Genomic DNA, 144,179 nt, shown 5'->3' with positions numbered 1-144,179 from the left:
CAGGCTGAAAGTCTAGAGGGTCAAATATTCTGGATGGACCATTTTTTAAATGATTCCCAATTCTTCTTGTAAGAACGCAGTGTGGAAGATTTCCTTGAAGACTGTATGTATGTTAGCCGCTTGTTCTGAACAGTTCACATTTTGTGAACCTATGCTGTCAAGGTTCAAGGTGTCACCCAGACATGTTGACATTGGATTGCCCTCAAGAGAGGGAACCAAAGAGGGGATGGGTGTAATAATAGGTGGAGGGAAGGCATGCAGAATTCCCCTGGACCAAGGGACTGAAATTGCATCCATCAGCAAAGGCCGAAGACAACATGTCTCTGTATAGAACACTGGGAGCATTGCATTTTGCACTTAGGTGAACAGACCTATTCACACTGTTTCACACTGTGCACATATTCACTTGAACTCCTAAACAAACAGATGGTACGACACAGAAGAAGGAAGATTTCTGCCCTGAAATGCAACTGCCCTTCAATGTAGACAGCTAACAATGCGAGAAAGTGTTTCTTCTCCCAGGAAAATATCTGTGTGGCTAGCCAATCTGTTTTATAACTTTATGCAGAGGTAAATTGTCCACCTGGGCCACAGTGTATTGAGCATAGAAACCCTCATCCTACTGATGGTTTTCCTCAAATCCAAGTACTTATTTAATGTACTTTAAGAGTTCTCAAATCAGAGTGTCCTGAATGTTTGCCCCTCTAAACCGACTCTAGTTCATAGTCCTGATCTTCTCTCAGTTTCTTTGCTCTGGGCTCAGAGAGAGCAGACTCTATTGCTTCCTTTACATGCAAGTCTGGTCTAGAAATGTGCAGGACTTTCTCATATCCCTCTTGTACAGGTTCCAAATTTTGCTACTTTGAAACAGGCAGTCTCCCCTCCATTTTTGCCCAAGGAGTGACAGGACATGCTACTGCATTCAATACAAAAGAGGGAACCATATGTGGACGATATTTAGCGGGGTCCAGTGTACATGTCCAGTCAACCATATACAACAAAAGGTGCAAAGTTCCCCGGGGGATAGACAAGAAAGTGTGTGTGTGTAAAGGAGGAGAGCAAAGGCAGGGAACAGGGTGTTCCCTTGTTGGAACTAGAAGGCCTCACACACCCAGTGAGCTAGATGTCATGCTTCATCATTGGCCTCCTGCTCCTCGTCAGACTGGCGCTGCAATGTCTGACGGGCGACTAACAGGCGCTCTTTGTTGGAGTTCTTTTGTTCCAGCCAATGGTTGAGTGCATGTGAGGGGTCAGGTGAAGGTGTAGTCGTGAGGGAGTGGTGGTTAAAAAAGGTTGGTCAATTCACAAGGACCTTTATTCACGTGGCTGACTCCCTTGATTAAAAGAGTGGGAGGGGAGATAGGGACTGTAAGGGGCACAGCGGACTACCTCAAACCCTCTGATTAGGTCGACATGTTTCTTGCCCAACTGGCAATTCTTCAGGATCTCAGGTGCTCAGTACTACACAGTGATGAAAAACAACAAAGAAAAGGAAAATAAAAGATACAACCTCTCTGGGTCAGTAAGGGGGCAGGCCAGGAGGTCTTGCTCTAGTGTGGTGACCAAGAAGAAATGTATAGAAATAAGCCAAACATTTACAGTGGCGTTATCTCATAAACAATCGATCACCACAGCTCTCCAAAACAAGTTCCCACACACAAGGAAACACAATCAAAGGGCATCTCTTGCAGTATTTGCCCGTGGTCATATATGTACGCTATAACAGTTTAAAGAACAGAAATGGGATGAAGATGTCACAAGGTATGGAATGCAAGGGCTAATTCTTACCCTAGGGGTGTCCCTAGTAGGCCCCGCAGTCTGTTCCCGTGGTGCAGCACGATAAGGTACGGTACCTGTAAAGAGAGAGATACGTGCACCGGGTGCCAGATTTATAAGAGTTGAAGAGCCACTCGGAAGGTAGTGGATGTAAAGATGCCTGGATATCAGGTGTCTAAGCATGATCGTTGTTGTACTCGCCCCCGATTCCAAGATCGCAGCGAGGCAACACAAGCCCCCAGTACCTCCTGATTGCCTAGCGTGTAGTGCAACCCCCGCAATGTTAATAAGCGAACAATCAGGGCATGAAAAATGGCATGCTCAGCTTAAAACAAGACAAGAGCCCTGTTGATAACGCCCCCTTGGGGTGGCGAGGTGATGTGAGACAACTTGCCGAGTTCCCTGACATTCCCCTGTGACCCGACTTACAACATCCATGGGGGGTCACGTACACAAACCACCAATCTATGAAAAGGTCTGGCGAAGCCATGTCAATTACTCAAGTGGACCTTTGAAGTTCGTGTTCGAATTCCGCCAATGAAATGCGGAAAGAGCCTGCATACCACAAAGACCCGGCACTTAATACACGGATGCATTGCTTACCTCTAGTGCGTGCAGCCAGGGCTCGCAAACCTACCCACAAGCATGGCGCTCCAAAGGTAGCGCGGAACAGCTGGTGCCGGTTTAACGAGACAACCGGGTTTAAAAGCTGTCCGTACTTCCGCGTCGAGGACTCTGCTAGTGGGCGTGGTCTCCGGCAATCATGTCTGCGCATGCGTCTCAGAGGTGTATTGGTGTCGTGAGAAGCTGCTAGTGTCAATTGGGTAAACGTAGCGGCCATCTTAAGGTGAGGTGTTTGGAAAACCCCAATGCCTGTGTAAACATACAAGGGGACAATGCATCTAGTGATGCTAACAGTATAGTCGTGTTACCCCAGTGCCTGTGCAACAAAAATATATAAATATATATCGAGGGATACTGCTTATACTGATGAACACAGTTTAATGGGTAAATCTAAAGACAGGATGCTAGTCACGGATAGCAGGAAAAATCAACCTTGACCCCCACAGGAGAAGGGGGACAGATTAATTGATACAGCTAGTTGTCTGAGCAGGTGGTGGAGTAGTGCCTACTTATCCAAATGGGGATCATCTAGACAGTGATGACCAAGGGACGGAGTCATTTAGGCCCAGTGTATCCAATTGGAGGCGATGTACCCATCGCTGTTCAATCCTGAACAGAGCTTGTTGTGTGATTGATGGGTGAGATTCAAGTACTAGCCACTTGATGCTATCCGCCTGGTGGCCATGTTGGATGTAGTGTTCATAGAGTCTTGTGTGTGTTCTAGAGCACCGGATGTTGCTCTTATGCTCCATGATCCTTAACTACACCTGCCTCATTGTCATGCCGATATAGTTTTTTCCGCAAGGGCAGATCAGCATGTAAATACATCTGGGGCTGTTGCAATTCGTGTGTTTGTTCAAATGCCAGGTGAATGTATCGGACAGTTTAATTTCCTTGCACTGCACTGTCTGTGGACATACAACGCAACCCCCGCACTGGTAGGGACCAACTACTGGTGGGAGCCTCCACAAGGTACTTTGGCCAGAGGTCGTTTGTTTTTTGGGGCGTGTATGGATAAGGGCGTCTTTTAGATTGGCCGTGCGCTTGAAGCCAAAGCGGGGACGTGGGATGTCTAGGCCCCCTGTGTTCAATAAACCCCAATGTTTATTCACAGTTATTTTCAGAAACGATGAATTTTTTGTGAAGCAAGTCACGCAAGTGATCAGGTTGTCAGGTTCTTTTGGGTGTGTCTCCAGTAGTGCCTCTCTAGGGTTATTAAGGGCCCTTTTGCGTGAATCGTGAATCAATCTGGTTGGATACCCTCTATCCTGTAGTTTGTGTTGGAGCAGAACAGACTCCTTTTCGTAGTCGGAGCTGGTGGTGCAGTTTCTGCGTATCCTAAGAAACTGGCCAAAGGGTAAGTTATCCCTCAGGGCCCTTGGGTGATGACTATTGTAAAGGAGAAGACTATTCCTATCTGTCTCCTTGCGATACAGGGAGGTGCTCAGTCCTTCTTGGTCCAGACAGATTGTTAAGTCCAAGAATGGTATTGTTGTATCTGAGACAGTGCCTGTAAATCTAAGGAATGGATTTTGATGCTTGATCCAGGCACAGAAAGCGTCGCAGCTCTCCCGGTCCCCTCGCCAGAGGACCAGTATATCTTCGATATACCTGCGCCAGAGTGCTATGTTCTGACAAAAGGGATTTTGTGCTGACAGGATGCATTGGTCTTCGAAGGTGGCCATATAAATGTAGGCTAGGCTAGGGGCAAAGGTAGAACCCATCGAGGTCCCCTGGATCTGGTGAAATAATTGGGACCCAGACTGGAAGAAGTTCTCTGTCAATGCTATGCTAGCGCAGGCCATAATAAAGGAAATTGGCGTGGGTGAGGTCCACTCTTCCATCCAGAGAGTGGTCTCCACAGCTTCTAGGGTAGCCTGCTGGGAATTAAACTGTGTTCATCAGTATAAGCAGTGTCCCTCGATATATATTTATATACTTTTGTTGCACAGGCACTGGGGTAACACGACTATACTGTTAGCATCACAAGATGCATTGTCCCCCTGTATGTTTACACAGGCATTGGGGTTTTCCAAACACCCCACCTTAAGATGGCCGCTACATTTACCCAATTGACACTAGCAGCTTCTCACGACACCAATACACCTCTGAGACACATGCGCAGACATGATTGCCGGAGACCACTCCCACTAGCAGAGTCCTCGACGCGGAAGTACGGACAGCTTTTAAACCCGGTTGTCTCGGGAAACCGGCACCAGCTGTTCTGCGCTACCTTTGGAGCGCCACGCGTGTGGGTAGGTTTGCGAGCCCTGACTGCACGCACTAGAGGTAAGCAATGTGTCCGTGTATTAAGTGCCGGGTCTTTGTGGTATGCAGGCTCTTTCCGCATTTCATTGGCGGCATTCGACCACAAACTTCAAAGGTCCACTTGAGTAATTGACATGGCTTCGCCAGACCTTTTCATAGATTGGTGGTTTGTGTACGTGACCCCCATGGATGTTGTAAGTCGGGTCACAGGGGAATGTCAGGGAACTCGGCAAGTTGTCTCACATCACCTCGCCACCCCAAGGGGGCGTTATCAACAGGGCTCTTGTCTTGTTTTAAGCTGAGCATGCCATTTTTCATGCCCTGATTGTCCGCTTATTAACATTGCGGGGGTTGCACTACACGCTAGTCAATCAGGAGGTACTGGGGGCTTGTGTTGGCTCGCTGCGATCTTGGAATCGGGGGCGAGTACAACAACGATCATGCTTAGACACCTGATATCCAGGCATATTTACATCCACTACCTTCCGAGTGGCTCTTCAACTCTTATAAATCTGGCACCTGGTGCACGTATCTCTCTCTTTACAGGTACCGTACCTTATCGTGCTGCCCCACGGGAACAGACTGCGGGGCCTACTAGGGACACCCCTAGGGTAAGAATTAGCCCTTGCATTCCATATCTTGTGACATCTTCATCCCATTTCTGTTCTTTAAACTGTTATAGCTTACATATGTGACCACGGGCAAATACTGCAAGAGATGCCCTTTGATTGTGTTTCCTTGTGTGTGGGAACTTGTTTTGGAGAGCTCTGGTGATCGATTGTTTATGAGATAACGCCACTGTAAATGTTTGGATTATTTCTATACATTTCTTCTAGGTCACCACACTAGAGCAGGACCTCCTGGCCTGCCCCCTTACTGACCCAGAGAGGTTGTAACTTTTATTTTCCTTTTCTTTGTTGTTTTTCATCACTGTGTAGTACTGAGCACCTGAGATCCTGAAGAATTGCCAGTTGGGCAAGAAACATGTCGACCTAATCAGAGGGTTTGAGGTAGTCCGCTGTGCCCCTTACAGTCCCTATCTCCCCTCCCACTCTTTTAATCAAGGGAGTCAGCCACGTGAATAAAGGTCCTTGTGAACTGACCCACCTTTTTTAACCACCACTCCCTCACGACTACACCTTCACCTGACCCCTCACACGCACTCAACCATTGGCTGGAACAAAAGAACTCCAACAAAGAGCGCCTGTTAGGCGCCCGTCAGACATTGCAGCGCCAGTCTGACGTGGAGCAGGAAGCCAATGATGAAGCATGACATCTAGCTCACTGGGTGTGTGAGGCCTTCTAGTTCCAACAAGGGAACACCCTGTTCCCTGCCTTTGCTCTCCTCCTTTACACACACACACTTTCTTGTCTATCCCCGGGGAACTTTGTACCTTTTGTTGTATATGCTACTGCATTATCTCATATCTAGGGAATAGCCTTAAGGAAATTCCAGCTACCCAGAGAATTTAGACAATAAATTGGCATCCTGTTGCCTCCTCCGCGCCCACCACGTATTAACATGCTGGTAATCACAGCTCCCAAATGGTGCAAGTTGTTTGGGGAGAGGATGTAGCATTACGGCTAGAGCGGTTGACCTCGAATCTGGGGAACTGAGTTCGAGTCTCTGCAGGGACGCTCAACATCCTGTGATTCTAGGTAAATCACTTAATCTCCCAGTGCCTAACAAAAAAAATGAATGTGCCCATCTGTAACGAAACTGGTGCTCATGTAAAGCGCTTTGATACCTGATATCTTCGGGTCGAGTATGCGCTTTCTAAAACTCACAAAGAACGAAAAAACAACAACAAAAACTGTCAATGCACCGGCAGGTCTCCGCCCCAGCCCAGCTCATGAGAGGGTAGTGTGTCAGCAGTTAGTAAGAGAAAACAGCTAAGGACCTTGTCTCTGATTCCGAGATTATGGAAAAGCACACTAGCCCATAAAATTAGCAGCACAAACTTTACTTTAAGATAACATATATCTACGTGGCTGTTTCTGCAACACAGAACATGCAGGACATTGAGCGAGAGGAGGGACATTCTTCTTCTCCATGATATGGAGAGAGAAGAAAGACTTTAGTTAGAGGGATCTGACATCCCAGTGTGTGGCAAAAGTCTGTCAGAGGCAGAAAGACTCATTCAGTTCAAACTGGGCCAAGGAGTATGGAGATGAGGGAGTATTGCTGCTCTAAATTGTTTCACCAGAGACTTTTAAGGCAAGGGCTAAGTGGGCTCTGGTCCAGGGCCACAACCTTTCAGGGGACCCCTAATAAAGCGAGATCGGTTCCGCACAGAGTCTTGCCCTGATGACCTTTATTAATTCTAAATAGATGAATGTGGGTGATGTGTGAGAGTCTATTACAGACCTTTAACAGAGAAAGTGTGTTTGTGTTTCATGCAACAACCATTAAAAAAGTTCCTTTTAGAGTTGCCAGGGGTGCGCGATGGATCAAGATGGCCACTTCATGAGGCGCTCTGCGGCACCGGGCTCCGAATGGGACTGTGGGCAACGCTTCCAGCAGGCAATTTTGATTTATTTGCATCACTCCTTGCTTCGGAGTATTCAGAGCACGCTGAGGCAATTTTTGGGCCGATTTGTGTTTTTTTTATGCTTGTTTTCACCTTTGACTGCCTCTCTTCACGGCACCTGTTTTGCGGCTGCCATTTTGTGCATTTTTTCCTCACGCTTTGCCTACTTCAGCAGGGAACTAAGGTATACCTTTTTTCTGTTTGAATTCTCATCCAATGCCTCTTTAGTATTGCTGCCTGAGTGAACAATGCCAGAAGACTTTTTGGAGTACCGCTTATTAACTGGACCTTCTGGCTTTCGACTGCTGCGCAGCTTCATACAACATTCACATTGCTGATTTACGAGCACATCTGTCTATCTTTATGTTGCAGCCCCATTTCAGATGTCTGCCTACTTGTGCTAACGGTTGTGGATTCTATTGAGGCTGGCTAATGAGTTGTTCTGGATATTGCTACGTATTTCTCCGTGCTGGTATTTCCCCTCAGAGACTCTACTTCATTTTCCCTTGTTGGTATTGGATCATCATCTAGCTGCGTTGCTGCCTTGCACTTATTAGTTGGCTCATTTCTCCTATTTATTGGACTACTGCAAGGCGCTTTATCCTCTCTCTCTATTTAGAGAAAAATTGACGTTACTTATTTACTGCTGCGTTGCGCAACAAGCTTCACCATGGATTCCCCACACAAGTTGACTGGTGCCTCGGGGTCTGGCTCTGGAGATCGTAAGGACTCTTCTGCTACTACCTACAAGCGTGCCAAAAAAGACCCATCTTCTCCATCGAAATCACCTCTTCCTCTAACGTTAGAGGATATTATGGATGAACTACGTCATATCAGACCTTTCATGACAGATACTACTGCTATTCTTCAGGGAATTGAAGAGAAATGGTCCGGTCTTGAATTAAGACTTTCGGATGTGGAACAAAAAATAAGTGATGCTCATGATGTTGTCGCCAGAGATGATTCCCTCACTAAAGAAGTCTCACAACTTAAGAAGACTACAGAGGACTTAGAAAATCGCAACAGGCGCAACAATCTACGCATTTACGGAATTCCGGAAGATTCTGAAGGCTCGGACATGATCTCCTTTTTGAAGTCCCAAGTTCTACAGATTGTTGGTCTCCCAAAATCCATGGACTTTAATATCCAAAGGGTGCACAGACTGGGTCCTCAGAGTGCTTCTTCCTCATCCAGGCCTAGGGGTGTCATAGTCTACTTCCTTCTTTATTCTGACCTCATGGCTATTCTTAATGCTGCCAAGCAACACAAGCAGATGCTCTGGTCCGGACACAAAGTGTTTTTTAGTCAAGATGACTCCAAACCAACTGCCAGTCGGCGTAAGGAATTTCTTGACCTCAGAATTTCTTTGAGATCCATGAATGCTCGATATGGTCTTATCCATCCTTGCTTCTTCAAGGTGACTTACAAAGAGAGAACTTTCTCATTTGATGATCCAGACGATTTTTGGAAGTTCATTCATGTTGATAAGGGAAATTGAAATTGATACTTGTATAGCGCACTACTCACCCGCAAGGGTCTCAAGGCGCTTGTACGAATACCGCTGTGGAACCCATCCTGGCTTTCCCTGTGAGGTGTCCACTCCTGGGCACCCCCAAGGTGGAGGCCAGGCATCCTTAGCATTGTGGGGGCCGTTGTGGAGATTAAGCAAGCTATTGCCCAGAGTTGCAGAGTGGGACTCCATGATTGGAATAGGTACCGAGGCGAGAATTATCAGGTCCGTGGAATTTTGAGCCCAAGACCCGCCGAGGCGGGGAATTGAACCCTGGTCCCGGGCTAGACCTCTGCAACAGGGTCTGCCGCTCTAACCATTGAGCCATACTCCTCCACAAAAGGGAGAGGCTTGGAACTAAGCAAACCTTAGATATTTCCTGTTTGCTCTTTTTTTTGTATATGAGGTCTTCCTCGTGATGTTCAAGATACTGGTGTCTTTATTTTGTTTCCCTCTCTGTTTTGTCATATATGATTTATTCCGTTACATTGTTTTCCTCATTGTTTGCTGCAAACCTTATATGTTTTCTTGTTTGTTTTCTTTTTTGTATTTTAGGTATCCTTCGTGACGTTCCCGATGCAAGTGCTCTTTTTTTTTTGTAAAAACAATTTTTATTGGCAATCAGGTGTAACAAGAGATCAGTACAATCAGCAAGATAGTGCAGTGATGAATGACATTCCAGGATGATATCACTTCTCATACATGAAGCCATTTATATAACAATCCCTGAAACAGTTCCCGCCCTGTGTCCCACCCAACCCTGTCAGTGTGCCTTACGTCCTTCCTCAGTGAGCTCATAACCAACAGAAATTCTCCCTCCAGTCAAATAAGTAGTCTGTTTCAATGGGGGAACCGACCTCTCAGAACCCCAGTCGTGCATGTAGTAATCGTGTGCTTCGTTGGAAGTAGGGTACCCACTAAAGTATCACTCCTATGGTGCCGCCCCTTCCTCATCTTCACTCAGTTCGCTCTCAAGCAGCTGGAGTGCTATCACCAAGGCCTCCCACGCTCTAGCTACCTCCAAGGCCTTGTCGTTGTCTAGGCGCCTGGCCTGTTGCAATCGCAATGCGCTCTCAGCCCTCGCCCATCGCATCAGAGTGGCCCTCCAACGCAAGTAGCTAGGACCCTGGTTGGATTTCCAGTGCATGGTGATCTCTCTTTTGGCTAAAATCAGGCCCAAATCATAAAACTTACTAGTGACGCGAGTACGGGGGGTGTGAGGGAACCATAACAATAAGCAAGCGCCCATATCCGCTTCTATCTGCCGGTCCGTGACAGCATTCAGGCAGGCCAGAACCGCTTCCCAGTAACCAGTCAGCTCACCACAGGACCAAAACATGTGTGCGAAATCCGCTCCAGCCGTCCCACAACGAGGACAGAGCGACGATGCGCCCTCAAAATAGTGCGAAATCTTAACTGGTGTCAGGTACGCACGGTGCAGCGTAAAGAACTGGACCAATTGGAACCTGGCATTCCTAGTGCCCTTCCACACGCGGCGCACCAGCTGCGGCCATGTCGACTCAGGGATCGGTCGCCCAACATCACATTCCCATTTGGCTCTCAGCCCATCCATGGGCAGTAAGGCTGCAGTCGAGAGCCTCCGATAGAGGCAGGTGACAGCCTTGTAAGTACCAGCCACCATGACCACATATTGGCAGCTCATGGACGTCGGTGGCTCGGTGAGCCCCCCCTCCAGTGTCTCCGAATACTGGCCACCAGCGCGGCGTGCAGCAGGTAGTCACCTCTTGGGAGGTCATAAGAGTCTCGCAGCTCTTGGAATGTGAGCAGCGTACCATCTGTGAAAAGATCACCGAGCACTTGCAAACCGAGTTCCTCCCAGGTTGCCAGCGCAGACCAGTCACCCCCATGTGGGAAGGCCATGCACATTCCCAGAGGAATCTCAGGGGCATACGGGCGAGCGGTACCCGAGCGCCTATGACAACGAAGCCAACAGCTACGAAGAGTACGTTCCTCCAGAGTGAGCTGGGTAAGGTCCAGCTTCTGGCCCAGGATTATAAAAGAGATGACATGTCTGGGAAACAGTCTGCCCTGCATCCCCTCTGGACCCGGTACTCCAAAGCCACCGCCTGGGTAAGCCACTGCAGCTGCGCTGCCAGGTAATACCATTCAAAATCCGGGACCGCAAGCCCCCCATCTGCCCTGGGGCGCATCAAAGTGGCCAGCGCAACGCGCCGCCTACCTGATCCCCAGATGAACCCGGAGGTTAGGGAGCGGAGTCTGCTAAAAACCGACGCCGGGATCCATATTGGTAGAGTGTGGAACAGATATAATAGAGGCAGTGTCCGCCAGAATCCCATGGAGCCTTGCAGATTCCTGATCGCTCTGTCAATGTTACCCTCTAGGAGGACCAGCAAAGAGTGATAGACACGTGTACCCAGGTAAGGGAGGCAATGGTACTCCCAGCGCAGTTCGCCCTCCGGTTGGGAGTCATCCGTCCTCAGCGCCATCGGGAAAAGACAAGATTTTCCCCAGTTGACTCGTAGTCCCGAAAGGTGACCAAAATCTAAGAGCAAGCGCTCTGCACCACGTAGGGAGTCGCTGGTGTCCGCCAAAAACATCAAACAGTCGTCCGCATAGAGGGAGATGTAATGGGTATCACCTCTCAGTGAGAGACCTTCATAAGCTCGGCCCATATGGGCGTGAGCCGCAAGCGGCTTGATAGCGAGCGCAAATAGTAGAGGGGACAAGGAGCATCCCTGTCGCGTCCCCCGACCAACCCTGTACGCGGCGGAGATGGTAGCACCCGTCTTGACTCGAGCGGTGGCTGCGGCATAAAGCAAGGCAGTCCACTTCACAAACCGCTCACCCAGTCCAAAGACCCCCAGTACCCGGAGCAGGTACGGCCACTCTACGCTGTCAAAGGCCTTCTCGATGTCAATCGAGAGGACAGCGGCATCAGGGAGGCCGTCAACATTGCTCCCCATGACCCGAAGCAGCCGACGCACACAGGTGGCGGTGGTGCGCTGGGGAATAAAGCCCGCCTGATCGGGGTGCACTAAAGTGCGCATGTGAGCAAGAAGCCGCGTCGCGAGAACTTTGCTCAGGATCTTGTAGTCCGTCGTGAGCATGGAGAGCGGGCGGTAGGCCGAGCGAGAGCTGGCATCGCCGACACGCTTCAGTAAGGGTATCACTAAGGCCTCGCGAGTGGTCACAGGTAAAGCTCCGGTGTCCCAGGCTTCCCGGTAAACCGTCTGCAACCGCGGGGTCAGCACATCCGCGTATGCTGCATAAAATTCAATCGGTAGACCATCCGCACCAGGGGTCTTGCGGCGAGCCATGTGCTTAATAGCTACGCGTATCTCCCCTTCGGTGATTTCCCCGCCTAGGTGGTCCACTTGATCTGGATCGAGCCGGGGAAGCCGCGCCGCAAGCAAGAAGTCGTGAAGCTCCTCAGGCGCACTTGACATCGCGCTCCTATAAAGGTGTGCATAGTATGCCAAGAATTGGGCGTTGATCTCCGATTGAGTGTAAACCAGGTACCCCTCCGGGGTAGCCAAAGCCACAATCGGAGTACCGCGAGTCCCAGGATTAGCCAGCCAGGCCAGCAGGGAGCCCACCTTGTCGCGTTCAGCATGAGCCCTAACAAAAAACTCCTTATAGTCAAAGCAGCGGAGCTTCTCCATCTATGACGCAACTTCTTCTCGCGCAGCCGAAACAGCTCCGTGAGCCTCAGGAGTCGTGTGACTACGTCACTCCTCCGTGCGCAAGCGATCCTCGCTCAGCGCGACGTCCTGCATGAGGGTCTTACGGACTCCCACGGTAGCAGAAATACAGACTCCCCGAATTACAGCCTTAAAGGCGTCCCACTCCAGCGCCCTACTCGATGCCGTGCCCTCATTAGCAGCAAAATAGCCTTCCACCCCGGTTCGTACATCAGCCTTAAACGCCGCGTCCTCCAGCGCCAACGGGTTCAACCGCCACGTAGGGATAGCCTGGCGTTGCCGTGTCCATTGGACCACTACCAAGCAAGGGTTATGGTCGGATATCGTTTTAGCCAGGTATTCGCTGTGGCGGACCAAACACTGAGCGTCCGGTGAGCAGAGAATGCTGTCAAGGGTGTTGAGTACGCCATGCATCGACCAGGCCCCAGCTACTTTGCCACTCTCGCCTACTCTTCGCCAGCCTGTGAGCTGCTGATTGTGCCAGTGGTGGGTGAGACCTGTCTAATTCCACATCTAACACAGAGTTAAAATCCCCCCCTAGCAGGACCGTATTAGCCAGGACTGTCGCCAGTTTCCCGGATAATCGTGAGAAAAAGGCAGGCTGCTCCACATTCGGGGCGTAAACACTGCAGAGCGTTACGTCCCTCCCATCCAGTCGGCCCTGCACAGCCACAAATCTCCCCTCCGGATCTACCACTGTCACCAAGGGCTGGAAGGGAACCCCTGCTCTCACCCAGATCAAAACTCCCCTTGCAAAGGCCGAGTACACGATGTAAAACAACTGCCCCCGCCACCTACGCTGCAGAGCCCGCCCCTCCGTCTGGTCAACATGTGTTTCCTGCAGGAAAGCTACCTGGATCCCCCTGCGAACAAGATAGGCATGCACCTTGTGACGTTTCAGCATAGAATTCAGTCCCCGCACATTCCAGGTCACACACTTCATCTCAGGTAAGGTCCCCATTCACAATAGCAAGTACAGTTCTGAGTAAAGAAAAAACTCCAGGCACACTGACAACACCCCAAAAACCGGAGTCCTAAGACCACCCAACAAACCCGTGTCCCACCCATCCCCAGAATAGGCCCCCAACCGTAGTCCCAATAAGAACAGTCTCTGGCAACTACCAGAGTCTCACAATAGGTGTGAGATCGGGGAGGGGGGGTTCGGCACCACTTCCAACAGACCGTGAGCAACGCATGCCGCTAGTCCGGCCTCCCCCAGTATTTTCTAGGCGTCCCACATCCCCACCGCGTCAGTGGCAGAAGCCATGAAGTGTACGAGGCAGCCGCCCAACAACTCCCTGCCAGCCCGGGGTATATGCCTCCTCCCCTAGCACATAACAGGAACACATCAGCATATACAATACCACTTCGGGGGCGGGGGGGGGCACAAGGGTCATTCGTCTAGCAAGCCATCTGCAGTCCCAGGAGTGACAAGAGGTGGCGCAGGGCCGCCACCGCCCGAACCTTCCGACGTCCCATCCTCAGAGCCGCTACGTGAGCCCGACTCCATCGCCGACGTGGACTCCACTGTCTTGGAAATGGTAGAGACCGCCCGGAGGGCCTCTTTCCGTTCCAGCTCAGTCTGTGATATGGAGGGGGTCAGAGCAGTCGGTGGTCGTCTCCTGGTTCTCCTGTTCCGCCTAGGTCTCGGTGCGGCGCTCCGCTGCTCCCCAGATGACGGATGAGCATCCGCACCGGCCCTGTACAGTTCCAGCCAGTCCCACTCTTCGTCAGGAGAATTGTAGAAGGAGGATTTGCCCTCCATCATGATCCGCAGGCGGGCCGGGAACAAGAGAGAGTAACGGATACCCTCTTCACGGAGAGCCTTCTTACCGCCAGGAAGGTGGAGCGCAGCCTCTGAACCTCGAGGGAATAATCCGGGTAGATGGAAACACGGGCATTGTCCACTTGGTAGGGCCCCAGTGCTCGCGCCTTCTGTCGGATAATATCCCGGTCCCTGTAGTGTAACAGGAGCGCCACCACCGGCCGAGGCGGTCGATCAGCAGCAGGAGGCCGGGCCGGCACCCGGTGAGTGCGCTCCAGGGTGTAAAACGGTGTCAGACCCTCCGGGACAACCACGTCACGCAGCCAGGTTTCAAGATAGCTCAACATGTCAGAACCTTCAATTTTTTCAGGTAGGCCCACCGCGCGTATATTATTGCGGTGATTGCGTCCCTCCGCATCCTCTGCCCTCTGCTCAAGCAAGTGCACCCGTTGCTGCAGTTCACCCAGAGGAGCCTTAGACGCCTTGACAGTGGGTTCCAGTGTGTCCAGCCGAACTTCAGCTTGTTTGACCCGGTCTGCCAGTTTGCTGTGGTCTGCCCGCAGGTGCCCCAAATTCGTGAATACCTGAGCGATGTCGTGATGCAAGGCCTCTCTGGTGTCAGTGATGGCTTTCAAGATCTGATCCAGTTGCCTCTGCGGCAGGCCTGCCGTCGACCCACCGGACAGAGCAGAGTCCTGACCGCTCACCGAGTCCTCCGCAGGGTCAGGAGGAGGTTTCAGGCGCTTCCCCATGGCGGCAGCCGGTCCCAGCCCCCGGTCAGCAGGTGCTGTGCGCTCCTTCAGTCAGATCTACCAGGAGTCTACGTTGAGCTGGCGGGTCAGAACACAAACCTGCAAACCAAGGTCCGCTCCCCTGGTCGCGCACGTGGTTGCACCACCGAGGGTCCCCGGGACCAGCACCCCACTCCTAGCGCTGGTCGGGCGTGTCGCTCAGCCCAGGGCAGACGTTGCTAGTAGGCCCCGATGTCGAGCCGCCTCCTCGGACCGATGAGCAGGCGATCAGGCGCGTGGTGGCAGGTGCGTCTGCCGCAGCGCGGCAATGCCAGTGGTAGACGGCTCCGGTCCCAGCCAGGGGTGGTCAGTGCCCCTGCACGCCGGTAAACAACTGCTCCCGGGAGCAGGCCCCGCCAGGCTCTCGGGCACTCCGTCAGGGCCCCAGCGCCCCGCACCAGCAGCAACCGGCAAGTCTCCGCAGGTCGCGGCCGCTTCAGGGGCCCGCAGTGCCGCCCCCACAGGCCCCCCGCAGTCGGCAGGGCACACCAGCACCACAGTTCAATCGCCCAGTGCGAGCAGAGCACCCCCGCTGAGTCACCGCAGCACCAGGCAGGACCAGGGCCGCCCACAGTCCCCAGAGCTCGAGCAGGGAGTCCCTCTGGTGCCGCGTCCGCCAGGCCCCCGCAGCCACAGGAGGCACTCAGTCCCCTCACCTATGGGCACACTCGACTGGGCACCGCATCAGCTCCATACTAGGTCGGCCCATCCGCCGCCGCTGTCGATCGGTCGTGAAGCCGGGGTCCCGACCCTCGCCACAGCCGGCGACCGGCCAGACCTCACCGCAAGGCGGCCACTTGATTAATTGAGGCCGGGGATGAAGCAGGGCGCACAGGCCGCAGAAGATGGCCGGCGCCGCCCGCAAGATCTCGGACGCGGCGCGTCTTTGCACTGCCGCTGGGCCGGTCTCACCGCTCCAGGCCGAACTTCAATGTCCGCGGCTGGGGATGTGGTCAATCCCAGTCTATTAGGGCCAGCAGGAGAAAGTAAAGCAGGATAATCGGGGAAGGTAGGTACGGAGCACGGAGCTCACACGTCCATTTTCGCCGGTGGCCAAGCCACGCCCCCCCGATGCAAGTGCTCTTATCCCTATTCCCTCTATGTTTCATCATGTATGACTTATTCTGTTATACAGTCTCCTTAATGTCTGGTAAGTTCCCTTCTAATTTGTTTCATATGTTTGCCATGTTGTCTTTATTTTTGTATTTTTCCCTTGAAGTTCCTATGGTAAACCTTTCCTTCCTCGGTGCCCCTCCCCCGCATTTTGAGGCGGTCGTCTTGTTTCCTGCCCCCCCGCTCCCTCATTATTGTTCTTTTTTTCTTTGATCTCTATGACTAAAGCCTTCAGGCTTTCCATCATCCCTTCTTTGCTAGCTCTTTCTGGGTGGCTATGCTCCCTCTTTTATCTTCTCTTCTTTTCCCCTTTTCCTTCTTCTCTCCTTCTTTTCTTCCTTTGTCTTCTTGCTCTATTTTCCCTTATATCTCCAGTTTTCCATTTCATTTCTATGGTACTTTATTGTTCATTGAATGTTTTCTAATTAGGGTTACGTCAAACGATTAATTCTACTTTCTTTGCTCTTTGTCGTTTCCTAACTTTCATTCCTTCCTCATGTCTATATCTTCTTTTCCTCTTTGTCCTTAACTTTATTTTACTTTTATGCCTACTATTACTTAATTATTATCGATGACTGGGTTTCGTGTAATCTATTGGAATGTTAAAGGTATTCGAAATCCTGTTAAAAAAACATCGAGATTTATCTCATCCTGCAAGATTGAAATTTCATATAGCATTACTAAAAGAGACACAACTAAACCTGCAAGACTTATCCTCACTGCATAAACAGTGGTTAGGAGAGGTTTTTTGCTCCCCGGCAGTGAACAACAATAACGGTGTGATTATTTTGTTTCATAAATCTTTAAGTGTTCTGTTACAAAATGAATTTCATGATACCAATGGTAGATGGTTGTTCTTAAATGTTAAAGTTAACAATACTCAACTTTCTTTTTGTAATGTTTATGGCCCTAATGGCATTGATTTAACTTTTTGGAGTGAATTTTCTATGCTTCTCTCTTTCCATGCTGCAGATAATTTGATTGTGGGTGGTGACTGTAATCAACTTCTGGACCCCTTCCTTGACCAGAGATCTCAAACTAAATACATTCCTAATAAGTTGTTTCATGGACAACTTCTCATCCCGACACACTAGAATTCTCCTTCTTCTCCCCTGTCCATAAATCCCACTCCCGCATAGATTATATCTTTCTTACTCAACATGCTCTTCAATTTATGACTAATTCAGAGATTGACTCCATTCTTATTTCAGATCACGCCCCAATCATTTTAGACATGGACTATCCTTCTCCTTCCCCTACATCCCTTCGCTGGCGTTTTAATAACTCTCTTCTCCTGGATTCCCAATTTGTTGAACAATTCACGCTTTTCATTCAGGATTTTTTTCACAATAATCTTTCCTCTGATTCTCAATTTCACTTTATTTGTGATGCTTTCAAAGCTACTGCCAGAGGCTTTATTATTCTCTTCGTATCTCAGAAAAAAAGAAGGCTCTTATGGAGTCCTCTCTTATCCTAAAACAAATCAAAGCTCTTGAACATAACTACTTCTCTACCAATTGCCCTGACAGTCTGTGGGATTCGGCATGCAATAATCTTCTTAAATTCAATGCAAAATTGTATGGTGGGCGGAATAAAGCAGGTAAATCCTTAGCTAATGATCTCAAAATCAAAAAGCAAAAATCTTAAATTGTGTCTATCACAGATAATTCCGGAACTCATCATATTACAGACACTGAGATTCTTGAATGTTTTACTCAACATTATACTTCTCTTTGCACTCCAGAGTCCACCCCTTTACCTGAACAAATTGACTCCTTTTTTCAAACTATCCCTAAATCTTCCGATCATTCCTTAAATTTTTCATCCCTAAATGTGCCCATCTTGGGAAATGAAATCTCTAATGCTATTAACCTACTACCAAGGACAAAACGCCCGGTCCAGACGGTTTTACTGTGAGATTTTTTCTTCACTTTAAACAATTTTTAGTCCCCCAATTACTTGCATTGATTACTCATTTTCTCACTGCTGGTGAGTCAAGAGGATCTTTTACTCAAGCTATGTTGTGTTTGATTCCTAAAAAAGACAAATACCCCTCCCTTTGCAAAAATTATAGGCCCATTCCCCCTATTAACACAGACTGTAAAATATTCGCTAAAATCCTAGCCATTCGAATTAATAATGTAATCCCTGACCTCATTACTATTTATCAATCGGGGTTTGTCAAAGGTAGATCAATTACTGATAACTCGAGAACCTTCCTTAATATTATTCACCTTGCTTCGAAGATGTATTCACCGGTCGCTGCCATTACTTTAGATGTTGAGAAAGCATTTGACAGGGTTAACTGGGATTTTATTTTTGGTACGTTGAGATGGCATGGCTTTAGGCACTCTATTATTAAATACATTCCACTGTTATACCCTCCCCCCTCTACTTCCATTTGGGTTAATGGCTGTCAATGTAACTATTTTCCACTCCATAGAGGTACTGGGCAAGGTTGTCCTCTTTCCCCACTCTTATTCATTCTTGTGTTAGAACCCTTCTTAGAGAAAATTAGACATTCTCCACAGTATACAGGTCTCCAATTTAATAACATTGATATTAAATTCACTGCTTATGCTGATGATATTTTATTATATATTTCCAATTCGTCCACTTCCCTGCCTGCTCTTTTCTCTTTATTACAAGAGTACTCAACAGTTTCTGGCTATAGATTGAACATTGACAAATCTGAAGTTTTACCCATAAACAAATTCTGTCTTTCTCATGTTTCACGGTTCTGGTTTTGAATGGAAACCCAAGAATATCAAATGTTTGGGTATTTTATACGCCTACACCATCAAAGAAACTATTAAAATTAACCTTGCGGAAATACTCAAAAAACCTTCCGTTCTTATTGAGAGTTGGTCCCCTCTTTTTTGATCCTGGTGGGGCAGATTGACCACAATTAAAATTATGCTCCTTCCAATTATTAATTTTGATCTTTCAATGCTCCCAGTTTCTCTTCCGTTCACCTTTTTTTAGCACTATCAACCGCACCCTCGCTAAATTTCTTTGGAACAATCGTAAAGCCAGAATTTCACTCTCTAATCTTCAGAAACCCAAAGAGTTAGGTGGAGTCAACTTTCCCAACCTTAGACGTTATCAGTCTGCATTTACCTTGAAACAAATATGGGCCTCTTTGGCAGACCCCCTTATGCTCTCACAATGGCCTGGAGTTCTTTAGAACAAGCTCAATTCACACATTTTACTTTTCTTACAGCCCCTCATCTATCTCAACCTCTGAAGCGTTTCTCCACACCCATCTTTTCACATTCCAAAGCTCTCGTATCTTCTCTGTTTCGGACTCATCTATCCTCTGAGGATCAACTCCTACACACTCCCATTTGGTAGAATAAATCCTTGAAGATCAACAATAGAGTGTTATTTTGGAAGGAATGGATTGGTAAAGGCATTATTACTCTAGATCATGTATTGAAGGATAGGTCCACTAGGGACTTTCTTGACATTTGTGCATCTTTTGGCATCTCTATCACACATGCTCCTCAATATTCACTACTGAAGGCTTCACTGATTCATTTCCTTTCCCAGAATTGTTCCACTAATAAACCTGAACAGGTTTTCTCTCCCCACCTGACTTTTCTATCCCTTCTAAAGCAGCTGTTATTTACAAACTGTTATCCCGTCATTTGGTTGTTAGAACAAAATCCAAATTAGAACTTTTGTGGGAGATAGACCAGGGCCAAGATTTTTCATTGCATACCTGAGACTCTATCTGGTCAAACATACACAAGTCTTCAAGCTCTGCTAGCACTACACAAACTTTATATTTTTTTATAACAGACTTTTTTTCACTCCATCTGATGTGCATAAATTTAAGTTGTTAGATTCAAAGAGATGTGGGTCATGCTCTTGTGAGAACAGGGATTTCCTTCATATGTTTTTTCATTGCCCTTCAGTTAAATCTTTTTGGTCTCGTATTTGGTTAAAATTTTATCTACGAATTTTTCATTTTAAATTTTACATGTATTTCTGAGCAGTTTCTCACCTGTTTGGGATGTCCAAGGCAATGTTGGCAAATTTATAGATCTGTATTTAGCTATTTCTTTTCAGATCATCACCATCAACTGGAAAGACACTTTTAAAATTTCATACCAAGCTTGGTGGAACTTTTTATGCCATCATCACAGGCTTGATCGCGCCTTTGCCACTTCTGTACCTTTATTAATAAAAATAGAATTGTGGTCACCATTAACCTCTTTTCTCTCTAGAGTTGTTTCCTGATTTTTTTCATTTTTATAGTACCATTGTTGTCTCTATCAATTTAGTATATTTAGTGTTCTCTAGATTTATCTAATAATGTTTCAATTGTGAAGTTTTTCCCCTCCCTCTCTCTCTATCCCCTCTTTCTTCTTCTCTCCTCCCCCTCCGTTCTTACTCAAATGTTAAAATGCATTTGTCTTCTAAGTATTCGTTTTCCCTTTCGAGGGTGTTGGATGCAATTTTTGTCATTTGTGCTATTTTGGCTATTACTTCTTTTAACTATATGACCTTGTAATGATGTTTTACTTTGTTTAATATCTTAAGAAAGCATTCTAAACAAAAAGAAAAGCTTCTTTTAGATCAAAATCGGACCTCAGATATGAGAAGTGGGAGTGTGTCACAGAGATTAATTGCAGTAAAATTCACACTATCCCTGAATATTAGATGCAAACACATTTAGAATTTGGGCAAGTGTGCCTGTGCACTGCCAGCGACCTGGCCAAAGAAGGCATAAAAGAACTGCTATTGGATCATAAATTCAAAGAGTCCCCAAAATACATTTGAACCAGGGCCCCAAAAATCCTCAAGACGTCCATGTGTTTGACAGTGATTAATGCAATGCTGTAATCGCTATGAAGCTATAAATGGGCAACTAATACCATCGACTTGGCTCACAACGTGGAGTAGGAGGGGATGAGGCTTGGCTCAGGTGGACTTTAAGGGTGATTGTGAAAGTGAGACAGTAGATGATAGACTTTAAACCCAGGACCAAGGGTGCTCCATAAAACAGGTGCCAAGAGAACACAATGTCAGAAACTGATCTGGAGGCTTTGAGTTGAAAGATTGACGTATTAAGGCATTGTTGTTTAAGTTAAGGGGACTTCAGTGTGTTGCGGGAGCTTGTCTGAGCTAGAAACAGTTTTGACGGGCAATTGATTTAATTGAAGAACAGAGGCAGAATTTTACACTGTGCCTTATTTGGGTCTACGTGGTGAGAAAAACTGAGGTGGCGTGGGTCATGGGAGACTGAATAGTGCTTATTTGTCAAGGTTAAGACATTTTTAAGGGGAGAGCCAGAATCCTGGGCAAGTACAACAAGAGAATAAATAGGAAGTAGGTATTAAACAGATGGAAGAAGGCAGAGCTGGGAGGTGAAGCGATAAGGGAGGAAAACTGTATGTGGCTCATAAATCAACCTTTGGCTCCTGATGGGAAAAGGTGGGCTGCAGACAGGAGAGGACAGTGTAGTCAGAAGAGTAGATGGTTTGAAAATGACAATCTCTATTTTGAAAGAGTTACATTCATGGGATTGAAGGGCCGTATAATACTGAGTAGCGAAGCAATAGTTGCTATGGCTTGGATAAGAAGGATTAGAGAAATGAAATAAAATAAAACATGGGTGATTTCCTCCAAAAGTTGGTACTCAGACCAGCATCAGAGATTATGTCATTGAGGGACAAGGTATACTACAAGAAGTGGAACGGCCATAGGCTAGAACCTTGGGAACTGGCCACATCTAGATTGTTGAATGTGCAGTTTGATATAAACCAGGACACCAAATAGATGCATTTGGAGAGGTAGGAGATGAATCAGAAAGCACTATTTAAACATTTTCTTAAATGACAAGGCAAAAATTACAATACAGTATCTGTCACAAGAATACATTCCATTAACACACAGGAGCATCTCAGGTTATCCAGGGAGCACTACGTATTATAAACAAAATGGAGCTCCATCTCAATTTTAAGACGAAGATGACTATAGAGGGGTGGATACAATATATCCTTTAGGAAGAACAATGGACGCGGTTCAAGGTGGTCTGAATGTGAAAGTGCTCTTACAATTTACTGAGCCCATACTGAATCCTGGCACCTCATTGTGTCCTTCTCACAGACATGTGGACACCACTAATGGTGCACGTGTGCCTGTATTTTACTGATATGTATGAGACAATATTGTTTGTGAGTTTATTTGTGACGCATGCCTATAGGATCAAGTAAAGACAACCAACTAACCGTGTATGTAGCAACATTCTCAACCAGTGGTTTTCGATTGCCCTACCCTGTGTGTCTTTCAAATCTGTAATCTGTGACCCTCAGAGACTTACAGGGTTCCAACTCTGATCTGTGTCGTCGCAGCTGTAGGCAGTAGTAGGCAGGGGAAATGGACATATGTTTTGATGCTGCTAGAACTATACATGGTGCTGAGTGTGCCAGATGATAACACTGGGACATTCCTTTCTATGTCTCACTGTTTTAGGCTTAATTGTCGCCAATAGGAAAACATTGGCTGTTCATTTTCGTAAAAGGGCCCGAGGCTATAGGTGTTGCTAAATGGGCTCGAGTCTATAGGTGTTGCGAATACCACCCATGGACTGTAGGAATCATAAATACTTCACTGGATAACATTGAACAGCGATTGCCTCTCCAAGCCGAAGCCTGTGTTTGTTCCAAAGATATTTTGGGTGATATATCTGTAACCATTAGGCTTAGAATATTCTGTTTTTCTTTGTAGTGCTGCACTTGAACTATACTAGAAAACTAATGTGTGTTAAAAGAGATAATATGTTTTTTAAATGTTAATTCCTTTGTCTGTACAATTATATTTCGATTTTTTAGGTGTTTGTGATGCATTGTCTTTGATATCATATACCTCATATGACTTCCTGTGAGCTAGATATTGAATGCTTGACCACAACTATCACTGGAGAAAGAAAGAAGCCACAGAGACCTGTATAGCCATGGCAGGCCATAACAGCAATGATAGCATGGGATGGAGCCTCCTTCCACCCTACGGAGCCTGCAGAAAAAAGCCTAACAATGGCTGTAGTGGTGGGATCTGAGAGCAGATCTCAAGAAACACAATAGAAATTGAAGTTAGTTCTGAAGGCAGTGCAAGTAAATTACATCTGAGAACAGAGCTACTCCAGATTGGACCAAAGCACCAGGACAAAAAGCTAAGTAGTGGAAAGGCCTACATCACAGCTTTCCAAACTTTTCATGTTGGTGACACACTTTTTGGAGATGTATCATTTTTGGACACAGTAAGGCAGTGTATTGAGTGAGCGTAGCAAGCAATCAAGCCTGAACTACTTAAGGGGGATTCAGGGGGGGTTCTCCCCCTGGAAGACATTTCTGAAATAAAAGTGGGCAAATGGTGCACTTTCAAGCAAATTTGAGACCATGAGGTTTAACACAGGCCCCTGCAGTGGATGCCTTTGTCCACTGAGCCACCAGACCCGGCATACACACATCTTTCTCTCACTCTCTCTATCTCTCCCTCCCTCTCTCTCTCTCTCTCTTTCTCTCGAACTGTCTCCCTCTCTCTGTCTCCCTCCCTCTCCCTCCCTCTTCCTCCCTCTCTCTCCCTTCCTCTCGCTCCTTCTCTCTGTCTCCCTCTGTCTGTCTCCCTCTCTCTCTGTCTCCCTCTCTCCCTCTGTCTCCCTCTTTCTCTGTCTCCCTACCTCTCTCTCCCTGTCTCACTCCCTCTCTCTCCCTCTGTTTCCCTCTGACCCCCTCTATCTGTCTCGCTCCCTCTGTCGCCCTCCTCCTTCTGTCTGTCTCCCTCCCTCTGTTTGTCTCCCTCCCTCTGTCGGTCTCCCTCTGTCTGTCGCCCTCTGTCTCCCTCTCTTTGTCTCCCTCGATTTCCGCCCCTCTGTCTCTGTCCCTCTATCTCCCTCCCTCTCTCTCTCTCCCTCTCGCTCTCCCAATGTCTGTCTCCCTCTGTCTGTCTCCCTCTGTCTCTCTCCCTCTGTCTGTCTCCCTCTCTCTCTCTCCGTCTCCCTCTCTCTCCCTCTCTCTCTCTATGTCTCCCTCTCTCTCTCTCTGTCTCCTTCCCTCTGTCCCTCTCCCTCTGTCTCTCTCCCTCTTTCTCCCTCCCTCTGTCTCCCTCTTTCTCTGCCTTCCTCTCTCTGTCTCCCTCCCTCTGTCTCCCCCTCTGTCTCCCTCTCTGTCTCCCCCTCTGTCTGTCTCCCTCCCTCTGTCTCCCTCTCTCTCTGTCTCCCCCTCTCCATCTCCATCTCCCTCTCTGTCTTTCTGCCTCTCTGTCTCTCAGTCTCTGCCTCTATCTGTCTGTCCCTGTCCCTGTCTCTGCATCTATCTGTCTGTCTGTCCCTGTCTGTTTCTGTCTCTATCTCTGTCTGTCTCCTCCCTCTCTCTGTCTCCCTCTCTGACTCCCTCCCCTCTCTCCCTGTCTCCCTCCCTCTCTCTATATTTCTCTCTCTCTCTCTCTCTCCTTCACTTTGCCGGTCTCCCTTTCTCTCTGTCTCCCTCTCTATGTCTCCCTCCCTCCCTCTCTCTCTCTCTCTCTGTCTCCCTCCCTTTCTCTCCCTCTGTCTGTCGCCATCTCCCTCCCTCTTGTCAGTCTCCCTCTTGTCCGTCTCCCTCCCTCTGTCTCCCTCTCCGTCTCTCTGTCTCTGTCTCTATCGGTCTGCCCCTGTCCCTGTCTCTGCCTCTATCTGTCTCTGTCTGTTCCTGTCTCTGTCTGTCTCTGTCTGTCTCCCTCCATCCCTCTTTCTGTCTCCCTCTCGGTCTCCCTCCCCTCTCTCCCTGTCTCCCTCCCTCTCTCTATCTTTCTCTCCCTCTCTCTCTGTCTCCTTCACTATGTCGGTCTCCCTTTCTCTCTGTCTCCTTCTCTATGTCTCCCTCCCTCTCCCTCTCTCTCTTTCTCTGTCTCCCTCCCTCCCTCTCTCTCCCTCTGTCTGTCTCCATCTCCCTCCCTCTTGTCAGTCTCCCTCTTGTCGGTCTCCCTCCCTCTGTCTCCCTCCCTCTGTCTCCCTCCGTCTGTCTCCCTCCGTCTGTCTCCCTCTTGTCTGCCTCTCTCCCTCTGTCTCCCTCCGTCTGTCTCCCTCCACCTCTCTCCCTCTCTCTGCCTCCCTCCCTCTGTCTCGCTTCCTCTGTCTCCCTCTCTCTCTCTCTCCCTCTGTCTGTCGCCCTCTGTCTCCCTCTCTGTCTCCATCTCTCTGTCTCCCTCCCTCTGTCTCCCTCTATCTGTCTCCCTCTATCTGTCTCCCTCTCTCTCTGTCTTGCTCCCTCTCTGTCTCTCTCTCTCTCTGTCTCTCTCCCTCTCTGTCTCGCTCCCTCTCTCTCCCACGGTTTCCCTCTCTCTGTCTCTGTCTGTCTCCCTCCCTCTGTCTCCCTCTCTCCCTCTGTCTGTCTCCTTCCCTCTGTTGCCCTCCTCCCTCTGTCTGTCTCCTTCTGTCTTACGCCCTCTGCCTCCCTCTCTGTCTCCCTCTTTCTCCGTCCTTCTGTCTCTGTCCCCCTGTCTCCGTCCCTCTGTCTCCCTCCCTTTTATCTCCCTCCCTCCGTCTCCCTCTCTCCGTCTCCCTCCCTCTGTCTAGCTCCCTTATTTACTTGTTAATGAGGCTTTTTTGTGAATCGCTGGGCTCTCATAGAGCAGAGTGTCTTGGAATGCCTCTTAATTAGCAGCAGTTATGAGCTAAGTGTCCGCGACACACCCACCATTTGCAGGCGACACAGTACTGTGTCGGGACACACAGTTTGGAAAGCGCTGGCCTACATAGACCACAAATAAGGGTGTTGTCATTGTAGCAGTCCTTCTCGTCGAAGAAGAGTTGAAATAAGGCATATCACCAGACCTATTCTTCAAACATTTAAACATGGGGCCAAAAGTGCTTTAGAAAAGTGGTTATCAAACATGCATAATCCTAGAGCTATTGATCTTGATATCACTTTTCACTATGAAAATGCAGGCACCGTGACAGGTGAGGCGGAAATAGATTTACACAGAGACAATGCATGCCAGCATTGCATACTTTCAACCCATTACTGCCAATGGTATTTTTAATATGCAATATTCAACCCTAGTTATTGTCTTTAGCAAGTGGTTGTTGCTGATATTTTGCTAAGAGACAGTTGTATTTGTTCAGGTGATAAGATATACACTGGTGGCAATGTGCTGATGTGGACCAGGTGGACAAACGCAGAGAAGGCTTTATTCCCTTTGGTGGCAATAAGTAGAATATTTATTAGCTCAATGGACATCACTATTCTTTAACATCTCCAATCAAATTGCTGGTGGAGGTATCAATTGCGCGCATTGTGAATACTTCTAATAGAAGCCTGGTCAAGAACACTACACATTTTACACAGCAACATACAAAGCCTTGAATCAAGACAGCTCAGCTAGAGGTGCCAGGTGTATAACAGTGACAGTTTAGGTTGAGCCATCATAGCTCTGCTGCTTATGCCAACACATTCTTTGCAAGGACTGTCTTAGGATGCAGCACTGCCAACTCATATTCCTTCGTCTGTTTCAGCTGGTTGATGGGAGGGCTACCAATTCTGGCTGCATCCGGTTGAGAAAACATGACCACCTGCCCTTTGTTCTTGAGCCACAGTCTAGTTGGGAACCACAAAGAGGCCTCAATACCCACAGAGAGTGTTTCCTTATTTGCAGGTTCGCTAAGCACTGTACTAATCACCTTAAAAGCCATATTTTCATCTTCCTCAAGCACCCTTGAGTTTAGGAAGTGGACCTCATCATTTAAATCGGTTTCAACAAATCCAAGTATTTTCAGTCAATGAAGTTTGGATGTTTGGCCTCATTCTCCAGTGCTTCTACTTTCCTCTCAAATTTGAAGGCACACTACTCACATCTCTGGCTTCTTTCTCTGCATCCTTTTTCACCTTGATACACTGTTTCATCTACAGGCAGGACTTCCTGAGCCAGAGCCCCGCTTGTAGTCCTGGTCTCTGCCATGCACCCCTTAAGCTCCTCCAGCACTTCTTTTACCCTCGTTATATTGGCCTCTGCCTTGGCAATGGAGCCCTGAAATTTCTTCAAAGAAGACAGAATTAAGGACTCTCTATTGGAAAGTAAAACCCAGAGGGGGTGGGAACTGTAGGGTCCTTCTTGCTCGAACTTTAATGTGTCAATCAACACGGTGAGAGGCTATCAGTTTTCCCCTGCAACACATGTTTTGTTCAGTGAGTTTTCCTCTGTTGAACTGCCAGGCTAAACCCTTTTGAGCCCTGTACAGTAAAAGCTAACAGTCAATCTGCAAACACACATGCGCGAGGCCCCTGCCTGACTCGATGCTCTAATCCTTGCTGTTTAATTTCTCCCACACCATCATCACGACAGGTGTCCAATTTGAGCCAGGGTCTCAATTGAATTGTCCTTGTCCACTGTGATGGGCTCAGTACATTGCCCGCCTTTTATTTTGGTGTGTTTGCTCAGGCTTGGCTTCGCTAGGTTGATTCTCTAAGGTCGTGAAGCTCAGAGTTGAAATGCATCCCTCACTGTCCCATAGGGCCATAGCCAACAGCGCTGCACCACAGGAGCACAACTACTTCCACCAGGAAGGGACCATGCAATTCAGGACTCGTCATCCTGCTAAGGGGACAAAAGATGGCTCTGAGAATTGGGGCAAGCTGGATCTCTGCTAAGCAGCGGCCATCTTGGAGCACAGATGGCCCTGAGTCCCACTAGAGCAGGATTTAAAGCCGCACAGCTTGTTCTTAACAACCTTCAATTTGTACATGTGTGCAGGTAGCTTCTTTGCCATTTCGGCTCAAGAGCATGCTTGTTATGAGCACCTTCATTGTATTGAGGTCATACATGCCTATCATTAACTTACCCCTGGAACTTAATTTCCTCCTGAATGTAGCAAAGCCTGCTCACCTACTGTTTTTGCAGTTTCTAAGGGTGTTATGGTGACTGTTTACTTACTACGTATTACATGTGCAAATGCATACAGCATTAAAATATTGCACTTGCACAAGTTGACTGTTTCCCTTTGGCAAGCCTCACTGCATACCTAAAAACGATTAAGTTGTCTTATAACATTATGTCCTGGGTTTCTGCTTGGAATTTCCCAGAAGGCCTTATACAGCATTTTTAGGTCTCGCCTAGCATTGCAGCACATACGCTGCACGCCTTGGCGAAGTCTATTGTGGATTTTGCTTCCGAAGGGGAACAGGAGATGTGCACTTGCCCGGACAGCCGATGTGCATGCTCATGGCGTCTCTTCTCTGGCGATCTCAGCTTGCGCCCGGACTGCAGATGTGCACGTTCACGGCGTCTCTTCTCTTGCGATTGCAGCTTGCGCCCGGACAGCAGATGTGCACTTTCACTGCGTCTCTGGCGATCTCAGCTTTCACTTTTGCACGCTCCCACGCTCCCACTGCGCTTTCACTTTCGCGCGCTCAAACAATGCCCCTGCTGCACTCATGACACAGGGTGCTGCCTGTGTAACCAAGGACGCTCTCAGGCTTGTTAACAGACCATTTATTTATTTGCATTTGTCAGAGGGAATCACTTAAATCTTCCGAGGCGAGGAGTTCATGAATGGAAGAAGGAACATGAAACTCTGTGTCCAAGGGCGTTTCTGGTTGCAGGCAGCAGAGGGAAGCCGAGGATGGGGGGATGGGCGCGGGCAGCCAGAAAACTGGATGGGCCAGCTGATCAGGATGTGGGGAAGGGGCACGCCCAGAAAAGAGGGGGAGGTAGGTGACTGGGGTTGCGAATGGAGCCGCAGGGTCAGGGGGCGCGCGCACATACGCGAAGCCAAGCACTCTGAAGCAATGAGACACAGAGAGCACAGAAGGCAGACGCTTCTAGGAATCATGTCAAACTCGTGAGGAGGGTCAACAGACTTCGAAATGTTATTCATACGTGAATATGCTTTGGACGGAATGAGCAAAGTGGGAGGGTTACAGTTGAGATGTGTATTTTTGTTTTGACAGTAGGCCGAATTGAGGATCACTTTGGACCGATGCAGATTCTGAGTATTGCATGAGATCCATTCTTCGCACACATAGGATTGCATTAGAAGGCTTAGTTATGGCTCTGGGTGCCCAGATCCGGACTCAGTACCGCCCGCGCTTCCAAGCGTTGTTCTTTCTGCCAGGTGGCAGCAGAATAACTTTGCAGATGACATTTTTCTTATAGCAGGGACGCTTCAGATGTATGGGGTGACTTCTGTACGGGGATATTATTGAGTGTCGGTTCCGGTTATGAAGAGATGGGTGGAAAGAGGATGTGAAGGGAAAGCCAGTGGTGATATTTATTTGGTTCAGCACCCTTTGTGCTTTATTTGCTTATTTACCAGGCACGTGTTTACACTGCATCGTTTGTTCCGTATTAGCACATGCAGGATGCAAGCCCCTTACGTAGATAGTCCGCTGCCAGGGAAATGCTGCTCCAAATTAATTTGAGATTGAAAATTGTGCGCATCATAAATATTTCGAATTGCTAAACTGTATTATTGACCAATTGTCTATAAAATATGACAAACAGGGTCACAATCTCCACTTTAATCACCTGAGCGATGCATTTGTCATCTCAAGAGTTGTGTGCGAGGTGCGAGGAAAAACGTCCAGCGCGCATGACCCGGGCTCGACACGAGTAAGTTTCACAAGTCAGTGCAAAAGCGAGACAATTTTATACATCGCCCTTAAAACTCGGAAGGCGTTAAAACAATTTAAAATGTGGGCTTCCAAATCGGAAAGACTTCTGCTGTTGTGGCTGAGGGCGCAGCACCGGAACTCTCCGCCTTTCAAAGTTTCATGTCGGTTTTCCAAGATTAAAATTCTGCTGCACCGTAAAATTTGAATTGAAATGCACTCCAGTGGCTAATAATTTGGAGGATCGCGGCATGAGTGTAATGCAGAAGCGACATGCTTAGTGACTCCTTAACAGTGACCGAAGAGCTGCAGTTACTTTCCAAAAGAGGAGCATGCATACAGTTGCAAATAGCGATTTTCTTTTTTTATTAATGTGGCTCAGATCTCTGTCTGGTAGTTCTCTAGTTTAGTACTTGGTTCCGAGTTCTACCGGTTGATCATGAATCACAGATTAAATATTTGTCGAGGCAACTTTATGATTTAACATTTGCTCACAAACAATGTTGTAAACTAAATAATCGTATGCGTTATTCAAACAAGCATTAAAAATGCAATAGGTCTCGCCTTTTATTAAGTTCAAGCATTTGCTTTGCTATACAATACCATTTGTAAAGCAAATGGCTTTAACTTAATCAGAGGCGTGACCTATTGCATTTTAAATGCTTGTTGTTTATAGTTTAGGTGTGCCTGTCCTCCCCATCCACCAGATAGGACACATTCAGGGCTGGCTCTAGGGCGGTGCGATCGGTGCCACCGCACCGGGCACTGACTTGAGGAGGGGGCGCCATGTTCATCGCTTTAAAAGCACCTGATGCCATGTACTTTGTCCCCGCAATAAAAATTACAACTCCGGTGATTAATGTTCTTCTTGGAGAGAGTCCGGAGCCTTGTCTAGTGAAAGTTTTGACTGATCATAGGGCAGAGGGTTAACATGCCTGCTGCAAAGAACGCGTCCCATTAACTTCACAAAGTGCATATAATATAAATAGGGGTTACCGGTTTTGTAAGAGATCCTTTTCTTACTTGCAGTTTAAAAGTTAAAATCTTAATGTAGAGCAGTGAGCTATTAACTGCCATCAAAGAGCTGCAGGCAAACTGCAAGGAAAATATTAGAGCTATATATTTTTTGCCCAGACTTTCATTGTCCTAATATTGCAAAAGGGGTTCATGTGGGTAGAAATCAATTCTTATTATTAAAGAAAACTCCTAACAATGGTGCTACATTTTAAATTCTGAATTTGTGCTTTTCTAGCCCAAGGACTCTTAACCTATACTGCCTACCAGTGTGGATGACATGTGACTCCTATCCCTTGTAGGCCTCTATCTTATGTAACATTTCCTATACACTGATTTGCACACCTATGATTGATTGTCTCTGTGCAATGCGTGTGTGATGTAAAGTTTTCTCACATCTTAAACTGGCACGAGTGGCGCTAGAAAATGAAATGAATCTAAGAGACAGTGGTCTTGGAGACTTGAGGGGCACTGTCAAATGGTGGTAGTGAGGGAATCTGTGGCGGAGGTGTTCTTGGGGGCGGGGGGGTCGCCAAAATGCATTGTTGCACAGGGCGCCATCAGTACTAAAGCCAGCCCTGGACACAATAAAGTCACTGGGCCCGATTCACAGAACTAACTTAAGACAAAATCCTAAACTTACTACCATTTTGGCATTCACAGAAGGCACTTACTCATTTAGGTATTCACAGAAGGAACTTACAAAATGAGTTACTTACTCATTTTGGTATTCACAGAAGCCACTTACTCTTCAATGAGTAAGTGCCTCCTGTGAATACCAAAATGAGTAAGTAACTCAAAATGAGTAATACTCATTTTGGTATTCACAGAAGGCACTTACTCATCAATGAGTAAGTGCCTTCTGTGAATACCAAAATGAGTAAGTGCCTTCTGTGAATACCAAAATGATAGTAAGTTTAGGATTTTGTCTTAAGTTAGTTCTGTGAATCGGGCCCACTGCTTCCAAGTTAATCAAGAGTGCAGACAAAAATAGTTCTTCCTTGTCAATCACGTCAGCTGGCGGACGTTTACCCCCTTGATGTTCGACTTCCTTCTTTTCTCTTTACAGGCCGAAATCGCTGTTTCATGAAGTCGATGTTATGTTTTCGAACAGCTGGTTTCGAGATTAAGTGTGTGCCCTCTGTGCGAACAATCCCCATGTCGATCGATTACCCCACAACGCTGCCTGCCAGTTTATTTCCCCCTGTTATCTCCTTGCATTGTGTGGTGTTGCTGTGAACGTTTCTCTTTTCCAGGCTATTTATAGTCGCGTCTGGTATTTGTAAGTGTATTGATATGCAGTCTGCGCTTGATTCATGGCGTGTACTTTATTGCCGGCCCTGCTTTGCAATGAAGTGACAAGGCCCATCAATAAAGGCGTGCTTACAAAAGAGAGGGTGAAAAGGGAACTCTTGCATTGGGCGCGCGCTGCTGCGGCAGGGGGTGTTCACAGCTGCAGATGGCCATTACATGAACCATAAACTGCTAACGTGATCGTGTCATCATCGCAGACAATGAGGGTTACAAATTTTGATAAGATTCCCCATCTCCCACAAAAGGGCTGTCGGTGTCAGCTGTTTCTTTGTCTACAATTAATCTGATAAGGAGAAACTTTCTGGTTGCCACATTAAACTCAGCCACTGCATTGAATTCTGTCTGAATAGCTGTCTTATAATGGGTCGAATTCATTGACCAGCCCCTTTCACATGCCCAGTGTCCTATACTCATTTCCTTATCCTGCCTGGGACGTAGCTGCAGGGGGAGAGGGTGGTTGGGGTGTTATCCCCCTAATTAATCTTTTCTCTAGTGAATAGTTGGGTGCAGATGTTTTCAGTCGGTTATGGTGAGGAGTCTGTCGGATTTCACCTGGGATTTAGACAGACAGACAGACAGACAGACAGACAGACAGACACACACAAACGCACGCTCTCTCTCTCTCTCTCTCTCTTTTCTTTGTTTCCTCATTTATGAGGCCGTGCGTCACTTTTACGCCGCTGGTGCGTTACTTTTTGTGACGCACCAGCAGCGTCAAAAATGTGCCTTGTTGCACCAAATTTACAAAGTGACGCATCTAGGTAGATGCGTCACTTTGTAAACCCCTGCGCTACATTATACCTGCGCCAGGTATAATGTATGCAGGAGGGCGTTCTGACGCAAGAAAAGGTCATAGAAGTGACGCAGTGAAATCTATAAGATTTCACTGCGCCACTTCTAGGACGCAAATGCGTCAATTTCTTACGCCTGTAAGACTGCCGCAGGCCCTTTCACATGGGGCTTGCCCCATGTGAAATGACACATTGCTGGAGTTGCGTCACTTTTGTGACACACTCCAGCAATGCGTCACTTTTGCGCCATCAGATACGTCAGAAATACTGACGTATCTGTAACTCCTTGCGCAATGATGCGTCCTATTGTAAATATGACGCATCATTGGTGTCGCAAGGAGGGCGCAATGAAAAGTGACACATCGCTGTTTTGACACAGCGATGCGTCACTTTTCATAAATGAGGCCCCATTTGTTTTAAGCACCCCTTACAATCTACACTCTGCCCCCTTTCCACCACTCCTTAAACTCCCCTTCTGCACTGCTTCCTTATGATGTATTTTAACATGATATGCCAGCACAGCATGGTTGTTGGAAAGCCTGAAGCTCACCCCCCTCCCCAAATCTCACTGACCACGCTACACTCCTGCATCCTGCCCGCTTTCCATTCAGAGCTTTTTGCAATATTATAAGACATACAAAGTTAGACAGCAACTGTGATAACGAGCATTGGCAAAGCCAATAGGTCTCACCTTTGGGACTTATTTGCTTTGCCAATTGCTTTTGGTGAAGCTGTACATCGTTTCGGATGCAGTGCAACACACTTCAAATAAAAAATAAGAATGATGGCGGCTGTGTCATTCCAGTGGCCCACACATGCATCAGAATGCATGCGCACAACGGCAGAATGGTGCAGGCACCATTTGCTTTAATATTTTATTCAATGATCCAAGATGGCGGACACCACTTGAATTGGTAATTACAAATATAAAGATTTTTTAGCCTGAAAGCGCTAATTTTAAAAGCAACAGGGGTGCTCAGGACACAATGGAGTAGCGTGTGGAGGGATAAAGTGGAAAAGCAATACATGGAGGGTGAGGGGAGAAGCATAAGAGAACGGGAATACCACAGAAGCATACTGGCAAGAGAGAGCAACATAGAGTGCATTGTTGGAGGTGAGAAGCACATGGTCGAGAGAGATCAGCGCAGGTGGAGAGAACCACACAGATGAGAGAGAGCAACACGGAGTGCGAAGGGGAAAGTAAAGACAAGCACTCTCCTGCAGTGCTTAGGCAAAAACAAAAAAGTAGTTTCCTAAAAGTGAGAAGTGGAAGGGCGCACAAGTAAAGAGAATATGCTGCAGGGTACGGACAAACACAAGATGGACAAGGAAAGCCATGGTAAAGAATCAAGCAAGTTAGAGGGACAATCAAGCCAAACAAATATAAACAAGGTGCGGGCTTCAAGTCCCCTGTAGGATCTTGGTAAGCTGATAATAGGGGCCTCATTTATGAGGCCTTGCGTCAGTTTTGCGCTTCCGATGCGTCACTTTTTGTGACGCATCGGCGGCGTAAAACATGCCTCCTGTTGCACACTATTTACAAAGTGACGCATCTAAGCAGATGCGTCACTTTGTAAACCCCTGCGCTACATTATACCTGCGTCAGGTATAATGTATGCAGAGGGGGCATTCCCCCGCAAAAAGCCTCGTAATAGTGACGCAGTGAAATCTATGAAATTTCACTGCGTCACTTTTAGGATGCTGTTGCGTCAAAATCTTGCGCCTGCCTCACAGCAGGCGTAAGACTGACGCAAGCCCTTTCACATGGGGCTTGCCCCATGTGAAAGGACGCATTGCTAGAGTTGCGTCACTTTTGTGACACACTCCAGCAATGCGTCACTTTTGCGCTTACAGATAAGTCAGAAATACTGACGTATCTGTTAGTCCTTGCACTATGATGCGTCATAATGTAAATATGACGCATCATTGGGGTCGCAAGGAGGGCGCAATGAAAAGTGACGCATCGCTGTTTTCTCGCAGCGATGCGTCACTTTTCATAAATGAGGCCCCATGTTTTTTGCAACAAGAAAGCTTGTGGTGACTGGTCGACTTGATCTAAAAAGTGTAAACATGTAATTTGTAATGTAAGCCCCTTCTGCCATTTATAGACACTCGTTACCCCTTCCACTTTGGTTAATTTAAAAAAAGTTAAAAAGGCATTCTAAAGAGCAGAAGTATGCTAGTACCTCTGTTTTGAGTAGAATGCCTCATTTGTTCTCCAGGTGTTCACAAGTTATTAAATCTCCGTAAAGTAGATGTCACTAGAATTCATAGACACCACCTTGATTGTTTCTGTCCAGGCTTTAAGGACAATTACAGATAGATAGTTCAATGATGTTCAAGTGTTTGTTTTGTGCTCCTTCACCATTGTTTATAACATACGTAGACTACTTCTAGTTATCATGTATGGGCATCTGCAGAGTTTCCAGGGTAGCTTCCCAGTCCATATATGGCATTGCTTCAGTCGTAGTTTGGTAAACGTGCCTAATTCCTTTTTTGTTTACCTGACTCTTCAGGTGGTTAGTATATAGAGGGCCTCATTTGGATGTCTGTCGTAAAGCCTCCGACCGACATCCATGGTTTAAACTCCAACCGCCTTGTTACAAAGAAGGAGGTCGGAATTTAAAGCAGCCGGGCAAACCGACTGGCTTCCAATGGGCTCAACGAGTCCAGTGGCCAGTCAGAAACCGATCATAACTCTAACTGACTGTGTTTCCACCATCGGGATTATGATATCGGTTTCCAACAGGCTTTCCATGTTGGGCTTTCTGACCAGGAAAGCTTGTCAGAAAGTGCCTTTGGGGGATCCTTAGCAGAGATCCCTTTTCCTTGGCAGTCTCGCGTTGTTGGCTGGGGGGCACCTATGATGCCCCCCTCTAAATCACTGCACCGTGTGGTAGGCACCATCAGCATGGTTATTTGAAGTGAAGGAGGGATTTACAGTATATCCAATATCTCAATGGGATCTTGTGCTGTGGCTTGTTTCCGACTGCCGCACAAGCTCCCATAGTGAAATGGGAGTTTGTGACTGCACCCTGTGCTGTTTCATCGCAATTGTGGTTAACGACCGCCGGCCCAAAGTCGTTCAGTTTCGAAACTGCAGACATGTAGGTTGGAGGCAACTCTGACCAATATCATAATCAGGCCCATAGTCTGTCTGTTTTTGATAGTGGACTAGGTTTTAAAGCATAACTGGGTGGTACAGTTTCGTTAAGTGTACATTTGTTTTTTGTGTTTAGGCTAGACACATTTACTTTTAACGAGTAATTAAGTTGCCATTCAAAAATAAATTACAAAATCAAAAAAGTCTTTCTTTGCAATTCTAAAATCAAAAATCATTATAAGTATTTTGTGGTTCATCCTGCAGCTGATTTCCTGAAATTTTAATGAGAAGGGAAGTTGAAACATTATAAATGTATATGAAAAACATACACTCTGCATATGTTGTTGAAAGGAGTATGACATAGGATGGAAAATAAGATATCAACACATTTATGCCGCAGGCTGTGAGTGTGGATTATAGTTATTGAGACTTTCTTTTAAATTTTCAATGTCAACATAGGCTCACATGCTCATTATGGGTGGAATGCTATATTTTCCGGAATTCCCCTCCCCCATTGGGAATTACCATCAGTAAGACTCCCAATATTTTTCTTGCTGGACTGGAGAAGAATATGGATTATATTGTTTTGGGGAAATAACATGCAGGTCTTACTTACTTGCAGCAAGTGAACTCTCCAGGTAGACTACCACTCAACAAAAGGGTTCCAGATAAATGTATAATTCTGATGGACATGGTAACTCCTAGGACCGAGCAAACCAGAATTAATGGAACACTAGTAATGAAAGCCTTAGAGGTTTAACAGTATTTCTGCATGTGATCACCACATACTTTTATTCATAATTCTATATTTCTATTTTTTATTTTTAAATGATGAATACATGTACCCTGAAATCCTAAAATGTTTGGATTACATATGTGTTTGTCAACTAAATGTTTGTGTGCACTATGTTTGCAAAGTTTCAAGGTCTATTTGAGGATTCGAAAAGCTATTCCATCTCATTTAACCTTCCATTTTAATTTAGCCCTATGGGGGACCATACTGTGTTTACAGAGGTATCTAGTTTTTTAGTCTCTATGTTTTTGGGTCACTCCTTATTCAGTTTGTGCTCTTTGCTCACATTGCGGGCTGGTCCCTTGTGCAGAGCAAGCATGGTTGAGAGCATAATCAGATTTCTTGATTAAAGGCTTGACTGAAGAGTGTTATCTGCAGGTCTTTGCCTAGTGTATGGTAGTTTGTTTGAACTTTATTATTTATTTGTTTTATTTATTTGAAAAGTTTTATAAAGCACGAGCAAGGCTTGAAACAGGTATCAGAGCGCTGTACATCAGAAAAGAATGGATACGGTTAGTTACTAAGCAAATAAACATCCTAAACATTTATAGTGAACCAACCCCAATACAATAAGAGCGAAAACAAACAAGAGGAAATATTTAGCGAGAACATAAGTTGCATCCCAAAAATGTCTCAACCAAAGGAGATAGACATGATTTCTCTAGGGTATAATAAGATTAGTTATATTGACTTTGAGTTGGCATTCAAATGTTCTCCAGAGATGTACCACTGTTTCCATTTCACTGTTTAACAGAGGATCAGGACAGACTGGATGGATCTAAGGGCTTTAATAGTGACTGTCAACCTACGAGCATACGTGGGTGAGGCCCCTGCCCAACCCGAAGCTCCAAACACGTTACTACTGATTTTTCGCCAACACCACCACCATCACGACAGGTGCCCAGTCTGAGCCAGGGTCTCAATTGCATCTTCTTTATCCACTGTGATGTGCTCAGTACATTGCCCACCTTTTATTCACTTTGCTGAAAATTTTGTTGGGCTGACTTGGGCATCGCAATGTTGATTCTCTAAGGGCGTGCAGCTCAGATTTGAACTGCATCCCTCACTGCTCCATAGGGTCATAGCCAACAGAGATGTGCCAAAGGATCATCACTACTTCCAATAGGAAGGGACCAGAAATTCAGAACTTGTTATCCTCCTATGTTGACAAAAGTTGGCAATCAGAATTTGGCCAGGCTGGATCTCTGCTAAGCAGCAGCCATCTTGGAGCCCAGATGGCCCTGAGTCCCACAGGAGCTGGATTTAAAGCTACACAGCTTGTTCTTAATACCCTTCAATTTGTACGGTGGCCCAATGGGGAATACATTTCTAAAGGTACTTGTGATCTTTCCTCCATCTTAATTGTCACGCTTTTCCTCTTCTGCTAGCAAATAGAGGACTATCTATGTTGTTGTTTCATGGTCATGTTTCTCAAGGTTAACCCCTTGGCCGCGTTGGTAATTCCGCCGCGGCGCTAGGGGGGGGCGGGCCGCCGCCATTCACGGTGGTGCTGTGCTTGTGACGGAATGGTTCCGTCACGGCCTCGCCCGCTCAATGGAACGCCCAGAGCAGGCACAGAATCCGCGCCGCACAGGCGCGGCGGCCGGGCTGTGACGGAACCATTCCGTCACCAGCACAGCCCCACCGTTGCTCGTGACGGAATGGTTCCGTCACGAGCACGCAAGGGGTTAAAGAAAATATATGCTACTCTATTTTTAATCAGTCTTGATCTCCTTTGTTAGAAATTGGGTTACTGGTTGAGGGGAGTGAAACCCTACTCAAGCATGACCCCCTAACTCTGTCAGGGTGAAACACACGCAAACCCAAAATTAACCTGTGTGTAACCCTCTGGTAGCTTAACAGAAAGCAGTCAGACTTAATTTATAGGTGATGTGTAAAATATGTATGCTGAACCTCAATCAGTAATAAAGTGACAACACAAAACAAGAAAAATTCCACAGCAATTTAGAAAAATAGAGTAAATCTGATACATCATTTGACACCCAAACAGCAAAACTCCAAACTGTAGAACTGGAGATTTGTAATTTTAAATATTTAGGTAAGTAAAGCACCTAAAAGCACAAAGCACCACTAATGGTTATCTGGTCGTGCAAGACCTGGTGAAAGTCACAAGTTCAGGCCGACCACGATGGAGTGCAGGCCAAGTACAGGGATCAGCTTCAAAGTCCACTGCGACACGTTCCATTCATGGTGGAAGGGGTTACGAGAGGCATTGAGGGTCTTGGATGGTCATTGGCGCAGTGGGAAGAGCAGACCGGGTGTCGCAGGCTCTCGTTGATGTAGCGTGAAGATCCTGGCAGGCATCGTGAACGGTTGTTGCTGGAGATTCGCATTGGCGGTCACTGCGAGGTTACAATTTGACTTCTGCATGGTCAATTCAAGGTTTCTTTGCTGAGCAATTTGGGACCATATGGTGTGTAATATGGATGGAATAAGGTCCCCATCCAGCGTCACCACAATTTTTCTTCTTCATTTCCAACATGGGTCTAATTGCGTCTTCTTTTTTGGTCGCATTGACATAATGAAAATACTCTGCATTTTTTTTTACAAAATATGATTGATTATATGTCTATACATAATATACCGTTTTGAATAAGTGTGGAGAAGTGTGGCTCACTGGTTAGAGGAGGTAGATCCTGAAGCAGAGGTCAGACCTGGGACCAGGGTTCAATTCCTGACGCGGCAGGGTCTTGAGCCCAAATATCCACGGACTCGATAATTCTCGTTTCGGTGCCTACTCGAATCACTGGTTCACACTCTGCAGCTCTGGGCATCAGCCTGCTTAATCTCCACTACAGCCCCCTGCGGCGGGATGCCTGGCTTTCACCTTGGGGTTGCCCAGTACGGGTATCTCACAGGGATAAAGCCAGGACGGGTTCCCAAGGCAAGCGCCGAGATGCCTACGGGTAATCGAGCGCTATATAAGAACGCATAATAATAATAATAAGTCACTGCTTGACTAAACATGTCGGCTGTTATTCACTGCCTTTCAATACAAATGTATAAAAGATCACAACCCCTGTTTTTTTCTGCAATACACCACAGAATTGAAATACCTATGTGAATCCCTACTTTATGGACTGACTTTACGTCTTGGACTTCTAATTGAGTGCTGTGATATCTATCATTATTTTACTGTCTGTCATTATCTCCTCCCCTTAATTTCTCAACCCTGCTGGACAGCAGCCTTCTACCCTTTTCCTGTTATGCAGCAGAAGCAACATTCCATTAATGCACTTTGCCTAGTAATAATTCTACTTCACTGAGTACATTGAAAGCATTTTATGAACAATTACACAAATGTATGTCCCTGTCCTCTGAACATTATTTAATGTATTTTTTTACACAAAAGAGCAGTCTAGTACATTCATATATGAAAAGACCTGGCCTCTTGAGGGTGCCACATGGCATAAGGAATATTATCTACCTCGCTATCGCTGTGTGCAGCCATTTTAATAGGCGGTGTAGTTTGATGACTGCTGTGAAAGTGGACTTCTATCAGTCTGTAGTACAATGGTTCTTTTCTGGTCGAATCATCTTTTTTTTGCTGATGCACCTCCCATTACTTTTCACCCTTTTTTATTATCCTTTAGTACTCCACACATTGTGCGTGTTCCTCTTCAACCCCTCGTTTCCTTGCGTTTAGTACGGTTGACTTTGCTTAAGCATGCCGGGGTCTTTGATTCCGTAGAGTGTAATGATACATGATGCCCACCTAATGATACACTAATGCATAATCTTACAAAATGGCTGGCTGTGATAGATGAATGTCTTTATCCAGGCTGCATATGCTGTAATTGGGCTAGGGATGATAGAGTGGATCCGCTCAGCTGTACGTCCCGCGTCGCAGTGGAGGAACTGCGCGCAACAGCGTTTTGTGCACATCCTGCCACAGCAGAGGTTAGAAGCTGGAATAATGAAAAGAAAAATGAGTGCAGGGATTTTGGTCTGAAGCAGGAGAGAATTCAATCATGTCCATGGTGCAATCAAGTCACCCAAGATCCGCCATGCTCAATAGAAGTTTGTCTCAACTCTTTCCCGGCTACCGTTACGTGTCAACCCAGGGGGCACCCACGACAAAAGACTCCCTTGATGACACATTACTCTGCTCCCTTGGGCACCCTTAGTTATGGAATGTCTCTTCCCAGTAGTAGGCTGCTTCTCAAGCATTGTCTCTCAGGCATTGCTTCCTGTGTCCAACTGTGTCATGCTTGCTATGCATACGCTTGTGTTCCTAGCAGTCACATTTTGTCAAAATTAGAATGTGGGTTGTGTTTTTTTACTTTTATCTTAGCAAAATAACACAATTTAGATGCATTAGGAGACTGTCTGATGTCACACTATAGAATATATCACAACAAAGTTTCTCATTACTGATTATCCTGGTGGTTCATGCATTGGCTCCAGTCCAGGTGTTTCCATGCTAATTACTGTGAGTTAGTACCTCCAAAGTAACTGCATGGTAACTATTAGCAAGTCAGCTTGCTTCCTTACCTAACTCCATAGTTAGTGAAATAGAACACGAATATGTCCTATATTAGCTTAGATGCAACTTACAACAATATTTATTTAGCAGAAATTACCATAAACGATAGGAAGAAAGCCTAGCCTGGTGCAGCCGGTCAGAAACAATGTCAGTTTTCTGTGCGCCAAAACACAAAACAGCAACCTTCCTGTACTAATGATTGACTTAGAAAAAATGCAGCATATTGGGAAAAAATCACTGTTATTGAGTACAAATATAGGTTACTTAGTAATAAATAGGTGTATCGCAACCTGCTCTAAAGGGGCTGATGGATGGATATGCAGGGTATGTTTTAGGGATCACCGGTAAGTGGTGCCCGCCGGGATGTGGGTTCATGATTAATCAACAAAGTGCTTGGACTTTGTTCTCATTTCTTGAGGGAGATATCAGTGTCATGTGCAAGATGTTCAAGAAAAACTTTTTTTCCCTGCTTGCCTTGCCCTCTCCGGGAACCATGCATGGGCGCCCCTTTGATTTCTGACTTTGAATCTCAGTTAAATTGAGGTAATGAGGGCAGTAAGACTAAGCTACATATTGCTAATTAGGAAGAAGAGAGTCGATTTTGCAAATAGAAAGTGTGTGGAGCTGGAAAAAGCCACACAGAGAAAAAGACACACAGGGAAAAAGACACACAGAAAAAAGACGCAGGGCTTTTGGCGGAAGATCAGGAAAGGACTCGGATCAAGGAAAAATTCAATAGAAGCAAATATTTCTGAACCACTATGGGTAACACACTTTTGTACTATTTTCAGTTCTATAAATGATGATCCCGTCTTCGAGATATCACCCCGTAGCCTATATCCTGAAGCCAGCCGCATTCACGATCTGGCCTTCTGCTAGTGTTGGCGAAGGATAAAGTAAGAGACGCTATACAAGGCCTCCACAAGGGTAAGGCGCCAGGGCCTAACAGGCCTTAACATGATCCCACCTGAGATATTTCTCGTTGAGGTACAGATTGCCACACCGGATGCCACCAGCGGTAAAGCCGGCCCTGTGTTTTAGCGCACATTGAGTGACAAGGGGAGCGCGAATCGTAAGTGTAAAACTGCAGGGGCCTCATTTATGAAGGCCTTGCACCACTGGTACGTCACTTTTTCCCATTTTAAAAGTGACGCACCGGCGGCGCAAGACCTTCATAAATAAGGCCCCAGGGGCCTCATTTATGAGGAATGACGCATCGCTGCGTGACTTCTCAGGGCGCACTCCTTGCGACACCAATGATGTGTCATATTTACAGTATGACGCATCATGTCGCAAGGAGTTACAGATACATCAGTATTTCTGACGTATCTGTAGGCGTAAAAGTGACGCATTGCTGGAGTGTGTCACAAAAGTGACAACTCCAGCAATGCATCCTTTCACATGGGGCAAGCCCCATGTGAAAGGGCCTGCATCAGTCTTACGCTTGCTGTGAGGCAGGCGCAAGATTTTGACGCAACAGCGTCCTAAAAGTGACGCAGTAAAATCTCATAGATTTCACTGCATCGCTTCTACGACCCTTCCTTGCATCAATACGCCCCCCTTGCATACATTATACCTGGCACAGGTATAATGTGGCGCAAGGGTTTACAAAGTGACACATCTACTTAGATGCGTCACTTTGTAAATATGGCGCAACAAGGTGCATTTTTTGCGCCACTGGTGCGTCACAAAAGGTGACGCACCGGCGGCGTAAAAGTGACGCACAGCCTCATAAATGAGGCCCCAGGTATCTATCTCATCATGGCGGAAAATCACAGCTGGAGCCTACAGCGTTGAATGCGCATGAACTCACCCCACAGAGCCTTAATATATCTCCCTAAGTCATAAATGGAGTGGAAAAGCTCATCCGGTGACGAGGCACAGGAAGTCAGATGGGATTTTCCACCTGACCGGCTCAAGGAGACCCAGACTGCATGCCACTTCAGGACTTTCTCTTTTCGCAATTACTTAGTTTTTCTTTTTTTTGTGTGTGGCTTGAGGAATGCCAGCAACATCCACTTTTTTAGAGTCACACATCTATGCACTTAATGGAGGTCACTAGTTTGATTGTAAAAGACCATATTTTCACCTAAAACCCTCTGCCTGTTCTTTTATATATTTTTGCCTAGGTTGAAAAGTGCTAGTTTTTTCCCATGCTCTTGCCTTTTTTTAATCACTTTGATGAGCATGGCTGGGCACTCCTTTCCGCCGGCTGGATCTGGCCTGTTCGCAGATCAGAGCACTTCGGAAGTTTATGCAAGATTCACTTTTTCCGTTTGACCTGCCCTGTGCATGTTCACTCTTTATTCATTAATTGTTGTCTTTTATCTTTTCAGTGGAAACGTCCGCGGCTGCCGCCATTGAGTGGGCGGCCATACTTGCACATGAAGTAGGTCTGATGATGATGTGGCGCCCGATGAAGAGTAGCTTGGGCTGATCTATTTTATGGCAGGGGTGCTGAGGTATTATTATGAATACTTATGCATTGTAAGGGTCTTTAAATGTACTAATCACAATGCACAATTAAAAGTCATGCTTTTTTCCTCGGAATACTTGCTAAATAGACATTAAGGGTGTGATTACTTGTAGGGAGGGGTACATTCCGATCCTCATCCCCCCCATCCCCCCCACCCCTCATAAAATTCAGCAGGTCATACTTGTTGACATTCACTAGTGGAAAAAAACATGCAGTAAATTTCAGTGCCTGTGGAATCTGACTCTGTTGAGTCGAAATGTATTAGGTATGATTAATACCACCCAATCACGAGTTTTTGGGGAATAACATGCGGATTTAGCAGCTTGCTGAACCAAAATCTGCATCTTCCGATAAATATGGACATTTCCCCCCCCCTGATAAATATGGGTAGGTTTGACCTGATCATATTTACAACAAACCTCACAATTGCGATATGGATGTGCAGTAACTGGAATTACTCGATTTTGATTTGATTTGATTTATTGATTTGTATAGCGCTGAATCACCCATGAGGGTATCTCGGCGCTGAGGACGGTGAGGAACATCAGAGCAATCGGGAGGATTTAGAAGAGGTGGGTTTTTAGCATCTTTCTAAATTGGGCCAGATTGAGTCCCAAACGTAACTGGGAAGGCAAGTTATTCCAAAATAGGGGGGCAAGATAGGAGAATGCCTTGTCGCCGCTGCGTGCCTTTTTGATTCTGGGAATGGTGAGCAAGTGCTCAGTGCTGGACCTGAGAATTCGTGCAGGGGTATAGGAGGAGAGCTTATTAGCGAGATACAAGGGGCCCTTGCCATTACGGGCTTTGTAGATAATACAGCCTATTTTAAATGTTACCCTTTTCTTTATGGGCACCTTTCGTGCAGTTTCAGGCTAGGATCCGATTGGTTATGTAGTAGTTTTTTGTAGGTCAGGGAAGTGGCACTATGCTGCATGTAGTCCGTGAGTAATCTATCCTCTAACGGCGAGGACTCTGGGACTTCAGTGTCTGGTGGTATTGCTTGCAGTAACGCGTGCCTTATCTGCACATATCTATAGGTTTCGTTGGGCCCCAAGTCATACTTTTGCTGAAGATGAGGGGACGGAACTACCCTTCCCTTGTCCCATAAGTCTCCCGAAGTAGATATGCCTATGCTGTCCCAGTGTGCAAACCCTTTACTTCGTCTCAGTTGTCCCAGTGCCTTAGTGTCCCAGAGCGGGGTAAGCTTTGTAATGATACCCTTCCATCCCAGCTTTGCCTGCGCGGCGTGCCACAGCAGAGCTGTGTGCCTCGTGGGGCCTATCAACCATGCCGCTTGCCCTCTGTTGTAGAGCACTGAAAGCATACTGTCCGTGCCAAGTTGAGTTCCATCTGCTCTTATTGCTGTGTCATCTCGAGGCGCATGAATCCATTGGTTGATGATTTTGAGTTGGGCGGCCCAGTAATACAATTGTAGGTTTGGTAACGCAATCCCCCCCTCAAACCAACTTCTGTTCAGTTTGACATGCGCGATACGTGCTGGCTTGTTGCTCCACAGGAGGTTAGACACCAGGGTTGTCACTTGTCGGAAGTATCTCGGCGGGACAGGGTAGGGTGAGTTTTCCAGGGCATGGAGGAATCTTGGGAGGGCCATCATTTTATAAACTGATGGCCTACCGAGGAGCGTCAATGGCAGCGAAGCCCAATGTTTGACGTCAGTACGGAGTCGGGCCATGGGTGGCGTCAAGTTTTTATAAAAAAATTCTGTTTGGTTATCAGTTATGTGAATCCCAAGGTACTTGAATGAGGACGTGGTCAACTGCAGTGGGCAGTCGCTGAGCTGTGGCATAGGCCCTCTCAGAACATAGACGACTGATTTTGACCAAATGAGAGTGTATCCCGATGATGTCCCGTAGTCGTCGCATAGTGCCAGCAGGGATGGTATACTTCTGTCTGGGTCCATCAAGTACACCAACATATCGTCGGCGTATAAGGACACACGGTCCTCCCATCCCTCTTTCCAGCTAATGCCCTTTAATAACGGTGTAGTTCTAATCAGTGTCGCCAGTGGTTCTAAGACCAGGGCAAACAATAAGGGGGAGAGTGGACAACCTTGGCGGGTTCCTCTCGCCAGTTGGATCGTACGCGAAATGTGGCCGTTGGCTGTAATGTGTGCTACCGGTTTTGCATATAAAAGACGCACCCAAGCTATGAACTTGGGGCCAAAACCCATATGTGTCAGGACTGCAAAGAGGTGACCCCATTCTACCATGTCGAACGCCATTCTGCCGTCTAATGAAAGGATCACCGCTGGTTCTGTTAATGACGTGGATCGCGTTATCACACCATGCATTCGCCTGAGATTGAGTGCTGTGCTCCTGTTCGGCATAAAGCCAGACTGATCGGGGTGTATCAGTGATGGGAGGTGGGCCTGCAATCTCGTGGCCAAGAGTTTCGCTAGAATTTTGACCTCGGCATTAAGGAGAGAGATTGGGCGATATGATGCGCAAGCCAACGGTGGATTGCCCGGTTTCGGAATCACCACTATGGTGGCTGTCCGCTGATCCAGCGGGAGTTCCGTCTTCTCCCGACTCTCCATGTACATGTCCGGAAAGGGTGGGCCGAGTGTGTCTGACAGGATTTTGTACCATTCTATAGGGATCCCGTTCGGTCCCACTGCTTTCCCTGACTGTATCGCCCGGATTGCCAGTTGTATTTCTTCAAGAGAGAGGTCAGCTTCCAAGTCTTGGACTGCTTCCTGTGTAAGTGTTTGGACCGTTATGTGGTTTATAGAGTCTAAGGCTGCACTTTCTGAGATTTCCCGGTCAGGCGTGTACACCCTCTCGAAGTGGTCCGCTAGTGTGTTGATTATCTCCTTGGGGTGTGTCTGTAGGTGCCCTGCGCTATCGTGTAACTGTTGAATACCTCTATTGCCCCCTCCTTTTCTTTCTAACCAGGCTAGCATTTTGCCAGCCTTGTCCCCCACCTCGTATATTTTGTGGGCCATAGCCGACATATTATCAAGTACCTGCAGTCTGAGATGTTCCTTATGTCTCTGCTGGCATAGCTGTAAGGTGTGAGCCGTGTCTGTGGTTGGATCTGCCGTGTGGGACACACTGGCTGCACAGACGACCCGTTCTAGCTCCAAGAGTTCCTGTCTCTGTGCTTTTTTGTGCCCCATAATGGAGGCCATCGCTTGGCCGCGAAGGACTGTCTTATATGCTTCCCATAGGGTCGAGGGGGAACGCACCGAGCCTCTGTTTTCAGCCAAGTATAACTTAGTCGTTTTCTTCAGAGCCTTCCTAATGCCCGGGATTTTCAAAAAGTTAGGATATATGGGGTATATCCTTTTGCGTGTCATTGCCCGACTGAGCAATGTCAAGACTATCGGAGAATGGTCCGATATTCCCCTGGGCTGCACTTCAATGGTATCCACATCCTGTACACCTTCTCCCAACCCCAAAAAGTAGTCTATACCTGATAGGCTGTTGTGTACGGCTGAATGATAGGTGTATTGCCTTGTGGTTGGGTGCCTGTGGCGCCAGATGTCTATCAAACCCATTGCCTCCAGGAAACCGTGAAAGTTGGTGGGGCCGGGCGCGTGCGCCCTAATTGGGAATTTATCCAGCGTTGGGTCAACCACTGTGTTAAAATCACCCCCGATGAAGGTGTCTCCTGCCGGGAGGTTTAGTAAAAATTCTCCTAATGCCGGTAGGGCCACTGTCTGAAGTGCCGGCGGGATATAAACTGATACAATGTTCATAGGCCTGCCCTCCCACTGTCCGTGTATTGCAGCAAACCAGCCCTGATCGTCTACTTTGTGATGTAAGAGAATGAAAGGGGAGGTCTTCTTCAACAGGATACCTGTCCCTCTGGAGCCAGAGGTGAATTCTGAATGTGCCACCATCTTGTAGCCCCTGCGATCTAGCACCTGACATGCTCTACCTGTGAGGTCTGTCTCCTGTAACAAAACCAAATGTGGGCCCTGGTGCTTGAGTGCCTGCATCACCAGTCCTCTCTTAATCTTGTCTCAAAGTCCTCGTACGTTCCAGGTCAACATCCTCAGGGGTGGGACTGTTGTATGCTGCATTACGCCGCTACCTGCGGCATCTTGTGTGCGTTGTGACATATTGAAGTGTTGTAGACGGAAACCTTCGTGTGTCCCTCAGCAATACTGTGAATCTAGTGCCCTTGTGAGCAGCGTATATGTGTCTCTCGTCATGTCGTGTCTTTGCGTGTAGAACTTGAACCATAACCAAAGAAATCCCCCTCCCCGCCCACCTCCCTGCCTCCCTGCTACACGGACATAGAACCGCCCGCCTCCCCAACTCAGCAGAGTGCACATTCCCGACCCAACCCATTGTACTTGCTTGTGGGGGTAAAGAGTTATGTGGTGCCAGCGGCCCCATCTGCCCTCGTCCGCTTCTTCCCGACAAGAGTCCAAGGGCAATACGTCTACCTTGTTAGATTATTGGTGTCCGAGCTAGTACCGTCGGGACCTCAGGATTCAGGCTGTTGTTCATCATCGCCCAGTCCCTTCTCAGAGATGTTGTCTTGGTTATGTCCGGTTGATGTCTGGGAACTCGTTAGGATCTCAGACCGTTGGTTTCATTGACCTCTTCCCGTTCGCCGAGGTGCCTCCACCTGCCGCCAGCCGTCCAGCCATTCTCTTGCCGCTTCAGGGGTGTCAAAGAACCACGTTTTATGATTGTCCACTACTCGCAGTTTCGCCGGGAATAGCATTGAATAGGGCAGTTCCTTTTCTCGCAGGGTCTTTTTCACGTCTGTGAAAGTTTTTCGACGTCGGGCCACTTCGGCCGTATAGTCTGGAAGGAAAGCAATTGTGGAGTTGTGTATTTTAACAGGCGGCGCAGTCTGTGCCGCCTGGAGTATGGCGTCCATGTCCCAGAAGTTGAGGAGTCTAGCCAATGCTGGCCGTGGCGGAGCTCCCGGCTTCGGTACACCGGCGGGGACCCTATGTGCCCTTTCTATGGAGAAAAAGTGAGAAAGGCCCTTGGGCTGTAGCTTGGTCTTGATTAGGTCTTCAATATAGAGATCCATTGCACGCTTGCGTTCCGATTCTGGTATTCCTAGGATACGTACGTTGTTTCGCCTGGACCGTCCTTCCTGTTCGTCCAGCTTTTCTTGGAGCTTCTTGGTGACTGCGTCCATATGTCCCATAGCCAACTGCAATTCGGAGGTGTCGTCAACCAGAGACTTAGTGACCACCTCCACCTGTGACACTCGTTCCGTCATTTTGTGCAAGTCTCCTCTCAGCAGGCCGACGTCTGTTGAGATGGATCCCACCGTAGTTTGGACATTGGATAAAGTTTTCATCAGGTCTTCTAATGTCACCTTTTTGGCGCCGTCACCCTCCGGGCACCTTCCCGTGGAGGTACGTCCCTCTGAATGCTGCGTGGTGGCCTTGTCGTAGGCGTACTTGTCTAGGCGTGCCTGCGCCGTGTTATTCCTAGAGCCCCTGCCCGACATGGCTGTTACCTTCACTGCGCCGCTGTCCGTGACTAGATTTGCTGCAGTAGCGATCGTTTGCCAAGAGCCTCAGGGCTCGAGTCACCACCAGCGCTGTTGCGACGCGCTATTTGACGCCTTCCAGGGCACGGGGGCAAGATGGCGTCGTGCCCAAAAGTCTTCGCGATCTCATAGACTATATCACTGTGGTGGAGTATCCAGGCGGATCCTCTGGAGGCATGCGTCTCCGTGTTACAATCGTGGGTACTTTGTAGGCTTTATGTATATAGCAGCAGAAGCGCTCCGTGGCTCACAAGTGTAGCGGCCCTCCTGCAGTCCTGTATTCAGGCCCCGATTGTTGTCAAGCGCCACCGGCGCACAAGCCTTTCTTCAAGGTCTTCCACTTGGCCCCCAGGGAGGCGGCGTCCCAGCCAATTCTCCCCCGCGCCACCAAGGCAAGAAGCGGTACAAATTTCCCGGTCCTGGCCGCAGAGAGTTCGTTAAGTGGGCACCTGCTGGACCCAATTTTTGCTAATTGGGAAGATATAATTGTATCGGCCCCGATTAAGATCTTGTGGTCAGATCACTATGTGATCCCCTTCACATTTAGAAGGCAGCCCAATAGGGTGCCGTTGCAGAAACTCCCTGCAGTTAAACGTAGGGACTGGAGGAAATTTAGCCATGAGGCATTTAATCTAACCTTAGAACAGGACCCCCCTAAGCTCAGTGATAATTTGGTTGAGGCATGCAGGAGGTATGATGATTGGGTCGAGAGTGCTCTCGATAAAGTGGCCCCCTGGACTCAAAAAGCTATGGCACGGAGAACTAAATCCGCCCCATGGTTCACTGCCGAGCTGCGTGCCGCTAAAACTAAATGTAAGACTTTGGAACGGAGGTGGAGAGTGGAATTTGCCCCCTCGTTACGTGAAGTCTACAAAAAGGAACTAAAGTCCTATCACTGTCAGATTAGGAAATCTAAAAGAGACTACTATCATCGGAGGATTGACGGTTCAGAGAATGCCTCCAGAGAGCTTTTCATGATCTTGAAGGAATTGTCTGCCCCTCTAGTGAATTCAGGAGATGCCCCCTCATCGATAGAGTCATGTAACGAGATAGCGGAATTCTTTGTGGGGAAGGTAGAAAAGATCTACTCGTCGTTTCAGTCTATCTCACAATCCACAATCCCGTCAGTTCCCTGTCATGTAATTCAGGCAAAAAAATATCTTGAGGAATTTGTGGTCCCCAGAGCGGAGGAGCTAACCAGTATTTTACTGGATATTCACTCTGGCTCCCCCCTGGATGTGGCCCCTGCGAGGATCCTTCGCAAACATCTCACTCAGGTAACGGAGCACATAGGGAATATGGCCTCACTATCCTTCCGTGAATGCCTGGTTCCTGACAGTTGGAAACTGGCACAAGTTGTCCCTATAAAAAAGAAAGCCCATATTAGCATGACACAACTGGATAATTTAAGACCTATCTCTCTCCTTCCCTTTTGCGCGAAGGTAGTAGAGAAACTAGTTAACCAACAGTTGGTGGGCTTTGTTGAGGAAAATAAACTCCTCCACGTTTCTCAATCGGGATTTAGGGCCAAACATTCAACGGAGACCGCCCTTCTTTTTTCTACAGAACTGTTGCGGAGCAGGGTGGATGAGGGTCACACGGCCGCCTTGGTCCTATTGGACCTAAGCGCGGCGTTTGACACCGTGTCACACCCAGTATTACTTGGCCGCCTAAGCGAGAAGGGAATAACTGGTCCTGCTCATAAGTGGCTGGTCTCCTTCCTCATGAACAGGAGATTTCAAGTGCTCTGTCCTCCCTATAAGTCCAGTGTAAGATGTCTTAAACAAGGGGTTCCTCAGGGCTCGATTTTGAGCCCTACATTATTCAATCTGTATATGGAACCCCTTGCCAAACTGGTAGAGTCATATGGGATTGATATTGTCTCATATGCAGATGATACTCAACTGGTGATCAATTTGTCCCGTGATCCAGTTGTGGAGGCTGAGAAATTTTCGACCTGTTTGGTGGCACTTGATGGGTGGATGAAGCAGAATTACCTCCGCCTTAATGGTAATAAGACAGAGGTTCTTATTGTTGGGTCCTGCCCATCTATCTGGACTTCCGCCTGGTGGCCGGCTGAATTGGGCGCTGTCCCCGCCCCGGTAGACTCAGTGAAAAACTTGGGGATTCACCTGGACTCTAACCTTGACTACACTAAACATGTTAACAATATTGTGGGCAAATGTTATGGCATTCTGAAAGTCTTGAGGAAGATCCTCGACTTATTGCCTCCCAACTCCAGGAAAACAATGGTCCACGCATTAGTTACCTCCCATTTAGATTATGGGAATTCCCTCCTGTGTGGACTCAGTCAAAAAAGCCTTATACAGCTGCAACGCGTTCAGAACGCTGCTGCTAGGCTGGTTCTGAATCTCCCTAGGAGGGCGTCTGGGAAGAATGCCCTGCGCAGCCTACATTGGCTCCCTGTTAGGGAGCGCATCAAATTTAAAACTATGTGTATCACTCATCGCATAGCTCATAAAAAGGCACCTTTGTATCTTCAGGATTTGCTCCCCATCTATCGTCCCTCGCGCCATCTCAGGTCAATGGGTTGTATGCTACTAGTGGTCCCTCGGATCCACAGAGCCAGGATGGGGGGTCGGTCGTTTAGATACTTGGCCAGTAAGGACTGGAATGACCTGCCCATCGAATGGAGGATGGAACCATCTGAAGCAAGGTTCAGACAGAAGCTGAAAACCTTTCTTTTCCCCAAAGCTTATTAGTGTAGTTTTTTCTTTCGGCAGTCCCTTGGGCTGCCCCTCTGCTAGTCGGCTGTGGGAGGATTACTGGGAGTCTCAGCGCGTGGACGCACTGTTCTTTGTGCAACCATGCGCTTAATAAATGTTATTAATAATAATAATAATAAGTGTTCTCTGCGTGGCCCCGCTCCTCTCCGGGCCTCCACGCTCACCCACCGCCTCGCGGTGTTCCGCTATCTTCACGTGTTCTGTGGGGCCGGGGGGGGGGGGGGGCAGATACGATCACGGGCATAATAACTGACCCTTCGCTCCTTACCCCCAGCCCAGAGGCTGCGCGCCGCTCTCCCCGAAGTCGGGGCTATTCTCCAGGCGTCCCCGAGAATGACGATACCTGCGTGGGCGTGCGGGTGGATCTGCACTCAGGGGCACTGGGTCGATTGGGTCCCGGACTCCGCTCCGCCGCTGTGTGCTTGTTTCCGCGACTCGCTCCTCTCAGCGGTGACTTCCGGTGAGTGTCCCTGGTCAGCCGCCACTTCCGCCCGGGCAGTCGGATGTGCAAGTCCGGTGCAGTCAATGGGCTTAAAGGCCTGCCTCGGTCACCTCGATCTGCGCTCGGTTGTAGATGTCGGATCCGCACCGGAGTTGTTGCAGACGGTGCCTCTCGGTCTCCCCCACCGGAATCAGCCGTCAGAGACTTAGGTACATCGGATTATTAAGCGGATTTAGTGAACGGAGCCGCTTTGGTCACAGAGCTCCTCTGCTACGCAGCCATCTTCGTCGGCTGCTAGCCACGCCCCCCGGCCTTCACTATTTTAAATAGTTCCCTGGAGTTGTATCCAGCCTGCTCCAATTGCTGAGTAATGTGGATTTTGCGTGCTGTTTTAATGTTACTGTGATAAGCTGCTAAGGCGCTTTTGTATCTCGAAATATCACAATCAACTGGGCCGCTCGTAATGAGGGGCTAGGAGGTATTTAGTGCAACCGCCAAATATCGCACCCACAGAGTTGGTATGTAGAGTGCAGTAAATACCTCACCTTTCCCTGGCACATTCAGAATTGGTTATACTTTACAGAAGGCCTCTGATTTCCAGAACTTACACTCCAAGGGGATACAAGCCAGAATCAAGAAACATCAGAAGGTTATGTCATGCTACCTGGGTTTTCTGTACTCTATTTAAGAAACACATCTTGCTGCCTGGCGTAAAGTGCTTCAACGCCCCATGTGGAGTAGTAAACTCCAATATGATACATGTAACTCTTTTTAATTTAATCCACCACAAAGAAACCGGAGTAAAGAAATGGAATGTTATTCTGCAGAACACAATTTGATTCCCACTAATCAATAATCACTGGATTAACCACTAAACCTAGGTTCTCGAGTAGCGGGGTGCCCGGCATAGAGAGCTTCAACACCTCATCAGGGGTAGTAAGGACCATATAAATGCAATGTCAATGCAAATATTGTAGTATCTGTCTGCTCACAAAGATGTGCAGTTGACCTCAAGGCCTGGCTCCTGGTTTTGAGTTGGAACAGACAGAGTGGTTGGTTGGGTGGAAGGGTTATTTGAGATGGTGGTGGCTTTTATAGGTTAGAGAAGGCAGAAATGGGTGATTATATTGGGACTGGATAGGATGTCTTCTGGTCAGTGTGTATTCCAAAGCCATTGGCAGCATTTTCCTGTCCTGATGTGCATGTCAGTGCCTTTAAGGATCTGTGGGAGTATTTGTGTTTCCCAGTCTAAATGTGTGTGTCAAAGTTTTCCTTTGAGTGTCAGTATTTCCCTTTCCTGAATGCGTGCCCCCTCTTTCCTTGCCGAAAGTGGGGGTGAGTGTTTCACTCACCCAATCAGTGTTTGTCTATCCCTATTTCTGGGTTCCAGTGTGTTGAAGAGCAAGTGCGCATGCTGCTCTCTGCCAGATGTGGTGCATAGTCTGGTGTCTCTATCCAGGTCTGCTATTCTGGGTCTCCCTGAGCTGAAGCATCTGCCTCCCTGCCTCACTCTGAGTGTCTCTGTCTTCTTATCTCAGTGTACTTGTGTAGTGTGTCAGTGTCACCCTTTCCCATGGTCTTTGTCTCCATGTTAGTGTTTGTGCCTTCCTGCCCAGTGGTGTAACGAAACTTGAGGGCCCCCCCCTGCAAAGTACATGAGGGTACCCCCCATGCTCTGGACCCAGTCAGGAGCTCTCAACCGCCACCCGTGCACAGTACCAGAGGAGCCCCCTTGCAGCTCAAGCCCCCTGCACCGCAGGGGCTATTGTTACACCACTGTTCCTGCCCCAGTGTCAGTATCTCTCTCTCCCCAACTGTCCCTGTGTGAAAGCATCTCTATCCCAGTATCCATGACTCCCTCTCTCCATGTATGTGTCTTCCTGTCCCAATGTGAGTATATCTGTGTCACTGTCCCTGAGTTCATGCCACCCTAAGTATTAATTGTTCCTTCTAAGAGTATTTATGTACTCCAGTGTCTGTGACTCCCTGTTACGGTGTCTGTGTCTCCTTCAATCATGGGGTCTGTGTCTTTCTTTCCTAATTTGCATGTCTCCCGGACAGGATGTCTGTAACTCCCTGTCCAAATGTCATAGTTTTACCTCTCCCATTTCCATTATTTGTCTTTTCCAAAATGTGTCTCACAGTCCTGGGGCCTTATTTATGAAGCACTTGCGCCGCCGGTGCGTCACTTTTAAAATGGGAAAAAGTGACGCACCGGCAACGCAAGACCTTCATAAATAAGGCCCCTGGTGTCTGAAGTATTCTGTTGCGGGATGTTTTCAGTTTCGGCGTTGTTGACTCCCTGCCCCTGATTTCCAATCATAGTGTCCGTGTCTCTGATCTCAGTGACTGTGCCTCTCTGTCCTATTGTCAAGGTCTCCTTGTCCCAGTGCATGTCTCCAGTATCAGCTGGTGTCAGGGCAGAGGGGCGGGAGGGGGGGAGGATGACGAATATACATAAAAAGAAGAAAAAAAAAAGAACTTACCTGCCGCATCGCCACTCTTCTGCTCCTGATTCCAGCACAGGCTACCAGACTCCCCTACGGCCAATCCTGATGAAGCTCTACTGCATGAGAGCAGCGTTAGGATTGGCCCGAGGGGCCTGGATGTAGGCTTCCAGAGAGACTGGGACCCTGTACCTGCTGTCTCCAACCTGGCAATGCAGCTCGGATTGGAGACAGCTCAGTGCGCATGTTGGTTTGGCCGTCCTAAGATGGCCGGCCAAACCGACATGCACACTGATATCAGTGCCCACCCCTCCCTGACTGCCCCGCGATAACCCTGCCCCCAAGACTCGGCACTTAGTAGTTGAAAAATAAAACAACAATAAACCTGTTTTACTATTGTTTTATTTTCCAACTTTTGAGCCTATTGGCAGCAGAAGAGCCGCCATTGCCTTGCTATCTAACTGCATATGTACACTTGTCATTTTGCTTACATCTTATTGTCCCAGTACCCCTGTGTCTTCCAGTATGCCCCTCTGCCCATATCTCCCTAGGATTTCTCTTGATATTCTTATACCGCGTACCATTTTCCCCTCCCTCGTCCCATGCTCACTTTTCTCAGTGTTCTCTTTTGTTTTTTTTCTGTCTGTCAATGCCAGTGTCTCCCACTCCAAGTGTCTGTGTTTCCCTGTCCTGCTGCCCATGTCTCCATAACCGAGTGCTGTACCCAGACGTGATAGTAGTGAACCCTGACGATGGAGCACTGATAACGTCATTTAATGGAAAAAGAAATGTTGTGTGTGGACATCAAATGCATTTTCCTTGAATCCTGAGCATATGGACCGCCACAGAGAATACCTCTCTCCTACCATGTGTCATTCTTTTGCTTGACCTCTGCTTTCGCAGCGTTTAAGATGACCAATGCGCCCTGATAGAGCCTGCTCTTTATTTCTGATGACCGCACCAGTTAAATAGTGTTCCCCCATCCAGGTAGGAGATCAGGACACTTTTAGACACTTGGTAACTAAGGGTCAGTGACCCTCACTGTCCAAGATGATCAACTAACTGTCCATGAATCATGAAATGCAACAACCTCATCCTCTCTGATCTCAAGCTTTCAATGTAAAATACTGCACCCTGGGGTTCAGAGGGGTTCAGAGAGAATTTTGCGAAGTTTGCCCAGAATATCTGCATATTTGCACACTGCAATAATTTCAGTCACATTATGAATTGCATCAAGGATGTTGTTTTACTATGATATTGTGCAATATATACATTTGATTACGCATTGCTATAACAATATATAGTGGGTCCTAGCTGTCTCCCCATAAGACCATATATTGTATAAGGTAATGAATTGCACTTAGCACTTTAGTATCTATACTTGAAATAATGAATTTTGCGAAGTTTGCACAGAATATCTGCGTATTTGTACTTTGAACTCATTCAATTAAATTATGCATTTCATTATGGATGTTGTTATACTATTGTGCAATTTATACATTTGATCACGCATCACTATTTTAGGATATAGTGTGTGCCATCTGTCTCCTCATAAGAGCATATATTGTATGGGTTTGATCTGACTCATTCCTGGTTGTTGGATGACAAATACTAGTTGCGGTAAAATACAGTTATATTTACTTAATTTGACACATATTCCTATATTGCGTTATGTATTATGCTTTGAATATGTTAGGGAGTAGCCATAGTACCACATCGCCATTTGTTCATGAATTAGTACGTTTTTTATGTGCACTATATTCACATGGTGATTAGTTTTCCTTTAAATATTCTAACTTGTTGCAGAGTGGTCATGTGATCAAGGCCCTAGTTCACGGCCGAAACGCGTCATGGGCAGCACAAGCTTGAAATAAACACTTGGATTATTCAACATCAGCATTATTTGAGTCCGTTTAATCTGTTAGTGCATCATCTGCGCTTGGATTGTTTTTGCGTTTTATATATATATATATATATATATATACAAAGCTCCGTTGCGCGAAAAGTACGCGTCCTGGGCCGCTGCCCGGTCCGCTGTTACAGATATATATCTTTTTTTAAACGTTAATTTCTCAAAATCCACTGGAGCACATATATTGAAACCTACAAAAGGCACATCGGGCTACCAGTCCCTACAATTTTGCCAAATTTCGTGCAAATCCATTCAGCCGTTCGGGCTAAAAGTGAGGCCAACCGCCCTATGGAAAACTCAATGTTAAAAACACGTTTTGGGACCCCCCTTTTTTCTCGGCCCCCCCTTGACGAACCCCCCCCAAATTTTCAAGGGCTGCTCAGAAACAAAATGTGCCATTTTCCTGAAAATTTCAGCCAATTCCGTCCACAAACGCCAAAGTTATTAGACATAGAATTTTCAAAAATCCCATAGAGAAAAAATCCTAACTATATATACCTACTGGCGACCGCCAGTAGGTAATATATATATATATATATATATATATATATATAGCGACTAGTGGCTATATCATGTTGGGCTGCGCTGCCTCTGCACAGAGTCAAGCACCAGTTTTTATGCACCTGCAGTGTATAAAGTGATTTCATTTAACCTGATATTCCTCCAGTTTAGGGCTTCATTTTCAGCAAGTTCAGCTCAGAAACAGTGAGCAGGCTTTGTTTCTTTCTGTTTCCACCCTTTGCTGTCTAAAATAACAGACTGACTCGCAAACCACATTACATAGCGGAGGAAACTCCTTGCCAAGTAGAGGGCTTTTGAGGGCAGTCCAACTTCTAATCTGATTGACGCTTAAAGGATGGATGTTATAATCCAAGCAACCCATATACGGCATTTGCCTTGGTTGCATCGAGCTCAGTATTCATTTGTTCCAGACTGGTAGTGGACCGTACATGAGTAGTTGGCAGATCTTTGCTTCCATGGGTTGTAACGCTTAAGAAAACATAATCCACCCCATGTGCTCTCTAAAAGCAAGCAAGCTCAGTTCCCACAGCAAATTTTTGCACTTTTGCTAGCAACAGATGTAGACCAGTTCATCTTGCAGTCAAACAATTATCCCATATAAGAACATTTAGAAATGGCGGCCATGTTTCGGAAGCCCATATACCAACTGAGTATGGATTTTCCTCCCAAATACCATTACTTAGGTTTTAATGTGATTAGCAGTCAGCTTATCATCATGTTTTCACTGGTCTAGGTACGTCAATAACCGTATTCCTAGTAAAATACGAACTATGGGGATTGCATTATCCACGTACTTAACATACCTGTACGTGTATCGCCCAGTAATTGAAGAAATGTTCTATCATAGTTTAATAAGTTAAAGACATCAGAGGTTTGAAAGTTATATAGCGGTGGTGCCAAAACACACACCTCCGTCAGGGTAATAGATGCTTTTCTTGCACCTAGCTGTCCCACCTGGGCCTGGTAGTTCTCCCTAGGAACTCATGATTACTGTCACATACAACACAACAGCCTGGAGTCCCTGCCCTGGGATTTCTTATTTTAAATGCATTTTCACTGCATGCCTACTTATTTGTCTCTTCGACAAGAAACGTCAATGCAAAGTTATTAATCAGTGCATGTAGTCAGGGCTCCATGTTTCCAGACATTGCCTTTTTAACAAATTATTTTATCAAGTGACTGGTGACCCCAGGTACTAATGCCAAATTGCTAACACAAGTGGGTGCACCCACAAATTAATAGGGCCAGCCATGAAAACGTTTGGCATGTATATTGTGCAACAAAACTTAGGGGCCGATTAGGATGGCGGACGGACTTGCGTCCGTCCGCCATCCCAGAGGTGGAGGGACCGTCCGCATGGGCTGCGGCGGTCCCTCCGTGCAAATTAGGATGTGACCGCCACCATGGCGGTCACATCCTGGATATTTAACATTGCGGCGGGTGCTGCTTCAAGCAGCACCCGCCGCAATGTTAAAAGTGCATGTTTAACATTTACATGCACAAAGCGGCAGGCACCGCGCGGTGCCTGCCGCTTTGTGCATGTAAATGCTGGGGGGTACCATAGGTACCCCCCATGTGCACCCCCCACCCGCCTACACCCTGGGGGCCCGCAACGGGCCCCCAAAATCAAAAGTACACATGCTTTTCCACGGCGGAAAAAACGCCGCGGAAAAGCATGTTTACAAATGTTTCCTAATTTGGCTGGCGGTGTCTGATAGACACTGCCAGCCAAATGAGAGCTTTTCCGCCGCGGTTGTAATCCGACCGCGGCGGGAAAGCAGCGGACAGAAACCAAGACCCACCAGCCATCGTAATGCGGCGGTGGGTCTTTGGTGACTCCGCAGAGGATTTTCCGCCTCCTCCGGGCCGGAGGTGGCTTCCGCCAGCCCGGAGGAGGCGGAAAATCCTCCATCCTAATCGGCCCCATAATGTAAAACTATGATATATATTCTCTTCAAAATTCAAAAAAGTGTATTTCTTTAGCATACAAAAGCGTCTTTCTCACCTGAATACATCAGATTATCTCACTGCAAAGACAGACGTTTATTAAAAGTTTTTAAACCTGAACTTTAATACATTAATGGCTCGCCCCGCCAACAACAACACCATTATTTAATTAAGAAGCACACCAGTAGTCTTGTAAACCCCAACCATGGCCAAGATTTTTATTAAAGGGGTAGCAACATTATAGCCCATTAAATCAAACTTAAGACGTGCCTGAACAATGCAAATCCTGAACTCAAGTATTTACAAGTGCTTTCTTATGTGATAATAAAGAAAAAGGAGGCTCTATGAAATAAAATGTTAGGATCGCACACCTTAGCTAAGTAGGGAAGCTGGTATTGATCCCAGGTTATCAGGTTTTACATTTTGAAATTCAGCCACCAGATGTATATTACTGTCTCTCTCTCTCCCCTGTTTTACATCAAAAGTCACTGTTTAGTCTTTTCTTCTTGTTACACAACGGTAAATACCGACATAGACATAGGAGACCTGACTCAGGCCTCACTGTGTCAACTACCAAGCCAAGAATACATTTATCTGGGGGTGTCACATCCCAAAAACCCCACTGAAGCTATGCCCCTGTTGACTTATACTCAGATTTTGCGCTTTTTACCCCATTTGTGCAGCAGGATGAATAAAAGGAAGCCCGGTTTTAACAAGTTGATCGCGGCACGAATTCTGCCGCGGTGCTGGCATTCTAATCAGTGGGCGGGGTTCGGACGGCCGCGGGCCGTCCTCCGCACACGCCCACCGTCACTTGGGACGGCTGGGGCCGTCCGCGTCATCGAAGGGGTTAAAATATATATGACAACAGTATAGAGCTAGTGCAGATCACAGGTAGTCACAGGAGTGAAAGATGTGTTTAGGAGTTTGCTATTTTGAAAAATGTAAGGCTTCATACCTTACTGTGGGCTTCCTGCGAGAATTAAAAAAGCTGTGGAAAGAAGAGTGAAGGGGACTGTTCAAGATGAATCCACAACTCCACATGGTGTGAGATTGTATAGCTTGTAAAAACCTGTGATAACAGTGTGGAACAGCACTAAACATTAAAAATACTAACCTGTGTTGATTAAAGCAACCATGAAATAACAATGTGGTGAGGTTTTCTAAGTGAATACAAGTAAAGTGGATAATAGTAACGGCTGTTCTGTCAAGTGCCTACACAATGGTAGTAGCACTACATGCAAAAATAAGTTATTGTTAATATTTGCATTATTGTAAATTACATCTCAGAGCAAGGAAAAGTTAATACGAGGACTGCTCTCATTCTTAGAACACTCCATTGGCTTCCAGTTAGGAAAATAGTACAGTTTAAAATGTTAGTCACAATGCATAAGATTGTACAACTCATCCTCTCCTTTTCTGAGCTCTAAATTAAAGCTCTGTTAACCTAGTTCTACCATTCATTATGGCAGCAATTCCTATTATAAACACCCAAAAGCAAATGTGCTAGTTTTGGGAATAGGTCCTTCTCGGTAGCGGCAGCAAGAGAATGGACTAACCTCCCTCTAGGGAAGTCAAGTGCTTTACTAATAACATTAAGTAGTGAACTATAAACTGAACCCTAAAGTTGTTATCATGTTCCTTCTTATTTAAGTTTCAAAATGTTTATGATATATAGTATTTATTGGTGCGTAATATTGAATTAGGAAGACTCCATGTGCATTTGGAAAGATCCTTACCTTGAATGATAAGTATTTTGGGTATTAATTCGTAATAGGCCAGCTGTCCAGTTGTGAAGATTCTTGGTACTACACATTATTTAGAGGTAATGAGAATGCAATCAGCAAAAAGTTTGTTGTAGGTTTAAAGTTACTCGTGAGAAAGTTTGAAGAGGTGCACTTTCCGTTTTTGGTTGAACTTGAGTAATGATTCAATGCATTGCATGTTTAGTGAAAGAAAATTCCAGAGTGCTAGCGCTGGTCCAGAGAATGACCAACTCATAGGTTTTGTTGTTCTGTAATTCTTGATTTTTAAAGTTGAGTTTATCACACTTCCACAACTCTTATTCGTTCCAGTGACATTTAAATTATTTTTGTCCCAGATATTACAATGTGAAATTACTTTTATTCATGAAACTAATAAAACCAATGTGGAGGCTTTTAGAATTGTTTGTGACATAGTTGGCAAAGTAGCCTTTTGCGAAAGCATTGGTATGTATGATGGGGTTGTCAATTTTATTTGGAAAAAAGCTCCTGTACATCAACAGAGTTATGAAAAAGATGAATAATGGGGGAAGATTGACATTAATCTTAAAACCAAAATGTTCACCTTAGTAAATATCTTTGCTCCTAAAAAACAAACATACCAATTTTTTGCAATATATTAAGCTTCTCCTTTTGTTGTCAGCCAATTAGTGATGGTGTGGATTTTAATCTTCCTGTTGATTCATATGAGATATCAAATCTTCAGCTGCATTTCATATAAAGTACTATTAGGGAACTCAAGTGATCTCAAATTAACCCATTCAACATCTCAGCTATACATTTTCTATTCTCACACAAGTAGATTATTTTTAAGGATAGATGATATTTTTGTAGCTCGTGATGTAATTAGCAATATCATTGATGAAAACATTAGGCATATTGCTTTATGAGTCCATGCCACAATTAGTTTTGATTGTGTTTCTGAGATGTTCATTAAGAGTATCCCGATACTGCATGGTATCAGACCGCTTTTTAATAGCCATTAGGTTGTCAAGTTGTGGAATGGACAATTACACGGGAAAAACAACTGATTTCTGCATTAAATTCCCGAATGCTGGACTTTTTTTTAAGGATATGTTCCACCAGGAGGTTTGGCCTGGCAGCTCTGTCACTGAGGTTGCTGACTCCAGTAAAACCACATGACTCATGATTACCAATTTGGGTAAAAACTCTTATTTCTGACCGAACCACAATTAGGAAGCCACTCGTAATGAGGGCCTGAGTGGAATAATTCTTGCTCTAATCAATGGTGGGTTAACACAAACCTGTTTATGCTTAATACCCAAATTGACTAAGCATGATCTAAAAATGTTATTAAAGGAAGGTTAGTTTCAGGTGACACAATACTGATATTTAACCTGCCTAACCTTTCTGAATCCGTAGACGAAGAGTGGTACTTAACATCTCATGATATGGAAAAGCTGTTTGATTAACTAGAGTTGTATTTTATGTTTGAGTCTTTAAAAAGGCAGGGTATACAGGAAAGCTTTATTGATATATTTTAGTTTTGTTTTATAGTTGGAACCTCCAAACATGTTAATAGTTAAATATACAGTAAGTTCCCACTTCATAGAGGGAGTTTGACAGGTTTGTCTGTTATCACCAATGAAATGTTTTGTAGACTTGGAACCTCTCCCAAGAAATCCTCAGAACAAAATACAAATTACGGGTTACTAAAAAATGCCACCATTGCTCACAATATAATATTATTTATCAAACTCATCAGAATAATTAAATACATGTTTGCAAACTATTGATTATTTTTTTCTAGAATGGAGTAGAATCTTTATTTAGATAAAATTGTAAAACTGATATGCTCCCTTTGCCATGCTGTAGTTACAAATACAATATTCCTGATTTGGTGTTTCAAAGTTAAAGATGAACATATTATATATTTAGGACTCTCTATTGGCAATACCATTTGCCATACTCTTACATTTATTTGGATCTGCAATTTGGAAACTTGCTTAACTACTTGTCTCTCTTGAACTTGTCATGGTGTGGCTATCTCAGCATGATAAAAATGTTGGTCTCACCACTACTTCTCTACTTTTATACATGCTTGCTTTGCCAAGTCCCCCCAAAACTCTGTGATAAAATATATAAGTTCCTTCATATTTTTTTTGTTTAGGACATTATAAATAATGGAAGCCCAAATATTACGATGGGATAAACTTTCCAGACATTTGCTTATATAATGAGGCCTTGGTTCTTAAACAATAAACTCCGTGGTAAGGACTTGCCCTAGGAAAAAACTGCAATTGCTAAGGATAGATTAAGCTTACGTTAACGCGTGTTCCATAAGAAATATAGGTACATTAGTGTTTTAGTTACCAAAGAAATATATGGGAATAGTTAAATGTGCTCTTACTCTAAATAAGCGGAGCCTTCTATGCATCCTAAGGAAATCAAGTGTGTGATCTCTCTGTGGTTAAATCACATACTGGTTTATATATTCCAATCACAATATTGGAAAGAGTTGCTAAAAAATAGTATTCTTTTGTTACAATATTCTATAGAACATAGTGAGATTAAATAGTTTTAAAATACATTCTGTCTAAAATAAGCTGTGAATGTGAATTTTAATGAGGCATGCCAGTACATTTTCTGATGACCAGAAAGGGAAGTTGGTCACAATAGCAGTTGGGTTATATTGACATATGCAGAGTAATTATATGGCCACACACAGATGTGGTTGGATAAAAAGGTCTACACTTAGATGCAAAGGTGTCAATATATAATTGGTTGAATATGTCTCATGTCTCCACAGGTGCAGATATAATGAAAAAAATAAATTTTTGATTCAATCACTTACTGAAGCTGAAGCATGGTTATGGAAATAATTTCTGTCTGCTTTATGGGACATAAAGAATTTTCACAGTTTTAAAATTGATTTGAAAAGTATTTGTTGAGTACATTAAGAAATGAGTACTTTTAATATTGTTCAAGCTGTAGATATATATAACTGAAAATTTCCCTGGGATGTTTATATATTTATTTTTATTGCGGCTGGATACTTTCTGACATAATTTGAGTGGCATCAAATTAATAAATGCAAACACAGCACACTTATGGGCACTATTCAAGATGTACATAAGCCCTATTAGCATCTTAGGTTTATGCTGTCATTGTTTGTCCTGGAACATAAAAGAATACGTTCTTGGATTGCAGAAATTTACTTGTATTTTAATACAAAATGTGGGCGATTAGTAAAAAAGCAAAATATTAGGTTATCATTAATCTTGTCCATATTCAAATGGGCATGCATGCAGTGGACACAATGTATATTAATAATTCTTGCAATTATTTAATATAACGATTTCAGCTGCACTATACCTTATCACTTGAAGTTGGAAAAAATATACAAGTATCTTATATGAAAATCTATAAGAATGGAATTCATCCAAATCTACTTGATACATCTTGATATTTACTCAAACCTGGTCTGTATCTTCATTAAAAAACAAATTGTCGAATACGTAGAATGAATGCAAATTTTGGAAGGCTCTCTGAGCTATCTTTTCAATGACTTGCAAATACGCTTGGCCACAAAATTGTCTCTTTGAGAAACTACGAGCCTGATTTAGAGTTTGGCAGACAGGCTACTCCATCGCAAGTGTGATGGCGGACCCTGTCCACCAAACTCTCAGTCCACCTGACAAAATTAGAGATGGGTGGGTTGTAAGGTTTTTGCCAACAGAGCCCCTGTTGGATCAGTCGATGAAAAACTTCCTTCACTGGCCTGACAGAAAAGGTGCCATCTGAGGAATGGCATTACACTGCTGGCCCTATCTAGGACAGAAAAAACAACAATGACTTCCAAACCCTGGGAGAAAACTCCCAAGCTCATTAGTCTTTTTTGCTTTTCAAAAACATCTTCCACATTGGATTTGAAAAGTAAAACAATGGTAAAAATGTTAACTTTGGCTGCCCATCAAACTTTTTTTACTTTGAAGGTAATGGTCATAATAGAGATGAGAGCTGGGCTGGTGGTAATCTCTAAATTTGACTATAGTCCGCCAAGATGGTGAAAGTAATGTCCTCCGCCACCCTGATGGACAGAGTACTATCTGTCCAACTTAAAATCAAGCCCTACATGTTCTTGCCATGTTCCCCCATTTTGTTTTATTTTTGCACTTTTTACATCTTGTATTTAACTTCTGAAGTAGTTCATGACTGCTGACCAGGCCCAGCCACATGTGCTATGGCCAAAAATGTGAAATGTTTTTCCTAAAAGTTAGGAATTTTGCTATATCAATAAGTATTCTTAATTTATGTGCAAATCATTTGTGCAGTTGTACAAAGTATAAAAATGGAATGCAGAAATAAAGGACAAATGTTCGCCCCCACGTTCATATGAAAAGGCCTTCTTTCTTTTGAAAAAATTACATGGAAAAAACTTTAAATTTCTACCTTTCTTTTTTGTTATCTACACTATCTGTTTTAAAGTTTTCCACATTTCCTAACTAAAACATTGCAATAAAAGGTGATTCTATTATCTGCCTACTCACTTGTGGTTCACACCTCATTGTTTCATTCATACCTAATCTGTCATATATCTCTGGTGGCCACCTACTCGACCTCGAAAGCCAACTTAATCCAAGAGGGAAGCAAGGGAGGGAACCTTTCCACCATGCGTATCCAGGTCTCATCTCCCTATGAAGGGAAGACACATTACACCTAATTTTCTACAAGCTCCCTCCTCAGGCAAGAGAGGCAATTTTCATGGGGAAGAGATGGGACCTGGAGAAGTGGAGATTTGGAGAGTGAAGGATAGGCACAGGAGAAATGCTGCCAGCTGCAATGTTCCTTTTATCTAGCAAATGTAACACTGAGTTACCTTTTGCCACAATGCAAATTCATAAAAAAGAAAGTGGACCACACTGTTGAAAATATTAGGTAAATAAAGTGTGAGAATTTCAGTTTGATCTGCTGAGGGTTATTGCCAAACTGAGACTGGTTTTGTCTTTTAAAAATCACAGTCACCATCACGAGAGAACTCCCTGGCAAAGATGAAGTTAAGACATTTGTGCATTTTGATGTGAAGGATCCCTTGCTGCTTTGCTGAGTATTGGAGAGTGAGTCTTCAGATTTAGAGCTTAAACTCTGGAACCAGAACTGTTCTCCAGGTCTGGTGCCACTTGAGTCTTCCTGACATTCAAGGAGGCCAAGGACTGGGCAGGAAGCCTCTTACCCGAGGAAACATCTATACTGGAGAGCAAGCGGGCCTAGAAGCAGGGTTTCTGCTTCCTGGAAGAAAGCCAGTAAATCAGCGGCAATTGATAATTACTTCAGGATGCATATGTATAATTTCTCCCTTGCACCTGGTCAGGAATTAGGCAATTGGAGGTGCTATCTGTAACTGAATATGTTGTTGTGGAGCTGTACTGGCATTACAGGTGCATTCTTACAACTATGGGCCTAATTATGATATTACAATGCGGTCGGAAACGGCTCTGACCGCATTGTAATATGCCGGTCGAATTCCTTTCTAATCGACTCATTATGACGGAGTTGGTGGAAAAGGAATGTGAATGGTCATTCCAACTGGCTTCCAACGGGCTTGGAGAGCCCGTCAGCCAGTCGGAATGTGGCCAGTAATCCCAAGGGCAGCTCTTTCCGCCTTTGGAATTATGATGTTGGGTGGAGACAGCCTTTCTGTGCCAGCCTTTCCGACACAGAAAGGCTGTCGTAATTCGACTTTCGGGGCCCCCAGCTGGCCCCCCTTTGGTGCGCGGCCTCCAGTTGGAGGCCCAGGGGGAACCTATGGTGCCCCCCTGTTGATCCAGGCACCTTGTGGCGGGCACCTTGAGGCATGCTCCCATTTTTACAGTGGGAGCATGCATTCCAATTAGAATGCATGCACCCAATGTAAAGCATAGGAGTGTGACCGAACAGTGTTCAGTCGCATCCCCAATTAGTCTGTCGGGACCGCCGACCGGATGTCGGTAGATACCTTGGCCGAGATGATGTTGGGCAGTGGAAACTCCACCCGACATCGTAACGAGGCCTTTAGCCGTGTGGCCTGGTAGTCAAAAAGTCTTTCCTGAACGTTTAGAGACTTTGTAGCCCCAAGACAGAAGTTAGAAAACATTTAGTATATGTTGGAGATTGGAAATTTTTCATCTCTTGAGGATTGGGAAAAATGCAAAGCTTACCAATAAACACAACCTGCCTAGTTCCTTTTTAGTGATTTCTCCTTAGACCACAAAATTCGAGAATGCTCAGGCCTATGAAAACAGAGAATCTGACCTGGTGAAGCTCTTACCAGCTACAGCTTTCAGCCTGGCCCAGTGAAGAGGGTACTACACCTAATCATGGCCAGCCATACTCCATTACAGGTGGACTGTGAAGGGGGCCTAGGTTCTGGCACTCATACGTTTATACTGGGGCAAAATAACAACTTTAATCTCACCCCATTGTGGGAAATGGTGCCTAGGTTTTGGCCAGCTACACCCCACAGACTGACACTGATTTTTGGCTTCCCAATGTTTCATGTGAAACCTTTTTGTTTTTACAATAACTCCTTTTCTCTGTTCATAATTTCCTTCATATTTTTTTTAAACAAACTTTATTGGCTTTTTTGCAAACAATCAACGCAGTTATCAGAACGTGCAAACATGTTATAAATTGGTACTGGTAGGACAGTAAGAGAGTTTCACACCTGAGCACAGACAACCGCGAACAATCCTTAGCCCCGTTCCCTCAAATTGATTTTCTTCATTTTTTTGTGTCATTTTACATATTTGTATTTTCTTTTTTACTCATTTTGCTTGGAGTGTATTTTTATCAACATTTTCTTAACTGTGATATTGTTTTGATATTGATGAACATTTTCCACCTGTATTCTTTGCTGCGGAAGACCTTTCTGCTTGTGCAAAGCTACCAGGGCGAGCAAAATAGCCTCACAGAAAACCGTTTATTGTTTTAGCTTTCTGAGAACTAAATCAATGCTTATATGAAGACTGTGTCATCTCTTCCCTATTACTTAACAATCCTTTTTCCTACTGTCCTTTAAAAAACATGTTTAGCTTTTTTACTCCCCTTATCTGGTTTTGTAATAAGTACCACATGTTTCAGCCTCCTTTTCCCCCATGGATCTGCTAGTTGTGTATCTTTACATATTGTGGTATTAAAGGATTTTAGACAATGCCTATTCTAACGATTATTGTTGTTTTTTGGTCTTTTTTATTAATGATGAATAGTTCCTTTTATTACGTATGAACTTTATACAATACAAATGATAAAAATATTAAACACAAAAGTTGCTGCTTGTGATTAAGTGCTGCGGCATTTTTTTTGCTCACAATATTGCTTACCACAATTAAAGTTACCTAGATATTTTTTAATACGTGTCTTGAACTTACATTCTACTTTGTGAATTTGATGCAGAAGGCAAGACAAAGTTATTTTAGCGAACAAATTGATGATAAGGATTGCGAAAAAGACAGAGTGTACTTTAGATTCTGGAGTGTGAGGTCAGAAATTAAGAATACTGGCTAGATCGAATAGGGGTGACTATGGAATATTGAGACCAAGTAAAATGTTATAGTTAGAGCTTTGTTACTGGTGCCACATGCCATTGAGCGCAAGAGGTTGATTTGAATAACTTATAGTTCCAATTGCTGTTTTCCATACGCACTTGATCAGTGACTGACACAGAACCTATAGTTCTGGAGATGGTTGCAGAGGTTGAAATCTGCAAAGAGCAGTGCAATTGAGAGTGCTCGGGTGGTTTTGACAATAGGATGTAAAACAGTAAATATTGAATTGTTTATACAGTGCCTTATGTATGTGCAGTTAAACGTATTGATATGAAATTTCCAAATTTCATGGACCTCTGGACCCTGTTAGCTAATTTGAAAGTTCAAACACCAGAGAAAACCATCCCACCGTTTCATGTTGATTCAACAACTTCTCATGGAGGTATAATTAGGGGTAGCCATGGGTAGTAGCTGCTACAGTGCCTTGCCCTTTGGTACCCCGGCACTATCCTTGCTACTCGGAGGTCATGAAAGCATGCAGTTATGGCACGCAAACATGGCTCTGAAAGATATTCTTTACTTTTTGTGGTTTTCACAACTTGTCCTTAATCTGGGCCCTCAGTAGCAAATAAAGGCAAGCAGTGGCCAGAGAGTGTGTGATGTTGCTTCTGATAGCCCTGCCATATTGGTGAATTTATTTCCATGGAGCTTCAGTTTGTTGCCATGACCATTATGACCCCTGGAGGGATGGTTTTATGGGAGTGGTGGGCCAACTGAGAGCGGAAACGTCTGGAGGGGAGGAGTCAGGGGTGGCTCGTCCGTAATGGCGGAGGAGCGTCGCCCCACTGGTCAGAGTCTGTCACAGAAAAAAAATGATATTAGAACAAAAATATCATTTGATTTTTCTGTGAGGGGCTCTGGCCGGTCCGGTCCATGACAGAAAGGAAAGGTGGGTACTTAGAAGTGCGCATGTAAGTTTGTCCGGCCGCCTTAGGCCGGCCAAACAGACATGCGCACTTCTATTTCTTCAATCCAGCTGTGTTCACAGCCGATTTGGAGAAAAGCCTCAGGCTCCGAGGCAGTGTCTGAGCAGGGGACCAGCTGCTCAGACCAATCCTTGTACTGCTCTCATAGCATGAGAGCAGCGTCTTGATTGGCTGTGCAATCTGTGCCTTCCCAGAGGCTGCCGGGAGTGAAGCACCGAGGCAGCCATCGGGGCAGCAAGAGGTAAGTTTTTTCTATATATTTTATTTTTACCCTCAATCCACCCCCTTTCTTTCGTTGCGCTGCAGCCGCCATTGGGAGGGGCAGAAGTAGCGAAAGAAAATACTCTTGGCTAAACGTTTAGACATTGGCCTACAAATAGTATTAAAAAAAAACAAAACAAAAAAAACACACACACACACACACACACGCACACACACACACACACACACACACACACACACACACACACACACACACACACACACAAAGTAGAAAGGGCGAATTTAGCATCTGCTTTGCCACAGCAATCATAGGCACAAGGATAAAAGGTTACAATCAGTACATATTGATAGCATAATGTGTTGAAAATGGATTAGCCGTCTCTGAAATCTAATAGTGTCCTGTACCTCTCACTTAATATGACTAGATTACATTAATCATAAGTGTCAGCAGTGTCTCTCTGGTAACTCCTTGACTGTTGACAAAAAAACCTTCAGTCTTGCCCTTTTAGATTTCAAGGTCCAGAGAATGTAAAAGTCCGAATAATTATTGGCATTATCTTAGCCTGACATTTCAGCCTGGCTTTAGCATTCAGGCCTTGCAATGATGACAGATGTCACTTTAGGGAAATGCCCCAATTAAACCTGACTATAAAGATTTTCGAATGGCGCTAGTTATTTGCAGCCCTTCCACTGCAGGAGGGCAGGGACTTTCATTAAACACACTGGAGATTTACAGAGGCAAGAAAAGGCAATTTCTGAATTGCAAGCTCCGCCCCCACCTAAAGGCTAGGTTAATCAGTGTATGACAGTAAAGGAGACAGGAAAGTGAGGGACATCTTTCTGGGCACCCACTGTCCTTAATATTCGCTCTCATTTCCTTTCACAGAAAAGGTCACAATTATAAATGTGTCAGAGCATGGCCTATTCGTGCTGCCTGTTCAGAATCCTGTCACACTGATAAAGGCTTTTTGAATACTGCCGCATGGTTCTGCTTCCGCTTTGGGTGATTGATCAGACAGGGCTCGATAATGAGAAAAAATCAGTTTTACCCAGGTGCCAACATAGGAAAAGAGAGAAGTCACGGGGGTGTGTGCTTAGGGGGCACAATGCCAGCAAGTTAGCACCAGGGCCAGACTGGGAACCAAAAGCAGCTCTGGCAAAAATGTTCAGACCAGCCCTGCTTCCTTTCTCCTCACTCTCTTCTCTCTCTCTCTCTACTTCTTTGTCTCTCCTCACTTTCTTTCCCCTCTATCTCCCCTGAAGCCACCCCCCCGGGCCTTCTGTAATTACCTAGGGAAGATGGAGAAAGTGACTGAGACACTAGCAGAGCCCCTTGCCCTAAAACAGCTTCCAGAGGCTCCAGCACACTGGGGAAATTCCTGATGGAATAAATGACCAGTCAGGGCTGGTAAGCACCAGTTCCCACAAAGCCTTGTGGTACTTTCTGTTTATGATGTCAAATTACTCACAAGTATGTGTTTTTTGCCATGAATGTTGGCACAGCCAGTGCTTGCTGCATTCCTGGATACATGTTTCCAAAATAAATCTTGACCAATCTGCCAAGCTGATCCAAAGAAGATGCGTTGCCACTGGGCCAAAGATTTAGGTACCTCCCTCTACGTTCTTCTCTGCAGCAGCAAATCTGATCCAGCAACACCTTGCAGAGAAGGTATCCGGGCTCGTGGCTCCCTCTTCGTCTACAGCCTGCAACTCCCACAGAATGCCTTTCCGGCGCAGAGTAATGCAACAATGTGATTTGTGCTGTGTTGCATTGCTATATATTTTTGAAGCCATTCAAAGCCACGCAAAGTGGCTTTGCATGGCTTAACAAATATGACTTAAGGTTTGCGTTGCTCTTGCACCATGTTGCGTGGTGCAAGAACAATGCAAACCGGGCCATATATATGGCTCTAAATCCGAAGATAAAACATTTTACCGGGACTACCCTGGTCCCTGTATTCGACAAGCGCTCCATCATGCTTAGCCTTAAACCTCACCCATGTCTTGGTCAAGCACAACCAAATGACTGTGTTTGGTACTTAATGCTTTTTGATGTTATTTTGAACCATAAACTTAAAAAAATTATATCTCCAGTTCTTCTGATTGGACTTTAGTCATTTTGGTGTCGTTTTATGTATTAACATTTACTCTATTTTTCTTAATTTGTTTGGGAGTTTTCTCGCGTCGGGTTTTGCATTTATTACTGTTTTATTATTTCATAAATACCTTACACGTTGCCTCTTAGTCAAGCCCGTCTGCTATTTGCCTTAGCATTTAGGGGTTGAGCTCAGTTTAATTTAGTGACTTTAATGCTTCACTCTGACAAGGATTGTGGTTATTATTTGAGGTGGGTACTCACCCCTAAACTAATACCCCACTTTCTCACAGACTCTGTTTAATAATAGTCATCAGACTCAAAAAGATGACAAGTCGTGCATAGTCGTGCCTCAGAAGCCAAGACCACAAGCCAAACCTAGTGCACATGCCGAGAGGATGCTCAATGATACAGGAATCTGCCTCTGTGAAGGATCTCCATATTTTTTCCTGGTCCATCATCTACTTTATCTGATCTCCATCAACGTATTTGGCCTTCATCTTCTGTTCAGGTTCAACTTCGCCTGCTGACACTGGTGAAGAAAAACTTAAATATTCTGCCTCCTTCCTTTTCTCCTTAATGTGGAGAGTATCTGGCTGCATCAGTGCTGCATCAATTGGCAGCTGAATAAAATTCACAATTTGGTACTTTGGTAACTGAGGGGCATATTACCAAGCAATAGCGATAATTATCGCTATTGCTTGGTTAGAGACAAATTCTACCGCTGAGCTGCGGCGATTTTTACCGCAGATAAACCTTGGTATTACCAAGGTTTATCGCAAATGCGAAAAAAACGGCCGCAATGCATGAATATCGCTGAAAAGTCAGCGATATTCATGCATTACCGAGCTAATGCTCTTAGCCATGTTATCCACCTCCCATTGGATAACATGGCTAAGAACTGCTCAGGGCAGGTGTTAGCTTTTGGAGATATTCGCGCTTAGCGCAAATATCTCCAAAAGTTGGTAATAGGAGATAGCGATGTTAGCGACTGTTTCCAGTCGCTAACATCTTGGCACGCCCACTTTGCATGTCATTAGTGATAAATATCACTGACATGCTAAGTGGGGCCCAAGATGGTCGCTATCTCCTACTAGCTGTCGCTAACTGGTGTTAGCGACAGCTATGTAATAGCGAGATCATTTTATCTCCGCTTTCTTGGCTTTTAAAGCCAAAAAAGCGGAGATAAACCCCCTTGATAATATGCCCCTGAATTTCCTCATTGGGACGTGTCCTTCTTAAACTGATGCTTCTTGTTGTGTGCAGTGCTTCAATGTTTAAGATTGTTGTTGAAATTGAAAGATCTCACTGGAAACAAAGTGTGACATGGTGAAATGGCATTTTACCTTGACCCTTTTTGAGAGCACATCTTGTCAGAGCGTGGCCGCCACACCTGCTCAGCAACGTAGGAATAATGGTGCCTTTACCTTTTTAAAGCTGCGCTAGCACCGGGGATTACCTGTCACACATGCGACCCTTCTACTAAGCACCCACATGTCATCAGGAGGCACTCAAGTCCTTAACAGGCAACATTTAGCCAAATATTCTAAGTCACTTTTTAAGACATACACCATTGCACAGACCACCTGCCTAGACATGCAGCAGAAGCCACATTGAGTGAAATATCAGTGAGAACAGAGGTAAGCTGGAGGGCTGCTGTGCACTGCATCCATCACTCCTAATTTGGTGTTTGTCCTTGATTGTGGAGAGTTACAATTGCAGCACATATGTTCCATGTGATACAGAACTGGAAATAAACATTTTTAAATATTGATATAATGCGCTAACTTTGAGAAGACATACTGTTGGGCAAACAAACAGCATATTGATTTTAGCTCCATGCATTCTAGCTTCATTTGATTGCACCCTTAGAGAAAACAGATCTTACTTGAATACCAATCCGTGATTTTCTGAAACAGTTGGAAGCTCCAATAGTTAAGAACTTTTCTACTGCTAACCCTACAGAAAGATACACTCACTGAATTATTTTTGATGAAGTTATTCTGATTAAAAGAGACCTCAAAACAAATGACAACGTTGCTGCAGCAGACATTATAGGACTAGAAATAGGATTCTTTACCTAGAATGTAATTTTAAAAAGTTGAAGAACCTAAGCTAGGCACACAGAATGACTAGCACAGAATGAAGGTCATTGACAAATATGCCTCCTTTTCCCGCTTTTCCTCCCCCCACATGTTGTTACAGTACGGTTGTAACATCGACCGCGTTGTAACAACACAATACCATTGGGGGCGCTGGATGTTGGAATAGTATATTTTACTATTCCAACTCCAGTCTGTGCGGACAGTAGGGAAGGTGTTGGATTTTAAATCCAACACCTCCCCCCACCCCCGTAAATGGTTGTAACGACTTGCGGGGTAATGGTATTGCGTTGTTACAACCCGGTCATTGTAACGAACGCGTTGTGACAACATGCAGGGTGACAAATGTGGGTGACTGATATTTACCTCATTGACATAACACGTGAAGAAAATGGCACGAGAAAGCCTGATTGGGCTTAACATGATTAATTAAATGAGCTACCCTCTGTCAATATCCTTATTTCTGGATGTGTTCTAGGAACACTGAAAATTAACTCTCTAGGATGAACATGATTCACAACAGGGCCGCTTTAGGGCGGTACTACTGGTGCAGCCACTGGTGGTCTTGGGGGTGCTATCTTTAGAATTTACTTCTCAGTTAACAGAAAACAATAAAAATGTCAAGATAACTCTGGGGATTAATGTTCCTGCTGGAGAGAGATTGAGTTTTGCCTTTTGACAGTTTTGATTTATCGTAAATTAGTGCATATAGTTAACATGGCAGCTGGAAAGAACGTGTAGCATGCAGAGTAAGGAACTATTTTTTATATGAATAGCTTAGTGTGTTACTGCTTTTGTCACAGTGAACCATTTTCTTACTTGCAGTTCATAAGTTAGAATCCTAATGTAGCACAGTGACCTATGAACTGCCAACAATGAGGGCCCGATTCACAGAACTAACTTAAGACAAAATCCTAAACTTACTACTTTTGGTATTCACAGAAGTTAGGATTTTGTCTTAAAACAGACTTAAGACAGACTTAAGACAGCCTTAAGACAAAATCCTAACTTAAGTCTGTCTTAAGTCTGTCTTAAATCTGTTTTAAGACAAACTTAAGACAAAATCCTAACTTCTGTGAATACCAAAAGTAGTAAGTTTAGGATTTTGTCTTAAGTTAGTTCTGTGAATCGGGCCCTTAGTTCCCTGCTAACTGTAAGGTATAGATTTGAACATTATGTTTTTGCCCCAGTTTTTTATTATCCTAATGTTGCTAAAAAGGCCTTTTTTGTTTAGAAATACATTTGTAATAATAAAGCCAACCCAATCACTGCGGTACTTTTTTAAGTCCTGAGATTGGGGCTTTTCCAGACCCAACACTCTTGCAATATACTGCCTATCAGAATGGATGACATGTGATTCCTACACTTTGTGATCCTCATTGTCTTACATGGTATTTCTATATAGTAATTTACACATGTATAATTCATTGTGTCCGTATAATGTGTGCGTGCTTTAACGCCTTAGCTGCGGCTGTTATGTCGGCGCAGTGCTGGGCGTTCCAAAGAGTGGGCGGGGCCGCGTTGGCGGTTAAACGTTCGCAGCACCAGCCAGGTAGTGCTCCAAACGTTGAGCGGCCGACGGCAGCAGCTATGAGGCTAAAGTGTTCTGACACCCTATATTCGTCTGAGTAGCACAATAATCGAAATTAAATGCATGTCAACGAAGGGACTAGTGAGAGATGAGGGGCACTGTTGGAGGTGATAGTGAGGAAATCCATGGAGAATGAGGTCATGGGATGGGGTGAAGATTCTCACACTGGGCTAAAGCCGACCCAGAGTCACACGATTCAATGTACCAACAGATAATGTGAAACAAGGAAGAACATTTTTACCATGAGTGTGAGATCAAAGCTAAAATGTATACAAACCAGTTAGTTTGTGAGTGCTCTAGATGATGAGATAGACAAAGAGAGAGACCAATTCTGGTTTGGGGCATAGAAATTGACAAGATACATGCACAAAATCACTAGCAAAATCCCTTCTCGAAATGATTGTTGTAAAAAAGCATGAACATAGGACTATCAAGAAAGGAAAAATGGATGTCTGTTTGACAAACTTATTGAGGGGGGATGGTTTAGCAAAAATATTATAGAGCAACTAAATTTGAAAATGGAAATGGACTGATTTTGTGAATCTATAGTGTTTACGCAGCAGATTACTCACATATGCAAACTAGTATAGTGTTCAGGGCTACAATAATGTGCATGCCGCTTACCGAGAACAAAGAATCATGGAATGCGAATTAGAAACTCTACTCCGCACATGTGCACTTTAACAATGAGTCTTACTTGAACCAGGTCACTCTCTGGCTCATCAACTGATGATTGAGTTAGATATATAGTAAAATAGCGAACAATACAGAGACTTTGGAGAGGAGACGCCTTGTCAGATGGACGTATGACCACTGAGGGGGCTTTCACAAAGGTAGATTTACATTTGCAGATTTACCACTACACCTAGGAGCAACTTTACTTCTTTTTTGCTTTTATATATAAAAAAAAAATATATATATATATATATATATATATATATATATATATATATATATATATATATATATATATATATATATATATATATATATATATATATACACACATACACACACACAGCTCCCGACTGCGTAGCACCTCTCTCTCCCACAGGCACCAATCAGGAAACGGACCACAGACGGTGAAGTAAGTAGTAAGTATTTCAGTGCTTTATTCCTCCCAAGCAGACATGACGCGTTTCGACCGGGGAATATATATATATATATATATGCAACAAACAAACAAAGTCTCCGCACTTCCGCAGAATATGAGGCGAACAAAGACGACACGAATCCTCCAGATATAAGCACTGTTGTTATTTAGTTAAGAGCTTCAAAATCTTATGCATTTTGGACAGAAACGTCCTTGCTCACAGATATATATATGTCACACAACGGTGCAAGAAAAGCCCACACTCCAGGTGGTGTTTAAAAATTGATTGCTGCAAACGCGTTTTGACCATCCCAATCTTTCTCAAAGGCTTTGAGAAAGACCAGGACGGTCAAAACACGTTAGCCGCAATAAATGTGTTTTTAAACACCACCTGGAGTGTGGGTTTTTCTTGCGATGTTGCACGAGCAGTTTGCTTGGTTACACGGGGTCCTGTGCCCCATTGCTCTGCACCAACCTTGTTTGTTTAAAGCGACCGGGGGCTCCCAGGAATCTATATATATATATATATGTATATAAAAACATACATACCATAGGTATCCACATGGTTCCCAGTTTCCTTTATAGTCAATACTGTGAATCAGGCTTGAGGATGGACATTAGAAGACATCAGCTCCAGCATTTGCAGAGTTTCCGTTTCAACGTGTACACTATTTGCCAATGTATTTTCTCACATTGCTATGTTCTTATGGTCCGTTGAGTGCGGCTACAACTCTTGATATTTCTCTACATATGCACCCAGACTTTACTTTTTGCTTCCATCCCTTGACCTGGTCAACTAACGTGGCTGTAGCAGTGGTCTAGCAGTAACCTATTAGCAGACAGGACAGACTGTTTGCCTGATTCTAGTGCCTATCAAAAATCAAAAATATCTAATCTAGCACAATCTGTAGAATTTACATCCTCTGTTGCTGAAAACTATATATACTGTCCTGATTTTCTAACAAGGATGTACACTGTCCTGATCTACCCTTAGCATTAGCGTATTTGCCCCCTAGATATTGTGGTCCCAAGTTTGCTTGGTAGAAACCTGGATGAATGCTGCTCCAGCATAGTGGTCAATATGAAATACCTTTCATCCTGAAGAAGGCCCATTAGGAATCAATCAGGGGCTTAAATGGACTAGATGCTATTGTTTAAAAAAAAACACACTCATATGCTAGTATTTGTGAGTACTTATAAGCCTGGCACTGAAGAACACAGTGATTAGTTTGAGTAAACATATGTGTATCGTGAAGTATTTTTCTGTGTTCCGTTGTTGGATTAGACCATTGGGTCTCTATAACTGTTATAACTATAATGTTTATTTATAAATGTTTCGGAGCTTTATAACTCTGAAGTTGTAAACAATAATTGCAACACTGTTTTAATCAAGTTGATTCATGGAGTATACATATTTGTGACATATTAATAATAAAAACAATAACAACAGCAACATGAATATGCTGGGGTTTTATTCTTTATACAATCAAGGGTGCCAAAAAAGAGAACGGTTATAAGGTGGTAGAGAAAATAATTGAAATTGTCAGACTCAAGCCACTAGCTTGTAGATCGAAAGTTGTTGCGGGACCTACATGATACCCACAGTCTCCTTCCATGTCGACAGTGAAAAAACCCAAGACTGTGGTTAGAGTTGACCTCATTGAGACGAATAAGGCCCCCACAAGAGATATTCAAGAGATGTCCTCTCTTGTGCCATTGTAGTCACACAGCTCCTCTTGCTAAAGGAAGACTCTCGGATTTCTTATGAGTGATGGCTTTTTTGTACTAAACAAAACACATGGCTACCGCTTCTTTGTTTTCGTAAATCATATTAAAATACACTCATGTCCAGAGTTACAAACATTTGATGCAACTCAACCCAGCGAGACAACTTGTTGCGCTGCAGCAATTGGATAGACCAAAAACACCTTCCTGCACAACAACAATTCTCATGTGTGCTGCAGAATGTAGCACACGTTTAAAGAGAAAATAATGAGGGAAAATAAGCATATTTGTCCTCGTTATGCCTCTGTTGGGATGGTGTAGCATTTTGACGCATTGGCAGGTTTCCTAACCTTAACAAATCTAGGAATGCTCCAATAACCATGGGTGGATGCCTGGGAACGCCCAGAATGTCTTTTTAATGTAGGGCAATACAAGGCAGCGATTTGCTTTTCCTTCGGTTACTCTGGATTTACTAAGGCAAGCACAACCATGCAAAGTGGCTTTGCCCAGCTAAGTAAATTTCACCTAATCCCTTGTGTTGCCTTGCATTGCCTTGTGTGACACACTGGCCACACAAGGAATTAGTACATCTGGACCTCAGTTTTTTCAATTACATGGATTGTGCACAAATGGAAGCATTCTACAGGAAAGGAGACATGCCACCCGGAAGCACCACCAGCTGATCCGCGCCGCCAAGAAAACAGCATTCAAGGAACGGTTGGACAACAACGCACACAACTGCAAGGAACTCTTCAACATCGTGAAAGAGCTTTCCAACCCCAGCGCAGGAAACAACGACATCACCCCATCGCAAGACCTCTGCAACTCCCTCGCTTCATACTTCCACAACAAGATCGCGGACATTCACAACAGCTTCAACAACCAACCAACGCACACCATGACCGAACAATCACCCCCCACCACCACCCTCCACGCCTGGACCCCGATCAGCACCGATGACACCATCCGCACGATGAACTCCATCCACTCCGGATCACCGACCGACCCCTGCCCTCACCACGTCTTCAACAAGGCCGACGCTGTCATCGCACCCCACCTGCGAGACATCATCAACACATCCTTCGACACCGCCACCTTCCCTGAGAGCTGGAAACACGCTGAACTCAGCGCTCTACTCAAGAAACCAACAGCAGACCCCACCGAACTCAAGAACTACCGCCCCATCTCGCTCCTCCCGTTTCCAGCCAAAGTCATAGAGAAGACCGTCAACAAGCAGATGGCCGCCTTCCTCGAGACGAACGGATCCTTCGACCCCTCACAGTCCGGCTTCCGAGCCAATCACAGCACCGAGACCGCCCTCATCGCCGCCACCGATGACATCCGAGCCCTGATGGACAATGGAGAAACAGCGGCCCTCATCCTCCTAGACCTCTCCGCGGCTTTCGACACGGTCTGCCACCGCACCCTAGTGCAGCGCCTCAGCAACGTCGGAATCCAGGACAAGGCGCTGGAATGGATCATCTCCTTCCTCGACGGAAGAACACAGAGAGTCCGCCTACCACCATACAAGTCAGAGGCCTCCGAAGTCATCTGCGGCGTCCCTCAAGGATCATCTCTGAGCCCCACCCTCTTCAACGTCTACATGAGCCCCCTCGCGGCCATCGTACGCAAACACAACCTCAGCATAATCTCCTACGCCGACGACACCCAGCTGATCCTCTCCCTGACCAACGACCCCGCCTCCGCCAGAGCCAACCTGCACGAAGGGATGAAAGAGGTAGCCGAATGGATGACGACCAGCCGCCTGAAACTGAACTCTGACAAGACAGAGGTCCTCATCCTGGCCTCTTCCCCCTCCACCTGGGACGACTCCTGGTGGCCTCCCGCCCTGGGCACCGCACCCAAACCAACAGACCATGCACGCAACCTGGGCTTCATCCTGGACTCCTCCCTCTCCATGACCAGGCAAGTCAACAACGTCTCCTCGGCGTGCTTCAACATCCTACGCATGCTACGGAAGATCTTCCGGTGGATCCCCACCGAGACCAGGAAGACCGTCACCCAGGCCCTCGTCACCAGCCGATTGGACTACGGCAACGCCCTCTACGCCGGTACCACCGCCAAGCTCCAGAAGAGACTCCAGCGGATCCAGAACGCCTCAGCCAGACTCATCCTCGACATCCCACGAACCAGCCACATCACCGGACATCTGAGAGACCTTCACTGGCTCCCCGTCAACAAAAGAATCACCTTCCGCCTCCTCACCCACGCACACAAAGCCCTACACGACCAAGGCCCGAGCTACCTCAACAGCCGGATCAACTTCTACGCTCCCAAACGCCACCTCCGATCAGCCAACCACGCCCTCGCCGCCGTCCCCCGCATCCGAAAAGCGACTACAGGAGGAAGGTCCTTCTCCTACCTGGCCGCCAAGACCTGGAACTCCCTCCCGACCGACCTGCGCCTGACCCAAGACCACCTCTCCTTCAGGAAGAAGCTGAAGACCTGGCTGTTCGAGCAGTAGCGGCACCCCCCCCCCCAGCGCCTTGAGACCCTATGGGTATGTAGCGCGCTCTATAAGTGTCACTGATTGATTGATTGATTGATTGATTGACATGCATAAGATACGATGTGCTCCAATAACTGATGCACAATGGTAAACATTCAATGTATCAATGTCTCAGTACCTTTATTTTGTTATAGCCAAAAGAATCGTCATGAGATTTCAAAAACACACACAGGGTTGGAATGTTTAGGTTCACATACATTATAGTTTTCAATATGCAGCTATGGGGCATCTTTAGGGTAAAAGTGAGAACACACAATTCAGAATGACTTCTACACCTGTGTCATGTTTTCCAGGTCTTTCAAAATTTCCTATCACAAGTGTCCTCCTGCGCCATTGAGAAATACATAGACGAGCAAGGGAATTAGGGCATTCTAACTGATGAATCGAGAAAACACTGTCAGCATAGGCATGCATATCTGGTACAAAACACATATATGCAATCTTGCAAGTAATTTCCCAACACACTTGCATACATTTTACAGTTAAGGGCATGTAAAATCCACTGACAAAAGTGACGCAACTCCAGCAACGCGTCCTTTCACATGGGGCAAGCCCCATGTGAAAGGGCTTGCGTCAGTCTTACACCTGCTGTGAGGCAGGCGAAAGATTTTGACGCAACGGCGTCCTAGAAGTGACGCAGTGAAATCTCATAGATTTCACTGCATCACTTCTACGAGGCTTTTTGCGGGAGAACGCCCTCTCTGCATACATTATACGTGACGCGGGTATAATGTAGCGCAGGGGTTTACAAAGTGACGCATCTGCTTAGATGCGTCTCTTTGTAAATAGTGCGCAACAAGAGGCATGTTTGACGCTGCCGATGCGTCACAAAAAGTGACGCATCGGAAGCGCAAAACTGACGCAAGGCCTCATAAATGAGGCCCCTGTTACTGCTCGGTGCATGCTTAGTTTTACATCTCCGCCCCACCTACACAACACATACATTACCTTTGATGCCTGTGATCCCATCAACGTGAAATTTCAACTTTTCAGGTCAAACGTCTTATGTCCCTCTAAACTGATTTTGGTTTCCATTATGCCTGACGTTGACACGTGCATAAGTGACATCATGCAACATGCATTTTCTACTCAGAAAATGGCTGCTGGGAGAAAAGCACACTTTATAACTCACATGGGGTATATTAGAGAGAAACAGGTCTACTGCATGATGTCAATCGTGTGCAGTTGAAATATGTAGCAACAGCGCTGCAGCTCTCTGTTCCTGGTCTCAAAGTTTAATCATGTGTTCAAGGGCAACAGAACACCCTCTTCAAATTACACATAAGGTAGCCAAACATTTATTTATGTATTAAAAATATAAAAATATTAACCTTTTTCTTACATGATTTTCTCCTTGCTAATGTATATATTATAAAAAAAAATACTTCCTCAGTGCACGCTGATGCATAATCATTAATAAGGGCCAATTTTTCTTCTTAATCCACTCATGCTGCAATGCTGCAGTGCATACTCATTCAGACACCGCACTGGCAGCAGGGTCACTGTTAATTCATCATTTCCTTGCGAACGCTTGCAAGACCTTTGGAAGCCGCCCCACAGCTCCACGCAGCCCACAGAGACCCATCAAACTTTCATCAGCTTGGCCGAGCTTCACAGATACTGCGTACAATCTGGAGGAGCGAATAGCCTTTTTCCTTAACATCTGGTTCAGGATGTAGGCCAGGTTTTTGCAGATCTGTAGATATGGAAGCGGAGCTGAACTGGGGCCTCTTGTGCATTGGGACCATCGCCATGTCCAGGGCGCAGGTGGCCAGCTCAGCCCTTGTTGGGATGCCAGTGTAGAAGCTTTCCCGAAGAAGTGGTAGGCGGCTATGGAAGCTGGGGGAGGCTGCTGACAGAAAGAATGTAGCTTTATGTCTGTTTGCACTGGATCGGTTACGGACAATCGCTGGCTTATTTCAAATGTGTTTACTCGCCTAAAGGAAGTGCTGTATGATCAGAGGTTTTCAAAGGCGACTCTAGGAAGTCACTTTAAAAAAAGCATCAAAAACGACGGAATACGAACTATGAGATAACGGACTGGCGAACAATCTCAAGAGTACGGACTACCGCTCCCCCCCCCGCCCTCCCCCCCCTCTTCCTTCTTTCCTCCTTTCTCCTCTTTAGCCTATTTTCTTCTTTCTTCTTCCACTCATGTATAAGCCTCGTCCATGTATGTAAATTTATATTTTTTTTATATACAATAAAGAATTTCGGAAATAATAAAAAAAGCAGCTGAGAAATGTTCAAACAGATTAAAAAATGTAGGGTCTGATTTAGAAACTGCACTTTGTCGTTCGTTTTGTAATATTATAAAAAGCACTTCAAAGGGCAATTCACAAACTACGTTCAGAGTTTTACGACTATGCTCTCCCTCTACTTATCTGTGCAGAGTTCACCGCCCAACTGTGGCGTGTCTGGCTGCAGCGAACTCCGCACACATAAGTAGGGAGTGTGGAGTCATAAAGCTCCGCACGTAGGGGCATATTATCAAGAAGGGCGTTAAAATTATCGCCGCTTTAGCGGCAGGAAACTGCTGCTGAAGGGGCGATAATGGGCTTGCTAATATGCCCTTGAGAATTCCACTAGATGCCCATGTTCACATCAGAACCTGGGCTTCTATGGCAATTCACATAGGCATATTATCAAGCTCATTATCGCCGCTTTAGCGGCAGTTTACCTGCCGCTAGAGCGGCGATAATTTTAACTCAGTTTCTTGATAATATGCCCCGTAGTTAGTAAATTCTGAGAAAGTAGTAAACTTACTACCAAGTGTAAGTTTACCTTTGTGACTCCTGCCTAATATTTTAGCAAACCAATGCAGAGAAAGGGGATGCTGTAAGAACTACATAGATGTGTGATCTGTTTTTTTTTTTTTTTTAAACTGTTTTATTAATTTTGTGCACACAGCATACAATCGTAGTTTACACACCTGTCCAATCGCAGCACATACAGCCATGTCACGTCCTGCAAACCCCCAGAACCATCCCTATCCAGAGCGTAGATGTGTGATCTGTTGATTTTATATTTAAAAGCTACTTGTAGTTGTAATACCTTACATAAAATCAATCTTGATCCCCGCTACCCCCGTAATGGTAGAGCGTTTCGAAGGAGGTAGGGTTGACTTCCAACACAAACAATACTATATTAATATTTCTGCAAAGACAGCATATGAAAAAGTGGGTATCATCAAAGAAATCCATTTTTAAGGAACCTGTAACTCACAAAGAGCAATAAGAGTTGGAGAAAAGCGATTGTAAGGCTAACAAAAGTGCTGAGGTGCTGTTCTAATTAGCGAAAAGGTCTAGGAGTATTCATCCTGCTGTTGTTATCTTTGAATATTGAATTGTGATCAATGTACTCTTCTTGGTCACTGCTCTGGTTTACTGCTCTGCTTACCCCATTGATTTCCTGGCCTTGATATTGTTTCTCAGTCACTATATTTAACAAGCATTTACAATGCAATGGTTTCGCCTTTGGAAAAGTTTGAGTTATTGGCATTGTATATGCCAAAATTTTGTATTTCTGTTTTTGTTTTGAAAACAGATAAGTAAATGGCATTGTCATTTACATTACCATTAGCTTTTTTTGCAGTCACTCTGCACTCTCTATGCACTCTGCACTCCCTATGCACTCTGCACTCCCTATGCACTCTCTATGCAGTCTGCATTCCCTATGCACTCTGCATTTCCTATGCACTCTGCATTTCCTATGCACTCTGCACTCCCTATGCACTCTGTACTCCCTATGCAGCACTCTGTATGCACTCTGTACTCTCTATGTACTCTGCACTTTCCACTTCCTATGCACTCCCTATGCACTGTGCACTCCCTATGCAGCACTCTGTATGCACTCTGCACTTCCTATGCACTTTGCACTCCCTATGCACTCATCATGCACTCCCTATGCACTCTGCACTTCCTATGCACTCTGCACTCCCTATGCAGCACTTTGTACTCTCTATGCACTCTGCACTCTCTATGCACTGTGCACTGTTTATGCATTCCTTATGCACTCTGCACTGTCTATGCACTTTGCACTTTCTATGTTTTCTGTACTCCGCACTCTCTCTGCACTCCCTATGCACTTTGCACTTTGTATGCATTCTGCATTACCTATGCACTCTGCACTCTCTATGCACTTTATTTTTTGCAGTCACTCTGCACTCTCTATGCACTCTGCACTCCCTATGCACTCTGCATTCCCTATGCACTCTCTATGCAGTCTGCATTCCCTATGCACTCTGCACTTCCTATGCACTCTGCATTTCCTATGCACTCTGCACTCCCTATGCACTCTGTACTCCCTATGCAGCACTCTGTATGCACTCTGTACTCTGCACTTTCCACTTCCTATGCACTCCCTATGCACTGTGCACTCCCTATGCAGCACTCTGTATGCACTCTGCACTTCCTATGCACTCTGCACTCCCTATGCACTCATCATGCACTCCCTATGCACTCTGCACTTCCTATGCACTCTGCACTCCCTATGCAGCACTTTGTACTCTCTATGCACTCTGCACTCTCTATGCACTGTGCACTGTCTATGCACTCCTTATGCACTCTGCACTGTCTATGCACTTTGCACTTTCTAAGTTTTCTGTACTCCGCACTCTCTCTGGACTCCCTATGCACTCTGCACTTTGTATGCATTCTGCATTACCTATGCACTCTGCACTCTCTATGCACTCTGCACTCTCTATGCACTTTATTTTTTGCAGTCACTCTGCACTCTCTATGCACTCTGCACTCCCTATGCACTCTGCACTCCCTATGCACTCTCTATGCAGTCTGCATTCCCTATGCACTCTGCACTCTGCATTTCCTATGCACTCTGCACTCCCTATGCACTCTGTACTCCCTATGCAGCACTCTGTAGGCACTCTGTACTCTCTATGTACTCTGCACTTTCCACTTCCTATGCACTCCCTATGCAATGTGCACTCCCTATGCAGCACTCTGTATGCACTCCCTATGCCCTCTTTACTCATGCCTTCTCTTCACTTGCCCTCTCTACACATGGACCTGTGCAGAGAGATCATATGGAGAGAGGCATGTGCAGAGGCTGTGTGCAGTGATGGCGCATGTCGAGAGGGCATATGCAAAGAGGAGAGGACAGGATACAGAGGTAGTGTAGGAATGAGAAAGTGCAAGAAGTAGTGGGAGGGCAGAAAAGAGTGGGAGAGCAAGAGAGAGGGCAGAAATAAAAGGGAAGGGATGAAAGAGGCCAGGAGTAAGAAAGAAGAAAGGTCAAAAGGAAGCGAGGGCAGGATAGAGAGGGAGGGCAGGAAGGAAGGAATAGACGCAGGAGAGAGGGAGGGCATGAAGGAGTGTGAGGGCATGAGGGAAGATAGGAAAGTGTGAGAAAGGCAGAAAGGAGAGGGCGGCAGGTAAGAGAGGGAGGGCGGAAAGGAGAAGGAGGGCTAGAGGAGGAGAGAGAGATGGAGGACAAGAAGGTGAAAGAGAGGTGGAAAGGGAGGGCAGTAGAGACTAAAAAGGCAGAAGAGAGAGAGATAACAGAAGAGAGAAGGGCAGAGGTAATAGAGTGAGAGAAGGCAGAAGAGATAGGGAGGGCAGGAAAGAATAGAGCAGGAAGGAGGGCAGAAGCGAGAGAGTGTTGAAAGAAAAGATAAGGAGTGCGGGATAGAAAGTGAGTAGAAAATGTGGATGTAGATGGAGAGTGAAAGGCAGGGGTGTGAGAGATGTAGAGGGAGGGCGAAAGGAAGTGAGATTGAAACAAAGGAGAGAGAAAAAAGAGATTGAGGACAATAAAGTGAAAGAGAGCAGAAGAGAGGTGGAAAGGGAGAGAGTGGGAGAGAGGGGAAAGGGAGTGAGTGAGAAGGAAGGATGTAGGGCAAGAAAGAGAGAGGGTAGAAGGGAGAGAGGGGGCAGGTATTAGTGTAGTAATGTAGACAGAAAGAGGAAAAAAATGCGTGAAAAAGTTGACAGTGCCTCACGTAAGCAACACCATTGGAGTGTGCAGATTTGTTCTCATCACATAAGGAACACCATTGGAGTTTGCAGATTTGTTGTCACCTGCACTCACTTTCTCATCATAAGCACTGGTCAACTTATAGCCTCTACACATGCCCTTTTAAACATGCACTATTTGCACTTGATCTCTCTGTACTTGCCCTGTCCGGAAAACACCCTCTCTGCACACGCCCTCTTTACTCATGCCTTCTCTACACTTGCCCTTTCTACACATGGACCTGTGCAGAGAGATCATATGGAGAGAGGCATGTGCAGAGAGGCCGTGTGTAGAGAGGCTGTGTGCAGTGATGGCACATGTCGAGAGGGCATATGCAAAGAGGAGAGGACAGGATACAGAGGTAGTGTAGGAATGAGAAAGTGCAAGAATTAGTGGGAGGGCAGAAAAGAGTGGAAGAGGAAGAGAGGGCAGAAAGAAAAGGGAAGGCATGAAAGAGGGCAGGAGTAAGAAAGAAGAAAGGTCAAAAGGAAGCGAGTGCAGGATAGAGAGGGAGGGTATGAAGGAGTGTGAGGGCATGAGGGAAGGTAGGAGGGTGTGAGAAAGGCAGAAAGGAGAGGGCGGCATGTAAGAGGGAGTGCGGGAAGGAGAAGGAGGACTAAAGGAGGAGAGAGATGGAGGACAAGAAGGTGAAAGAGCAGGAGAGAGAGGTGGAAAGGGAGGGCAGTAGAAACTAAGAAGGCAGAAGAGAGGGATAACCGAAGAGAGAGAGCAAGAAGGAGGGCAGATGTAATAGAGTGAGAAAAGGCAAAAGGGATAGAGAGGCCAGGAAAGAATAGAGCAGGAAGGAAGGCGGGAGCGAGAGAGTGTGGAAAGAAAAGATAAGGAGTGCAGGATAAAGAGTGAGGAAAAAATGGGGATGTAGATGGAGAGTGAAAGGCAGGAGTGTGAGATGTAGAGGGAGGGCGAAAGGAAGAGAGATTGAAACAAAGGAGAGGAAAAAGAGAGATTGAGGATAATAAGGGAAAAGAGAGGTGGAAAGGGAGACAGAGTGGGAGAGAGGGGGAGGGAGTGAGAAGGAGGGATGTAGGGCAAGAAAGAGAGGATAGAAGGGAGAGAGACAAAGGTATTAGTATAGTAATGTAGACAGAAAAAAGGAAATAAAAGTTGTGTAAAAGTTGACAGTGCCTCACGTAAGCAACACCATTGCAGTTTGCAGATTTTTCACCTGCACTCACTTTCTTATTATTAACACTTGTCAACGTATAGCCTCTATACATGCCCTCTTAAACATGCAGTATTTGCACTTGATCTCTTTGTACTTGCTTTCTCTGCAAAACACTTTCTCTGCAAAACACCATCTCTGCACACGCCCTCTTTACTCATGCATTCTCTTCACTTGCCCTTTACACATGGACCTGTGCAGAAGCAATCAGGTAAGGAGCATTTTGTTTACAAATTGCTTTCACTTTGTAAGTTTACCTGTCGGGCGAACTGTTATGTTATTTTTGTGGGGGGGGGTGACATTTCTTTGAATCGGTATTTTAAATTGCTTTTTTGACGAAAGTGCTCTTGATGTTACGTTCTGGGTGGGGCGCGCTTCTCCGGTAAGCTGTTCCACGACGCGATCAGGTAAGGAGCATTTTGGTTGTAAATGTGTTTTCACTTTGTAAGTTTACGTATTTTCCCGTTTTAGCTCTTAACGTGTTTTTTCTGTTTCCTTCGTAGGTTCGGTCGTGTATGCAAAGAGGAGAGGACAGGATACAGAGGTAGTGTAGGAATGAGAAAGTGCAAGAAGTAGTGGGAGGGCAGAAAAGAGTGGGAGAGCAAGAGAGAGGACAGAAATAAAAGGGAGGGCATGAAAGAGGGCAGGAGTAAGAAAGAAGAAAGGTCAAAAGCAAGCGAGTGTAGGATAGAGAGGGAGGGCAGGAAAGAAGGAATAGAGGCAGAAGAGAGAGGGAGGGCATGAAGGCGTGTGAGGGCATGAGGGAAGGTAGGAGGGTGTGAGAAAGGCAGAAAGGAGAGGGCGGCAGGTAAGAGGGAGTGCGGGAAGGAGAAGGAGGACTAGAGGAGGAGAGAGAGATGGACAAGAAGGTGAAAGAGAGCAGAAGAGAGGTGGAAAGGGAGGGCAGTAGAGACTAAGAAGGCAGAGGAGAGAGGGATAACATAAGAGAGAAGGGCAGAGGTAATAGGGAGGCCAGGAAAGAAGAATAGAGCAGGAAGGAGGGCAGAAGCGAGAGAGTGCTGAAAGAAAAGATAAGGAGTGCAGGATAGAGAGTGAGGAGAAAATGGGGATGTAGATGGAGAGTGAAAGGCAGGAGTGTGAGAGATGTAGAGGGAGGGCGAAAGGAAGAGAGATTGAAACCAAGGAGAGAGAAATAAGAGATTGAAGACAATAAAGTGAAAGAGAGCAGAAGAGAGGTGGAAAGGGAGAGAGTGGGAAAGGGAGGGAGTGAGAAGGAAGGATGTAGGGAAGAAAGAGAGAGGGTAGAAGGGAGAGAGGAGGCAGGTATTAGTGTAGTAATGTAGACAAAAAAAAAGTGAAAAAAAAGTTGTGAAAAAGTTGACAGTGCCTCACGTAAGCAACACCATTGGAGTTTGCAGATTTGTTCTCATCACATAAGGAACACCATTGGAGTTAGCAGATTTTTTCTCACCTGCACTCACTTTCTCATCATAAGCACTGGTCAACTTATAGCCTCTACACATGCCCTCTTAAACATGCACTATTTGCACTTGATCTCTCTGTACTTGCCCTCTCTGGAAAACACCCTCTCTGCACACGCCCTCTTTACTCATGCCTTCTCTACACTTGCCCTTTACACATGGACCTGTGCAGAGAGATCATATGGAGAGAGGCATGTGCAGAGGCTGTGTGCAGTGATGGCGCATGTCGAGAGGGCATATGCAAAGAGGAGAGGACAGGATACAGAGGTAGTGTAGGAATGAGAAAGTGCAAGAAGTAGTGGGAGGGCAGAAAAGAGTGGGAGAGCAAGAGAGAGGACAGAAATAAAAGGGAGGGCATGAAAGAGGGCAGGAGTAAGAAAGAAGAAAGGTCAAAAGGAAGCGAGTGCAGGATAGAGAGGGAGGGTATGAAGGAGTGTGAGGGCATGAGGGAAGGTAGGAGGGTGTGAGAAAGGCAGAAAGGAGAGGGCGGCATGTAAGAGGGAGTGCGGGAAGGAGAAGGAGGACTAAAGGAGGAGAGAGATGGAGGACAAGAAGGTGAAAGAGCAGGAGAGAGAGGTGGAAAGGGAGGGCAGTAGAAACTAAGAAGGCAGAAGAGAGGGATAACAGAAGAGAGAAGGGCAGAGGTAATAGAATGAGAGAAGGCAGAAGAGATAGGGAGGCCAGGAAAGAAGAATAGAGCAGGAAGGAGGGCAGAAGCGAGAGAGTGTGAAAAGAAAAGATAAGGAGTGCAGGATAGAGAGTGAGGAGAAAATGGGGATGTAGATGGAGAGTGAAAGGCAGGAGTGTGAGATGTAGAGGGAGGGCGAAAGGAAGAGAGATTGAAACCAAGGAGAGAGAAATAGGAGATTGAGGAAGAGGTCAAAATGAAGTGAGTGCAGGATAGCAGGAGTGTGAGAGATGTAGAGGAAGGGCAAAAGGAAGAGAGATTGAAACAGTAAGGAGAGAGAACAAGAGAGATATGGAGGATAAGAAGGTGAAAGAGCATAAGAGAGGTGGAAAGGGAGGGCGTAAGAAGAGATATAGATGGCAGAAGAGAGAGCAAGAGGGAGGGCAGAGGAAATAGAGCGAGAGAAGGCCTAAGGGATAAGAAGAACAAAAAAGAAGGAGAGCAGTAAAGAGGGCAGGAGCAAGAGAGAGTGAAAAAATAGGTAAGCAGTGCAGGATAGAGAGTAATTAGAATATGGGGGTAGATGGAGAGTGAAGGCAAGAGTGTGAGAGATGTAGAGGGAGCGTAATGTAAGGAGGGAGATGGAGACTGAAGGCAAGAAGGAGAAGAAAGTAGAAAGGCTAAAGGATAGAGGAGAGCCTGAGAGAGAGTGAAGATAGGAGAGACAGAGGGATGAGGTAGAAAGAGTGTAGGATGGAAGTGAGGAGAAAATATGGAGGTAGATGTAGAGTGAAGCCAGGAGTGAGAGAGATATAGAGGGAGGTCAAAAGGAAGAGAGATTGAAAGGGAGGGGATATGAAGAAAGGAGTGCAGGAAGGAGGGCAAGAGCGTGAAAAGAAAAGATAAAGAGTGAAGGATAGAAAGTGAGGAGAAAAAGGGGAGGTAGATGTAGAGTGAAGCCAGGAGTGTGAGAGATATAGAAGGAGGTCAAAAGGAAGAGAGATTGAAAGGGAGGGCAAAAAGAAGACAGATTGAAACAGAAAGGAGAAAACAAGAGAGATGGAGGAAAAAAACAGAAGAGAGAGCTAGAAAGGGAGGGCAGGAGAGAGTAAGAAGGCAGAAGAGAGGGATGGCAGAAGAGAGAAAGAAGGAGGGCAGAAGGAATAGAGTGAAAGAAAGCAGAAGGGATAGGGACGACAGGAAAAAAGGAGAGCAGGCAGGAGCAAGAGTGTGAAAAGGAAAGATAGAGTGCAGGATAGAGAGTGAAGATAAAATGTGGAGGTAGATGGAGAGTGAAGGCAAGAGTGTGAGAGATGTAGAACAAAGTGTTTGTTACATGTTTTCCTTACCTTTAGGCTGGTCATCTCTCCTTCTAAATGCGACCTTACTAGTGCAGACCTCACTCAAACAATACTTTAAGTTAGCATCACGAGTGAAAGTTTTTGTGCAATTATGCAGTAAAGAATGCCTAGGACAGACAGCAAGTAATACAAAGAAGAATGCGTAAAGTAAACAAACATTTGTTATTATAAACGTACCGTGTTCACTGAACGAAGTTTTAAGATGTGTAGGTGATGGTGCAGCTGTCTCAAATGGTTTAAGGTGTTTTTTGCTCCTGTGTAAATAAATGATAGTGTTAGGAAAAGATAACAAGCGCAAGCAAAAGAAGCAATACATTTTTTATGAATACTGCGCTCAGAAACATCATATTAAGACAATGGCCTGTAAAGAAAAGCTGAGCAAAGAGAAGTTAAACGAGAAGTCGAGATAAATGCATAGAACTCTGTGCACATAAGTAGCGCATAGAGTTTACTTGTGAGGAGCGTCCAAGTTTGTATTATATCACATGCAACTAATAGTTACTATGAGATCGTGAAAGTGTGCGGGAGCCACATTCCTGTGCTACTCTTAGATTTTACAAGATGTAACTGTGCTAATTCCCTGCTTCACGTTAGTTAGTATGTGTGTGTGTGTAAAGATATCGAAAAGTGCACATGCATGTAAATCGTGAAGGTAAAACACGCAAAGTTCAAAACAAATGTCTGTAACTACATTTTGCGCACAATGTATCTAAGTTTGTAGTGACGTGCGTGGAATGTTGAAGCCTCTCTAAAGCTTACATGCAATAAATTGTTACTATATAACTACACGTAAGTAGCGCTAGTAAAAACAAATTAATTTTGAGTCAAGTCTGCGCTCAGAAACAACATAAACACAATGGCCTGTAAATCAAACATGAGCAAACAAAGTTAAACAAATGCGACATAAATGCATATAACTTTGTGGACGTTAGTAGCGCTGCTAAAAATAAAATACTTCTTAGTAAAGTATACGCTAAGAAACAACATCTTAACACAATCATCTGTAAATTAAACATAAGCAAAGCGAAGGAAAAGCAAAAGTGGACATAAATGCCTAGAACTTTGTGCACGTAAGTAGCACTGCTAAAAATAATTAATTCTCAGTGAAGTCTGCGCTACGAAAAAATATATTAACACAATGGTCTGTAAAAGCAACATGTGCAAAGAGACGGTAAAACAAAAGCGGACATAAATGCATAGAACTTTGTGCTCGTAAGTAACGTTGCTAAAAATAAATAATTCTTAGTGAAGTCTACGCTAAGAAACAACATATTATGAAATAATTCTTAGTGAAGTCTACGCAAAGAAACAACATATTAACACAATGGTATTGAAAGGGCAAAGAGAAGGATAAAACAAAAGCCGAAAATAATCCAAACACGCTATTGCAAGAGGCGTTTTTTTTTAAAGGTACACTAAGTTACTTACTGTTTTCCCAGAAAAGCTTTAGTCCGCTGGCTCGAAGTATACCTGCTGGGCTCGCTCCAAGAAATGATTCCGACGGTTGCCTTACTCCTTTAAATACTGTAAAAAGAAAAACTAACAGTTACTTAATTAAATAAAAAAAAGCAGGCAACTCTTTGTACTAAAGAACAGCATGTAGGTGTGATGTTGCTGAGGATGTTGCTGTCTCGCTGTATGTAAATTGCAGATAGGAGGCTGCCTGTAAGAATGAAAGGACTGTGGATGTTGTGGCTTGTTAGAATCGTTAGCAGCGATGTGCGACATCAGCCTATCTTGAATAACAAAGCATGGTGTCCGACAAGTTGGAGCCATGTCCCTTATGGTCTGCAAAAAAAGGGAAAAAAAGAACGTGCTGCTGAGTGGAATTGTAGAAATTTACAACAAAAACACGAGTTTACAGAATGTAACATTTTTGCTACACAGAAAGTACACAACATGCGCAATCTGTATAAAGTAAACATAAAAGTACACTAAAGTATGAAATCTACCAAAATCGTTTACCCGACTTTACACAGCATCCATAGTTACCATGAGACACGATCCTGAAAAGAGGTGCATCTTCATTCCTACAGTTTATAAACGAAAAAAAGAATACAAAATGCCTTACCTGAGGACACTTGCACCACGGGCAAAGCGCCAAAAAGAAACAGTAGCTCACATGAAACGGGCAAACCTAGAAATAGATAAACATACAAAGTGAAAACAAAATGTACAAAGCGGGTCAACGGAGCTCACAAGTAACAGGCAAACCTAGAAAAAAAACAGGAAAGAGACATTAAGAGCGAAAAGGAGGAAATACTTAACTTTTACAATGCCTAAAGCAAGCGTTTCCTAAACACCTAAAAAAGACAAGATGACTTAGATGCAATTCCTGGCACCACGGCCAAAGCGTCCAACCCAAAAACAAAATGGCTTACCTGCGCCGGGCCTTGCACCTCTGCCAAAGCGCCTAACATGGGCAAACATACAAATGAAACAGACAAAAGATTAAAAGTGAAAAGGAAGAAATAGTTTACATGCAAACGGCCTAAAGCAAGCATTTTGGAAACACCCCAAAAAGACAAAATGGCTTACCTGCCGGTCCTTGCACCACGAGCAAAACTAAAAGTCGCATAACATCTCACACGACAGGTAAACTTACAAAGGCAAAACACATTTATAAACCAAATGCTGCTTACCTGATCGCGTCGTGGAATAGCTTACCGGAGAAGCGTGCCCCACCCAGAACGTAACATGAAGAGCACTTTCGTCAAAAAAGCAATTTAAATTACCGATCCAAAGAAATGTCACCCCCCCCCCCCACAACAATAACATAACAGTTCGCCCGACAGGTTAACTTACAAAGTGAAAGCACATTTGTAAACAAAATGCTCCTTACCTGATTGCTTCCTGATCGCTTCGTGGGAACTCGGAGCCAAAGCTTACCGGTACAACGGAACTCACGAGCCAAAGCACATAACAGCTCACACGACACTGCCGAACCTAGAAAGGAAACAGAAAAAATACATTAAGAGCTAAAACGGGAAAATACGTAAACTTACAAAGGGAAAACACACGAGCTAAAGAACATAACAGCTCACACGACACTGCCGAACCTACAAAGGAAACAGAAAAAATACATTAAGAGCTGAAACGGCAACATAGATAAACAAAGTCAAAACACATTTATAAACAAAATGCTGCTTACCTGATCGCGTCGTGGAACAGCTTACCGGAGAAGCGCGCCCCACCCAGAACGTAACATGAAGAGCACTTTCGTCAAAAAAGCAATTTAAAATACCAATCCAAAGAAATGTCACCCCCCCCCCACAAAAATAACATAACAGTTCGCCCGACAGGTAAACTTACAAAGTGAAAGCACATTTGTAAACAAAATGCTCCTTACCTGAGTGCTTCCTGATCGCTTCGTAAAACTTGGAGCCAAAGCTTACAGGTACAACGGAACTCACGAGCCAAAGCACATAACAGCTCACACGACACTGCCGAACCTAGAAAGGAAACAGAAAAAATACATTAGGAGCTAAAACGGGAAAATACGTAAACTTACAAAGGGAAAACACATTTATAAACAAAATGCTGCTTACCTGATCGCGTCGTGGAACAGCTTACCGGAGAAGCGTGCCCCACCCAGAACGTAACATCGTCAAAAAAGCAATTTAAAATACCGATCCAAAGAAATGTCACCCCCCCCCACAAAAATAACATAACAGTTCGCCCGACAGGTAAACTTACAAAGTGAAAGCACATTTGTAAACAAAATGCTCCTTACCTGATTGCTTCCTGATCGCTTCGTGGGAACTCGGAGCCAAAGCTTACCGGTAACAACGGAGCTCACGAGCCAAAGCACATAACAGCTCACACAACACTGCCGAACCTACAAAGGAAACAGAAAAAATACATTAAGAGCTAAAACGGCAACATAGGTAAACGTTCAAAGTAGAAACACATTTATAAACAAAATGATCCTTACCTGATCGCGTCGTGGAACAGCTTACCGGAGCATATAACAGCTCACACGACACGACCGAACCTACGAAGGAAACAGAAAAAATACATTAAGATCTAAAACGGCAACATAGGTAAACGTTCAAAGTAGAAACACATTTATAAACAAAATGATCCTTACCTGATCGCGTCATGGAACAGCTTACCGGAGCACATAACAGCTCACACGACACGACCGAACCTACGAAGGAAACAGAAAAAATACATTAAGAGCTAAAACGGGAAAATACGTAAACTTACAAAGTGAAAACACATTTATAACCAAAATGGAACTCGAATCTTGCAGCCAACTCCAACAACAAACACTTAACAAAAGAAGAAAACAGGCGGACTCCCAAAAAAAAAATAACACACACCCACCGCCGCGATGACGAACAGAAGTGGGTGGAGAGGGAAAAAATCGCGGGAACGCCCCCGAATCTGGTCTGGCCTTGACGGACAGATCCGGCTCCCAATGGCTAGCCTCCATTTATGGAGCTAGCCAATGGGAGCTGGGGGACATTCCTGAAGTCCTTATTAGAATCAAAGGATTTCGCCTGCGCCGAAAAGCTGCGCAGAACGCAGCCTTCGACAGGCGAAACCCAAAAACCTGTACTTGCTTTAACTTTTTTTGCTTGTTAACAGTGGGACCTACTAGCCAATAAAAATGTAAAAGTATGGCTGGGGATTTACGTTGGAGTGGCAACGTATTTTTCTGTTTTCACCAACATTATTAGTACTACACCCGCAAATCCGCGCCTGCTGCAGGTTTGCAGTGCTGGCTTACTAATGGGAATGACATGTGACTATATTTTCAGGCTCCTATTCCAGATGTGTGGACACAGGTTAAATATTTTTCCCCATGGAGAAAAGTCTTCCCTTCACCCCCAGCAAATTTGTGGGTGATCCGCTCACATTTCACAGCCTGGAAAAGGAATCACTCCAATTCTTGGCTGTAGTAACTCTACAACCATTTTCAGGGTGGAAAGGGGTTTGGGAATGTCCACAATAGCCTTTTTATAGATGTCTTGGACATCCAAGGCTAACCACACTTTAGAATGCTCATCCCTTTGAGTGAAATGTACTACTCCATATGTCCTCTACACATGTGGCTCCATTTTACACCCTTTAGGAGCTAAGTTGTGAATTTCTGGCAAGCCTAAAAGAGCTATTTAGACTTTTAACCTAAGGTAATGTCCAAATATTTTCTTCTGAATGGGTCCCAGAGTCTCAAACAACCTTGAAGCTTCTCAAGTGCAGTCTGTTGGCGATTCATAAAGCACCTAGACAGAAAAAATCATCCAATAGGGTAGTGCAAAAACCTGGATGGGTTTTGAAAGGTTAATTGGCCTGGAGGTTTTGTATATCTTTTCTCTTAATTAGCAGATTATTTATGGATCCGGATCCTCAGGCTAATACATTTGAAAAAAAAATCCCATTGGAAGATGGAGCATATTTTCCCTTTATCCGATACCGGATCCATGGATCCTTGATAGGTTGGTAGATCCATGAAATATTACTGGGGGCAACAACTGAAACAAAAGTCAGAAGAGCTATATCTGAGGGAATATCTGCAGTACCCTGGAGTGAGGTGGGTGCATCTCTGGAACACCCATGGCCCACACAGGTGAGTAGATCTAATCACACAAAAGCCTTTGGACCGGTAAATCCCTGTAAGAGGTAAAACCAACTTTGTGACCTCTAAAAATATAGTTGGTTGCCAGAAAGGGTATTTCTGTGTGTGAGCCAAACTTACTTATGTGCAAATAGCTTGGTGAATCTGGCTCTGCTATTTACAGAGCTGTAGACCTATAGTGAGTATTGGACAGTGCAGTATGATACGAGTTTATTATCACAAGTCTACATAGATATTATAAATGTATCTTCATCTGGTGCAATCAAGTAAATGACACAATGAATTCAATTCGCTGTTGTCTTAAACATCACCTTCATACTATCACATTCCAATCAAATACGTACAAATGGAAAAAATATTCTGCGCTCCACAATTAAAGCATTTCCTTTTTTGAATGACTTCATTGTTTGCGGTAGTAAGGCGGAATAATTTACCAGACAATATAACCGAGGACTGCATTGTTAGATTCTCAGTTCAAGATGCAAATCCTTTCTTTTTGCCCCTCCAAGAAAACAATGAACTTTGGCAGACAGTCTTCGCATTTCTGGCTCGAGCGGGTTCTCTGTCAGCACCATTTAATGAGCTGACTGGCGTTCTCCATTCAAGTTTTTTTTTAATGAAACCATTGTTTCTGGTTTTGAACGAACTGTTGTTTTAGTGAAAAAAGCAGCTGATTTGCAACAAATTTACAACAGCATGAAAAGCTTCTAACAAATCCTACTCCAGAAGAAGGGCCAATTGGCTCTCCCTCATGCCAGGAGTGAAATAGCAAGTAATGATGGCTTGGCCTTGAAACCAACATCATAGTCTGACAGAGCAATTTGTAGGATGTTGCAAGTTCTGAGCCCAGGGAGGACTTCAGCCGCACACTGCAAGGATTGCCCATGGGCTGGTCAGAAGCACGTGAAGAGACAGGGCAAGCACACCTGAACGGGTACGGTGGGGTGTGAGCAGCAAGGGCTACGTTGGCACTCACTGTCTCAAACCCCTTCCCCTTCTTTCCTTGACTGAGCTTCTTTGAGGACCAGCTGAAGAGGCGAGAAGAAAATTGAGCTTCGGGTTGGGTTGTAAATTCTTTTAGAGTTCAGGACCGGATAACACAAAGATGCACTCACTTGAGAGAATATAGCACCTCATGAAATTAAGAATCTGGGAAACAAGACCACTAAGTACGATTTAAAGATATAACCTCCTAGACCTCGGCTCCAGCACATAATTATTACACTAGCCATCATGCCATCAGACCAGAGGGGCCATTGTGATTCAGAATCTAGCACAGAATTAGGAATAATTTCTAAATGAAATAGCCAACCACAAATATTACATAAGTTCCCTTATGGACCCTATGTATTGCTAATTAGTGAAGCATTAATTGAATGATGGTTGAGTTAGAAAGAACATGGCTATCTCAAGAGGAGGCATGCACACACACCTGCCATCTAGACACTACCTAAAACACACAAAAATAATCAAAAATCTCTTTTCCGTTCAATTGTTGCAGGATGTGTTCAGTATTGGAATACTGTGGGAAATATATATTCTCGAGGGCATAGATATGATCCACAAAATTCAAGATCTTCCCTTTGACCCTGACTATGAACAATTAGTAACACTTCATATAGTCTCCCTAGACTAACATTCCAAGGATGGAGGCCTTAACAGCTATAGGAATACTCACAACAGGGAAACAAACCTTTCCCAGTTCCTAAGAGTTATAAAATACCCCGAGCCACAACTGCTTTATTTGCAAAAAAAAATACTACACCTCAGACAAATGAACAGTGATGCGCGCTTGCTGTGCCCCAATATTAGTCATTCTTAACCTGGATGCTTTTAAACATAAACACATATTCCATCCTACCAACTGTTGGGACTCAACAATGGACTGGAATACTGAAGTAGCCATAGTGAAGGAATGTTGGTGGCATAAAGGGTTTGGAATTTGCTGGGTGGCAGTTGGGAGGAAGCATTGTAGCAGGAGGTTGACTTCCCATTTCATCCTGTTGTATATGCTGGACTTAATAAGTAAACTTACCTAAAGAACTGCGGCCCTGTGACTCTGTACCAACCCGCTAAGCAACCATTTAAGGCTAAAGCTGTGCTACAAAGAGAATGTCTTTGCTACTTGGAAAGTTCGAAGGAGTTACTTCTCTCCTTTGTGGATTGTCTGTATAAAGTTAATCACAAATTACAGTTTACATTTCAGGACAGTAACTACTTACATAGAGAAATTAGGAAGAGGATTATAAACAGTATACCACACCAACTGAGCACACCTCTCTTGCAGTATGGCAGCTTTGACGCCAGGGCATTGAGAGGCAATCTGCCATTTGGACAAGTCCTCCATATACCCAGGAACTGTGAACATAAAAATATTATTTTAATGAATCTGATTCTCTGTGCCACTGATTGCTCAGCAGAGGATATTTCAAACACTTAGGCCCAGGTTTATCAGTCTTTCACACAGTGCGACAAAGAAAGCCATCTTGCTGTGCTGCATTAAAAGGAAAGGGCAGGAATGCACCATATTTACCATTATATGGCGCATTCCTGTCCTTTACTAGCGCTGGTGCACATTTGGCTGTCTATAGAGCCAATGCAGGCACCCTTGTGTCATGTTGCATGGGTGCCTACCTTGTAGGCAAGGTAGTTTTTTTGTAGTAAGGGACCTCCAGGTGTGCTGCAGAATGCAGCACATGTAGAGAGATGAAAAAACAAGGAGAAATAAAGATATTTCTCCACGTTATGCCCCACATTAGGAGGCATAGCATTTTGATGCATTGACAGTTCTACCACTAATGTTAAATCTGGGAATGCACCAAAATCCATGGGCGGATGTGTGGGAACACCCATGCTCCACCCATGGAACTCCTCCCTGCCAAAGAGTAATGAAAGGCAGCGATGTGCGCTGCCTTGCGTTACTCCAGATTCATCAAGCCACGCAGGGCCACGCAAGGCTCCCTAAATCTCACTTAGATTTTGCATCATCCTTGCGCACCCTTGCGTGGCGCAAGGGAGAAGCAAAACCTTGATAAAAATTGACCTTAGTTTAGAAAGCCTTGGTGTTGTCCAAGAAAATTCTGCTCATGCCAAAAACAAACAATACCGATGAAAGAATAGTTGCTGTGTCAGTCTTTAATCCTCTAGGCAACTTGATCAAGAAAATTGCTCTCTAAAGCCGACTCATTCTGTCAGCCATATGCACAAATGTTGGGAAACATGGTTTCACCTTTAACCCCTTCGCTGCGCCGGTCGCACTACCTTGGTAGTGCTGCGCACGTCCGATGGCTGACGTGGCCCTGTTCGCGCAATAGAACGCCCGCATCGCGGTGGATTTTGCGCCGCGCTTAACGGGTTAAACGTTGTAGTTCAAGTGAATAGAACAAATGAAACCACACATAATCGTATAACAACATGGGGTCTTTCTCTGATTACAGGGCATTATAAATATGGCAATGTATTCTGTATGTAATCAAACTGAGTACAAAAGTATTTTAATTTTCTAATGTCACATGCCCCCTACTCACAATGCCCACCGGTAATACAACCAATTTCAAATATGCAATCAAATGCCTGTGTGATCCTCTTGATGCCAGATATACAAGCTAGAAATCAAAGTAAGGATTTCCCAGTATGAAAGCAGGAACTGCTGCAGTGTGGGAAATGTCCCACTCGTCCAACACTTTTTTTTTAAACAAAACTCACTGCTATGGACGTGAAATAGACTGAGATAGAAGTCATACTCCCACACACAGGTGGCAATCTGTTGAACCTACAGAAGAGAGAGCACTGTTGGATATTATCATCTGGATGCAGGCAAACATGGACTCATTGAGTGTCAGTAACTTGCTGAAATAGCCATATATTGCCATATCTTGTTGCCATAAGAAGTTTCAGCAGTTTTCCTTTAACTGTGTTATTAATTCTTTTAAAAAACTCCAGGTACCCTAATTATTTGAACTTAATTCTTAATCGTTGGGTATGGAGCCATCACTTTTACTTATCCATTGTTTACTCAGATTTTAATATATATATTTTTGTTGCTTGCAGGATCCTGGCTGTCATCTTGAAAATGTGCTTTTATCTTTCGGCTCGTCTGCAGTAGGCACTCTTCCTATGACTGAGCGGTATCTACATCATTATGGCTCTGCTTGATGTAAGGGCCCTGGACACCAGTGGCGTAGCTAGAGCTTTTGCCACCCGGGGTGATCCCTGAGTTTGCCGCCCAGTGACGGCCAGTGCAGGTAAGAGCAGGAGGGGTGGGTGGCGACAGATGACGATGAGCGGGGGGGGGGGGGGAGGTGACAGACGAGGGAGAATAAAATACAAAGAAAATAAACTTACCTCGCACTCGCCACCGCCCCCCAAAAAGTCCCTCCCCTAGCTACGCCCCTGCTGGAAACACACATTAATTACACAAGCCAGCTGCTGTGAATTCTTGTAGGATTAACAAGCTTGATTTCTCCTTTGTCTCATACAGATCGTGGACATTTCATCAATTTATGTGTAAACCAGACTTTTAATACTTTGCTCTTACAAGTTTGTAAGTAAAATTTCATGCATTCTGGGGAGTTTTGGAATTGTTTATTTATATCTCATCATCACTGTTTTTCTTATAAATTGTTAACATCTGTCATAGCTGTGCTGCAGCTATAAAAGTGGTAACTCAACTTTTTTCCACTGGCCCTCTAGTTTCTACACTAGCATGGCATATGATGAAACACATATTGCAGGTCCATTTGGCAAACATGTAAAATATTTTGTAATGGGTAGCATAGGTGACCTTTCTTTGGCCACTTTTCCATGACAGCACATTTGCATTCTTATTGGTGACAACAATTGTTAACTTGTAATTATAAATATGCTTGTGGTTCATCACTGACCTCTCCAATATTTTTTTTAACTCTGACACATATGTTAGGTGTTCAACTACCTAATGTCATACCGTTGCCCAGTTTTCTGACCTAGAACGGTGGCTTTGTAAGTAGCTCCAGTATCCACCCTGAAGATGACCCTGTCATATTTATGATACAGGATCGAAACGTTGGAGACATATCACACCAATGGATTGTGAACCCCATCCAGTTAGCATATTGCATTAACAAGTGTTGGTGTATCTTACTCATCTCTGTGCACCGACCATTTCTAACTGAATCTGTAGGTTTCACCTGTCTTGCACTTTTTACTGGTCACTGTGCCACCTGCACTATATATATATTCTTTTCTTGCGCTGATAATTAATCTACCACCAACTTAGTCAATGTTTTAATGTGAAAATTAATGAAGCAACATAATTGAATGTAATAAAATGTGATGAGACATAATTCAGACCATGCCATTTGTAATTTTCAAGTATGAGAATGTTAATTAATTAATTGTGACATATCATTATATCCATTCTAAAAAATCAGTGGTAAATGACCTCATAAATGATTTTTTTATGTTGAACTGTGACCTCAGAGTTGCCGTGTACTACTATTCCCCGTATTCTTACATGTCCTCGTGAATTAGCCTCAAAAGTCTAATATTTAAATAAAATGGTTATATTCAGAGAATATCCATACATAATTAATACACACAGAAAGGGCTTTGGGCACTTTGCACTTTAACGAATACAGAGTTTGACATTTTGGGCCAGATTCGCCAACACATGTAAGAGGACGTACAAGTGTCTTCCTGTAGTACTACTTTCCATACCCTTAAATTCTTTTGTGATACAACCCCATTGGCCCATGCATACACACATATTGCTTTTTAGATTGGGGCAACATTGACAGTCTCCCATACTTGCGTGTTTATGATCTATTTCTTGCTTATCCGGTGATGTGCACTTCCCCATGCATCTAGCTGCAAAAATTGCTTTTGGTAAACATGTTTGTTAGACTTCCTGTGTGTTTGAGTGAGGTTTGAATGGGTGGTGATGTCTCTGGCCAGAGACATCCTGCCATATGGGAGGAGCATCCTTTTGTAATGATGGGTATCACATGCCTAGTTCTGGCCACCCTTAGCATAATTGTGGCAATTTCTGTTTCATTGTGGCTTATTGGAGACATATTTGGATTTATTGGGGCCATACCTAGAAGAATGCTGACTAACCCAGGAATGGTGGTTGCTGAGTCTAGAATAATTGCCCCTTGGTCTGCAGCCAAGATTCAACAGTTTGCAAATTACATTTTCTGTGCCATTGCAGAATATTATGTCATTCAGTCATTCACTACAAAGAAGGATGTGGTACATCATTCATCACAGCATCACTCTTCTATGAGCTATTATTTTTCCGGCATAAGGAATCGGGAATGGGTCACATTAGCATTTTCCATAAAACTCAAAAGAAATCTCAATGGGTCAGGTGTGAGTGGAGTTGACAGGATATTACAGAGTTACTTGGAGAAATCCAGTCTAAAGAACATTATAGGCGGACCGTAACAATCTGAGTGGATCAAGTCTGTTGATGTGGGGCCACAGGTTTGCATGCACCAGGTTATAACTCCAGTGCAATAAACATGGACTGCATATTATATTGTACACATTTCAAATGGGAAATATTATTTTCTGGTCCAAAATGGGAACCCAAAATGTGAGTTTGCTATCTCTGGCTACTCTGGACACTTATCAGTAGGCCAAAAGTATTATCATCAGCCATAGTTTTCCCTGTATCTTTATATATAATTCAGATACTACCATAGCTAGACTACCAAAAGTACAATATATTGGGTAAGATTACATTCTCTGCGGGCCAAGATTAATCAGGTTAGGTCCGTCTCAACATCAATCAAGTGTTTTTATTTATTTATTAGTGTTTTTCTAAAGCACTGGATACTACTTTGAAGAAGCCTTAGACTGCTTTGATAAAGATAAAAGAATGAAGGCGTGCAAGGTAGTTCAGGAGATATAGGATCTGGACTGGGAGGAGTAACTGGTGAAAGCATACCTTTTTTAAAGCAGTTGTAAGGTTCTTAAAGCCTTAGAATTGAGGTACTGGGTTTTTCAAAACCGGTACTGAACCGGCAACCCAGCGGTGCCAGGGTACACCCAAAGACCTCGGGTTCTTCCTGATTCAGACCACAGAAACTCAGAGTCTTCTAGGTGAAGTCAAGGATCGATTTTATTGGCTGCAACCAAGGTAACAAGCGTCCTAGAAGTACAACACACGGGATGTATATTCTCAGGAGACTGCTCAACTTCACAAAGTCAGGCTTCTCTTTTTATACGAAATATTGTGCTTTAGACAAACATTCTTCGAATTTACAGTATACTATTCACATTTCTTTGTTACAAAAGAAAAGCAGAGTCATGATGACATGTCCATATTTCACTTCGTCCAGCCCACAACAAATCACCCGGCAAGGCCCAACATTTCATCAGATATCGGTGGTACACTGTTGGAGCGTTATCTGGAATAAAAACACAGCAACTCGATTGGATCAATCTACATACCCCACCTCGGTCTGCAAGTATGACATCTAATGCGACCCTGTTCTGAAGGGTCATAAGTCGATCCGACTGGAGCTCAGCAGTCAGGTTACTAAGGGCACCAGCAGTTTCTATTACGGTGGACTCAACCACCCTTGTCAATTGCCTTATGTTCCTGCTGTTAGCCATGGATCCCCAGAATGGCAGAAAACCCTTTGCGAAGTCCCCAAATTCTTGTCCTGCAGTGTCTTCTTTGCTCAAGACACCTCTAACTATCCTTGTCTTGTGGTAATCTGCCGCTGCTGTGTAGGTGGGAGGCAACAGGAACGAAACAAAACATGAGCCCGAGAAGTCAGGGGGCAACCATGTATAGGCTCTATCATGGCAGATGAAATAGGTACCCTTAGCTGCTAAAAACGAAGGGGAAGTCTGGGCTGCAAAAACATACGTTTTAGTGCAGATACTCTTCCCTAACTGAGCTCTGGGATTCGTGCCATTACCTTGCAGACACAGATGACCCTGATGGGTTACAATCCAAATCGGGGAAGATCTCTTAGCTTGCTGTTTCTCACTCAGAGTAGCTCCATATCCGGTTATGTTCCATCCTATGTATACTAGTGTCTCATCTCTCGGGATAGTCTCATAAGAAATACCTTCCTTAATCATGTCTACTATACCCTTAACTAGAGCACTATTTTTAGGATTGTTTGTTACAGAACGTAGGGGGTAGACTTCATGTGCGTATATGAACATTGTTCTGTATGCCCACACAGAACCATTGTGACTGAATGGCAGGACCAGATAAGGAATACCTTTATCCGTTGTGTGAGGCATAAGACCACACACCCAACAGTTAGTCGTGTTCATTACAAGTTGGTGTTGGTGCAAGAGCTGAACAAAGGAGTTATTAATAAACTCTAGTCTCCTAGCTGATTCGTGTTCAGGAAGGGGTTGAAAAGAGTGTGGGGAAACAGTAGAAGGAGGAGGTATGGGCGATGTAGTGGGTGCAAATGTTACTCGAAAAGAGAATAACACATAACTTATTAAAAATATCATCACACTGAATAGCATGAAAATGCACAATATCAAAAAGCTTTTCCTTGTCATAATTTTACAAATCTTGTGTTTAAAGTTCATTTCCTTGGCAGGTCTCTCCATCTCGAGAAACTCCATCCTCTCTAAAGTGCTGCCCACGATGGGAGGTTGATTCTGCTAAGCAATGCTTCTGTCAGTCCAGGGCAACTCCCTTAGACCAACCAGAACTGCCGACCTAACGTCGTCAGCTGCACCCCAAAGACTTTGGGCAATCGCGGCCCTAGCAGCGGAACCCGGATGGCGGTTCGAAAAACAAAAATAAGCAAGTTTCTTAGATGGGAGAGCTGCACTTAAAAAAATAGGAGGGGGAAGAAAAAAAGGTTTATTTGTCCATAGGTCTTGGTCTCAAATTGTAACGTTTTCTTCCAGGTACTGTTTGATCCTGGAACAAGAGTTCAGGCTCTGTAGTGTTCAACCGCTTTGATGGTGATGCTGCTGGTTGCAAAATATTGTCACTCTCTTGTTCAGTCAGTGTTCCTTTTACCCGTGCATCACTGAAAGGTAGGAAACGTGGCACGGTTTCATTTTCTGAGTCGCCGACACCCTCCTGGACCCACTGGTCATACGGCAGAGGTAAAGGGATCCTTTTACAGTGGACCCCGTGGATCCAGTGCTTCTTCCCTTCCACTCGAACTGCCGATCTTGTGGAAAGAAGGACGAGGTGCGGTCCGGTCCACCTGGGCTGGTCGTTTTTGATTCGCTGGAAGTTCTTGACCAAGACCCAGGATCCAGGGTCAATCTGATGTCCTGGAGTCTCAGAGACCGGAGGCAGGGTGTCGTGAACCTGTTGTTGCAAAACACGCAATTTAGCCGTCAATTCGTACAGATAATCAAGCAAAACAGGGTGTTCGATCTCGCTGAACTTGGTGGGTCTAGGCACTCCCCATATATTGGCCGGGCGGCCAAAAACTATCTCACAGGGACTAAGTTTTACTCGCGAATGCACAGTCATTTTTGTGGACAGGAGTGCTAAGGGTAGAGCGTCAGGCCATTTAAGACCCGTGCTCGCGTGAATTTTGGCCAGTTTTAACTTAAGCGTGCCATTGTAACATTCTACTAATCCAGCTGATTGGGGGTGATTTGCAGCGTGGAACTTTTGTTGGATACCTAGCCCTTCACACACTCTCTTCATCACACGACCCACAAATTCACTTCCATTATCACTCCAGACCATTCTAGGCATTCCAAACCTGGGGAAGAACTCTTTCACAAGGGCTTTAGCTGTGGATAAGGCAGTATTGTCTTTTAGGGGGTATGCTTCTACCCATCTTGAGAAGGCACAAACAACAACGAGTACGTATTTTAAATTGTTGCACCTCTCCATGTGAATGAAATCTAGCTGCAAAACCTCGAACGGGTACGTAGGAGGTGCAAAATGACCAGCTGGAGTTGGGGTTCCCCTACCAGGATTGTGTTTCAGACACACCATGCAATTCTTGACAACATTCTCTGCACACTTGGGAATACCTGAATTTTGCCATACTGGAGCCAACAACTTGCAAATCCCTTTCACGCTGATATGAGCCATTTCATGAGCCATTGTAACCACTGCAAGCACATATGCATCGGGTAACAACCATCTCTGATGCTCTGACAATTCAATCCAACAGCCATTTGCATCCGTTCTACCCGTACTTTCTCTCCACATGTTCAACTCTTTCTCTGTAGCCTCAGCTTGAATAGACTTCACACTCTCTATCGTGTCTTCACACATTCCAACATCACCAACCCATCCTGCAGGGCCTGCAACATACATTCGGCTCATCACATTCCTTGCAGTTTCTTTCGCGATTTCGTCAGCAAATGCATTTCCACGACCAACATCATCAGTCACCTTCTTGTGAGCACTACATTTCACAATCGCCACTTGCAGAGGCAAGGTCAGTGATTCAAGAAGCTCATTCACCAACTGACCATGCTGAATCTTAGCTCCATGCGAAGTCAGGAACCCACGTTCTCTCCACAGTCGTTCAAAACTATGAGCAACACCAAATGCATACTGGCTGTCGGTGTAGACAGTCACTTTCATTCCTTTTGACAACACACATGCTCTTGTAAGTGCAATCAATTCTGCTGCTTGAGCTGAATTATGTGGAATACGTGCAGCTTCAACAATTGTATGAAAAGTCGTGACAGCATATGCTGCATTCGTGTCACCATTCGAGAGCTTGAAGCATGAATTTATCCACCCACAATGTACCATCACATTCAGCAAGAGGAGTATCGTAGAGATCTACTCTCCCTTTCGTTTCTTCTTCTGTTCTAAGAAAACAATCATGCTGTTCTGAAGCATCTAATTCATCTACAATTGGCAGCAACGTAGCTAGGTTTAAAGTGTTGCACCTTTTTATGTGCACATGACTAGCTAACAATGTTAATTCGTAACCTGACAATCGAGCATTAGTTAAGTGCTGTGTCTTGGTTCTATTTAACAACGTGTCTACTGCATGTGGGACCATCGCGACTAGTGTATTGTTCATTACTAGACCAGCAGACTGTCGATAGAAACAGCTGCTGACGCTGTGGCTCTTAAACAACTTGGCAACGCTCTAGCTACTGGATCCAAAGTCGACGAAAAATATGCACATGGACGCTGTTTGTCCCCAAACAACTGTGTCAAAACTGACAATGCACAACCTTCCTTCTCATGGACACATAATGTAAAGGGCTTACTGTAGTTGGGGGTACCTAACACAGGAGCCGAACATAATGCTGTGCGCAATTCAGAAAAACTTTTCTGACACTCTTCAGACCAAGGAACGGGATTGGGTGTATCTTTACACGTTAATGCCACCAAAGGTTTGGCCAATAACGAAACATTTGGAATCCACTGTCTACAGTACGATGTAATGCCCAAGAAAGCACGCACTTCTCTCTGTGTTCTTGGCACACTCAATTTCGCTATTGCCTGAATTCTTTCTGGGGTCAGTTTCCTTCCCTCCTTCGATAAGAGGTGACCTAAGTAGGTCACTTCTTGTCGGCAATATTGTAATTTGGAAAGTGACATTTTGTGATGCAAATCACACAGATGACGCAACAATAACAACGTGGCTCTCTTACATATTTCTTCAGTATCTGCAGCAACAAGCAAATCGTCAACGTACTGTACAAGAGTAGCACCTTCAGGTAAAACAATCGTATCAAGCTGTGTTTTTAGAGCCTGACTATATATTGATGGACTTTCACAGTAGCCCTGAGGAGCGTGTTTAAAGCAGAAACTGCGTCCTCCTAAACTGAAGGAAAAAATATCCCTGCTCTCCTCAGCAATCGGGATGCTGAAGAAAGCATTCTTCAAGTCAATCACCGAAAACCAGGTGGCAGAAGCTGGAATCATAGTCAATAATGCAGTAATGTCGGGGACAACTGGAAATTGTGGTACAACTATTTTATTGACCTCTCTAAGATCAATCACAAATCTGTAAACAGGTGGCTGGGAAGGATCAGTTTGTTTTAAAACAGGCAGAACAGGGCTATTGCAAACGTTGCCTCTTGTCTCTTCAATCACATCTTTTTCAATCAGTTCGTAAACGATCGCTAGCAAAGCTTTTTCACCTTCACTAGAAATTCTATATTGGGGAATTTGTGGCATTCTAACATTGGCTTTCAATGTTACAACATATGGTGGTATTTCCAAAAGACCTACATCATTAGGACCAGTAGCCCAAAGAATATTAGGGAGAGATGACAATTCTGTTGGAAGTTTGTCTCTCGACAAATACATTGGAGAAACCACTTTCTTACCCAGTGTAAGTTGTACTCCAGAAGGAGAACAGTACAAAGTCGCATACAATCTTTTTAGCAAATCTAATCCTAGCAAATTTTCACCACAACCTGTTGTCAGAATAAGGGGTGCTTCGAATTCACAAGGTCCAACAGAAATGGACAAAGGGTCAGAAATTGGATTTCTAACTGGGGCGCCAGAAAAACCTACAGAAACGTTCATTTCGCCAGACAAAAGTGCGCCAGGGAGTTTGGAGTGCATAATAGAAATCTTTGTAGCACCAGTATCCAACAGAAAAGGCTCTGACACACCTGATGTAATCCCCTCAACGTAAGGTCCACTCTGATCTACTGGAACTGAAACAACTCCCTCTCTTTGTCTATGGCTGTCCTAGCAATCATTACCTTCCCAATGCTCATCTTCTGTATAGTAATCATCAGTATAGTACTGAGCTGTCCTACCAGATGCGTTATTCTGCTGATCAAACCTATTCATTGAATTTTGAGGTGGAAGAGACTGTGTGTTCTGGGGGAAATTTCCACGTCCTCTACCTCTAGACGCTTGCTGAACACCTCGACTTCTTACACCAGAAGCACCATTTGCACGCTGTAATAAAATAGGACAACTATACTTGAAATGACCCTCTTCCTTACAATATGAACACTGATTGGGGCCTACAGGGACACGTGGTTGAGTATACTCAATTCTTTGCGAGTTCCTCTGATACTGTTGAGGCTGCTGATAATTATTCTGATAGTTACTCTGACCACTATTATTTTGACCACCACTATTCTGGCCACCACCACCACGTGGCGGATATGCTTGCTGTAACAAAACCTTCGTTTTCAACTGTTTAGTTTTCTTTTCTGCTCTATCTTTCTCGTCTTTGTCTCGATTTTCGTAATACTGTGCAGTAGCCAATATCTGTGCTGAGGAGGAAACTGCCCATGAACTCTCTGAATCTTTTAACTTTTTACACAACTCGGGAAGCAGATTGTGCACAAATTTATCGACGAACAAACGCTGACCACCTTCGGTGCTCATATCTTGACCACTGTGGTCGACAAATGTTTCTTCAAACCTGGTGAAGAAATTTGACACTGTTTCATCTTTCTTCTGCTTACATGCAGACAACTTATCCCAATTTACACGTATTGCAGGCATTATCGTTTTCATGTAATCAATTATTTTACCAGAAAGTTCGGCTACCAAAGGCTCAGGCTTAGCACCACCAACTTGTCGGGCATCTGCAGCAGCAATATTAGCCCATGAGTCACCTAACTCCTGATCATGATCTGTATGACGAATCTTAGCCCATAAAGGCTGTGGAACAACATTCCCAAATAACATATCGATATTGGCTAAATTCATGATACATGACCCTGCAGTCTGTGACAACTCTTTGTAATACCCTGCGGGATTTTTACGGGGATCAGGTAATGTCTGTTTAAGGGCTAAAACTTCAGCTCGCCTCCATGGGACATGTACCCACACACGATGAAAGTGTGGCAGAATAGGTGGGTGAGCATTTGCGTCACCCTCCCTCCATTGTGGGGGAACTTCTCTCATGGGGTATTGTCGCGCCTTTTTCCTACTGGATGCGCCATGCTCAAATAGCGACTGAGAAGTGCCCCCCTTACTCGGAAATGACAACAATGTCTCAACCGCTCTCTCGACATCTGGACCTACGATCATGCCCTCTCCGAACTTGAACCGCACACGACACAACTTGGGCGGGTTGTATTCCAGATCATTGTCTTCCAAATCCTCACAGAGGAAAACACACATTTGCTCAAAAACATATCTCTGCGTCGGTGCTTCCCATTGACGGAAAACTTCCATGACAGACTCTACATCATACCTTACAGTGTCCATAACCCATTTATGCGCTAAACGATTCAGTGAATCTCTCTCTTGATAGTCAGGCAGTTGACTTCGCAACTGTCTTCGTTCCATGTTAGGGGTCGTGGTAGGCGACCCGAAAAGAGGTGAGAAAAGATTAGTAACAGTGTTGGCCATTCTCTGCCGAACGGAAGGAGAAACTGAAGGAAGAACGGGTGGAAAAACAGGGTGAGATAAGGCAGGGGCAGAAGCAATAGCAGAGGGATCATTAGGAGAAATACAAGGTGCACTAGGCAAAGTCGTAGAAAGCACAGGTGAAACAGATGTGATCGGTGGGCCTTGAGGAGGCTGCACCAAAGGAGCAGGAGCCAGCTGAAGAACAGCTGGTGGGTGCTGTGGAGGAACAGGAGGCACAGGTTGCACAACTAAAGGTTGCGGAGGTGCTGTGGCATTTTGCGCATAGGGGGGTGGCGAACTTAACAAATGCGTCATTAATGGATTTTTCCAAGCTCTTTTGCTGCGTCTTGCTGAAGATGCTGCGGCAAAACTGGATAGCATTTATCTATTACCATTTTACGTTGCCTGTGCAACTGCTCACTCATCTGTTCTTCTTCATTGTCTTTGAACTGCATAGCAACTTGCATTATCGAAATTCCCCCTTCTCTCTTATTTTTCTTCGCTAATTTAATTTCCTTCTGTTTGGCTTCCTTACGCCATAGCCGGAAAGAGTCAAACATCGCCGGCCGGGCTTTCTTCTTAAAAAGTTTAATTTCGAGGTTATCTAAGATTTCTGTATCAAAGCTACCATATTGGGGCCATTTTAAAACACCATCTTTTCTGGTGTATTTGATCCACACTTCATTGTATGTGATGGGCCCTACTCCATGTTTTACATATAATTCATAAGTTGGAGTTCCAACCGGAGGAACCGGACACGAGTCCTCCAATCGGGAGTCCTTATTATTACAACCAAGACAAAACAAATTTCCAAGTCTAAGACCAGGCATCTTCGCTCTCTAGTCTAGCTCCAAACTTCAAAGGATTATCGATTACGATATTCTCGTGAATACACGAGTCCTTCGGCTTTGGCACTTACAAGTTCCAAATATGATCCCAAAGGGATACCCAAGACTAAGAACCAACTAAGGACTGGGAGACGCTCCACTTATACTTAACTGAGATATCGATGATGTCACCAGAAGACTCGTCTTATCGTTTCGCTCTACCAAACTTCAAGGGTCCAAATCAGGGCGATAGCCAGGGCAGCAGTCCTTTGTAGCCGTCGGGAAGCGGGGAACCTCGCAGCAAAGACTTTCGGACCACGTCGACATGCAGGGGTCGATGAAGTGGATGGCCTTCCTCCAGAATTTTCACACGAAGCTCCTCACGAACCTCTGGCTGGACTGGTACCGTTGGTATAGAGCCCTACGTTGGGCGCCAACTGAGGTACTGGGTTTTTCAAAACCGGTACTGAACCGGCAACCCAGCGGTGCCAGGGTACACCCAAAGACCTCGGGTTCTTCCTGATTCAGACCACAGAAACTCAGAGTCTTCTAGGTGAAGTCAAGGATTGATTTTATTGGCTGCAACCAAGGTAACAAGCGTCCTAGAAGTACAACCCACGGGATGTATATTCTCAGGAGACTGCTCAACTTCACAAAGTCAGGCTTCTCTTTTTATACGAAATATTGTGCTTTAGGCAAACATTCTTCGAATTTACAGTATACTATTCACATTTCTTTGTTACAAAGGAAAAGCAGAGTCATGATGACATGTCCATATTTCACTTCGTCCAGCCCACAACAAATCACCCGGCAAGGCCCAACATTTCATCAGATATTGATGGACCCCCAATAAAAACAGGCACCTCCCCATCATAAAGCAAGTGAGAGAAAAGAGCAGGGACAGGTGTGAGCAAGATTCGGCAGGGTGTGTGTGTGCTGAAAAGGTTTTATGGCCTGCTGAGCCTTGATGCTATCTCATTCGGCCACTGGGAGAGGAACTGACCAAACAGGTTCGGCCTGGGGCAATGGTTTCAGCTTGCCCAGCCTGCCTAGGTCAGAGAAAAGTCAATCAAGGTGTACGTGTCCTTTGGAATCGAATTTAGCTGTATTATAAGCCTATGTAAAGGGCAACTCATAAAATGGCTGCCGTATACAAAATGGAAGCCAAGGGTTCAGAACGAAAATGACGATTTCGAGGTGACATCGTCACTCGAGTAAGACGAAAATGCTTGTACATGGTGTACTCGTCTTTCTCGGTCTTTTGATACTAAATTCGTCCTGTTACGATGAAGTTTTATTCTCGAGTCCAGAATTATTACACGAGTCCAGGATTTTCAGAACCACAGAATATTCAACAAAAGGATAGCCCAGGAGAGAAGGCAATGACCTGGCAGCAGATCAAGTCACAGGAAATAATGAAATGAGTAGGCCAGCAATAAGCCTGCTTAAAACTGGGGTTTTATGCTCTTCTTAAATGTCAGAAAGTTAGTTTCTTGTTTCAGCGGCTTTGGTAGTAAATTTGGGAGACACACAGGGCACCTTTGGGGTCACTCAACCCAGGTGGCGGGTTCCACAATCCATTTATATGCTCCTACTAAATAGATTATGGCTTTGTTTTAGATGTGTAGCCCTGATGAAGTCTGCTGTGACTGGAACTACCTAAGATGAAACACTTGTTGGCGAAGGGCGTATATGATAACAAAGAAATAAAAGAACTGTTGAAACCACAACCTCACTCTGGATTTCTGTGTGCTCAGAGAACTTTGGGGCATATTATCAAGGGATTTATCTCCGCTTTTTTGGCGTTAAAAGCCAAGAAAGCGGAGATAAAATTATCTCCCTATTACCTAGCTGTCGCTAAAACCAGTTAGCGACAGCTAGTAGGCGATAGCGACCATCTTGGGCCCCGCTTTGCATGTCAGAGATATTTATCACTAATGACATGCAAAGTGGGCGTGCCAAGGTGTTAGCGACTGGAACAGTCGCTAACATCGCTATCTCCTATTACCAACTTTTGGAGATATTCGCGCTAAGCGCGAATATCTCCAAAAGCTAACACCTGCCCTGAGCAGTTCTTAGCCATGTTATCCAATGGGAGGTGGATAACATGGCTAAGAGCATTAGCTCGGTAATGCATGAATATCGCTGACTTTACAGCGATATTCATGCATTTCGGCCGATTTTTATCGCTTAGGAGATAAACCTTGATAATAGCAAGGTTCCTAAGCGATAAAAATCGCCGCAACACGGCGATAAAATTATTGCCGCTAAGCCAACATAGCGATAATTATCGCTAGTTGTTGGTAATATGCCCCTCAGTTGTTTATTTCTGGACCTCTCCAATTGAGAAACCTGGTCCTCCTCCTGAGCACCAGTGGATATTTGGATACTGAACTAATAAGACTTATACATTTTAATGGATTTGTGTGGTAGAGTGCCCCTGCTATCGCCCCCCTTTTGTCCTATGATATAAAAACATGACTGATTGCAGATGTCAGATAACCTACATGCAATTACATAAAAAAAATAGTACTGACTGGTGGGCAAGCTTTTTAAATGCAACCTTCCAAAATATTTTAATTTCTGGGATTTTCCCAGAAAGTTGGAAGGGGGCTATCGTTAGGCCAATTTGTAAAAAGGAGGTTGCTACATTGCCCCAGAATTATCGCCTTATAAGCTTGCTGGACGTGCGGGAGAAAGTATTTTCTGAGATATTGAAGTCCTGGGCAGAACAATATAACCTGATACCAATAGAGCAAGGTGGGTTCAAAGAGGGCCGCTCAACCATTGGCCACTGCCTTAGTTTATAGGCAATGACAAAAAAGGCAATGGAAGTGCGAGGCAGTCTGTTCTGCTGCTTTGTTGATTTCCGAGCCGCCGTTAAGTCAGCAGATCGTAGTCTACTATGGAGTATGCTGCCAAAGCTCGGAATCAACAAGACAGTACTTTCACTAATTCAGGAAATGCATTCAAGGAATTGAGCCAGGGTAATCTTGGATACCCTTGGAACTTTATCTAAGAAAATTCAGATAATGAATGGACTGCAGCAGGGCTGTGTTTTGGCCCCACTGTTATTCTCTCTGTTCCTATCCGACTTGCCAAATATACTGAGTAAGGCTGGTGGTGTAAGCCCTAAGATGGGGGTACCCATATATCATGTCTGCTATATGCTGATGATTTAGTGATAACAGACATGACAGAGTTGGGCCTGCAAAAAAAACCTGGACATCTTCTATGAATATTGTCTAAAAAAACGCCTCACGGCTAATTTCGAAAAGACCAAAATAACGGTGCTTGGTAAAAGAAAGAGCTCCTTTTACTGGAAATTGGGAGAGGTCAGAGTTGAAGAAGTGGATAGATTTAAATATTTGGGTATATGGTTCGACAGTAAGTTAAACTGGAGGGATCACATACAGTCATTAAAATCAAAGGCTCTCTCCTCAGTATGGGGACTTACACAATTTAAGCAGAAGTATGGAGGTGCATCTCTGCGGCCAATTCTATCAGCTTTTAATGCAATTGTCCGCCCACAATTCCAGTATGGTGCAGAGGTTTTATTCATGGGGGGCAAATCGGATTGGAACTTAGAGGAGGGCAAATGCGTGAAACAGCTCCTGGCTCTCCCTCCGTCAACTATGATACAGGCTGTGAGAGTGGATGTCATCTTACAGCCTGAAACTTTTGAGGAATGCTCCAGTCTGGAACTTTCGAGGAGTGCAAGCGTCATTGAACTTCTGTCAGAGAATGAATGGAAAAGGGTTCCCCAAAATAGCAAAACTTTGTAAAAAATAAATAGAGTCCAGTGAACTTAATTGGGTGTCCTAAGCTAGAAATAAGTTAGACAAGTTATGCGTTAAACTTTCCTTAGCACCAGATCAATAGAAATCTGGGCAGAAGATTCCCAAGCAGGTGTTACGTGCTATCATTAATACTAAGACCCGAGAAGAAGACTTATGTTACTTGGGGAGCAAATGGTTCTCCCGGTTCTTGCTAAACGGCTGGACTCACAATCATATATTCCCCTATATAGAGGCCATGCCTAACCCAAAGCTTAGAAATACAATACTGAAATTTAGGGTTGGCTTGAATCCATGCAACACCGATTGGAAGATAAAATCCGCAATGACGAACGAACAGGGTCTGTGCACATGTGGCCTACAAGTAAAATGTAGTGGCCCAATTATTTTGATGGATTGTTTGTGGTTCTTAAAAGAACGGAAATAATTTTTCAAACCCCTTTTTATTGCCTATAAAACTATTAGTAGGGATCAAGCACTTAGTATATTGATAAATATGAGATTTTTAAATGTGATATGTGCAATAGGAAGATTTCTAACTGTAATACAGGAGTCGCTGAAGGAATTGGTAAAATAATTTGAAATGGGCGCGGGTAGAAACAAAACTTTACCCATGACCTGGGAATATTTCTGATTCTCGGAAGCCTGTATGGATGTATATATGTATATCTAATGTACAAGTGACCTTTTCCTACTTTGATGATGAACTAAGAGCTTCTCATAGTTTGACAGAGTTCCCATTGTATATTTTATTAGGATTTGTTATCGTGTTTTACAGAGTTTTTGTGGTTGCAGTGTTTGTATAATTCGCATTTTAATTGTATGTACTGTGGCATTTTTTATAGTTATATTTGCCAAATAAAAATATATAACAAGAACATATGCCATTCGATCCTTTCAAGCGTACCGTTTTCAACTGATCAATCCAGAAAGTCTCTCGCTGTACTCCTCTCCTCAAAGATGGTATCAATTCTAACACTTGGCATTCCAGTTGGTTTAAATTGTCCCCAAATATATTAATGTGAAGGACCACAAATGCCAAGCAGTTCTTGATCAGTTTCTTACTTTTGTATTAAATAAACCTTACCTTAATATTTCTTTCAGTTTTGCCAACTATATATAGCCCACTTTGTGGGCATTTGGATGCATAAGCATAAAATCTTGACTCACACCTTGGATAATGCTAGATAGCTAAACGCTTCTACGGAATGTGGAAGTCTTGTCAGTAGAATATCCAAAGCCAGGAAAGGTGACCCTTTTTTGATTCTACAACAATAGGCGCTAGAAGTTGAGGTGTGGGATTTTGTGGCACCACCCTGCCCCCCAAAATAACCATACTGAGGTTCAGAAGGTGAATGAGCAATAAAGAGGTCTTTACATTTTGATTTAATCTCATCCAATTGTTGCTTGAAAGAGAGAGGTCAAATGTCAGGCTCTGTCTACTGACACATTGCTGTCTGTTATTTTAACATGGAGAATAGTGTGTACACTTCCTTTCTTTAACTGACTACAAAGTTAGAGGATTTTGTAACGTGAACTATGTGACAATTTTACTGGGGTATAGGGAGAGTTAAAGGAAAGGCTGTAGGATGCCAGTTGTATTCTAGCACACAATAATATTTGAAAACCTGTAAGTGGGCTGTAGAAATATTTCAAAATATATAAACTATTAGGAAAGCACACAAGGTATAGAAACCTTGGGCCTTATTTACAAACTTGTGATGCACGGCAGCGCAGCAGACCTTCCTGCTGCACTGCCGTGCATCAAAAGAAAAATGGCAGGAATGCGCCGTATCTACAAGATACATCGCATTCCTGTCCTTCTTCCCTGCGCCGGAGCACAAACAGCAGCCGTGCACCAATGCAGACTCCCTTGCCTCATGTTGCATGGGTGCCTGTGTTGCAGGGATGATTGTTTTTGAGCAGGAAAGGAACACCTTCCTGCACCCAAAAAATAATTGATGGCATTTTTCTCTTGCTATTGGAGCTGCATTCTACAGCACGCATAGAAAAAGGAAAAAAAGAAGAGAAATAAAAGTATTTCTCCTCGTTGCGCCACTCCTACGCCTCCCCTGGGGAGGCCTAGGAATCTGGCGCATTCCCGGGTTTAAGATTCCTGGTAAATCTGGGAATGCTTCAGAGTCCATGGGTGTTGCATGGGAACACCCACAGCAACACCCATGGTACCACCTTTCACACAGTGTTCTGCGTGAAAGGAGCACATATTTACATTGCCAGGAAAAGCTGCGTAAAGTGGCTTTACCTGTCCTTGTAAATTTGCTGCTGCACATTGCGCCACCGGAGCGTCAAAAAAGCGACGCTCCGGCTGCGCAAAAGTGCCACTAGGCCCTTGTAAATGAGGCCCAAAGATTATAATAGAATCCAAACAAAACAAGACACTTTTCTTTATTATGCACAAAACCCAATTCCCACATATTATTGTTTGTGCACTGTATAGCTGTATAGTTGAATCAGTAAAACTGCATGTCTGTGCAATTTAGTGGCCATTTCAAGGGAAAATGTGCTTTCTGTACATAACAGTGTCATACCACAGCATGATTTAGTAATATATTTGCGACAGTGTGCCCCATAATGCACTGCCAGCTGCATACTACACCTGTACCACTTTCCTACAGAATGGACATGGCTCATTTGTCATGCTTGTTCTTTATGTGATGCTTACATTTTTTGCAATCCATATGACTTCAGTGATGTAACATTGGTAGCAGCACCTCCACTCTGAAAATTGTCCCAGCACCACTGTCTGCATCTTAGTTGTGTATCTTTAACTGATGACAATTAGGTCTATCTCAACTTGGTTTCCAGGTTCACCCTATGCAGATATGCATATCACATATAATTCATTATCTACTGTGAACAAATTATAATCCTTTTTATTGATCTTTGCTTTTTGTCAACTCTTGGTTGGAAACATTGGGGCATATTGATGAGAAACTGTGTGTCATGCTTGCACCACGCAGTGCGGTGCATGCATGACACAAACCTTTAAGTCAGATTTATGAAGGCACGCTAAGCCACTTTGCATGGCTTTGAATGGCTTAAAAAATCTGAGGTAAGGCAACGCAGCACAAATCGCTGCGTTGGCTTACTTTGCGCTAAGGTGTCACTCCATAGGCATTGTGGTGGGAGTTCCCACAGAACTCCTATGGATTTTGATGCATTCTCAGATCTACAAGAACTTCCAACCCTGGGAATGCACCAGAACCAAATGCCTCCGTAAAGAGGAGAATCATATTTATTTCTCCTTGTTTTTTCCTCTTTCTATATGTGCAGCAGCCTGCAGCACACACCGAAAGAGTAAGCAGCCTCTCAGGAATGTTTTTGTGCAGGAAGTTGCCCCTTCCTGCACATAAACAATCCTGCATGCTGTGCAGGTACCCTTGCACCACGGTTCACGCATGCCTGCATTTACAGTAGGATGCCAAAACTGTAACAGCGCAAGGTGAAAGGACAGGAATTTTATGTTTTGGATAAATGTAGCACATTCCTGCCCTTCCTCTGTGACGCAAGTCAGCACAGCAAGGTTCCTCGCACCACAAAACTCAGAAATATGCCCCTTAGAAACAAAAGCAAAACCTCATTTCCTATTCTCTTTTCTTTAAAGAATTGTTGCGTTATTCCCTGAATCTGTCGTGAAACCTTGGTGATAGTTTTGATAGAGAGGACATTGTTGCATACAAATCACTACTACAAAAAAAATAGGCTGTGTCTATCCCAGAACATAAAACCTTAAATAATATTTGACCACAAAAAATGATCTAACTGTTATGCACACAGAAAGTCATAGAATGGAGAACTCTTCTTCTGAATCATGGAAGTGATAACTGACAAAACACTCAGGGCCAGATTTCTCAAGGGCTCCTGTTGCCCTTGCATCATGCAAAGTGACACAGTGCATTGCAAGTTCTTAAGTGAGATTTACTATGCTACTCAGAGCCACCTCGCATAGTAATTCTGGATTAACGCAAGGCAGTTCAAGTTGCTGCCATGCGTTACTCTGAACTGAGAAGCCGTTCCATGAGCGGAGCGTGGGTATCCATGCATCCATCCATCCATCCATAGTTTTTGGCACGTTCCCAGATTTACTAACACTAGTAAACTTGGGAATACTTCAAATTGTATGCATTCCCAATGGCGGCATAACGAGAAGAAATATGATCCTCTTCGTTTTTTTACTCTTTCTACGTGTGCTGCACAAGTAGAAAGAGGAAAAGCCTCAGAGGATTGTTTTTGTGCAGGAAGGTGTCCCCTACATTGCTTGGTTTGTGAATTTCCAAAACGTTTTACCAACATTTGTAACAATGAGGGTCTAATATATTATTTAAAGGGGGTATGATCAAATCTGAATACAAAAACCCCTTGAGGACAGCAATTTCTCTGAGATAGCTAGCAGAACCAAGTGATACTTCATCATCAGTTTGTTTCTGTCCAAAACAACTAGACTAATATAGTAAAGAACCCAACCAATTTTGTCAAGCAGATCACGGTAACAGCCGCTATTATTTTTTTTAAAAGGTATCAATTGTATTGTTACCATCAAAGAAAAGTCAATGAGAGCATCACACATTAAGCCTATACAAATTTCAATATTCATACAACCAATATAAATATATACAAATAAATCTATCAATTTCACAAAAAAATATATCTTAGAAAGATTTGCATACGTATACATTACAGACACCCAAACACAAAACGAGAAGGAAAAATATCAAATCCAGCAAAAAAAGTCAAAGCAAATATTATAAACTGAAGGATATACAAAAAGGAGACTGCAAGGACGGTGCTCGATACTGCCTTTGGGCAGGGTCTAGAAGTTATGTCCATCATCGCCTAGATTTCATCTGCCATTTTCAGCATGAATATGGCAATTATATAAATTGAAAAATGTAAGTGTTCTTAATGCATTATGAACTGTACCACAAAGATCACATACATTGAAACACTTATGACCTTTACAAATTCATGAGCCCAATTATTCAGCATACAAATGGCTTTCTGGTCTCACCACTAATGGTAGCCGTGTTTATGACATATTTCACATGCAGCAGTGGCATTAGCATAGAGAAAGGGTAAATGTGACAACGCACACAGTTATTAAATCAGAGTTAAGTATGACTTGAACAAATCAGAAGACCTCTTGTATAAAACCTGCCACCTCATTCTCTGAAGGTAACGCTGGTGCCTCCAAATGATCCACTTAAGATTTCTGTGATTGTATTTTCTTCGCTTTTTGATTTGATGCGCTGGCTTTCCATAATACGCTGCACAGCAGGGTGGCTGACGAGCAATTCTGAAGACCAGCGGCAATTAATTTGGCTTCCGACAGCTCTGGTAAAAAAGCTGCTAGTTGGTATTGAACACAAGTGCAATCAACAGAAAAACAAAAGAAGTCGTTAACGATGTCTACGTCGGCCATTTTGGGATATCCAGCAGGCTTTTGTGCAATGGGTCACCAGCTATAATCTGGAGGCCACCATTGCCCTATGCAGGGTTGTTATGCAGTGGGAGGGTTAACGATAGACACCCAGAGGGGCGCGATCAGAAAGGCCAAATCAAATTATGTAAACAGCTGTGCTGCTCTTCAGTGCAGCGGTACGCGTGGCAACAAGTGAGGACCTACAGGAGAAAATTGGAGGAAAATGTAGTGAGAATTGTTGCACCTGAAAGCATGTTAGTCTGCTTTTCACTGTCTTTTTGTAGAATTTGTTTGAATATTCCCATTTAATTCCGATTATAGATGTTTTGGAAGTGGGTAGCAAGAGGAAGGTTTAATGGTTTTCAAATTAAAAACCATTGAGCGTGGGGGATTGGTATAAAGTTTTAGATGGGCAGCGACTCATTACTCCTCAGATTTCTTTGTCCATTTATTTGAGCACCTAATGTGTAAGATTTTACTAACAGTGGAGTATCACCCAGGCAGAGATAAGGAGATTTGAAGCCTCCACAAAGCCCCTACACCCACCTAGTGAAGGCTTCACTATTGACCTGGACAAATTTAGCGATATGAATTGATGTATTCTTGTTTTTAATGCAGTGTGCTTTTATGATTTAACATTTTTATATCGAATAAAGCGTTTTTTGATTTGATTTGATTTGATTTGACCTGCACAATGGATCCATGATAGCACCATGGGATCAGACCTGCCAACACACGCAGTGCAACCTGTGTCACACAGTGTTGGCTCCCTTCACACGGTCACCTGGTAAGGGGCCAATATCACACAGTGGATAAAAAGGTGGGACGGAAACCCCTACCGTGCATTTACATACATTAGTTGTTGGGTCACAGAGCTACACTGATTTGCATGCCACAAACACAGAGGGTGCATAAACTGTGCACAGTCAGCAAAAAATGTATTCTTGCTTGATGTAAACGACGCAAAGAAGAATCAGTTAATGGCCTTGATATGTTTTTGATATACTCCCTCCATTTCAACCCAAGACACCTCTTTGATGTCAAAAAATGAGCCTCTTATTGACGTTATGAGATCATGTTGCTGTTGGCAGCCTAAGTAACCAGGCTAATAAAAAGAGAGGTGGCAGGAAGGTTACAGCATGCAAAAGTGGTAGTAAAACAGTACGAGATTTCTTTTAAGGGAACGTGGAAACAAAAACAGCTTGCCACATCCTGTGAGTTAATATGCAGTTCAGCTACGAATCTGCCCTTACCAAGCATGCACTGGAGATACCCCATCTAAAACCTAATGATCCTGCAGTACTAAGAAATATCACTTCATGACCAACGTGTTACTGTACCCCAGGTGACTGGAGGGTGGCGGTGCTATGGGAATCAGAGACGCAGTGCGAAAATTGGGAGAACTGTAACGCACAAAGGGGCAGATTTACTATGCTTTTACGTCGAGGTTGTGTCCCTTTTGTGACGCAGCCTCGATTTAAAATCATTTGTGGCATTTACTAAGCCACGCAGAGTCATCATCATTTGACTTTAGTCGGCAAAAATGCTATAAAAGTGCAATACAAAAGCATTTCTAAAAAAGCCACGCAAGGTCACTTTACATGGTTTAGTAAATGCAAAGTAAGGCAAGGCAGTGCATAGCAACTTTGTGTCGATGTGTGCTGTATTCTGCGGCCAGCAGTGGCTTGTCCATAGGGGCTGAGGGGCCGCGCCCCCACCATTTCCTTGGGAAGAAGAGTTTCTGTCAGGCTGAACAACGGTCAGCCTGATGGGTACTCTTCTTGTTCAGGTCAGGCAGCCAGCAGCAAGCCATGTGCTAAATGCGCAGGCGCTTGGCTCCCTGAGCTGAACTTTGCCAGGCTGAGGATTTCACAGCCCTGTGGGCGTGACCGTCTCAGCCTGGCAATAGTGCCTCAAGGCCCTTCCCCTCACGTCACTGATTGCCTCGGACCTGGGCGCTTCAGTTTTCGGCCCTAAAGTGCCATGGACTGTTTCTCAATCACTGACACCTTGTCACAGAGTGGGGATGGGTCAGCAGTCGCACTGACCCCATCCCTCTCTGTGACAAGTGAGCAGGCACGGCCCGTGCCGGGTGTTATACTGGGGCGGTGACGTCAGGCAGGGGAGGGTTAGGGTGGGGGGTTGTAAAATGCGGGATATGGACCATTAGAGGTAAGTATCGGGGAAAAAAAAAACGAATTTCGTTGCCACGCTGCAACGCCAAATGTGATGCAGCGTGGGCAACGAAATTCGTTTTATTTACTTTTTTCGGTACTTACCTTTAATGGTCCATATTCCGCATTTTACAACCCCCCACCCTGACCCTCCCCTGCCTGACGTCACCGCCCCAGTATAACGCCTGGCACAGGCCGTGCCTGCAAGTGAGGGACTGCTGCCTTCCCTCGGGAAGGCCGCAGTCCAAACCCCCTGGAACCTCCGGGGCTTCAATCTCTGTGAGCTGCAGGGCAGGTAAGTATGTTTTTGAATGCTTAGTGCATGCATTAGTGTATGTATAGATATTAATTTGTTGTGAGTGAGTGTTGAGAATAGGTCTGTGTGTGTGCAAATGCATGGGTGTCAGTGAGTGAGTATGTGTGCCCCCCCGCCCCCCTCCCTGGTAAAATTACTTGCCACTTCCGTCTGCAGCACACATGGAAAGAGGAATATGCCTCTAAGGATTGTTTCTGTGCAGGAAGGTGCACAAAAACAATCCTGCCCATAACGCAGTAACCCTTGCACTATGGTGCTAGGGTGCATGCATTGGTGCTAGTCAGCACACAGTTCACCGGCAGAAATCATCCATATCTGTATAGATATGGAGTATTTCTCTCCCTTTCGCACATCAAAGCACAGCTAGATTGCATGAAATATAATATATATAATCCACATTTGTAAAGCGCACAATCACCCATAAGGGTCTCTAGGCTCTGGGGGCCGTCGGGAAGATTAAGCAAGCTATTGCCCTGAGTCACATGGTGCTGGACTAATCTGCCGCCGGTGCGGGGGACCGAACCGTGATCCCCAGATTCCGGAGTCAGTCGCCCTAGCCGCGGCGCCACACCTCTTCCCTACTAGTGAATGTGTCCCACAGACTGAAAGACACTACAGAAGCATGCAGACAGAACCTTCTACCCAAATGATTAGCAACAGCATACCATACCCAAGGAACACTAAACGAGTCTATTGCTTTTATGTTGAAAAGCTTGTGTGTTGGGCATAAAGAAGCAATTTTGATATGATTTTAGTATGATCACATGTGGGGAATGGTTTTGTGCATTTGATGTTAGTTATTATGACATACTTTGAAGGTCATTTGGCCATAGGGATATCATGAGACAAGATGAATGGCTCGCATGAGTTTTAAGGGTTTGATTAATGTCGTGTTTTACCCTTGTTAGGTGTTTTCAAACAATGGAAGGGGTTGGCTTACAGCAGTATCACGTGTTTATTCGTTTAGTTTACGTAGACTAGTATTGAAAATTTAAATGACAATTTTTTGGTTCAAATATTGTTTTTGTTGTTTTGTGAAAGATGGCAACACCCTCCAGTACTTCCTATTTGGTTGTTGTTATTTGTATATATCTGATGCTATGTCATGTTCTGACCAAGGTGGAGTGAAGTTATCACCGCTGCGGCGCTAAGGGGGAGGGGGGGCCCTGCGGCGCTCCCATGCTCGTGACGGAACCGCTCCGTCACGAGCCTCGGGCGTGCTGTGCTTGTGACGGAGCGGTTCCGTCACTGCCCCGCTCGCTCAATAGCGAAATCGGCGCCGTGCAGGCTCGCCGAGCGGGCCGTGACGTAACCTCTCTGTCACCAGCACAGGCTGGTGACGGAGCGGTTCCGTCACCAGCATGGAAGATGTTAATGAAGCTATTGAAATAAATCAACACATTTTAATCGGATGACTGTTGACACAACATGAACGTTACAGGAGGAAATGGCCTTTGCAATGCGCCGTTTCCCCGCAAGCTGAACATTGCTTGCCTTAACCATGCATCTGCGTGGTTAAGGCTGTCGGCGTTCTTGCTCTCTAAGCGGGCGGGGATAGGATCCCGAAGGACATGCAGGAAGGACCGGGACACAGTGAGGAAAGTTGGGCTGGAGCTGGGCCCAGGGGTAGGTTTTAAGGAAGGGGGCCGGTTTTAGGGCTCATGGCGGGGGAGGCTGGGGTCGGGGTAGGTTTTAGGGCAGGGGCCAAGTATTAGGGCTCAGGGCAAGAGGGAAAGGGGCAGTTTTCAGGCCAGGGGGGCACTTTTTAGGGCTCTGGGCGGGGGTCGGGTAGTTTAAGGTTTTGGAGGAGGGATCGTTTTTAGGGCTGGGGGGTCGGGTTAATTATAGGGCAGGGGCCAGGGTTTTAGGACTCAGGGCAGAGAGGCTGGGGTGTGAACTTTACCACACATCCCTTTACCAATCATGCGTTTACCACAAAATTGTGTGGTAAAAGGCATGCATGGTAAAAGAATGCGCTGTTCAGATGTATTCGTTGTTCGGGCTGCGTGGTAGAGGCACGCGTGGTTTAGCCGTGTGTGCCTCTGTCATACAACCTTTAACAGGCGAATCAAGTCTTACTAGATTTTATATGATAAAGCCCAAATATAAATTATGAATTTTCTTAAGAAAATGTTGATAAAGTTATGTTTTTATGATGTTGTCTATTAGTTTGTGAAACTGATATTTGTATTTATTACTTGTTTTGGATTTTTCAATATATTATTTCAATACATTTTATATTTTGATATATATTAGGTTGTTTTTTAGTTCAGTAAAGGTATATTATTGGTTGTAGGTTTATAAACCTTGTCCGCTTGTGCTTTGTTTGGGTAACTCTTTTAGTGTTGTGCTTTCCCTACCTCTATCCATCCTCCACACCATTTGCCCGCATATATTAATTAACTCAAAGATGTGTTTCTATGTATATATTTGTTATTACACTGTGCTTATGTAAACCTTCAGCAAATTTGATGTTACTGCATGCCTTACCACATACTAGGAGAAGTGTGATGCAGCGGCCAAGGCAGCTGACTTCCGAGCACAGGGTTCATGGTTTGATCCCTGGCTCCGGCTGCAGCTCAGCACCATGCGACCCTGGGCAATAGCTCACTTAATTTCCACGACGTCCCCCACCGCCTTGAGACCCGTAAGGGTGAGTAGTTCGCGCTTTACAAGTACGGATTTATTTATTTACTACATTTCTTTATAAAGCTCTGCTGGTCTCTTGGAGCAGGTCCACACCATACACATACCACCAATTTGAATGTCAATGAGTAAAATAGATATTTTCAGTCAATGCAGGAATCTGCCCAGTGTGGGGAGAGTTCATGAACATGCCTCGGAGTGTGTGGATTCAATGATGTTGAGTAATGGTGTGAGAGCTTCACCAACATTGCCCTTTATTTTTAGCGATAGTACGATGATGCCTAGGCTTGAGGTGCCACTCCGCACGTGGTGATAGTTGCCATGACCGAGTTGGAGATGGTGTTGAAGCCAGTCCATGTGGGTCCCTTGCAGGAGGGCATCATCGTGGTGAAATTTGGTGCTCAATGTTGTAAACTTCTCCAGGTTTGCTGTAATTGAGGCGCTGATCCTCCAGGTTCTTACAAGATTTAGATATTTTAGAAAAGTCACAAGTCCAGTTGGTTAAGCTGGTGTAACAGACTACTGCAACTGTGTGTGTCTAGGCATTTACTGAATCTACCCCGTACTACCCGACTGAAACCCACACATTTGATTGAACTCGCTTGGGAGGCCATGCCTTTTTCATTCTTGACACTTTATATCTGGAGCAATTCACCTGCAAAATCCATTTCCTTAATCATTTGGAAAGCTTCCTATTTTGTTGTTGCTTCACTTTGTGTTTTTATGTTAACTAGTGGATGATAGCTATTTTATTGTACAGAAACTTTAATTGAAAGATTGTACTAGTGCACAGAAACTTTAAAATGACAGGGCGCTCTTTAAAACTCAAATAACATAGCCTAAGATAGGATAAGATAAGATAAGATTAAATAACCAAACACACAATAATAAGAATGGAAGTAGCCTGACCATCCCTAGTACCAGACTCTGAATTAACAGTTCAGTGGCTGCTCCACCTGTCAGGAAAATCAGTTTGCATAATACAAGACTTTTGGGTTTCTGAAAATGGATACATTCCTCCAGTGGACCTTACTCTCTGTAAGACGTTTCTTCTTTGATGTCAATGGCCAGACAGAGACTGGGATAGCTGTGTTGTTTCAGGGTTGACTCCCCTACCAGGGTCCTAATAAGTCACTTATTTCACATGGTGGTATTGATTAGGAGTCTAGCAGCATGTACTCTGCCAAGAATTTGCCACTGAGGTGCCGTTTTAGACCTCCATTTAATATGGTAATATACGCCTCCTATGTCAAGGCCCATTCTTGGGGGCCCTGGAAAATATGATTTGTTTTATTGAAAGTCTATTGACATTTATAATCGCATTCAAAAGTGCATTGCACAGCACTTAGGTGCATATTATCAAGGAACGGAGTTAAAATTATCCGCGATTTAGCTGCAGTTCCCGCTAAAGCGGCGCTAATGGGCTTGATAATATGTCTTTGAGAATTCCAATAGAAGCCCATGTTCTGGTGTTAACCTGGGCTTCTATTGGAATTCTCTACGGCAGATTATCAAGCCCATTATCGCCGCTTTTGCAGCAGTTTCCTGCCGCTAAATCGGCGATAATTTTAACCCCGTTCCTTGATAATATGCCCCCTAATTCTTACATGGAAGGCTAGTGTCAGACAATTCCATGGACCTGTCATCCATTGATACATGCAGGTACCCCATTGTTAATCTAATAATGACTATATAAATCCCGAAATGTAGCTCTGCAAAAAAGTGAGTGGTCATGGCGTTCTGTGGTGACACTGCGCATGGTAGTTTACAAAGAAAGCCATAGCCGGGTCTGATTTCAGGCATTTGATCACAGAGAAGCCTAAATAACTTTTAGATCACCAGACTGCTTAACCACTAGGACTTATTCTCACAAATTTCTCAGTACTACCGCAGAATCTGCATGCTTGGGCCAAAGTATTGTTTGTGCACAAAGGTTTGCCCAGCCAGGGGCGGCCTTAGGCATGTGCAAGCTGTGCACCTGCACAGGGCCACCAAACCCCAGGGGCCACCACACCAATATATATCCTTATTATAATAATCCCCTGAGGATAGATACATATTTGTGTGGCGGCCTCTGGCAGGGATTAGGCAGCCTCCGGCTCTGTTCCACTTCCAAACACCCTCACGGAGGCCGCCAAACCCCTGCCAGGGGCCGCCCCGCCCGGGCCCCCTCCTCCGGGGCCCCCTACCTACGCTCCCTGCCCAGGGCCGCCATGAGCCTAGAGCCGCCCCTGGCCCAGCCCGTAGCAAGATAAATGAACAGAAGTGACGTATTGCCTCTTTGAGCTCTGTGTTCGTATAATATCAGGGCTGGACTGGCCATTAAAAGCCCCGGCCTTTCCGTGCGGCTTTGGAGCCGTTGGAGTCCCAGGGCCACCCCTGAGGGATCAAAAAGACTCTCCTGCTCCCCAGGATCTGTTGCGCCAGGCACAGCAGGGGTACTAGAGGGCAGCGAAGGAGGGGGGGGGGGAAAGGAGAGAGAGAGAAAAGCGGGGAGAGAGAGAATGAGAGAGAATAAGGGAGAGAGAGGGGGAGACAGAGAGAGAAAGGGAGAGAGGGGAGAGAGATAGAGGGGAGAGAAAGGGGTAGAGAGAGAGAGAGGGATAGAGGGAGAGAGAGAGAGACTGAGAGCGAAGGAGACAGAGACAAAGAGAGAGAGAGAAGCGGGGGAGAGAGAATAAGAGAGCGAGAGTGGGAGAAATAAAGAGAGAGAAAGAGTGGGAGAGAGAGAGAAAGAGAGAGAGAGGTAGAAAAGGGTCGAGAGAGAGAATAAGGGAGAGAGAGAGAGAGAGAGGGACAGAGAGAGATGGAGAGACAGAGAGAGAGAGAGAGAGAGAGAGAGAGAGAGAGAGACAGATAGAGAGAGAAAGGGATTGCGAGAGCGGGAGAGAGAAACTGAGAGAGAAGGAGACAGAGACAAAGAGAGAGAGAAGCGGCGGAGAGAGAGAATAAGAGAGCAGGAGTGGGAGAAATGGAGAGAGAGAGAGTGGGAGAGAGAGAGAGAAGGGGAGGGTGAAAGAGAGAGAGAGAGGGAGAAAGGGATGGGGAGAGGTAGAGAGAAAAGCGGGAGAGAATGAGATAAAGAGAGTGGGAGAAAGATAGAGTGGGAGAGAGAATGGGAGCGAGACTAAAAGGTAGAGAGAGAGAGAGAGAGAGAGGGGGGAGATAAAGGGACAAAGGGGAAAACTCAGAAAGGCATTTGGACGTTGGGTTGGTTAGACATTTTGCCTAAGTGGATTTTGCTTACCAGTCAGGACCTTTTTTGTGTTAGACAACTGCCGGACACCCCATCTTTGATAGAGTTGAGCCACGGTTGCTCTCTAATTAGCACACAAGTAAACTGTTTTCCTCCAGTTAGACCCTCTAACGGTACACAGGAAATAGCCTGCCATCTCAGTTGAGGCTGCGCTTCATTCGTTTGTGATGATAGGTCTTTGTTAAAATGGCTGACACCAGGAAGGCTCGCTATAGATTTATCTCAGAAAGTTCCTCGCGGGGTTGGGTTCATGTTGCCTCTGGTTTTTCCTCTTCTGCGGGAAAAGTTATGAATTAACGTTCCATGTCATATGATCAGCGTTGGTCCCACAGTCGTACCTGGCCATCTGTGTACAGCGAACATACTAGTCTGGGTTAAGAGCATTAGTTATTTATGCTCTCACTCACCTAGAAGTCAGTCTTCATTTATTCATTAATTAATTTATAGGTCTATGGGTTTATAAATGTGTCTGTGCCACAATGAGGTAACATCCATGCACTCTAGGGAGGAAGAAATGGTGGGGACGACTACAGTGGACTGTAAAATCAAAAAGTGTTCCCTTTAACAACCAACCTTACCATGGGTCACATTCACTCGAGTTTCAAATAATATACAATCTCAAACTCAATCACAACTCTTACAGACCTCACCGAGAATCAAAAGTAAGTGCCACAAAATAGCTGACTGTATCAAATATTTAATATTAATATATTGTTGCAAAGGATAAAAATACATCCAATGAAGGGCCAGATTTATCAAGATAGTTATTTACGATTCCCTAATTGCGAATTACAAGGATTCGCAATTAGGAATTCGCAAAATGACATGTATGAAGGTGTATAGTACACCTTTTGCGATTCCTAGGGGTCACAAATGACCTATCTCATGAATATTAATGAGGTAGGTCGCAATTTGCAAACCCCTAGGAATCACAAAAATCACGGGGTTGGGGGCCTGCTGAGAACAGCAGAACACCATGTCTGGGATTGCTTTTGAATAAAGCAATCTTTTTTTTTTTTTTGTAAAGCAGCCCGTTCTCCTTAAAGGAAAACAAAATGTTTTACAAACCGAAAAATTAAAAGTTTTCTTTTCATTTTTAAAGAGCAGGCAGTGGTCTATGGGACCACTGCCTGCTCCTAAAATTGTTTTACAAACATTCACAAAGGTGAAGGGGTCCCTTGGGTTACCACCTTCTTGAAGTAGGTGGTAACATGCGAATGTTTTGCGACAGCAAATGCGGTCACAAAACATTCATACATACCGATGCGATTCGGTATTAGAAAGGGACGCCCTAAACACGCCCCTTACTAATACAGAATCGCAAACCCATTTTGCGATTCGGTAACAGGTTACCGAATCGCAAAATTAGGTTTGCTGCATCGAAAAAACTATTTTTGTGTTCGCAAATGGGCAGGTTCTGCGTACCTGCCTGTTTGCGAATGCAAAAATGCTTGATACATCTACCCCATAATTTTATTATTCATATTTATGAAATACAATACAATTCATAGGAAAGATAAAAACAAATTCCTTAAAACATTCTTAACCTGTTTCACCATAATTAAAAATGCACACCACAAATAAAGAAGAGAGAACACACAAGACAATACACTTTGTTTTATTGCCTGAATTCTTTGCATACTACCCGATGCTGGGATTTGTCAGCACCACTCTGTCTTTCTTGGGATATTGTCACTAGCCTTGATGTAACTAATGCAATCGGAATTTTCATTGTCATGTTATTACTAGTCAAAATGTACCTTGCTACTGGCAATTAATCTTCTTCCCTTCCCTTTTCCATCTATTACTTGAGTGCTGTTCCTACTGTATGTTTTATTCATAAATGTGCAAAAGCAAACAAAAAAGGTTCATAAAAACGATTTAGACAATTAAAAAACACAAGACAATACACTTTGTCATTAATTCATCTGCTAGCTTGTACAAATAATCAATACATGCACATGATCATTACATAATTCTCATCTAGTGTGCCGGCATGTTTCACAAATTTAGCCTCATATATGTGTCGATGCGGTTTGGTGGTATCCAACTGATTCAAACCACCTTCTTCAAGACAACAAATATATCTGTATTTTATCAATAGTTATCATTGGCACCAAGCGGGCCTTTTAATTGGTCCCTGTTGTATATGTATATTTTTTATCTTTCTTCCTCTTTTTAAGGCTTGATAGGGATCTCAACCACAGAACCTGAGATTCGCAGCAAAGACTGTAATGCGGGGAATCTACCCTCACGTTGGTTCAAACGCTTAGTTTTGGGAAAACCTCTCCCTTACTCATAGATTGCATGGAGTTCCTTATATATGATGGACCCACTGTAAACTTGACTATTTTTTAGCACAAGTACTGGGCCTCTTATTGTCTCAAGGGGCCTCCCACAATCTCAATTCCCAGTCATGTGGCGCATCTGTGCGTCTTAAAAAAGTATTTGTATTTGACGATTACAGTAGATGCAAAACGTAGTTAGTTCAGGATATTCATTTCATGGTATTTGTGAAATGGGTGGGTAGGTCCAGCCTGTCGACGCACATGATTGAATGGCTTATTGGAATTGATTACAAGCCATTAATGGCTCAGGTGTAGTAAGTGTTGTATGACCCTAATGCAACCAAGGAAAATGGGCCTCCTTACCGCCAGACTACGTAGTCGAAGCGACCATACTTGGTATGCAGGGGGGCCCCACACACTTCTAGATGCTTGACCGACAGCACCTGCAGCACAGGTGATAGGTAATTGGTGAGTCTGCCACCTTCAGCGGAGGCACAGTCAACCTCTTCTGTGGAGTTCGAGAAGGACCTCACTCAGCCCCATTCTGTTCAATGACCCCCACTCGCCAGCATCACCGAAGCCCACTAAATAAACATCGTATCTGTTTGACTTGGCCCTCTCTGCAGGGTCACCCCCAAAGCTTTTGCCTTTGCCCCATCTGTTTTCTGAATCTGTTTTCGTTGAGGTTAGGACTTTGTGGATTTTAAGAGCGCTAACCAGTGCTAAAGTGCTAGTGCTCTCTCCATAAAGCATGGTAACATTGGCTCACACCTGATTGGCATATTTAATTTACTTAGAAGTCCCTAGTATATAATGTTAAATTAAATGCACCTAGTGGGCCTGCAGCACTCATTGTGCCACCCTCGTAAGTAGCCCTTTAAAGAAATGGCTCAGGCCTGCCATTGCAGCCTGTAGTGCAGTTTTAACCTGCCAATTTTATTTGATAAAAATAAACCTTTGGCCAGGTCTAAACCTTCTTTTTTAAAACATATAGGTCAACCTTAAGGTAGGCCCTAAACAGCCAATAGAGCAGGGTGCATTATATTCAAAATGTAGGCACTTGTTTTTAAATTTTACTTGTCCTGGTAGTGAAAAACTCCTAACTTAGTTATTGACTACTGCCAGGCATATCCCTCCCATTGGATAACTTTGGGATATCCCATTACATTTAATAGGTGCTAACTTTTTATTGGGAACAGATAGGAATGTCAAGTAGGACTCAAATAAATTGTCATTTAAAATTCTTTCTAATAGTAAAGTTGGATTTTAAGTCACAATTCTGAAAACCCCTTTTTTATAAAGTTGGCATTGTCTTGTCCCAACTGTTTGGTGCCTGCAGCCTCTGTTTTTGGTCTCATGACTGTGAATAGCTTGGCAGTTGGCTTTTATGTATTCCTGCCTGACTGTGAGGCATGGGGGAACTATGTGTTGGCAGGATGGGTGGGGTGGGGTGGAGCTGCTCCCTGCCCCACTTACTTTTCAAAGGGCTGCTTCCAGCACACACACAAAGGGACCTGACACCTGTCTTTTGTCACCCCATACTGCTTGAAGCTTTGGCAGAGGAAGGTTAGAACTTTCCAGAACCAGATGTGTGAGTAGCAAGGATGTCACCCCCTACTTCAAAGGCTGGCACTAGGTATAAATATTGAACCTCCTGAACCCCCTCTTCAGTACACACCTGAACCTGTGGACTACAGAAAACTGACTGTCTCGTTCCCCAGTGTTCTGCCCTGCTGCTTGATGCCTGCCTTGTTCTCCAGAGGACTGGCTTAATGCTTGAGTCCCGCCCTGTCCTACTTTCTGAAAAGGAAGACTGGACCTTCCTCCCAGGCTAACATGAGTGACTTCAAAGGTCAGTTGGCTGACCTCCTGTTCTGAGCTACAGGGCCATAAGAAGCTCAACAGGCCTCTCTGCAACTGTCCAGATGACCAGCTGCATCTGGAGCTGCTTGAGCGTTGGAGTGAGTCCCTGTTTCTCAAGACATGCCTCCACAGGACCTGTACCCTTAGTTGGAATCAGAGTGCACACCTCTGGAAGGAAAGGAGAATTCCTGAGGTTTTGGGCTCCTCGTGACCGTGAACATGCCGGTTCATACCAAAACGCTGCCGCCTTTGATGACTGCCAACCGGACTCATCGTGTTACAGCGACCGCCGGTGATTACCGATGATACTAGATTTGCACTTTGCGCTACAGCAACGACAGCCCCTGGGGACCACCAACGCAAAACTCTAGCAACTACAGCACACAATGACCGCCAATGTGAAGCTCCAGCAACCACTGTCTACGACGCCTACTGACTCTTTGCGCTACAGAGATGACAGCCCGAGCCTTTGGACTTGCTCTTTGTGCTACACGGATGACCATCTGTGACACTCTTCCTGCTCCTTGCGGCCTCACCCACTGCAAATGGGACTCTTTACACCAGACTTTCAGAAGGTAAATTTTTCAGCTGAACTAACCTGATCCCTCGATTCAGCACGCACTCTATCGCGGTCAGCCTGAACTTATGACTTTTCCTCAGTCTAGCACGAACAGATGACCGCAAGTGGGACTGTGAGCTTTTAGGCGCTATACTTACCTGAAGAATGTGCATTTAAGTCTCAAGTTCTACTGATTGTATTTTTGTTGTTTCAGTCTGGATTTATTTGTAAAATCTGTAAAAATGAAAAACAGAGAGCCTCAACTATAGGATGGGAATAAGGTGGGAGCGGCTCCTCATCATACCTTGAACCCTCCTCCCTCCAGTTTTTCTGACGCCACTGGAATGACTGTAGATGGTGAAAGATCTTGAGAGCAAAGCTTTCCAGCGTTTCTCCCCTGAAACATTTTCACATGTTAGGGAGATGGCTGCCGTTACTTGGGAGGCCCACTTTAGGTGAGAACAGTGTGCTCTGGTACCTAGGCGAATGTCTATTTAATGCTTATAACTTCTGGGAGAGGATAATCTCCTTATAATGTCCTGTTCATTATTTTATTATTTGAGATGCCTCCTGACGAAATAAAGATATTATGTGAGGAAGCCAGAGTATGTTGTTGAGAAATATAAAATATATTAACAGGTGATGATATTCTTCTTTCTTCTCTTAGCCATATTTTTCTTTAAACATCACGAACTTGGGGGCATATTACCAACAACTAGCGATATTTATCGCTAAATGCGCTTAGCAACTTTTTTTATCGCTGCCTATCGCTGGATATTTTAGCGGAGAAAACATGCTATTAGCAACGTTTTTCTCCATAGCGCTGAAATATCCAGCGATAGCGGCGTAATGCGAGAATATCGCTGAGAATATAGCGATATTCTCGCATTAGCGACGAAATGCTCTTAGCCATGTTATCCATCTCCCATTGGATAACATGGCTAAGAACTGGTCAGAGCAGACTTTAGTTTTTGGCGATAGCGGGAATATTTCCATCGCTACGCCAGCCTTGTGAATAGGCGATAGCGATGTTATCGACTGCTTTCAGTCGCTAACGGGTTGGGTACGCCCACTTTGCATGTCATTAGCGATAAATATCGCTTGGTTTTTAAAGTGCCATGTAATTTCTCATTTGACCTTTTAACTCAGCAACCAAACATGCTGATATTGTCCAGAAATGTGCCCTCCCCTTTTGGCACGATCCACTGTGTTATATTTGTAGCTCGGTAGTGTAGGGGTTACTGAAGAGCTCTGAAACTGAGGGGCTTATTTACAAGCCCCTTGCGCTTCCAGAACCTCACTTTTTTACACACATCAGTGGCACAATGTGCCTACCCATATTTTCAAGGCCATTTAAAGTCACCCTGTGTGCCTTTTCATGGCCTTGAAATATGGCCCCCTTTCACGCATCACTCTGCATGAAAGGGGCGTTCCGTGAGTGTTGCTGTGGGTGTTCCCACACAACATCCATGGAACCTGGCTCATTCCCAGATTTACAAAGCTTTGTATACCTGGGAATGCATTTGATTCCTACGCCTACCCAGGGGAGGTGTAAGGGAGGCGCAACGAGAGGAAATACCTTTATTTCTCCTCATTTTTCCTTTTTTTCTCAATGTGAGCTGCATTCTGCGGCAGACATAGAAAGGAAAATACCTCAAAATGATTGTTTATGTGCAGGAAGGTATCTCTTCCTGCACAAAAACAATCACCCTTATAATGCAGACGGATGTATGTCATCACAACGCATGCTTTTACTCCGCATGCCATTACAACGCAGTTTTTACAACGCAGGTCGTTACAACGACTTGCGTTGGGGGGCGCTGGATAGTGGAATAGTTTAATTTTCTATTCCAACTCCAGACCCCGTGGATAGTAGGGAAGGTGTTGGATAGAATATTAAACTATTCCCTATCCTACAGCGCCCTCCAGCGCAAGTCGTTGTAACGACTTGCGTTGTAATAGCTGCGTTGTAATGGTAGTGCGGAGTAAAAGTTGCATTGTAAAGGATGTTTCCCAATGCAGACACCCTTGCACCATGGCACAAAAGTGCCTGGATTTGCACATGGCATCCCATTGTGCACCTGTGCAGGGGAAAAGGATAGAAATGCGCTGTATCTTATAGATACAGCGCATTCCTTCCCTTTTCTTTTGCCGCACGGCAGCGCAGCAGGAAGGCTTGTGGAGCTGCCGTGCAATAAAATATTGTAAATGTGGCCCTGAGTTCCTAAAGTAAACTGTAGCAAAATACACTTGGTAGAAGTAATGAAAAATGCTGCACTTCTTCAACTAATTACTTCCCTGCTTGTAATTGGATTTGTTGTTCCACGATGCTGCCAGCATGCATATAGCTCTTAACATGTTTATTGATGTCCAAATGGGAGTACATGAAATTGTTTGTGCTGCATCATTTTGTCTGTGTATGTACTTCAAACTATGTGAGTTAGTCGAATCTAGAAGGATCCTGTCTTATTTGAGTACCCATTTAGAGTGACTGATGTGTTCATTTGAAATCTAATTTTTACTCCTGATCCAGATATCTTGCTGACATTCCACCAAACCGAAATTTCACGAGAGATGAGGACATTGAATCCACAACCAAACTATACATAGATCACCAGAAGTACCTAAAAGATGCATTCTTCATTACATATTTTTTTTAACGGTTTTCCCATTCATTCCTCTATGCAGATACCTAGAATTATGAAATTGTTTCAATGAAAGATAAGGCCAGGAACTGTGTGGAAATATTTAAGCACTTGCACAGGTAGCATAGATGTAAAGAGGAGCATTAGGAAAAGGTGAGGCAGATAATATGGAGAACGGGCCTTTATTTTTTATTTTTTTAGATTGCCATGTATTGAGAGCGGACCTGCTTTGGAGTGTTGCCATGGTTATACATATGGGGGCCGATTCACAAAAATGTTTACGAGTATTGGAAGTATTTCTGCAGAAGTACTCTTTTATGTACTCTTATAAGCCTTTGTGAATCCCCTGAAAAACTGCAGTTCCCTCCTAGGAAATGTGCAAAAAGGGCACAGTCCTTTCTGTTAGTACTAAATGTGCATGAATATTCCCTGAATGTAACCATTTTCAATTAAAAAATATATATATTTTGTGGCAAATTAAAAATACTTCTACAGGAATGCTACTTTACCTACTGCAAGATGCCTTTGTGTATAGGCCGCAAGAATGTCACAAAGAAAACACAGGTACATTTCAGTGGTTGTGCTCAGGTAAGGTTATGCTACGCAGCAGTGGCTTCTGTGTCAGGGCTTTGGGGCCACGCCCTTCTAATTTGCATATGGTTAAAATGTATTGTATTGGTTCTAGAAAAGCAAAAAGTTCCTGGCTCCTGGACCCCGTTCTGTGCATGATTGTTTCATAATGAAGCCTGGTGCCACAGGAACTATGGTCTCAGAGGGCGCTGAATATGGAAGCCCTATGTGATACTGTTCTCCCTCACGTCTTGTGAAAGCACCTTGTTTGCATCAGTCCGTCTTCAATGTTTATTTGAAGACACACTGCTTAGTGACCAGGGCCGGACTGGGAACCAAAACCGTCCCTGGCAAAGTACACCGAGGGCCCCCCGGGGGTTGGTGGTGCCGTTGAGATGTTTGCCAGGGCCAGTTTCGGCCGCTTTTGTTACCTGGGACAATATTGCAGCTATGCTGCACAAACAACCCTGTAACAAAAACGGCCGCCCAGGGGCCCAAAACCGGCCCAACTTGGCGGCCCACCGGGGAAATGCCCGGTGCTCGCTACTGCCAGTCTGGCCCTGTTAGTGACTTAAATTGACTCTCTTGCGGACTAATGCCCTAGTTATAAAGCTTCAAGTGAAAGGATTACCTATTTTAATGCAGTCGGCAATAAAGTAAGTAATGAAGGCTTATGTTTATTTCATATAGGTAGAGAATGTGGCCTTACAGCCAGAGCTGCTGACTGCAGAACTAGGGACTGAGGCCTCAACAGCCTGCGATTCTGGGCAATCACTTAATCTACCAATGTCTGAAACTCTGTGTGATGTAACTGGTGCTCATGTAAAGCGCTTCAATATATTCGGTCAAGTTTACTCTAAAAAGAAGTGCAATTATCTCCAGATTAAGCTAATGTAAATTGTCTGTTAATCTGATTCCACTTGTTGTATTTGTGATTAAACTACTTTTCTTTGTGGTGCTCTGTAATACTGGCTTTACTATTACAATTCTGCCTTTTCTTTAGATAACTTTACACATTCTCCTGCCTGTGGCTCGCGGCAGACGCTGCACTCGCTCTCCGCTATTCTTGGTGCACTTAATGGCTCTGTATACAGTGACTCTCGTGGTATGGCTCTTAACAAACCTCGCTGAACAGTCTCCTTGTGCCAATGCTGGTTGCTTTGTCCACTAGATCAGATTAGAAACATTCTCTCAAGTTGTGTTTTCTCGTCCCTCCTGTACCCAGGCACCAGAGTTTGGCAGCCCTGGGTCTCAACCTGTCACAGAAACCAGTGCTGGCTTCTCTGAACTTTTAGGTAGTGGGCTGAAAGAGTCAACTGTATTTATGTACACAGTATTCTATAGAGCGAACAAGACCACACAGGCAATATAGCGCTACAAAGGAGAAGCATGTGCGGGAGAGGGAATTTGGGTGCAGTTAAAACACATTTAAAGTTAGCCATGTAGTACATTTTGCCAATTGGTGCTACTGTGCAGATAAATGCCAGAAGCCTTTCTAGTACAGACTGGGAGAGATAGACTGGTTCATGTTGTTGCCTCGCTCAGTGCAATTCATGATGCATGTTTTCGCCCTACCACTTGGAGAATTCACTAGCCGCCACTGATGCTAAGTGTCTTTATAAAGCACACTATCACTGCAAGGGTATCCTGGTGCTGAGCAGATGTGTGCACCTACTCCTGCCTATGGTAGGGTGGTTAATTGAAAAGCCAGATCGGCATCTTCTTGCAGAAGTCAAGGAGAGGAGGAAGAGGCTCTGATGTGAATTGGGAGGCCGTTCCATGCTTTAGGGGCGATGTAAAAGAATGCCTGACCTCCTCATCTGGTTCTTTGTACGTGTAAGATGTATGCAGGCAGGAGTCTTGCACAGCGGAGATGTCTGGGTCATTGGTAGAAAGTAACTGTTTAGGTAGGTAGGACCTTAGTTGTGTAGTGCCTTGAATGTGTGTGTGAGGAGATTTAACTGAGCGCTTTTGTGTATCGGGAGCCAGTGGAGCTCCCTGAGGTGTGATGTGAGTTCTGTGTGGGAGGGTGAGGATGAGTCTGGCTGCTGAGTTCTGGATGGTTTGTAGTCTTCTAGTGAGTTGCTTAGTAACCCCGATATAGATGGAGATCCCATAGTTCAACATCTGGTGAATAGGTCGTGAGTGAAAGTTTAGCTAGTGTTTCTTAGAAGCCATTTGCAGATCTTCCATAGAATCTTCAAGGTGAGAATGTAGGATGCAGTGATGGCGCGATCATGTCTAGTTTGTTGTCTGATTATTCTGAGGTTCGTGTTGTGGGTTCTGGGTGAGTTCGGCCAGCCACCAGTTTGAGTTCCATTGTGAGTAGTTCTTTCCAAAGATCACTACTTCTGTCTTGTCGATGTTGAGCTTGAGACAGTTGGCTTTCATCCAGTTTCTACTTTGGTCATAGAGACGATGAACATCCCCAATACAGTTGGTGGTTCTATCCAAGAGGGAGAGTGTGAGATATGTGTCATTGGCACTGAATAGGATGTTGAAGTGTGCGTGAATGACGTTGGCCAGAGGGATCATGTATGTGCTGAAGAGGGTGGGGCTGAGGGATGAACTTGAGGCACTCCACAGATGAGTTTGCGAGCCTCCCAGGAGTAAAGGGCAAAGCTGACAGTATGTGTTCTATCCGTTAAGGATCAGATCCAGCGGAGAGCTGGTGCCAATCTCATGCATGCACCCCTTTAGGATGGGGTGTGAGACCATGTCAAATTCTGCACAGAGGTCCAGGAGAACGAGGGCTGATGTGTCTCCTTTGTCAAGGATCATGCTTGAGTACATGAGTGCTGGTTCTGTATTGTGGTTGGGCTTGAATCCGGACTGGATGGCGCTAAGGAGCTGGTAGTTGCTAACGTAGTTTGTGAGGCGCTGGTTGTTTAGTTGCTCTCACACCTTTGCTGCATATGGTAGGAGGAGGATGGGTTTGTAGTTGGAAAGCATGGCTGGGCCAGCAGTTAGTTTCGTGAGCGGGAGCTTGGTGGTGGCATGTTTCTAGGTGAATGTGGCAATGGAGGCCTTGAGGATGGGTGTTAGTGCTTTGATGATCGGGAGGAGTCCTTTGGTGAAGGCGTGGGGGCGGCAAGAGTTAGATGGAGACCCAGAGTGGATGGCCTTCATGGTAGCAGTGATTTTGACTGTGATGATGGCAGGCTATGAGGTCAAGGTCCGTTCACTGGCCATGATGGGAAGTTGAGTTGTGACGGAGTCCGGTTGAGGGTCATAGTTGCTTTATATGGAGGTTATTTTGTTACAGAATAATTACGAAAGCTTGTTGCAAAGGTCTTGTTGCTGGAAGTGGCAGGGGACGTGGTGAAATATTAGATGATGGCGAAGATTTCCTTGCTCCTGTTAGTGCTGGCATGGATGCGATGCGTTTGGTGTTCCATATCTGCCGGTGATAGGTTCTAGGGCTGATTTGAAGATACCTTTATCTGCCTTGACTTGATTTGCTCTCCATTTGTGTTCCTGTTGCTTGCAGTGGTGTTTCAAACTGAGGTGGAATAGTGAGCGAAAGTAAGATGTGTTGGGATGCTACCCTCATTGATAGACAAACTGCAAGCATTCATCCCATCACCTTTTGTGTGAGTCGTGTTTCATCGGCCTGAGTTCCTCTGTGTGCCAGATGTCCTTTGGTCGGGCTCTTGCAGTTGGGCTGCGATTGAGGGGGGGGGGGGGCAGAGTGTTGGCGCATGCGGTGATCCAGATGTTGAAGTTCTTGATGGCATTCGGGAAGCAGCTGGTTTGCTCAGTGCTTGGAGAGGGTGGAAGCCCACACAATCAAAATCTGAATTCCTCACACTTTCGCCTCTGTGCACGTGCCATATCATCGAGGCTGGAGCAGAGGCAAAGAGGTCTTTAGGAGGCACCACTGACCTTGCACCACAAATAGGTGGCCACTGTCAGTGTGTCCCTGAAGAACACCACTTGAAAGGGAGGAAGGGGTAGGTGAACCTTTTTGGACCCCCCAGACATTCCTCTGCAGGTGGGTGCAAGCTTGATTAGTGCCTGCAAAGTGAAAGGTGGAGCGGCGACTTCAAACAGTTGGTCTGTCTCACGCTAATGCACTGCTGCTAGGGGTGAGGCAAGTTTGCTGCTGTGCTAGTGCAGGGGATACCTTGTGATAGGGCGCACTGACCTGGTCTGAGCTGGGCACACCCAGTTAAAAGTACATTATGGGGGGGCGTGGCTTGAGCGCCGAGCGGGATGGCCGCTGGATCTCGGAGCTCCGTGACGGGCTGAAGCGCTGAAACTCCTCCAGGCTGCTCTTTCTGCCGTGCGGACACAACGATACAAGGATTACGTGTGGGAACATGTCCTGCCCACTGAGAGACTCTTTTGGACGTTTTGGGTGAGCACATTTCGGCATTTTCTGCATTTAATGGCCGCTCGCTACACGATGAAAAGTCGCTGCCGCCATTTTGTTTTTTCTGCTCGCTCTTCCTCATGCGCAACAACAGTTTTTCCCCTCAGAATTTGCGCATTTCTTTTTTAAAATGAGAATTTTCTTTGTTCCTGATATTTCTCTGTGCCTCTCCCTGCCTTTTGGTACACTTGGTCCAAATATATAGCTTTTTTGCCTCAGCTCTTGCCTCAGTTCCGTTTTCTGCGTGTTTTCTTGCCTCAGTACATACTAATTCTGGTGCTCTTTTCATTAACGGTCCATATTCTTCACACTGCTAGATGGCAATGCCTCGTTCTCACCGCAATAATGCCAAACAGCCTGATAGTGTGTTAATGGAGGACCATAACCCTTTTAGTGTGCTGCAATCTAATATGGAAGAGGCAAATCATGAACCAGATGCGGCGAATGGGGGTGCTTCCTCTATGGCACCCCGCTCCACTTCTAATTCCAAGTCAGCCACTAAGATACCCTCTGTTTCTACCTCTGGGATGCGTTTCAAGACGAATTTACCATCGATTTCCGAGCGCCTAGAGACCTGTAGGTGATTGGCGCGATATAAATCCAACATAACAATAACAATAACAATAACAATATCCTCCACCAATAACTCCCTCTTCTTCAATCTCTATGGAACTTTTATTAGAGGAAATACGTTCCCTCAAGCCTTGCATGGTGGAAACAAATTCCCATTTACAAAAGCTAGAGGATAATTGGTTGACAAAGGAACAGAAGGTGGTAGATCTTGAACAACGTGTGGATTTTGTTCAGGCAATTACTGATCAAGTACCAGGCATGCATAGAGAAATCCAACATCTTCAACAACAAATTGAAAATTTGGAAAACCGTAATAGGCGAAATAACCTACGCATTTATGGCCTTGTGGAAGGACTTGATGGTGCAGGTCCATTGTCGTTTTTTCAAACTTTTTTACCAACTTTATTAGGTTTTCCTGCTCAACCTCCATTAAATATCCAAAGAGTGCACCGTTTGGGACAGAGTCCTAGTTTCACCTCTACACCAGCCTCCTCCACGAAACCTAGAGGGGTTATCCTGTACTTTTTAGAGTATACGGATTTGCTTAAAGTTCTTTCTGCCACCAAACATAAAGGGAAAATCATTTGGAATGGGTCCAATGTTTTCTTTGCCCAGGATTATGCGAAAGCTACTGCTGATCGTAGGAAAAAATTCTTGGACATGAGGCCGGCTTTAAGCTCTTTGAATGCCAGATATGGTTTGTTTCATCTCTGCTTGTTTAAGGTGACTTATAACAACAAGACGACCAATTACGACGATCCAGCCCTTCTTCAACGCTTTCTGAACTCATGTGGAGTTGATGCCATGGACATTCCTCGGCCTTGATATTCTTTTTCTTCAAATTAAATGCTTTCTTGTTATTAATTGTTCTTGTTCATCCTCCCTAATGTATTTTGTTATGCCATAAGTGTTTCCTTATCTCTCTGTTAATATTTTCCCTTTTTATTCTTCCTTTTTTAGTGGATGCTGTTTTGTGGTCCTTCGATAATTTCATATATCCTCTGCTGTTCCTAGGGGATATTTCGCGTTGTTCCTCCTCCCGGAGTCCTTCGTCCGGTGTGTTGCCCTCCCCATGTGGACTCACCCTCCCCGCTCTTATTGTTGCTTGTGGTACGTCCTTGTTTTCCATCATTGTTTTCTATTTGATATCTTGCTCTATTTTTCCTCTTTCCTTATGCTCTTCCTTTCCTTTTCTTTCTTTTTCCGCTTCTCCTTTCATGATATTTCTTCTTTCTTCATCCTCTTCTCTGTTTCAACTTATATCTGGATCTTCTGTATTTATTCCTTTTTCTTCTTTTTTCCTCAATGTAGTTTATTTACGATTTTCACTGTATGCTTAATAGCTGTTCAGGTACAGTTTACAAGTTGTTCTTAGATTTATTACATGGAATGTTAAAGGGATTAATAATCCCATAAAAAGACAACGGGTGTTGACCCATTTAACTAGATTGAAAACAGATATTGCTTTACTCCAAGAAACCCATCTGTCTGACGCAGAATTATCTAAATTGAAAAGATGTTGGGTTTGAAATGTTTTTTCTTCTCTAGCCTTAGGTAAGAAAAATGGTGTGTCTATTCTATGTCACAAGAAACTTCAGGTCTCAGTACTCCATCAAGAATCGGACTCGAGGGTTATTCTTAAACTCCTCATCAATCAGATCCCCTTAGTTCTTTTCAATGTT

Source organism: Lissotriton helveticus, chromosome 4_1 (genome assembly GCF_964261635.1).
Source record: "Lissotriton helveticus chromosome 4_1, aLisHel1.1, whole genome shotgun sequence".
NCBI classification, from domain to species: domain Eukaryota; kingdom Metazoa; phylum Chordata; class Amphibia; order Caudata; family Salamandridae; genus Lissotriton; species Lissotriton helveticus.
The sequence above is the reverse complement of the archived record's forward strand: the minus strand, read 5'-3'. Positions refer to the sequence as shown.